A 132514-nucleotide genomic window follows, 5' to 3' on the forward strand; every position below is an offset into this window, starting at 1 on the left:
GGGTCCTGGTTCACTTCTCCCTGGCTGCAGGGCCAGGCTGTGGTGTGGACACGGAGCCCACCTCCTCCAGGAACAGCCCGGGGGTCCCACAGGGTGCCCCAGTGCTTGGGGTGCTGGAGACACCCCTGTGGTGCTGGAGAGATCCTCACTACATGAGGAAGCCAGGGGGAGGATGAGGCTGGTGGTGAGGCTGCAGCACTAAAACAGTTCCTATGACAACCCCAAATCCCAGACCTGTTTATCCCCTTTAATAAAAACCCACAATAACTGTGAAACCAGGGAAGAAGATTCAATAAGATGCAAAATAAATCAGGAAAAGCATCAAGCCCATGTCACTGCTTTACTTCAGCTTCATTCCTGGCTTTCCAAGGAAAAGCCTGAGAAATGGGGAGCTGTGAAAGCGCAAGCTGGTGGGTTTGGAATTGGTGGGAGCAGGGTCTGGCCATGCAGCATCCCAGGGCTTCTCCCTGCCCTGTGTTCCTCTCCCAGCAGGAACACAGCACTGGGCAGCCAGTGGGACCAATCTTGGGGACAAGCAAAGTGTCTCTGTGTCCCTCTCGCCCTTTCCAAGCTGTCCCTCCAGCTCCCCATCGGCATCCTGGCACCACATCCCTATGGCATCACCAGGACCTCATGGCATATGGGGTCCCCAGGCATCGTGGGGTTCCCATGGCATTGTGGGGACCCAATGGCATCACCGGGTCCCTGTGACATCATGGGGTCCCTGTGGGGTCCCTGCAGCATCGGATACTCTTGGACCTGTGGCTGTTTGTCTGCTGCTGATGTGCAAAGGGACCAGCCTGGCTGTCCTTGGGGATGGGCTTGTGGCCACCACGTTCTCACAGTGGCAAATACAGGGATGGGGACAGGGGTGGGACAGAGCAGGAGCACAAAGACAGCTTGGACAGAGACAGCCACAAATCAGGGCCTTGGCCGGAGCTGCTGCCCCATCCGCTGCTGGACAGGATGAGCTGGAGCGATGCCGGGAGACACAAGAGCCTCTGGGCACCCATCCCTCTGGGAGGCACCGCCAGCGTGGAGGGGTCTCTGCTTCTCACCATGGAGCTGGAGCATCCCAGGGCAGCACACGGGGCGTTTATCCCCATCTCTCCCCTTTTCTCCTTGCTCAGCCCTGGCTCCAGCACAAGCTCAGCTTTGTCCCGCTCCCTGAGGGCGCTGCCAGCCCTCTCCTGCCCCCAGGGCTCCAGGGGGACCCTGCACCCCCCATTTCAGCCACCCATCACTCGCTGAGCCCATGCTCTTCCTCAGTGTTAATTAAACCCTTGCTCCTCCTCCTGGCCAGCCTCCTCCATCACGCTCTCTGCACTAATTGCTCCCTGTTATTCTGTTTTCCATCGAGGCTTCTGCTCCCCGTTGGCTCCTGGCACAGCCCGTGCCTCCCACGCTGGCTCCCTGGCACGGCACTGCATGGCACTGCATGGCACGGCACACACCACTGCCCGGCACCCCTGCCAGCCCTCTCACCTCGGCACCTCCACCAGCCATTTCCCACCTCCCCGGGCATCCCCCGGCCCTTCCCCAGCTCCTGCTTCCTGCTCAAACAGCCCTTTCCTTGGCTTTGCCATCCCACGAGGTCCCGGCACTGAGCTCACACACCACGTGGAGGAAAAGCCCAGCTAAAGCTTCACAACACCCATGTACCGGGAGCTTCCTACCGCGGCAGGGGCTGCTTTGCCAGGACACACCAACACAGCCTCACCCACATTCTTGCCCTGGCACGGCACCACTCCAGCATGTTCATGGATGCGTCCAGTGCGGGGATACAGCCCAAAACCCAGCTGGAGCTGGTGTGTCCCCTCCCCGGCTGGGGCGCTGAGCCCCACCATCCATCCATCCATCCATCCATCCATCCATCCATCCATCCATCCATCCACCGGCTCCGCACCACGGGCAGGAGCAGCCTGGTGGGTACCAGCCCCAGCACCACCCGCGTCCACCCCGACCCAGCACAAGCACCCACCTCTCTCGCTCGAGCACCCAACAGGCGGTTTAATGAGACGTGACACTCAGCAGCAGCAGGAACCCACCATGAGGACCCCCCCGAGCGAGGTGCGCCCCGACACGCTCCTACCTTGTGTCCGTGCTCGGGTGCCTGTTTGTGCTTTCACTGCTGCACACCCCAGGCTGGTGGCTTAAAGGATTTTCCTATAATAACCACCAAATCCCTTCCCTGGGCACTAAGCTGCAGACCTGGGCCCTTCACTAGGTGCAGAGCGCTCCACGGTGCTCTGCTCTGCTTTGCATATGCTTGTGTCAAACTGGATTTCCTCCCTCCTGACTCAGCCCCGTGCTTGAAAAGCCCTCAATCCCCATGAATTTCATTTCCCCGTGCCTGCGAGGTCTATCCCCGGTTTCGGTCTCACCCACATGCTTTACATACTCCCACTCGTGATCCTGACATGAGCTCACAGCGAGCTCTGGCATCGTCCCCGCCAGGGGCTGGGCAGCCCTGGGTCCTGCTCAGAGCTGGGAGATGAGCTGCTGCCAGCGCGGCTGTGGATCCATCTGGGAGCTGGTGCTGGGGGAGGCTTCACTCCCGTACCGCCCTCCCCACGGCCCCTCACTGCCCCTGGGGAATAAATCATAGCACCACAGAGTGGTTTGGGGTGGAAAGGACCTTAAAGCTCCTCCAGTTCCAACCCCAGCCACGGGCAGGGACACCTTCCACTAGAGCAGGTTGCTCCAAGCCCCTGTGTCCAACCTGGCCTTGAACACTGCCAGGGATGGGGCAGCCACAGCTTCTCTGGGCACCCTGTGCCAGCGCCTCAGCACCCTCACAGGGAAGAGCTTCTGCCCTTTAAGAGCTCATCTCAAATCTCCTCTGTTTCAGTTTGAACTCATCACCCCTTGTCCTGTCACTCCAGTCCCTGATGAAGGTCCCTCCCCAGCATCCTTGTAGCCCCCTTCAGACCCTGGAAGCTGCTCTGAGGTCTCCACGCAGCTTCTCTTCTCCAGGCTGAACAGCCCCAATGTTCTCAGCCTGTATCCCTATGGGAGCTGCTCCAGACCCTGATCATCCTCGTGGCCTCCTCTGGACTCGCTCCAACAGCTCCACGTCCCTCTTGTGTTGCTGCCCCAGCGCTGGATCAGGACTGAAGGGGGTCTCCCCAGAGCGCAGTAGAAGGGGAGAATCCCCTCCCAAAACTGTCCCAGGTCACATCCCCCAGAGCAGGGGACACTGATTCAGTCATGCAAATAAACCTCAATGGTGGCTCCTCTCCCCCCACGGAGACCTCTGCCCCCGAGGTCTCTGCTGGCAGCCGAGGCTCCCCGGGGTGCACACACGCTGTGAGCTCATGCCGTCTTGTTTCACTTCTCTTTTGATTTTACAAGCAAAAAAGTGAGAAGAAGATAAAATTGGAAACCAGCAGCTGCAGCAGCTTTCAAGGCTACAGGCGGCCACCGCCGCAGGTTCCTCTGCTTGAAAAGTGTGTTTCCCCCTCAGGCTGTGCATGTGAAGGGGGTTTGCTTGTGGCAGCACCCAATGCGGGGAGCGCTGGCCACCATGGCAGGGTGCGGGCACGCGTGTGACACTGGGTGCGCACCGGTGACCACGTGGTGCCTGTACCCTGTGGCTTCCTGTGGTCACCGTGCTCCAGCCTTGGCCCCCAGCCTGCTCCCCTCGGAGGTGGGCACCGAGCAGATGTGCATGGAGCAGGGGATGTGCATGGAGAAGGTATCCACAAAGCAGATGTGCATGGAACAGATGTGCATGGAGCAGATGTGCATGGAGGAGGAGATGTGCATGGTGCAGATGTGCATGGTGCAGATGTGCACAGAGCAGGTGTGGACAAAGCAGACATGCATGGAAGCAGCTGTGGATGGAGCAGGGGATGTGCATGGACTGGCTGGGGCTGGAACAGGAGATATGCACGAATTGGGGAGGAGGAGGTCTGGCTGGTGCCAGCACCATGAGCCACATTCCCAAACATCAGCACAAACTGGCATGGGGCTGCGGAGGGCACCATGTCCCTGGACCCCATGGGACAAGCACTGTTGCTCTTGCTCTGAACACAACAGGACTGGATGGCAGTGGCTGTTTGCTGGCTTTAATGAGGATGGGCTCGGTGTGGTGACAAGCTAACACAGGTAATGGACCTGCTGAGCCAGGGTAGTGCTGGTTGTGAGCTGTGCTGGTGGGAACAGGCATGTGTGAAGCCCTCCTGCTGTGATCAGCACCCAATAGCTTGAACATGGTGCTGAGCTGCATGGCCTGGTCCTGTGTTTGAGGCAGCTGCTGGGTCCTCGGAGAGCTGCTGCTGAGCCCCAGCACGGCAGATCCAGCCTGAGCCTCACCCAGCACCGTTGCCGAGGTGGGAATGAATTAGGGAAGCTTTGCCAGCTCCAAGCGTGGCGTGCAAGCCTGGACGGGGTGTGCCACGCAAACAGATCCACTTCTCCTTTACTGAGCCCTGCAGAAATATCCCGGCTTCCTCCCCCAGGATGGGCTCTTTGCAGGCTGCGGTGCCACACATCACTTGGCAGTGACCCTGATGCTGGCATACTCAGAGCTGGCTGTGCCGGGGCTCCTGCTGTGCCGCGGGGCTGCGGGCAGGGGCTGGAGATCGGCGTAGTGGATGTTGTTGTCCTCCTTGCTGCTTTGCTGCGGAAGGGCACACACATGGGGAATGCTGTCCCAAGGGAAAGCTTCCACAAGTAACCCTAAGGGCAGATTCAAGCCGGGACGGCAGCGCCCCGGCTGTATGGATGGTATCGCGCCGTGGTGGTGGCTGCTGCTTGCCCATCGCCCACCCTGGCCCCAGAGCCTCACGGAATCCCTGCAAGCCAGAGCATCACCGTGGGATGCTCTTCCCCACAGTCACAGCTCGCTCTTACCTCTTTGGGCAGATGTGAGGCCTCGGGGTCCAGGGTTTGGCTGTGGGGGGGAAGGATGGCTGTTAGTGCTAAAGGAGCCAGGTCCCTCCACACCCAGCCTTCCTCAATTCCCTTCCCCAGTTTTAGCTGGGCTCTGCGGCCTGTGGCCACACAATGCCCACACTGAAGGCAGAGAGGGACAAGGTGCTGTCTGCGTGCCTGGGCTGGGCTCAGGCGCTGTGGTGAGGGGCTGCAGGGAGCTCCCACCCCATGAAACACAGGGAGAAGCAATGCAGCGATGTGCCTGTGAGTAAAGGAGCTTTTCTGGGGAAAATCACTGCTCCAGAGGGAGAGGAAACCAGGATAAGGGAGGTGGATAAGGCAGTTCTCGGGGTGCAGAATGGTGGGTACAAACCTGGAGGTGCCGGGGGTGCCTGCACAGCACCGCAGAGGGATGGGCAAGAAGCTGCCCCCGGCCACCGGCCCGGCCGGGTCCCGGCTCTCTGCCTCCCCTCTGCACTTCCTCCTGTACATGCAAAGGGCGATGATGAAGCCGAGGAGGAGGAAGCACAGCACTGCAGATAGAGCCACCATGCTGGGAGCCAGGGCTGCCTCTGCGGAGGTACAACGGGAGAGGCTGGTGGGCGCGGGGCAGTGGGCAGGGGAGAGGCTGTGGGACGGGGTCCTGGGGAGCAGCATCCCACTGGGAGCCCCACTCACCATGCAGGGACACCTCGGTGCCATTCCCACTCTGAAACACCTTCGTGCTCCCCAGCAACTTCTCGAACTTCACGCAGTAATAGGTGCCGGCATCCTCGGGGCGAACATCCCTGATGTGGATGGTGAAGTCCGTGTTGGACTCAGTCACTGCCCTCGTCACGCGGGGGAACGTGCCCGTCTGGTCATAAATGGTCTCGTTCTCACTGCCCCAGCCCTTCAGCCACTTCACAGGACCAACGGGACCATCTCCAGATGCGGTGCAGGTCAGGGTGAGCGTCTCCCCCGCTGCCACCGACACCTTCACCTGGGGCTGATGCAGCTCAAAGCTCTGACCCGCCTGGGCACCCGCACCTGGGCACAGGACAGGAGGGTTTGGGGTTCCTCTCGGCCCAGAGCAGCCCCAGCTTGCCCCGAGTTCGCAGCAGCTCGGCTGAGAACTGTCCCTGGGTTTGGCAGAGAGAAGCCGCAGGCACCGGGAGTGGCAGAAACCACATTCAAAATGAACAAGAATGGGCAAATATGCATCCCCTGTCGTGCTCTTAACAGAGGTGCTGTGGTTGCTTGAGTCCAGAGAAGTGCAGAGGGAGCCAAGGGGAATTCCTGGCAGGAAAAGCTCCGGAGTGCTGTTAAAACATTAACGCCCCAGCTGTGTGACACGGACCAGGACCGCTTGGGCTCTGCGGGGAAATGGGTTCACAGCCCGGGGCTGTGCGCTGCCGGCCCAGAGCCGGCTCTGAGCAGGGATATGCAGCCCTGGAGGCGAGCACAGCCCCCAGACTCGTCCTGTCCCCAAAACTCCTGCCCCCAAACGCCTCCTGCCCCCAAACCCTCCTGTCAAAGCCCCCCACTACGTCCGGCACCGCCTCAGCGGGGCTCGGCGCTGCCCGTCCCGCCCGCTTTGCCCCCGCGCAGCCCAAAAGGCGGTCGGAGGAGGAACCCCGCTCCCCGCAGACCCCCGGGCAGCAGGAACGGGGCAGCTGAGGGGGAACCGCCGCCCCGCTCCGGACTCACCCGAGAGCCGCGGCGGGACGAGGCCGAGCTGCCCGGGCGGGAGCGGAGCCGCGGCGGCGGGGCCGGCCATGGGCACCGACTGCGGGAGGAGGAGGAGAAGGAGAAGCGGCACAGGAAACGGAGGCGAGCGGCCGCGGGCTGCGCCAGCCCCGGGTGGGCGGGGACCCCCGACGGGCTTCACCCCCAACCGGACATCCCCGAGGGGCTGCGCCGGGCAACGGGCATCGGGGACCCGTCGGAGACGCCCGCCCGGGCTCCGGTCCTGCGGGAGAGCTCTGGGTGTCCCCCGACGTCCTGGGGAGCCCCATGGAGCGGGGCCCCTGTCGCTGCTTGCCCCGTGCCGTGGCCGTGGCCCACGTCGGTGGGGACATCGCGGGCGAGGACCAGCCTCGTGACACGAGGTGGTGTCAACCCCGCGGTGAACCGGCGGCGACCTGTGCAAGGGCTGCCTGGGGGAACTCGGCCAGCGGCGAGCCCCTTCCTTCCCCTTTGCCGGGAGGGAGCCCAGCGCCCTGCCGAGCCGAGCTGAGCCGTGCCGAGCCGTGCCGAGCCGTGCCGAGCCGTGCGGAGCCCTGCCGAGCCGAGCTGAGCCGAGCTGAGCCGAGCCGAGCCGTCGGGAGTGGAACATGGGAAGCACCACGGCTCCACAGGCGCGGGCGCTGCCTCTCGCCTGCCTGACGCTGCTCCTGCTCTGCGGATCGCCGGGTGAGTGGGGCTCCCGCAGCCCCAGCGCCTTTCCCACGCCACACTGCGGGGCAATCCTTCCCCGGGCTCTTCTCCTGCTGCCTCCCTTCCAGCTTGCTTTTATCCCCAGCCAAAGAGTTGATTTACTTCAACACATCCGCAGGGCCTCGGGCCCTCCCTGTCCCCAGCGGTGCCAGGGGGCGAGGGATGGGGACATCTCCCTGTTCCCTGCTCTGGGCTCAGGGCCGAGGTCTGGTGATGCCTCGTGCTCTGCCTCTGCTCCAGGGCCTCTTGTCAGCCCCAAACCCTCCTGTCCTGTGCCCAGGTGTGGGTGCCCGGGCAGGTCAGGACTTCAAGCTGCAGCAGCCCCAGGACAAAGTGTCAGTGGCAGCAGGGGAGACGCTCACCCTGAACTGCACCACGTCTGGAGACGGTCCCATTGGTCCTGTGAAGTGGCTGAAGGGCTGTGGCAGTGAGAATGAGACCATTTATGACTGCACGGGCACATTCCCCCGCGTGACGAGGGCAGTGACTGAGTCCGACACAGACTTCACCATCCACATCAGGGATGTTCGCCCCAAGGATGCCGGCACCTATTACTGCGTGAAGTTCGGCAAGTCGCTGCGTGGTATTTCAGTGTTTCAGCGTGGGAACGGCACCGAGGTGTCCGTGTACGGTGAGTGGGGCTCCCAGAGCAGAAGGAGCTCGTTGCGGGTCCTTTGGGTCACCCCTGGGCATATCCATGTGCCCATGGGAGCCCCGGGGCCGGGCAGGGCTGGCAGAGCCCGGTCTGACGGCCCCGTTGCTTCTCCCGCAGCCAAACCCAGCATCCCGGAGGTGTTCAGGCCAGAGACCAGAGCGGGGCCGGGGCAGTCGGTGCCTTTCACCTGCACAGCCGGAGGGTTCTTCCCCAGAGAAATCACTGTGAAATGGCTCAAGGACGGGGCGCAGATCTCGGCTCAGCAGCCGCAGGTCACCCCTGGGCAGACGAAATCCTCCTACAACGTGTCCAGCACCGTGTCGGTGACGCTGCAGGAGGGCGACGTCCGCTCGCAGCTCGTGTGCGAGGTGCATCACCCCACGCTGCCGGCCCCGCTGCGGGGCAGCTTCCAGCTCAGCCGAGCCCTGCGAGGTGAGGGCTGGGGGGGCCGCGCTGGGGCGTGCGGCTCCCGCGGGGCCGGGGGTGCCGGGGGGCACGGGGCACGCTGCGGGCAGCAGGGCCGGGGACGCCGCGCACCAGGCGCTGCCTCTCTCCCCAGTTCCCCCCAGCGTGCAGGTGGTGGCCGACCCGCCGAGCCCCGTCGAGGTGAACAAGACGGTGAACTTCACGTGCCACGTGAAGGGCTTTTACCCGGGAGACGTGGCCGTCGCCTGGCTGGAGAACGGGATGGAGATGAGCGTGGGGAGCACGCCCCCGCCATCGGAGACCCCCCGGGGCTTGTTTGAGCTGCGGAGCCTGGTGGAGGTGCAAGCGACGGAGGAGAAGAACGGGTCTGTGTTCACCTGCCGCGTGGTGCACGACGCCCAGGACCCCATCAGCGGGACGGGCACCCTGCGGATCGCTGCCCCGGCCAGGGACGGGCTGAGCGGCCGCACCCAGAGCGATAACAGTGCGTGAGGTCCCAGTGGGGACTGTGGGGTGCCTGTCCTCACAGCCCCATTGCTCACGTCCCTTGGCCCCCCGCAGATGCGAGCCTCCTGTCCAGCCCAGGCTTGTGGCTTGGCATCCTGCTGGAGAAGGGGCTGCTCGGTGGCCTCCTCTTCTTCCTCTTCAGGCACGGGAGGCCATGAAGAAGGACCCACCAAGGATGCTGCCGCATCCCGCTCCGTGTCAGCTCCTTGATCCTCGGGTCTCGGTGCCGGGAGCGGGTGCTGGGGCTGGCTGTTGCCAGCGTGTGCCTGGAAATAAAGGGGCTGGGCTGTACAGGCTGCCCTGGATTGCTCCGCGCTGCCGCTCCCCGCTGCCCGGCCCGGCCCGCCCCGTGCTGGGCGCTGCACACCCGGTGCTCGGCGCATCGCACCTCCGCGCCGCCAGCGGGCGCTGTGACGGGCAGAGCGGGTCCGGGGGTGCAGTTTCCGCCCGGGGCGGGTTTACCGGCGCACACGGCGGGGCCGGGCGGGGCTGGCGCGGGCACCGGCGGTATTTGGGTGCTGCACCGCGGCAAGATGGCGGACAGGGAGGAGGCGCTGAGGGAGTTCGTGGCCGTCACCGGTGTCGAGGAGGGGCGGGCGCGGTTCTTCCTCGAGTCCGCCGGGTGGGACCTGCAGGTAGCGCCGAGCTCCCCGGCCGCGGGCACAGCGGGGCGGCGGCGGCGGGGGGGGCAGCGCCGGGCCCGGGAGGCCGTCACGGTGGTGGTGGTGGTGGTGGTGGTGGTGGTGGCGGTGGTGGTGGTGGCGGCGGCGGCGGCGGCGGCGGCGGCGGCGGCGGCGGTTGGGGGGGGTCGCGCTGGGCCGGAGCCCCGGGCCCCGCTCCGAGCCCCGTGTCCGCTCCCGCGGTCCCGTCCCCGGGCTGCGACGGTCGGGCTCAGGCGGTGCCGGTTGGGGCCGAAGCCCGTCCTGGTTCTCCCGTTCCTTTGGACGTAGCGCGGGGTGCGGAGCCGGGGGTGGGTTTTCCCGGTTTGTGCTGGCAGCGGCGGTCCTGGCTCCCCCAAACACAGGGAGGAAGCAGCTCTTCTGACCTGTGCCCGTCTCAAGCGATCCGGCTGTGTTAAACCCTGAGTGTGCTCATGGGTGTCCTAAAAGCAGCTGTTTCAGAGCAGCACTTTTAGCCTGGCCCCTGCAGAAACACCCCAGGAGGAGGGAGGTTGCTCTGCCCTACCTGTAGTGTTCTGCCATAACAAAGCCAAGCATGAGAAGCTGGCAAAGGCTTGTCTTTGCGAGGCCCCCAAAGCGGGGAATGACATGAAACGTCTTTGGTGTGATGTGCCCTAAGAGGTCCAGCGTGGCAGAGGCTGCAGCTGTGTTGTTTGTGTGTGGATTTGCTGCTGTTGGGGAATGTCTGCTCCCATCGTGAGGAGCTCCTGTGTGTTCCTTTCCAGATCGCACTCGCCAGTTTCTATGAGGACGGGGGGGACGAGGACATCCTGACCCTCCCCCAGCCAACACCCAGCTCCATATCCAGAGGCTCTTCAGCCAGGTGAGGAGGGAGCTCCAGCGCTGAGCTGTTTGTGGTGGCTTGTAAACCTGACAGTGAAAACTGTGGGTCATCCTGCGGTGGTGACTGAGCTGTGTTGGTGATGGTTGGATCTACAGGGGCTTGGAGCAACCTGCTCTAGTGGAAGGTGTCCCTGCCCATGGCAGGGGTTGGAGCTGGATGAGCTTTAAGGTCCCTTCGACCCAAACCAGGCTGGGACTCACATAAAAGCTCAGCTGTATCTAAAGCACTGGTGTGTGTTTTCTTCAGGAGAAACAGCTCCATGGTTAGAGCTGCGTCACCTCCTGGCTCCTGGACATTGTGAAAACCTCAGTATTTATACGCTGCAAGCGCAGAGGTTATTGCACAACTGATCCAAAGATCAGCTACAACAGCTTGCCTCATTGCTCAGGAAAAACTTGCTTTGTCTCTTGAGGTCAAAGACAGTCGGTTGGTGACACTTTCCTTCGAGCAGGTTGTACCTGCACAGGAAAAGTACCTTCTAATGTTGTGTGACACCTGATCCAGTCGAGCACTTTACAAAAAGAAGTTGATTTTGCCTTACCAGGTCCCTGAGCAGCAGGGAAATGCTGCCTGGGTTTAAAGAGGGGGAATTACTGACTGTATTGTGAGGGAGAAGTGCTCTTGTTTCAGGCTTTGGTGAATAAAGCCCCTATTGCAGAGGAGCTGTGCTTCAGTTTGGATCACAGATAACAGCCTCAGCAGAAACATCCAGAGGGGAAGGACACAGGGGCTGGAAGAGAAACCTGTGCTTGTGCAGGTTGGAAGAGGTGGTAAAAGGCAGAATGTGAGCAAAGACTGAGGACTCCCCACTCTTCCTGTGGTGCAGCCCCCTCCAGTGCACCCACTGGTGGTGGTGGTGGCAGAGAGGGGCAGGAGCTCAGGTCACCACGTGGTTACACACAGGGCAGCACTGACCTGTCGTTTCACTGAGTAATGAATCTCACCCTAAAGCAGAACAGCACCAGCCCGGAGGTTTTGCTGGGGTGGTTTTGAGGTGTCACAAGGGTGATGTATTTCTCCAACTGCCTCTTGCAGTGACCACAGAGTAACGTCGTTTCGAGACCTTGTTCATGCACAGGAGGATGATGATGAAGAGGAGGAGGGACAGAGGTAAGGTCTCAGTGGGAGACTCAAAACTGGCGTGTTTATCCCTGCCCTCCTTTGATGACTTGCTGCTTGTGTACAGGGGTTTTGAGAAGCAGATTTAAGTCAATACGAAACTCCTGTAGTGAAAAATCTGAGGTTTGACAGGACAAGTTTGGTCTGTGCACAAGCACGTGCTCAGTGTGGCTGTGCAAGCACCAGATTTCATTGCTGAGTTCTGCTGGTGAGAGGGAGCCCAAGGCAGGATGTGGAAGCCCTAAGTTCAGAGTAGAAAAATGCAATGGAGTGTGAAGGTGGAAAGAAAAATATAGGTCCCCTTTCCAGTGGGAACACGGTGAACTAGTGGGGAAGCTGTTTACACTGTCAGCTCTAAGTAGCTGGATACCCTGAGGGTTAACAGGTAAGGGAAGCTGAATGGAGCTGTGATCTCTCTTAAGGTGGCTCAGCCTCAGCAGACTGCGTGGTCTCTGCAGACAGATGTGAGCTTGCTCTGTTTGTGTTGCAAGCCATCTGGAAGCTAATAAACCCAGTCTTCCAGAAGCGCTTAATTGCACTTCACTGCCTGTGCATTCACTGCTTCCAGTTCAGATCCATCCTGTGAGTGGGGATCTGTCAGCGTGGCGTGAATGTGTGTTTGCCTTCCCTCACAGTGCCCACTTCCTTCCATCTCATAGGTCAGAGCTGCTGGAAGTCTTCTTGAGCTTGGAGATAAAGCTGGTGCTGGCATTTGAAACTGAGCCTTGTCAGTCTGAGCTGCAGCTCTTGCTGGGTCTGAGAGAGTTATCGATTTATTGCTGTTGATCAAGGATAATGTTACAGCAACTGACATAAGAAGATGCTGCGAGGGCTGGAGCAGCTCTGCTCTGGAGCCAGGCTGAGAGAGCTGGGCTGGGGCAGCCTGGAGAAGAGAAGGCTCCTGAAGGGGAGACCTTAGAGCAGCTCCAGTGCCTAAAGGGGCTCCAGGAAACCTGGAGAGGGGCTTTGGACAAGGGCCTGTAGGGACAGGCCAAGGGGAATGGCTTTAACCTGCCAGAGGGGAGATTGAGATGAGCTCTGAGGCAGAAGCTCTTCCCTGTGAGGGTGCTGAGGCGCTGGCACAGGGTGCCCAGAGAAGCTGTGGCTGCCCCATCCCTGGCAGTGCTCAAGGCCAGGTTGGATCTTGATGAGCTTTAAGGTCCCTTCCAACCCAAACCATTCATTCTATGGCTCTGTAAAGAGGAAAGTCTCTAGTACAGGAGCTTGTAAGTGGCTACAGTAGGAGACACACTGGTAGTAGCTAATATTTGTAGATCCAAGCTGTTCCATTAAGCTGCAAAATCCAAACAAGTGAATCCTGATACAAAACTGAGTCCTGTCACACATGGAGAAGCAGGGTCCAGTCTCACCCAGGAGCACAAGGTGAGCACGTTTCCCCCCGTGCTGTCTGCCAGGTTTTATGCTGGTGGCTCGGAGAGGAGCGGGCAGCAGATCGTTGGTCCCCCGAGGAAGAAGAGCCCCAATGAGCTGGTGGAGGATCTGTTCAAGGGAGCGAAGGAACACGGCGCGGTGGCGGTCGACCGGACAGCCAAGAGCGGCGGCGAGACCAGCAAGCCTAAAGTGAGGAGGAGTTCTTCCTTCTGTTCCCTGTTTCGGTTACTGTGGAGTCCTGGAATTGTCTTTAAAGACCACCACAGTCTGGGCTCCTTTAGAGCAGCTCCAATTCGTGTGTCACAGGGGCAAGAAAAGGCACTTTCTGGTGCTCTATTTATTAACTTGCTCAAGCTGGTCACTGAGCAGGAGCTCCTGGTGCCACACAGCCCCCATTCAGTGTTGGGGAAAGAGAAGCAATGTGTCCTGGCTTTGTGTCTTGGTTTGTGTCATTCTATAACCTCTTTGCTGCCTCTTCTTGCAGCCTTTTGCAGGAGGAGGATATCGCCTCGGTGCTACTCCAGAGGAGGAGTCTGCCTATGTGGCAGGAGAGAGGAGACACAACTCTGCTCAGGATGTGAGTATCTCTGTTCAGTGTTGTAGATGTCACCTGAGGGATTTCTCTACTATAGCTACAGAGCTCGAGAGCCTGAGGGTTACAAAGCTTGGCAGAAATCCAGGAGGACAGAGGAATGGTAGATCCTGCTTCTGGTTAGAAAATAGTAGATGCTCATTAGAGCACTGGGCAATTAACTCCTTGCCCTTGAAGAGATGTGGAGCTAACAGCACCAGTGCAAGATTCTCTCGTGCTTGGCTTGTGACCGAATACCCACCTAGGCCATGGTGGGAGCTTGTTTTAGGCTCGTCTCCTGGCACACTCTTGGCTCTTCAACCATATTTACCAAAAAGGCACCTGCCGTGCCACCTCCTAGGAACTGCTGCATGACTGTTGTGTAGCCAGTGCTTTGGGGTTTTCCCTCAACCCCGAGGAACCTGGCTGGAATGTTTCCTGCGCCTTGAAATTCCTCTGCCAGTCTGGAACACTTCACTTTGCATCTGGTTATCGTTCTTACCAAGCTGCTTCAGGGAGGCTGATTGTTGTCTGGGGCTGCTGCAGGTCCATGTGGTGCTGAAGCTCTGGAAGAGTGGATTCAGTCTGGATAGTGGAGAACTGAGGAGCTACCAGGATCCATCCAATGCCCAGTTTCTTGATGATATCCGCAGAGGGTATGTAGGGAGAGGGGAGGGAAAGAAGAACTGTTTTCTGCAGCACAAGTGTTTGCAGAATCCAGGATGCTCAATCAATGGCACGTTTCACCTGAGCTGGATTCTTAATATGGGAACTGTGGGAGGGGAGACTTGAACACTTACTGTGGATAAATGGGAAGTTGCTTCAGTTTGGGTGGGGCCTGGCAAGTTTGAAGTGAACAAACAGACTTTAGTATTCGGGCTGGGAATTTCTGATGCATTGTGGCACTCCAGGTGAGGGCCAGGGAAAGGTGACCTGGGGTTTGTGGCTGGTAGTGGGAGCTGTGCTCTGCCCTGTTAATTAGACAAGGGCTCACTGCAGTTCCCAGACTCCCAGAGGTCTCTGGCTGGCACTCTTCCTCTGTGCTTTCCCAACTGGCTGCTTGAGGCAGGAGCCTCAGGACACTCTCTTTGCAGGGAGGTCCCGGCCGAGCTGCGCAGGTTGGCGCGGGGGGGACAAGTGAACCTGGACATGGAGGATCACCGCGACGAGGAGTATGTGAAACCGAAAAGTGTCTTCAAAGCTTTTACTGGAGAAGGGCAGAAGCTGGGCAGGTGAGAAGGGTTTGTGTGTGATGTCAGAGTCTCACTCCAGAGTTTCGCTGGGTTGATTCATTTCAGTGCCTGTGGTGTGGGAGGTGTTCCTCCAAGAGAGGAAATGAGGTTTGCTGGCGTGTCCTGTGAGGTGGCTCAGCCTTTCCGTGCCAGGAGGTGAATCCCTAGTTTGGAACCACTGTGGGATGTCACATAGAAGCAGTGCCTCCAAGTTACACTGCCCATGTTCCTGTGGGGGTGTGAAGACCTGTGATGTGGTGCTCCAGAGAGGTAGAGGGGAAGTTCTAGACAAGTTCCTGCTGAGTAGCTGACTCCTGCATCCTCACCTGCAGCTGTGTTGGTGTCGCCTGGTTAGGAACCCTGGCAGTGGGCCCGGTGGCTCGTTTGGGTTTTCCCGGCTCACCCTGTGTCTCCCTGTCCTCAGCACTGCACCGCAGGTGATGGGTGCCAGCTCGCCAGCCCAGCAGGCAGCCAATGAAGCCAAAGCCAGCTCTGCCATCGTGATCGATGAGGCGGAGCCTGTCACCAACATCCAGATCCGGCTCGCTGACGGCGGGCGCCTGGTCCAGAAGTTCAACCACAACCACAGGTACAGACACAACGGGAATCCCAGGGCACTGACTGGGGAGGCCGGGATGGCACTGCAGGCTGTGCACAGAGGGAGCAGGGGGTAAGCTCCTGGCCAGCCTGCTGAAGGGAGCTCTGGGGATCCTTCTGTATAGGTGAAGAGGAGTAAAATCATTGTGGGGCTTTAAGGCAGTTGTTAACTGTTGGAAGGACTGGATTTGCTTTCTAAATGATGATGGATTATAGCCAGGGATACTGCTCCTGGGAGCATCAGATGTCACCTGTAAGAAACCTGAATCTCTTCTAAGGGCTTTTGAAACTGTCAGATACTTGTGAACTTGGTTCAGTTATTCCCACTCCCAGTTCAACTTCTTCTCTGGCTGTGGTCATTACTGTTAGCAGAAAGCCAAGTGCAGGGTTCCGTGCTCTGCAAAGGTGAATTTAGGCTGCTGACATGGTTTTGGGACGCTCAGTAACAGGTTCATCCTCATGTGTTTGATCCCTTTGGACAGGATCCGTGACATCCGGCTCTTCATAGTAGATGCCCGGCCAGCGATGGCTGCCACCAGCTTCATCCTCATGACCACCTTCCCCAACAAAGAGCTGACTGACGAGAACCAGACCCTGAAGGAAGCCAACCTGCTCAACGCTGTCATCGTTCAGCGGTTGACATAAGGACCCCGCCGCGCCGCGCAGGCTCGCACCTACTCGTAGCTCTGGGTTCTTAGGTCTCGGTTGGACTTTTGTTTTTCTCTTTAGTTGCGTTTCCCATGGGGGGTGTTTTTGGTTGGTTTTTTTTTTTTTTGTGATGATGGTCAGTGGACTTGAAAATAAATAAATGCAATGAATCCATTTTGAAAGGAGCTGCAGCCTCTCGTGCCACAGGTTCTCCCGGGAGAGCTGAGCTGAGTTACCTTTGTGGATTGTGTTACTGCCTCTAGAGGGGAGGAAGGTGAGGGGAAAGGGAGCTCCCAAGGAGCAGTTTCTGTCCAGAGTTGCCAGCTGACTGCTCATCACAATCCTTGTGCTCTTCCCTCTCTTCCAGGGACTGCTGCCAAGTGCTCCCTTTATTTTCTCACATTAACTAGGATGGGTGATCTTATGATAATGGTTGTGGAGGGAAGTCCTTGGGAAACAGCCGTTGCTCAGTGTGGGGTGCCAGGTTTAACACTTCTTGGGCTTTTCCAGAGAGGAAGTCCTGACCTTCCTTCCCCCAGCAGGACTCAGGGGTGCTCCGTGCAGTGCCTGCTCCTCCTGCCCTTCCTCCTGCAGTCCAGGCGGCCGCTCGAATCTGCTGTACTGCATTGTCTGAGAACTGCTGCTGAGCTTTCCTTTCCAGGAAGGCACAAAGCTGAATCAGCACCAAGTGACTGAAAGTAAAAGGCAAACGGAGTCTGTCTGACTGGAAAGCAAGTTTTCTTGTGGGAGGTGAATTATTGAGATGATGGAAACAGCTCAGGTGGGAAAACTCAAGCCTGTAGGACCCTTTGATTTACTTCCTCTGCTGAGGGCTAATGTAGCTGCACACCTGGAATTCTCCACCTTTGCTCTGTTGTGCTGGTTGTGTTTTGGACTCGGGTCTCTGCATCTTTCTCTCCTTTGAACAGAATCCTCCAGGCGCTTTTGTTAACACCCTGAAGTAAGGGCCTGGTAGTAGAGTCACACATGCAAGTTGCCATCTATAGCCTTGTGCCAGGACGCTTTGCACCGACCCACAGCGTGCTCATTGTCCTGGTGCTGCCCTTGGGGCAGAACTGGAGAGCTGTGTGGAACCGTGGGCCTCCAGCCATCAGCGGAGTGGGAACTGATCCAGCACCATCCCACCTGGAGAGGCTGCCCCGCTGCCGTGCCCAGGGCTGGAGCACCCCATTGCCTCCCGCTGGAGCCCTGCACTGTGAGTCCACCCCCTCCGTGCTCCCAAGCTCCCAGGTCCTCTCCTGGCGCACAGGAGAAGCGGTAGGGCCGGGAGGGGCAGGCTGGGGCAGGGCAGCAGGTCGGGCAGGTTCAGCGTGAGGAACTCGCTTGGCCGCCTGTATTCATGCACAGGAGATTCCATGCACAGGAGATTCCAGAGCTCAGCAAAGGGCAGTTTTTCACCAGTTCCTGCACCGAGAGCTGACTTAACTTACACTGTTCATTGCTAACTGGATCCATAATGTGAGTAACAAGGAATTTGTAAATTATTGTGAAAATTGCCATTAAAAGCCCGCAAAAGAGGAAAGCAGCGTTTGACCCTTTCTAATGACGGCTGGTTCTGGTGGTTGGGATGGGGTGCATGCAGCGCCTGCTCTGCCTTCCCTTCAGCCCTCTGCAGCTCAAACTCTCAGCAGTGTTTTGAAGATGTTCTTCTGCAGCAGTTGGTACTTTATGACCACCTAGTAATGGGTGTGAACCCGGATTTCCCTCGGAGCTCACTACACCTGCCCTGTGGGAAGTCATTCATTGGAGTTGTTCATTGGAGGAGTTCATAGAATCCCAGCCTGGTTTGGGTTGAAGGGAGCTTAAAAAGCTCCTCCAGCTCCAACCCCTGCCACGGGCAGGGACACCTTCCACTAGAGCAGGTTGCTCCAAGCCCCTGTGTCCAACCTGGCCTTGCTCTTGTATCTTGTGCCATTCTGGGAACTGGGATAACATCTTCCAGGGTGCTGGACAGGATGTGTCCCTAGACCCAGAAAGAGACTTTATCTATCAGAGCACAAATTCTTTGTGTCCTCTTCTGCCTTGGTTAGCCAGCACCATCAGAGGACCGAGGTGACAACCAGCCACCATCCATGGCCTGTGTGGTGCCTGCATTGTGAACTGAGGTTTGGCAGCCAGACAGCAACTCATCCAGCTGCCGCCCCCAAGGGTTTTGTGCAGATTCTGCTCACCGATGGCAACTTCCACATCCAGGTTTCCTCCCAGCTCTCTCCTTCCCAGCAGGTGATGAATTCCGGGTTGTTCGGGGCCTGGAGACGTTTCCGTGCCAGGAAAGCCGGGTTTCCCCCCGAGCCGGAGGGTGGCAGTGCTGCAGAGCCGCCGCTCCGCGCCTCGCAGGCTCCTGCTGGGGAGCCGTGAGCTCCGTGTGCCTGCGGGAGCTGTGAGCCCCCCGTGCCTGCGGGAGCTGCCCCGTGTGCTCTGCGTGGCTGTGAGCCCCCTGTGCCACTGCTGCCGCCTCCTCCTTCCTCTGAGCCCCTTCTGGGGTTTTGTGTTTGTCGCTAATGAGCAGCCCTTATCTCCTGGTGCCCAGGGTCGCTCTGCCTCAGCGCTGGGCTATCTGGAGCATTCCCGAGTGGAGCGCTGAAGCGGTATCCATAACAAGATAGGCACATCTTGTTCCAAAGCTGACAGGAAAGCCCATGGAACGAACTGGAAGCAACATACCTGCGACCTCCTGTATTAAACCATCTCCTTCCGTGAGCTGGTGGAATGTTTCACTGTAAAATAAGCTTTAAAGCAAAACTGAGAGTCAGGCAAATTACCAGGGATGGGATAATACAGCAGAGCAGGGAGAAGGGCTGGGGTGGAAAGAGACACCTTGGTTCTGTGTGAGTATCACCTTCCTCATCACTTGTGCAGCTCTTCAGTGTTTGCTGTGACCCTGCAGGAAGGTGAATGCTCGTTTCTGACACTCCTGGAGTCTGTGATGATTGTTGGGGATTTCCTGGCTGGCTAGAAAAGCTCTTCCCTTTGTCATTCCCTTTCTTTGTTCTAACAGAGTCACAGGCTCAATTGGGCTCTTCTAAAACTGGCCTTTATGCTCACAAAAAGGTCTTTTCCCCTTCTTTGCCTGGTGAAGTGTTTCACTTTGAAATGTTCCTTTTCCCCCTGATCCCTCCCTCCAGGAGGAAGCCTTCCCCAGCTTCCTGCTCTCACACCCTGCGTTCAGCAGCGCTCCAGCTCTCATGTGGAAACTCGCTTCTGTTCAATGTCTGCACGATAAGATAGAGCCAGTTTTACAAGGTGCTGTCCTGTCTGGGGCTGATGCTTCCCCTGCATCCCAGTGGCCTCCTCCAGTTTTAACCCTTTTCTCTTCCTCAGATGGTGACTGCAGCACTTCCTTGGATTTGTTTTTCCTTTGTGGGCAGTTTGTTTCCTCTTCTTCCTTTCACACGTCGTCGCTGCTAAGGTTGAGTTCCTGTGTTTGCTGATAGCATTTTGCAACATTCCCCGGGCACCTCACCTCCCCTCTGTGGTGCTGCCTTTGCCATGGGATGTTTCCTGGTCCCTGCCCCATGCACGGTCACTGGTCTGCCTTTGGGCAAGTAGTTTCTCAGCGATCCTGGTGCAGGAACATCCATTTCTAGGTGTGGCTGTGCCTTCAGCTGCCCGTTGAGGTCAACCAACATCGACAGCACAAAGCACAGAGTTGGTTGCCTTGTTCTGGCACAAAGCTCGGGAAGCTCAGCTATGGATAACTGGAGGAAGCGACAGGAGATGGGGAGCAGGGAATCTCAGGGCACCTGCAGCTGCAAGGGGAGATGACTGTGAATGTGGCCAGTGGAGGAAGGACACAAGCACATGATGTCTAAACCAAAGGAGCTGCTTATTGCTGCTGCTGGCCAGGTGAACTGCAGGGCCGGAGCTCCATGGGGATCCACACAACGGGAAGAGAGATCCCATCTAGTTGTTACCTGTTAGCAGCTCTTCCAAACGAGTCCCATGTTTCCCAATCACACGCTTCTATAGAGAGCAAGGTAACACTAATGCTGCAACAGCAGCCAAACAGCTCCTGTGTCAAACACCTCTTGATTTACCAATTCATCATTTTCTGACTCATTTACTACGTTCCTAAATGCTTATCTCACTGCTGTGTCTTGCCTGCACTGCTCCTGTGTGCCCCAGCAGTGGCAGTTCCTGAAGGGATTCCAGATGTTCTTATTTACTCAGGTACATCTCATGATCCTCATCGCATTAACTCTTCCTTGGCTTATGGGGCCTCCAGTAGCAGCAGCTCTTCTGCCTCATCCACCTCGGAGGCTCTTGAGGCTGTGGCTCCTGTTCCCTCCAGAGAAGGCAGCTTGGGGGAACATGAGAGCTGCTGGATGAGCTTGGAGCAGTCAAGGAGGGGTTGTAAACTTCTGAGGACTTGCTTAGTGGAGCGTATCCAACTGCTACCACTTGCTTCTGTGCCAAAAAAATCTCATTTGGTGGCTTCAGACTTGTTTCTTTGGTTGGTTTTGGTTTTGCAATGAGGGTCCCTTGCCTGAGCAGCCCATCTCCAGGTCACAGCACCCTGAGGAAAGGGTAGCACCCTGTGCAGTGAGCGTGGCTTGGGTCAGAGTTGGTGTTTTGTGCACCTCTGGGTTCTGGGCTGCCTTCAGAGACAGGATGGTTGCTCCAAGCCTCGTCCAACCTGGCCTTGAACACTTCCTACCAAGCAACTGGTACACTAAGCAATCCATAGCTCAAGATCAGTGATGGAAGCAGCAGCATCCTGCTCCAGGCTCTTGGTGTGCACAATGTGCTGCTTTGGTTCCATTTCAGGCTTGGCACACGGCGTTATTAGGAAGCTCATTGCTTGCAGCAAGCAGCCTGGTGTGTAGCAGTGATTATCAGTGAGAATGGTGCTTTTCACCCAAATCTGCCTTTCCAGCACGGAGCAGAACCCACCCCTGTGCAGAGCTGAGGGCTCCTGGGCTGCACTCACCATGGGGACACCCTGCCTGGACCCCACGGGTGATGCTGCCTTCTGTAAGGTACCAAGCAGCAGGACAAGAGGCTTTGGGAGGATGTGAGCAGGAACAGAGCTTCCCTGGGAGGAAGAGAACTGTGCCCTCCAGGAGGCAGGGAGCGAGGGCTGCAGAGCTGCCCCGGGAGGCAACAGTGGGGCCTCTGTTGGTTTCCTGCACCTGGAGAGTAAACAATGCCAAGGAGCCAGAGGATTAAGCACTGAGCATCATCTCCAAAGGTACGCAAGCACCCACCACCCACATTACAGAATGGCCTAGGGGGAAAAATCCCACAAAAATCAGGTTTTTCTGTTTCCTTTTGAGTTTCCCCTTTCCTCTTGGGTGGGGAGAGAGGTATTCTGCTTTCTTATAGAGATGTACGCTTAGATACACTGGTGGGAGACAGGGATTTGGCTCCCGCTGCGCTGGCTGCGGTCCAGCGTGAGTGATATTTGTTATCTGGGATGTCAGGAGAACAGCAGTGAGGAGAGATGCCGCTGACTCAGTCCTGCTGGGGCTTAGGAACCAAGTTCTGACTCAGCCTGGGAGATTCAGGGGTTTGAGATTAACCCCCACTGGGTCAGGCTGAGCTGAAGACAACCTGTTTTCATTGGGATGAACCCTGGAGATGGGTGCTTGTGTTCCCTTGGCTATGGGTGCTGGTACAGAGACACTAACCCGGATTTAACCCTCCCGGTGGCTCTTGGTAATGTGGAGGAGAGCAGGGAGGGGGTTTGCCTGTGCTCCTCTGCTTTGCCAAGGGCTGATCATGGTGATATGCTGTGTGTGGTGAGCACCGGAGCCTTGGGAACTCGGCTGCTCCCAGGGGCTGGGCTCCCACTGCTCCCAATGCAGGGGGATTTCGGGTCTGTGGTACGGAGATGCTGGGCTCTAGGGGCTGTGAGGGGGCTGTGGAAGGGGACTGAGAAAAGCATGTTTCTTGTCACCTTGTCACAAGCTGTGTGGGGTCTGCATTGCCTTGGGGGAGCTCTCAGGAGATCCCAGGCTGAAAGAGGTTGATAGTTGCAGGTCTTGCTTAATAGAGAAAGGAAAGAGGGCTGGAGCAGCTCTGCTCTGGAGCCAGGCTGAGAGAGCTGGGCTGGGGCAGCCTGGAGAAGAGAAGGCTCCTGAAGGGGAGACCTTAGAGCAGCTCCAGTGCCTAAAGGGGCTCCAGGAAACCTGGAGAGGGGCTTTGGACAAGGGATGGAGGGACCGGACAAGGGGAATGGCTTTAACCTGCCAGAGGGGAGATTGAGATGAGCTCTTGGGCAGAAGCTCTTCCCTGTGAGGGTGCTGAGGCGCTGGCACAGCTCCTGGGAGCCGAGTGCCTGGTGCCCTGTGAGCTGAGCCCTGCTGGGCTCCCTGTCCCCATGGGCAGGCTCTGGCCCCACTTCTCTCTCAAGGCCTGTCACTTCCCCTCCACCAGCTTCCTCTGGGGCCCTGCAGATGATGTATTTCACTTGTCAAATCTCCATCCAGCTCTGCTCTGTGCCTGTCACGCGCTCTTTGACGTACGAGGCAAATACTTCCTCACGCTGGGCCAGGAAGTTTCCGCATCCCTGGCACGTGCCACTGCAGGACACTCATCCCTGCAGTCATGCTTCCAGCTGGCCACGAAGATGCTGAGATGCACAGGTCCAGCCAAGGAGGAGCTCTCCAACAGAGGAGAGTGGTTTGCAGGGAGGTAAGATACCTACAGAAGCCCTTAGTATGAAAGTTATGGCAGGCTGAGAGAGCTAGGGCTGTTCGGCCTGGAGAAGAGAAGCTGCGTGGAGACCTCAGAGCAGCTTCCAGTGTCTGAAGGGGGCTACAAGGATGGTGGAGAGGGACCTTCATCAGGGATTGTAGTGATAGGACAAGGGGTGATGGGTTCAAACTGAAACAGGGGAAGTTCGGGTTGGATCTAAGGCAGAAGCTCTTCCCTGTGAGGGTGCTGAGGCGCTGGCACAGGGTGCCCAGAGAAGCTGTGGCTGCCCCATCCCTGGCAGTGTTCAAGGCCAGGTTGGACACAGGGGCTTGGAGCAACCTGCTCTAGTGGAAGGTGTCCCTGCCCGGGGCAGGGGTTGGAGCTGGAGGAGCTTTAATGTCTCTCCAACCCAAACCATTCTGATTGTAAGATCAGTGTTCGGGGCGCTGGCTCCTCACATGCAGCAGCGCTGCCACACGTGCTCACTCACCCACGCCGAGCCCGCCTGGCGCAGCAGCCGCAGGCTGTGGGTGTTGTGAAGTGTTTCTGACTCAAGCTCCAGATGACATTGTTCAAGCAGAGCTCCGTGTTTTGTTGTTGCTGGCTTTCAAGTGGAATGGGCAGAGCCGTGCAGAGCTCCGTCCTACCTGCTGCGAGCAGCACGGGAACAAAAGCTGCCACAAAACCTTAGAGCCGAGAGAAAAAGCTTTTGTAATTTTAGAAACAGAATTGCTGTGGAAACGAGCTGTTGTGGGATGAGTAAGTGCTCCTCGGTGGTGGTGAGAGCCTAATGCTCCTGCCATCCCTGCGGGACAAGGCTGCTCTGCAATTTGGAATACAACGGACCTGTGCTGTAAAGGGCAGGGAGGAAACTGGGAGCAGAAGCTGGGAGGCTGGAGCAGGCGGAGGGTACCCAGCATGGGGAAGCAGGAGCTCTGCCCCCTGGGCGTGCAGGGGACATTGGGCCTGGTGAGCACAGCGGTGTCAGTGCTTTATCCAGGGGCTGCGGAGGAGTTCTTGCTAATGGTTACGTGAGGAAGACGCACTCAGTGCCTTCTGGAATGCTGCTTTTTGGGGGCTGTGCCTGCGTTTTTAGAAGCTGTGCCCTAAGTACTGCTACAATGAAGGTCTGTCACCCCTCGAGGGTGGCTGTCAGCTCCAGGGCTGTTGGTGGCACAGCCTAACAGGCAGGGTGCCCAGAGAAGCTGTGGCTGCCCCATCCCTGGCAGTGTTCAAGGCCAGGTTGGACACAGGGGCTTGGAGCAACCTGCTCTAGTGGAAGGTGTCCCTGCCCGTGGCAGGGGTTGGAGCTGGATGAGCTTTAAGGCCCCTTCCAACCCAAACCAGTCTGGGATTCCATGATCACAGGCTGCTAACAAACAAGATCCATATCTAATACCAGACAGTGCTCTCTGCTGAGCTGGTCCAACACTGTCTGTTCCTATTCTATCGAGTCTCAACCCAGTGCTTCAAGTTTGGTCCCATTAAAAAGTACAAACTGCAGCAGGCTTCAAGCGACTGTAACGGGGGCAGCTGGAAGGGAGACACTGCAAAAGCCAGAGCCCAGGGCATTTCTATAGATCAACAGGGAAGGCACAAGGAACGTTTCAGCGCGCAGGAAAAGGGCTGATGGCAAAGCCTCTGTTTTGTTTGGATGTGGTTACTTTAGTAAATACCCAACCAAGCCTCAAGTATCTGGCAAGTTCCCAGAGGCAACCTACAGCACTGCCCTCCTCCCAGCCCCAAAGTGGTCTTGCTGTCCGCATGTGTGACATACCTGTGTCGCACAAGACCAGGAGGCTACTGCAGAATGCAGGGTGAGACCGCAGAGAAAGCAGATGATCCATCCAGGCTCGGCTTGTGCTGGAGCAGGGACACCTTCCACTAGACCAGGTTGCTCCGCAGAGGCTGGCAGTGTGCTCAGCCCCTCGAGGTGGCTCCGCAAGGGACCCTGAGGCTTATGAAGAATAGCAAACGCATTGAGCAGGAGCCAGGCTGGTGCCCGAGGGCAGGTCACGGGTAGGAAACACCATGGCCTGACCCACCAAGATCCCCAGCAGACAGGGAAGCACCCCACAGCACCCCAACTGCCGTGAGCACCCTGCTTGGGGGTGTCAATCAGGGTTTAAACGGGCCTTGGATTGCCCCACGGGTGGGATAAGCGGGATGTTAGCTGTCAGCCCGAGGTCCGCATCACTTCTCAGGTGCGCTTCTTCCTTCTGGCTGCAGGAGGAGCCGGGGCTGCCGCTCTGCAGGAAGGTTTGCTACGCTGTTGGGGGCATTCCCTACCAGATGACAGGCAATGCCCTTGGTTTTTTCCTCCAAATCTTCCTGCTGGATGTTGTGCAGGTGAGTGGCCACTTGAGATGGGGTTATCTGCAAAGGGGCTTAGCATAAGCTCAGCAGAATGGGGCAAGGGCAAAGTTTGGTGGGTGGCCAGAGCCCCTTGGAGATGCTCATCAGAATTAGATGTTCAAACTGCATCAAAATCACACCATGTAAATACTGGTGTGGGTGCAGGAGACGTTTCTGGGCCATTTCAATGCCTGCAGTGATCTCCAGGGGATGCAGATGAAACCTTGGTTCGACAGAGCTGCCTCGTGCTCACTGCTCACAGCTTTTCACCAGGACTTGCTTCCCTTTCGAGCTGTGGTTTCCGTTCCCCCCTCAGCTGGAGCCACTCCATGCCTCTTTGATCATCTTCCTTGGAAGAGCCTGGGATGCAGTAACTGACCCAGCTATTGGCTTCCTGGTCAGCAAGAGCCCGAGGACAAAGTACGGCAAGCTGGTCCCATGGTGAGTATTGGGGCTGGAGCTTCAGGAGGGTCTTTGCTGGGCTCGGATTCACTGAGTGGTAGCACCAGGAGGCAGTTGGGATGCTTCACTGGGAGGTCGATGTGATTGTGGCTTGTGGAGAATTCCAAACCTCAGCATTGCAATGACACAAAGAATGACAGAACTTGCAGTGCGGTCCATATGTCACTGCAATGAAACAGGAGGGATGTACTGCAAACTTGTACACTTGAGTCTCTCAGGGACCTCGTGTTCCCCAGGGTTTGCTGCTCTGAGGGCCCGGTGTGGTGGCACAGAGTTTGGCAGATCTTCCACATAGAGGGTTCCTGCTGCCCCATGGTTCTGCTGCAGGGCAGGGGCTTGAAGCGGTTAAGCAAGAGAATAAGAAATGTTGGACAATTGGCCACTATTTTCACTGTGATGGACACTCACTTGAGCAAAGCTGCCTCCTCTCACGTATCTCGATCTCGCAGTAGCCTGGCTCTGCTTTGGAAGCAGTTGTGCCACACAGCTCAGCTTGTGCAAGGAGAAGTGTGACCACCGTACCCGAGGGTCCCATGTGAGCAGCTCCGCTCCCTCCGCAGGATCGCATGCTCCATGCCCTTCGGGGTGCTCTGCTACTGCATGATGTGGTCCACCCCCCCGGATGCCACCCCCGCCGCCCTGAAATTCCTGTGGTACCTGTTCATGTACAGCTCCTTCCAGACCTGCATGACTGTAAGGAACATGGTGCCTGGGGCTGGCTGTCTCACACAGCAGCCTGTGCTGCAGGGGATGGGGCACGCTGAGATGGGGAATCCCAGGAAGGGACCTGGAGGAGAGCTGTAGGTGGGGGAAGCGGGATGGTGCAGACCATGCCTGCAGGGATGGGGAGATGGAGCAGTGGGTGCATTTGAGTGCTGGGGATTTGGCTGGGCTGCCTGTGCATAGTGATGTGATCTTCTCCATCACTCCTTTGTGGGACACAGAGTGGGTGACAGAAGAAGAGGGTGCCACTGAAGGCAGCATCCTCTGCTGCATGTAGGGATGAGGGGGGTGATGAGCAGCAAGCCAGGGAAGCAGCAGCCGGAGCTGTGTTTGATCTCTGCTCTCCCCAGTGCCACCACGTGCCGTACTCTTCCCTCACAATGTTCCTGGGAGGAACCCAGGGAGACCGTGACTCAGCCACTGCCCACAGTAAGTGTCTGTGCCCTGAGTCCCCTGACTGCACCCCCGGGAGAGCATCCCTGGAGGAGAGAGAAATGAGGTGCTCTGGCTTGGAACAGGCTGCAGAGTGGATGGGTAAACCAGGGAGGTGAAACCAGTCATCTTCTGCAAAGAATTTACCTGCAGAAGCATTTCTGTATCATCCCTGAGGCACTCAGGAGCCAGATTTATCAGTTCCAAACATCAGAGCATTGACTGCTGGAGCAAAGGGAAAAAAAACCAGAGCAGGTAGAAATAGCAGGTTTCTTCTTCTGGAACAGCTCTGGATGTTGGTGCCTCCAATTCCATTCCCAAAGCCAGCCTTTTACCCTGGAGGATGTGTCCCATCAGCCAGGGAGTGGGCTGAGGTTTGGCTCTGGTTGTCCTGGCAGGAATGGGGATGGAGGTGATCAGCACACTGCTCGGGTCAGGAATCCAGGGGCACATTGTGGGCAGTTACCATGCCCGCATGAACGGCTGTTCCGTGTCAAATGAGACTGTGTCCAACACCAGCGCCTCCGGCCTCACCGGCTCTCTGGACAACACGGTACGGGCTGGCCCGGCACAACTACCCCCCTGCTCCTCTGGGACAAGCACCATGGGCTGTGCTGCCCGCCCTGTGCGTGGTACCCACATTGTACCCATCCCTGGCAGCGTTCAAGGCCAGGTTGGACACAGGGGCTTGGAGCAACCTGCTCTAGTGGAAGGTGTCCCTGCCCGTGGCAGGGGTTGGAACTGGAGGAGCTTTAAGGTCCCTTCCAACCCAAACCACTCTGGGATTCTCTGACTGTCACTATGCACTGTCTCATTTTCCAGCGTCGGGCCTATTTATTTGCATCCCTGGTCCTGGGCTCAATCTATTGCCTGTCCTGCCTGGTCCTCATCTTTGGAGTCAAGGAGCAGCCGGGTAAGGTCCATTCGGATGCAGTCTGGAGGGTGCCCAGTGGCAGACCCTTGGATGGGGAGGATGGGGCTGCAGACTGTGCCTCCCTGTGCCGTGGTTCTTCGGGCAGCTCCAGTGCTGTGTCTCCTCTCAGGGCCCCTCAGCCCCCTGGGGAAGGTTGAGCTGCCCTTTGCCAGCTGCCTGCGGGTGATGGTGGGACACAAGCCCTACACCCAGCTGCTGTGCGCCTTCCTCTTTGCATCCCTGGCTTTCCAGGTGAGAGACCTGCCACGGCAGGAGGAGAACGTGGGGAATGAGGTGTCCAGGCAAGTTTATCCAGACAGGGAACTTGGGACCCCAGCCATGAACACCCCCGTGTTGCTTTCCCAGATCACACAGGGCATCTTTGCCTTCTTCTGTACCCATGCTGCGGGGCTGGCTGGGAAGTTCCAGCACTTAGTGCTTATCATGTTGGTAAGTGAGCCCAGGCAGAGCTTCCTGGTGGAGGGGCTGATCCCTGGGGCACCCCAGCCCTTGAGTGTGGGCACCTCAGCCTCGTGGAGTTGTGTGCTGCTGTTTCTGCCCACCCGCAAGGACATCTCCCATTGCTGAGACCCTCCCCTGCTTCTCTCCAGGTCACTGCTTCCCTCTCTATTCCCTTCTGGCAGTGGTTTTTGGGGAGATTTGGAAAGAAAACAGCAGCATCACTGGGGCTGGCGGTGAGTTTGCCCTGAGAAGCCCTGTGAGGGGACAGCCTTGTCCCAGCTGCTCATGGTGCCTAGAGCAGAGCTGGCTGGTAGCTGACGGTGGCCCTAAGCACAGTGTCCTCTGCACTGCAGGTGACCAGGAGTTAAGCCAGTCCTGACGGCAGCTCTGCCCCTCCTTGTGCCTTTGGCTGGGCAGATGGGTGCAGGCTGCTGTGAGCAGCAGGAAGGGCCCATGTGCTTTGGTTTTCTCTCTCCCCCTCTGCACAGCTCATCATCCCAGCCCTGGTAGCTGTCACCCAAGTGATGCACAACTTCCTGGCCTTCATCTTCCCGGTGATGGTGGCAGGCTGCAGCATGGCTGTGCTCTACCTTTTGCCGTGGTGAGTGGAGGCACCTCTGAGCCTCTTGTCAGGCAGAAAGGACGGGAAGGATTTAGGGAAATCGCCATCCTTGATGTGCCAAGGCTGCCCGTTTGCTCAGTACAGCAGCTTTGGAGGGATGTGTGGAGGTGGGACTGGGAAGGGACGTGGATGGGATCCATGGTCCTCAAGCAGCATCCTTCAGTCTGTGCTCAGGTTTGGCAGCAGGATGCACAGGGCACTGTTTTAATTCTCTCTTTCTGAAGCATTCTGTCTCTCTCTGCTGCTTGGAGCAGCCTGGGAGCAGCTATGTCTGTGTTCAGCTGCCTGGGTGTCACTGACATGTCTGTGGGGCTGTGTCCCCAGGTCCATGCTGCCGGATGCGGTGGATGATTTCATGCTGAGGAACCCCGGCTGCCTGAACCTGGAGGCTCTCTTCTACTCCTTTTATGTCTTCTTCAACAAGTTTGCAGGGGGCCTTGCCGTGGGGATAGCCACACTGAGCTTACAGTGAGCCCCAAACGACCACCACCTCCCCTGTTGTGTCAGCCCAGCACAGGCAGCTTCCACTGCTGTTTTCTACAGTGTTGATAGGAGGTGCTGGAATCAGTCCCAGGGGAATCCAGATTTGTCTTTCCAACATCTGTTGGGAGCAAGAAGAGCAGAAATCCCCCAAAACTGAGCCTCCAATACCAGGCTCTAGAGGACAGCAATGGAAGTGCCTGCTCGCCTTTCTGTGGCAGGGTTAGGGGAAGGAAAACCATTCTCCTCTTTAGTTTTGCAGGTTACCACGCTGGAGACTGCACCTCCAACCCCTCTGTGGTCCTCACCCTGCAGCTCCTCATGGCCCCAGTCCCAATAAGCCTGCTGCTCATTGCCATCATCATCTTCTGCCTTCATCCCATCGATGAGGAGAGGAGGAAGGAGATGAGAATGGAGATGGAGGCAATGGGGTAAATTTGAGCATACTGAAGCCTTGGTCCTAGCCCAACATGGAAACGTTGTATGGGGGAGACTGTGTGTGTCCAGTGCAGCTCCTTGTGCCTGGGCTACGATCCCCTCAAGGGGTGCACTTCCCAGTGGGGTTTGGGGTATTCTGGAGGTTCAGACCTGGTTTCATGTGTGCTCCTGTTCACAGACACCAGGTACCAGAAGAACAGCCCCTGGCTGGACGCGGGTGAGCTCACCCGGACGGACGCGCATCGGCTGCGCTCTCAGGATGTGCTGCTCTGGGGGAAAGTCATCGCTTCCTGTTGTTTCCTGTTCCCTGTCCCAAAGGCCCGGTTCGCATCCTGACCCCCTTCCTGTCCCCGCTGGACAGGGACAGGCAGCTCCGACACCTCTTTCTCCAGGGCTTGGCCTCGCTGGTCTTTTGGCAGGTCCCGACAGACCTGGGCAAGGCAGATCCACGCTCTCCTCCTGGGACAGGCTGCAGTGGCAGGGAGGAAGGGCACTGGGGTGCAGAGGTGTCACTTCACCTTGTGGGAAAGCACACACAAAGGACACGGGGATTGTTTTCAAGAGGAAACTCTTTCTGACGGGGTTTTAGGGAAAATACAGCCAAGATACTGCATGTCCGTGCGCTTGGGCTGCCCTTTCACAGGGAAAGGGTGAGAACTTCTTTGAACAAGGCTGAAGTTCAAGCCAGCGGTGGTTTAAAGCATGTGCTGAAGCACTGGTGCCTGGCAGGAGGGTGGTGGAAGCCAGCTCTGTCCATCTGCCTGTGCCGTGTTCTCGGGTCACCTCTGGAAAGCTGGAAGCTTCCCAGCACAAGAGGCTGCGGGAAGGGGCTGCGCTGCCCCGGTCATGCAGCCAGGCGGGTTTGTGGCAGCTCGTCCTGGTTTCTGCAGGTTGGGAGGTTACGGCAGAAGTGCCAAATGAATGTCACTCATTTGGGACCGGCCAAGGGGAATGGCTTTAACCTGCCAGAGGGGAGACTGAGATGAGCTCTGAGGCAGAAGCTCTTCCCTGTGAGGGTGCTGAGGCGCTGGCACAGGGTGCCCAGAGAAGCTGTGGCTGCCCCATCCCTGGCAGTGTTCAAGGCCAGGTTGGACACAGGGGCTTGGAGCAACCTGCTCTAGTGGAAGGTGTCCCTGCCCGTGGCAGGGGTTGGAGCTGGATGAGCTTTAAGGTCCCTTCAACCCAAACCAGGCTGGGATTTGAGCTGGTTTTACATCGTAGCCCAGAGCTGATCTCCCACAGCAGCATCTCAAAAGAGCTGCTCAGCACCCCCACATCTCTCCTGGCAACAGTGAGGAGGTAGCGGGGGGGAAGAGCAGAAACAGCCACCCCGTAGCTGGTAGCGCGGAGCCGTGTCAGCCTCGTGCCAAGGCAGAGCGTGAGGCCGGTTATTTTTAGGGCTGGGGCTGTGTGTGACCGTGGGTTGACCCTGCAGCTCTCCAGCCCGTGCACACTGGCAGGATCCGAGCAAATCACTCCCCAGTGGTGCACGGAATTAATGGGGAGCCTCAGGTCCTGCAGCACAACTTTGCCATCAGTGGGGGAGATGCTTTAGAGCTGCGTCAGGGCACCCGCAGCATCGCCGCCGCAGCTCAGATCCAGAACGATTTCTCAGACACACAAAGAGCCCCCTCATTATTTTTTCTCCTTTTTTTCCTCTTTCTGTTGTCTTGTTTTCTGTTGGGTGAAGGGTGTTCTTTGGGATCGCCTGGTTAAGCCCGTGCTGAGGCGTTGGGAGGCTCTGCCCGCTGCCACCGTGGTGCTCTCAGCCTTGCTGCTGCTGGATTTATGAGCAAGCAAATGCCTTTGAGCATGAAGGAAATGTTCTGATTGTTGAGAGTATAAAGTCCTGAACAGGGCATGAATTATAGAATCATGGAATGGTTTGGGTTGGAAAAGACCTTTAAGGTCATCTAGTCAAACCATTCCCCCAGCACTGCCAAGGCTATCACTAAACCGTGTCCCCAAGTGCCACATCTACGTGTCTTTTTAATACCTCCGGGGTTGGTGACTCCAGCACTGCCCTGGTCAGCCTGTCCCAATGCCTGAGCACCCTCTGGGGAAGGAATTGTTCCTCATCTCCATCTAACCCTGCCCTGGTGCAGCTTGAGGCCGTTTCCTCTTGTCCCATCCCTTGTTCCTTGGGAGCAGAGACCAGCCCCCTCCTGGCTCCATCCTCCTGTCAGGCAGTTGCAGAGAGTGAGAAGGTCCCCCCTGAGCCTTCTCTTCTCCAGACTAAACCCCCCTCAGCCGTTCCTCATCACGCTTGTGCTCCAGGCCCTGCTCCAGCTCCGGTGCCCTTCTCTGCTCTGTTCATGCAAGGTCAGGGACCACGGGCCCCACCTGCGTGTTGCAGCTTCAACATAAAGAATAATGCTACAGCATCAAGCAAGGGAAAGCACCCTTGGTATTTCAGCATTTAAAAGATGCGAGCAAGTAACAGAAGCAATTAAAACTCGCTTCATCCCATTACGTGTTATTTTAAGTCTCCTCCTCTTGTGTCCCACTTTACTGCACTTGCTGAGAATATCAGCTTTTTATTAGTCTCTTGGCTGTCCTTGGAACTTCTCTGTTCCCTTGTGGACACTGAAGTTCAGCTCTTGAAGTAAGGAAATAGGACACTTTTGAGGCAAAATTCCTGTGCCTGGAGCCAGTCTTTTTTTTTGAGCAAAGAAGAAAAGAGTTGCTGTTGTTGCCAGCAGAAAGTCCTTTTGTGTGTGGGGTTGGTCAGACCTGCTGAGCCTGCCCCAGTAACACGGGGCTGGGGCTGACCTTTGCCAGCATGGTGAGGAACAGCACTGATATAGAACATAGAATCATGTAGGTTGGAAAAGACCTTTAAGATCATGGAGTCCAACCGCTACCCCAGCACTGCCAAGGCCATCGCTAAGGATGTCCCCAAGTGCCACATCTACATGTCCTTTAAATCCCTCCAGGGTTGGTGACTCCACCACTGCTCTGGGCAGCCTGTTCCAATGCTTGGCCACCAATTTGGTGCAGGAATTTTCCCTAATATCCAATCTAAATCTTCCCTGGTGCAACTTGAGGCTAACACTTAAACTAACTCAATGTGCTGAGATTCATGTGTGTGTAGTTCAGGCACTGAATGTATCAATGTCTCAGAGATGATGATTTCATTCAATACAACTGAGGAAGGACATAGAATCCTAGAATGGTTGGAAGGGGCTTTAAAGCTCATCGAGTTCCAACCCCTGCCAGGGGCAGGGACACCTTCCACTAGAGCAGGTTGCTCCAAGCCCCTGTGTCCAACCTGGCCTTGAACACTGCCAGGGATGGGGCAGCCACAACCCCTTTTCAGCCTCGTATTTATGAAAACAGAAGTAAGAGCGAAGTCACCATCAACTTCTTCTATTTTATTTAATTACGAAGTAATGAGCCTTAATATACACCTATAAACCAGCATCTTCTCTCTCTCTGCCTGCTGCCACTGACTGTGCCTGGCACGCAGCTGAGGCGCAGCCAAGCCTCGGGTGCTGTGGCAATCATTCAAAGCCTCGTCGGGGGCGTGTGGCCGGTTGCCGGGAGCCCCGCTCGGGCGGGTTGTGCGGGGCTGGAGCGGGGATCCCCGGGGCTGCGAACCGCGGCTTAACGGGGGTCCCCGGGCGCGGGGGTCCCGCACGGCACCGGGGGCCGCGTTGCCGGGGCAACCGCGCGGTGCCAAGATGGCGGCCGGGGCCGGGCAGGAAGGAGGCTGAGGGACGGGGAGGGGGGGGAGCGGGAAGATGGCGGCGGGGGGGGGGGCGGGCTCTATGGCGGCGCGGGGCCGAGGCTGCGCACACGTGGCCCCTCCTCCCTCGGGCTGCGGGCGCTGCGGGTGCGGGAGCGGCACCGGCACCGGCATGGGCGTGCATGTGGAGACCATCGCCCCCGGCGACGGTGAGCCGCGACCCGCACCCACCCTCCCCATCCACTCCCTTTCCCCCTCTCTCTCCCTTCCCCGCCGGGCCGGTCCCGGTGCGGGTCGGGTCCGCTGACGGTGCGTGTCTCCCCGCAGGGCGGACGTTCCCCAAGCGCGGCCAGACCTGCGTGGTGCACTACACGGGTGAGTGCCGCCCGCCGCGGGGCCCGCAGGGCGGGGCGGCCCCGGGGAACGGGAGGGAGGGTCCGGTCGCCTCGGCCGGCTTCGGTGACCGCGGGACGCGGTGCGGGTGCGGGGTCTGCTCCCCGCTCCTCGGCCCCGGCAGCTGCGGGGACCCCCGGGCCCGGCCCATGCGGGAGGCGCGGTTGGGCCGCGGCGCTCCCCGGGGGAACCGGGAGGGTCCCGGCCCGCCCCGCGGGGCTGTACCGGGGGAGCTGGGGGGGGATCGGGGGTCTGGGTGTGCCCGGGCGGAGAGGGGGGTCCTGGCTGTGCCCCGTGGCCGTGCGGAGGCCCCGGGGGTCCCCGTGGGCGCCGTCGCTTCCCACCCGTGTCCAGCCCTCTTTTTGGGGGTGCACCGAGAAGCGGCCTGGGGGTGCTGGGGGGGGGAAGCGGGGGCACCCCGGGCGGGCAGGGCCGGTGCCCAGCGGGTCCCGGGGCACTACGGGCCATGGGGCGGTGGAGCCGAGGGCCCCGACGCTGGGGCTCCCCCCGGGAACCTCAGAGCGGGGTCCCCGCTTCCAGCGGTCCCTATAAGGGGTGCAGCCCCTTCCCCAGCACCATCCTTAACTCCCCTTTTCCCTTGTGGGGTGACACTGGGGTGCCCGTGGGGCAAGCGCAGACCCACAGCCCACCCTGGGCTGGTTTTGGGGCGTGTGGGATGCCCATCCCATGGGGGACCTCAGCGTGGGTTACACAGGGCAGTGTTTGGTTTCTGGGCATAGCCCCGAGAGCCAGGGAGGGTCATACTCTGCACAGTGTCCTCCATCAGCCTTCAGCGAGCTCTGGGGGAAAGAAACCAACCTTGGGACCCCAAAAAACGCTTTGGGGGTCACCCCGGAGGTTTCCTCTCCCCCTGGGCCACCCTTTGAACAGCTCTGGTTAATGGGGGGTGGCCGCTATGCTTTGGGTAAAAACGAATCGATGCATTTGTGGCTGTTTCTGGCAATAACCAATTCCCTTTCCCACCCTCTGCTCACCCACAGCGCGGTCTGAGGGTGCCCATCTCTGCGGAGCGGCATCCAGGGTTGCTCGGTGGGCACCCAGCCCATTGCCTGCTCCCCTGCCTGCCCCGTCCTTCCCGTCCCTGTGTCAGGAAGCAGAGGAAGCGGCTCGGTCTGCCCCGGCCGCCCCGTTTCCTCCGCCGGTGGAAGAACAAAGAGAGGCTGGCAGGCAGTCAAGTGGCTCCCGGTGGGCCAGCCCTGCCGCCTGCCAGCCCTCCTGCTCCCACCGCCATCGCTCCCCTCCCGCCGTGCTGCCGCTCAGCCCGGCCCCGGCAGGGCCGCTCTGGTGGGTCCCCGTGTCCCCACGTCCCGGTGCTTCGGGCAGAGCTCGGCGCGGTGCCTCGCTCCGGACGGACCCTCCCCAGTGGCAGTGCCGAGCTCCCGCGCGTGGGAGCGGTTCCTGGTTTCCTTTCCTCTGGTTGTTTGCTATTATTGTCTCCTTTTGTCCTTTCCCCCCCCACCAGTTCCCTCTGCAGGCAGCTTGTGCCCCCCCTGCTCGGCAGGCAGCAGAAATCAAACACCTTCAGGCCCTGATGCCGTTTGCATTGCTGAATCCTGCGGCTCCTCCAGCCCTGTGAGAGGCCAGAGCAGGGCTTGGATCTCTGGGAGTGTTAGATCCCTTCGGTTCCCCAGCCCCGTTATGGTGCTTTCTGATCCTGGGGATGGCAGGAGGTGCTGTGCTCCAAGGCTCCTTCCAGAGCCCGGTGTCAGCTCCATCCCCGGCTGCCCTTTGCTCCTGTGCAGAAACCTGCAGGCGCTAGGGAGATCCAGCCTGTGGTGTGCTGAGATGGGTGTGCAGCCAGTCACCTCTGCCTGTGATGGGTTATGGATGTGCAGTGATTCCCTTAAAAATCATGTTTTGGGGGGGAAAAATGGTGACCAGGGGTGCGGAGCGTGGGGAGGTGATTTGGTCAGCCTTCCAGCCCCACTGAGAGCAGCCATTTCATCCCAGAGGTGGGGGACAGACAGACAGACAGCCCTGATGCTGGAAGGCAGCGCTGGGGAGTGGAGCATCCTCTGAGCAGCTTGCTCATGCTGGGATTGTGGAAGTGGGGGTTTGGATCCATTCCTTTGGTCCTGAGTCCCTGCTCGAGGTTGTGCTTAAGCAGAGGGAGTCTGAAATGGCCTTTGATGTGAAATCAGCTATAGGGGCTCTTCAGGAAACTAAATCAAGGGTAGAGTTTCCCCGTTGAGTTTGGGGCTGCTTGGGAGCAAGTTGATGGGGATGGGGATGCGAGTTGGGGAGCAACAGACCTGACCGCCCCGGTCCGGCTGCCACGGCAGTGGGATGCTGTGCTGGTGCAGTTGCTGGGGGAGGCTGCAACCACCCCAGTGTGTGTCTGGAAGGGAAATTGGGGGCCCACAGTCACAGTGGGGAGCAGTGGGATGGGGGTGAGTCTGACTTGGCTTCACCAGACGGGCTGGGTGCTGTCCCCGCCGCGGCTGGGTGCTGCCACGCTCGTGCAGCAGCAGCAGCAGCGAACACTCTGCGGTTACGAGCCGTTTCCTCCCGAGGCGTGTGGCTGCCGGTCAGTGGGTTGTGTTTGCTCAGCACCACCTCCTGGAGCCCCTGTCCCTGCCAGGCCCCGGGGAGCGGTGGCAGAGCCCCCTCGGCCACCCCTGCCCGCTCGGGGGGGACCGGAGCCAAGTGGCATGTTGCAGCCAGCATCTCCCGGCTGCTGCCTGCCAAGTGTGGCAGAGACCTGGCAGGGCCCCGCTGCCGGCGTGTCGGAGCTGGGGCTGCTCTGCAGAGCCCCCCTGTGCAGGGCTCTGTGCTCCTCCTCGCTGTGGTGCTCCTGTATAGCTCATGTGCGGTCTCCGGGGGGGTCAGATGGTGGGAGCTGGAGCTGGTGGGTCTCTGTAACCCATTTCCATGGGCTTTGCCTTTCTCGTGGGGCTGGTGGTGGCAAGCAAAGAGCCCTGCCAGGGTCTGTGCTGTGCCAGGGGCTTTCTGCTGCTCCTGCGGCTCCAGTGGGGCAACTGCTTTGCCAGAGGATGCTTTGCCTCTGTAATAGCGTTAAGATCTCGTTATCTCCTTGCTCGGGAATGGCAGGGATGAGGAAATGGTTGCTCCTACTTGTCCAGGGCTGGAGAAATCTCCCAGGAGCCTCACGGGCAGAGGAAGCACCTGAGATGAGGATGCTGTCTCATCGGAGCCTCTTTGTTTTCCTCACTGGTGTGATGGGGGAGTGTGGCAGCCCCATGCTGGGGAGCGGGGACAAGCTCCTGTGTGTGACCTTTGCCATCCCGAGCTGGGGACAGCGAATGATCAATATCCCTGTGCTGCTGCAGCCAGCTCAGCCTATTAATCCCCTTTTCCCGCAGCCAGGGTGCTGCCAGCTCCAGAACACTTCCCGAGGGTGGCTTTGCCCCCCAAGCACCCCGCAGGTCCCTGTTTGCCGGGGCAAGCCGTGGGGCTGTGCTGCGTGGCGCTGGGGTTTTCCTCTGTGGGTGCTCAGGAGAAGGGTGGCAGGCACGAGCTGCCCCCGGCTCATTGCAGCGCCCCAGGGCTCGGAGCTGAGCGCGGGGTCAGCTCGGGCCGTGGCCGAGCGGCGCTGGCGGTGCCAGCAGCGGGGCCTGTCCCGTGTCCCGCTGCCAGCGTCCCCGCCGGGCGGGAGCAGAGCCAGCGGACGGGAGCGGGGAGCGGTGCCAGACAGAGCTGGAAGCAGGTTCAGCGACAAGAGGTTTATCCTGGAAGGAGGAAATGAGGGAACTCCAGATTGACTATTCCAAAGTCCAGCTCGAAGCCCTGGATGGGGGATTTTTGCTTTCTGTGATATTAAAAGCTTAATTCTGAGAGAAAGGAGGGCTGCCCCCCCGCTCCAGCCCCGCATCTTCCTGCAGCCCACTTCTGGTACTTGTCCCTGCAAAGGTGATGTATTTGTCCCGTTCCCTTCTCCCCATCAGTGTCTCCCATCACCGTGGCTGTGTGCTGTCGTGGTGTGAGCCAGGGCTGAGATGCCCCATCCCATCTTCTGCACAGATGCATTTTCTCTTGCCCATGGTGAAGGGAAATCACTGTGCCCCACGTGTTGCTGGGTGAGGTTGGTTCTTCAAGACTATAGAGCAGTTTCCAGCTGGGAAAACAGGTTTTGGGGCTGTTTTGGGAAGTGAAGAAGTGGAGAAGCATTTGGAGGAGAGTTTAATACTGCTCTTAATGTACAGGGTGCTGTCTGTGTTAATGCAGAGCTGGAGCTTCCTTATAGGAGCAGCAATTCCGCTGGCCAGTGGAGTTTCTGCTCCTATAAGGCAGCTCCGGCTCCAAGATTCCCCAAGAAGGTCAGGCAGGGAGCAAGGGAGGGGAGGAAATTCCTCCTTTGCTCGTGCTGGGGAGTTATATTTAGCCCTGGGGGTATCAGCCTTGCTCAGCCCTCACCACGCAGCGTGTGCTGGGGGAACCGGGGCTGTCCCGGGCAGCGCTTGGTGCTGCCTCTCCCTGTTGTCATTCCTGGCTTTGGGAGTGATTTGGCTGAGGATCAGCGGGACACGGGAAGGGCTGGAGGCTGGTGCCAGCTGAGATGGAGCACCGGAGCCCTGACTTGTGTTTTGGGTGCCTGAAGATGGAAGGCAGCCCGTGGTGAGGAGCAGGAGGCGTGTTTGCTGGTGGGATGGGAAGTGTCGGGCCTGATCCTGCTGCCTACTAAATGGCTCACAGAGGTGCTACAAGGGGAGGAAGGTATCTTTCTCCCCACTTCCATCTTCTCCCCTCATCTGTGCTTGATCCCAGCCCAGAGGAGCAGCCAGGAGCAATCCTGCCGTGCTCCAGATGGGTGCTGGTGGGGTTTTCCCCTCCAGGCTGCCCCATGGAGGTGTTTCCCAAAGGAAGAGGAGTCTGAGCTGCGAAACATCTTTGACTCAGGCTCATGTGAGCTCAGCTGGTGCCTGTCACCTGCTGAGGCTGCCAGGTCACAGCCTGTGCGGCTCCATCCCTGTGTCACCATCATCTCCTTCCTCCTCTCTCCCAGGTATGCTGGAGGATGGGAAGAAGTTCGATTCCTCCCGCGACAGGAACAAGCCGTTCAAGTTCGTGATGGGCAAGCAGGAGGTGATCCGTGGCTGGGAGGAAGGCGTCGCTCAGGTGCCCGCTGTGTCTCTGTCTGTGTGTGAGCTGTTTGCCCGTGGCGTGGGCAGGAATCGCTGCGTGCGCCTCCTCTCTTCTCCCGTTTATTCCTCCCTTTATTCCCCCGTGTTTGCCGCCCCCTCGGCGCTGGGAGCTGGGGGTGTGAATATCACCTTCTGCATTGCCACCTGCCGCATGGCAGCAGCCGAGCAGGGCCAGGCCCGGCAACACCTACGGCGCGGCGGTGACTCAGCGCTGACATTTCTGCACTGAGTCAGTTGCGAGCGGCGCGGCGGGAGCCGGAGCGCGGGATGCGGAGCCCACGCAGGGGGAGGGCTCTGGGCATGGATTCAGCTCCTGCGTGGCTGCAGCCGGCTCCGTGTGCCGCTGGGACACTGTACAGGGGTGCCGGTGGCCGTAGGGGGTGTCCTGGCGTGCCCTGCCTTCGCTGTGTGAAGGACATAGAGTCATGGGTGGTTTGGGTGGAAGGGAGCTTAAAGCTCATTCAATTCCAACCCCCTGCCATGGGCAGGGACACCTTCCACTAGAGCAGGTTGCTCCAAGCCCCTGTGTCCAACCTGGCCTTGAACACTGCCAGGGATGGGGCAGCCACAGCTTCTCTGGGCACCCTGTGCCAGCGCCTCAGCACCCTCACAGGGAACAGCTTCTGCCTCAGAGCTCATCTCAATCTCCCCTCTGGCAGGTTAAAGCCATTCCCCTTGGCCTGTCCCTACAGGCCCTTGTCCAAAGCCCCTCACCAGGTTTCTTGTAGCCCCTTTAGGCACTGGAGCTGCTCTAAGGTCTCCCCAGATCCTTCTTTCAAGCCCTGCTCCTTTTCCAGCCCGTGCTCCCTGCCTTTCCCTTCTGCTGTCCTTACAATTCCTCTTCTGTCCCCTCTGGTTTGTCCAGCCTGGGTCCTTGCTCTTGCCCAGCGTATGGAAAGGAGTGGGGACAGGTCTGTGTCCCTCTTGCTGTCCCTCACCCCGTGACCGTGCCCATCTCCTGACATCCCTGTTTCTTCCCCTGCCCCAGATGAGCGTGGGTCAGCGGGCAAAGATGACCATCTCCCCAGATTACGCCTATGGCTCTACCGGGCACCCAGGGATCATCCCACCCAACGCCACTCTAATTTTTGACGTGGAGCTCATGAAATTGGAATGACCTACCCCAGCACCCTGTCCTCGGGTAAGGAGGAGCACGACACAGGGGTGTTGTGGTTTGGGGGTCACTCAGGGCCCCATCTTCTGTCTCGGGCTGCTGTGGGGAGGTGGATGGAGCTGGTGGCAGTGGGGGGGTATGAGAAGGAGAGGGGCAGGTTTCTGGCTGTGGGTACACGTTGCTCTCAGGAGGTTGCTGAGCTGGGGATCCCTATGGTGGCATGAGCAGCTCCAGCCTGGCAGAGCAGGTTAATGCCATGGAGGTGTTGCAGTGCTGGTTGACCATGCCTTGGGTTCCTTGTGTTGTGTTGCTGCGCTGCTGGGCTCCACTTCCCTTGTGCCTCTCTTGCTGCTGCTGTGTGGGTCCTGTGGTGCAGGCAGGATGGGCTCTGTGGGTCCTGCAGTGTGGGCAGGATGGGGCTGTGCTCTGGGCTCTGTGGGTTCTGCAGTGTGGGCAGGATGGGGCTGTGCTCTGGGCTCTGTGGGTCCTGCAGTGTGTGCAGGATGGGGCTGTGCTCTGGGCTCTGTGGGTCCTGCAGTGTGTGCAGGATGGGGCTGTGCTCTGGGGTGTGTGGGTCCTGCAGTGTGTGCAGGATGGGGCTGTGCTCTGGGCTCTATGGGTCCTGCAGTGTGTGCAGGATGGGGCTCTGTTCCTTGACTTCTGCTTCGATGTGTCGGTGCAGTTTGGGTGGCAGCTCCGTCCCCGGAGCCTGCTCCTCGCCTGAGCTCCCCTCCTCTCTCCCAGCAGGTTTGGCACATGGAGGAATCCAGAATCTCAGCTTCAAGAAGAGTGCACATGACTTTGTACGGAGCTTTTCCTGATAGCCCACTACACTCATTGTATAACCTTACACCTTGATTGAATGCCTTTGGTCACTAAGCTTTGCGTCTGACTCTTCCTCCTTGTATCGTGTTTTTATGTCTTTTTAAACTATACGCCGTAAACCTCAACTCTTTTTTGGGTCAAGTTCTTCATCTTATTTTTGTTCCAGGTGTAGCCTACGTTTTACCAGTAGCACACAGACGGGCTGACCTTAGCTAGGAGTCATTTGAACAACAGGAAACCTGGTAGTTACTCATTTTGGTGCAGATCTCATGGTGGTTTCAAACCAGAAATTGCTGCTGCTGCTGCAAAAGCCATAGCAGAGGGAGGCTGTCGAGGCTGAACGGATGCGGAGAGCAAAGTAGTGCTGGGATTGTGTGTAGGTCCCTGCCTGGAACCGGGGCAGTGAGGGGCAGGGGAGGCCACCGTGGGGATGCTCTGCTCACTCGGCCGTCCCACGGTGAACCTTCCTCCTGCACCTCAGCCCACTTTCAGATTGGGTTTCCATCATTGCTCCTCCACACCCTGAACGTTCAGAGCTTACATTGAGCTTAAAGATAAAGGAGAACAGCAAAAGGAAGGTGCTGCCTGCAGGGGAGGTGGTGGGGAGTCAGCTCTGCCCGCCCTGGGGAGGAAGCACCAGCCCCGGCAGTGCCCGCTCTGAGCACACTGGCCCGTTCTCCACCTGATGCTGGTCATCGCCGCTTGCCTGCTCCCATCCGATGCAAAGCTTCCCGCTGCTCCCCGCCTGCCCCTGCCTCGTGATGTGCTCAGAGACGTTCCCGCTCCCTCCTCCACCGCAGAAAGGTATCCACTTTTATTCTTGCAATAAAAACGCTTTATGCTGGCTTTTCTCAGCACCGTCTCCTGGAGGTTTTTCCCTCGCCTTTGTCTGTCGCTCAGCGCAGCGGGGGCCGGGCCGGGGTCACAGGGTGCTGTGGGTGCTGGGATCACAGGGTGCTGCGGGTGGTGTGCCAGGGCTCCATGCCAGGCTAATGAGGTGCTCTGGGTGCTGTGCTGGGTTCATGGGTGCTGTGGATGCTATACCAGGGCTTTATGCCAGGTTCATGGCGTGCTGTGGGTGCTGTACCAGGGTTCCATGCCGGACTCATGGGGTGCTATGAGTGCAGTGGGTGCTGTGCTGGGCTTGCAGGGTGCTGTACCAGGGCCCCATGCCAGGCTCATGGGATGCAGTAGGTGCCATACCAGGGCTTCATGGTGGGCTTATGGGGTGCTGTGGGTGCCATGCTGGGCTCACCCAGTGCCATGGCAGCAGGAAGGGCTCTGGCTGCGCTGGTTTGCTTTGGTGTGAGGCTCCGGTGCTTGGCCATGGGAGCACCGAGGGCTGCCCCGGGCTCGCGGGGCTCTGTGGGAAGGTGATGGTGACCTCTTGGAATCTGCACCATGAATTGCCTCACTGTAACCTATCCACGCAGCCTCTTGCCCTCATGGCTGTGACTCAGCCCACACCGGAGCAGGGAGGGCGGGTGATGGTGCTCAAGGGTCCCTCCAGCTCTGGAGCATGGATCCATCTCCATGGATTTATTTCAATCCCTTTTGGAGGCTGGATATGGCAGTGTGTGACCTGGCACATCCAGCAGCCGGGATCTGCAGGCCAGAGAAGCCTCTTAGGGGGGGTTTTTGGTGCCTTTCTTCATGGTCTCCCCATTGGTGGGGCTCCCTGTGCCCGGTGTTTGCTGCTCAATGCTTGCTGCTAGTGGTTCTGTGTCCCACAACGTGGGTGCTGCTCGGTGCCAGCACCCAACCTCTCGCCAAACGGCCTTTACTCCCTGTGCCGTGATCAATAACAGCAACTCCTGAGCGGGTTTGTTGGGAGCAAAGTTTGTGTTTAATGGCGGAAAACCCGGATTGGGCTCAGGAACACTGTGCTCAAAGAGCGTCACAAGGGATCGGGGCCGTGCTGTGCAGATGCGGGCACTGCCCTTAATTGCTGTGCCATTAAACAGCACAGGGAGCTGCCGGGGCACCAGCACCGTGCTCTGCCCTTCGCTGCAACCACTTCAAGGTGGAAATTCACAACCAGGTTGGGTTTCTCTTCCGGCAACACTTTTCCCTTTAATTATTGACCGGTGCCAGGCAGTGCCACGGCTTTGGCTGGAGATCAGCCAGGGCTGGGGGGAGCCCAGTGCCCTTGGGGCTCCCCCTGTGATGGCTCCCACAGTGTGGATGGGACACGGGTCCTTCCAGCTCCGTTTTGGTGGGGTTGAGGGGTTTGGGGCAGGAACGCCCCTGCTCTGGCTGCTGCAGGACCTCTCCCTGCTCTGGCTGTTTCCCAGCACTGGGGCTGCTCTTGTCCTGGGCTAAATATAACAGCAGTAAATAAAACACTTCCTCCAGGGCTGGCACGCAGCAGGGGAGGCGCAGGGAGCAGGGACGTGCCCGGCTCCTGCTCCACGGTGGGGCTGGCCCCACGCTGGTGCTGCTGGCTCCGGGCCCGGCTGGGTGCCCGCAGGACCCTGCTCCTGGTGGCCGGTGGCATCCCCGGTGCTGGCAGTCGAGGGCTGGATCCCAGGGTGATGCAGGGATGTCCCATGGCAGCGGGATGCCCGTGTGCATTCCATGAGCTCCGCGCTAGCTCAGTTGTTCCATCAGGCCTCCCACGGGGCTGTCGCGCCCATCACGTGCCCCGGGTCCACCTGTGACGGATGGAAGGGTGCGGGACACGGTATCACGTCAAGGCTGCATCAGCATCATGTGCCCAGCAGTGAGTGTCAGTGGGAGCCAGCCCCCAGCTCAGGGATACTCATGGTGGGGACGCCATTCACCCCCCGCTATCACCCTCAGGACCCCACTTCACCCCCCAGCACCACCCTTGGGCTGGGGCAGCGAGCTTTGATGGGGCCGTGTGTTGGTGCAGGCACGATGGGTGATGCAGTGGGAATGGGGGGCCACAGCCCCATCCCTGCACCCCCAGGATGCCCAAACCCACTGAAAACCATCCCAACCCTGTCCCCATCCCTGTTCCCATCCCTATTGCCATCCCTATCCCTGTGCAGCTTTGCCTTCATCTTCCTCTTCCTCACCTGTGCCGTGCCCTACCTGGTGTGACAGTCAGCTGAGCTGCCAGCCCCTCCCTGGGCTGGGCACAGCTATAAGTGCCGGGGGCCGGGCAAAGGGTGGCAGAGGGAGCTGGGAGCTGCTGCAGGTGAGTCCGGGGGTGCCGGGTTGGGGTTTGGGGCGATGCTGCTGCGGGCCCTGTGTGTGGGATCCTGCCCCATTCCCACTGGGCTCGGAGCTGGGTCTGGATTTAGCCCCAGCACCCTGGGTTTGGGATGATGTGTTTTGGGGCACACAATGCCGTGGCACTGTGCCATGGGTGCAGTGTGAGGTGCATTGCGGGGCAGGAGGGGCTGACTGGGGCCATGGAGGGCTGCGATCAGCCATCAGAGATGGGATATCCCCGTTCCTGTGTCTGGGGGATGCTGGAATGGCCCCGCTGGGCAGGGGGATGTGGGGAACAGGACCCATTGCCAGCCAAGCAAATCCCACGATGCCGGTGCCTGTGTCCCAGCCACCAGGAAGTGGTGGAGCCGGTGACCCCGGTGAACCGGCTCTGAGTCACTCCGGAGGCTCCGGGTGACAGCCCATGTCTGGCCCACGGGACCGGGCACACGGAGCCGGGAGGGACACCCGGGCACAGGCTCCCATCCCTGAACCACCTCATCCCCGTCCCCAGGCACCACAGCAGCGATGGCAACGCTCTACCCCTCCCTCGAGGACATGAAGGGCCACCAGATCCTGCAGGTCAGTGTTGGCGCAGCAGCGTTACGGGGGGTGAGCTGACCCCGATGGGTGTCCCCTCCCTCGGAGGGGCCCCAGGGTGGGGGGCAGCACCTCGAGCAAACCCCATCTCCTACAGGCACAGGCAGCAGCTGGGGTGAGGACCCCCCCAACGACGGTGGTCACGGAGAAGCCGAAGCTCAGCTCAGGCACCGGTAACGTGGGTTGTGACTGGTTCTCCCTGTCCAGGGGCTGTCTGAGGAGGGAGGGACAATACTTCCTAAGGGGGGCTCAGCTGAGACCCCTCCATGTCTCACTGTATGGGATGGGGATGGAGTGTGGGGGTTCTTTCCGCATGTCTGGGGGGCTCCTTGCTCATTATGGCTGTGGGTTGGGGACCCCCCTCACTGAGGCCACTCCATGTCTGCACAGCACCACCCTTGCTGTACCCCAACCTGGCCGAGCTGGAGAACTACATGGGACTCGCCCTCTCCAGTGAAGAGATCCAGAAGAACCTGCAGGCCCTGAGCCCCACCGGGCCCCCCCCGGGGCAGCTGGTGGCCCCCCTGAGCGGGAACAATGCGGGGCTGCGGCGCGCGGAGATCAAACCGGGTGTGAGGGAGATCCACCTCTGCAAGGACGAGCGGGGCAAGACGGGGCTGCAGCTCAAGAACGTCGACCAGGTGAGGGCTGGGGCGCTGCGGGGCTGTGCACGGTGTGACATGGCATGGGAGGGGGTATCATGGCATGATGTATGTGACGTGACTTGGTGCATCATGGCATGGCAATGTGTGGCGTTAAGCGGCACGGCATAGAATCATAGAATCACAGAGTGGTTTGGGTTGGAGGGAGCTTAAAGCTCCTCCAGCTCCAACCCCTGCCACGGGCAGGGACACCTTCCACTAGAGCAGGTTGCTCCAAGCCCCTGTGTCCAACCTGGCCTTGAACACTGCCAGGGATGGGGCAGCCACAGCTTCTCTGGGCACCCTGTGCCAGTGCCGCACATCACGGCACGGTACCTGCCCGCGCGGTGCCATCGCTCCCCCGTGTCCCCAGGGCATCTTCGTGCAGCTGGTGAAGGCCAACTCGCCGGCGGCGCTGGTGGGGCTGCGCTTCGGTGACCAGATCCTGCAGATCGATGGCAGGAACTGCGCGGGCTGGAGCAGCGACAAGGCGCAGCGGGCGCTGAAGAAGGCGAACCCCGAGAAGATCGTGATGGTGGTGCGGGACCGGTGAGTGCCGGGCGGGTGGCTGCTGCCGCTGATCCCGGCGCTGATCCCGGTTCTGATCCCGGTTCTGATCCCGGTTCTCCCCACAGGCCGTTCCAGCGCACAGTCACCGTGCACAAGGACAGCAATGGCCACGTCGGCATCGTGGTGAAGAAGGGGAAAATCGTGTCTCTGGCCAAGAACAGCTCCGCTGCCCGCAATGGCCTCCTGACCCACCACTACATCTGCGAGGTGAACGGCCAGAACGTCATCGGCATGAAGGTAGGGGCTGCGCTCAGCCGTGGGGCAGGAGGTGCCATGGAGCCGTGAGGAGCTCCCATGGGATGGGGGCACCCCATGGACCCACTGCACTCTCCCGCAGGATAAACAGCTCATGGAGGTGCTGGCAGGGGCTGGGAACACGGTCACACTGACCATCATCCCCACCGTCATCTACGAGCACATGGTGAAACGGTGAGACCATGGGGCCATGGTGCCCACCCCAACCCCACCGGGGTGCCCCAGGGGGTCTCCCCCGGGCTCTCCCCACTAAGAACCCATTCCCTGTGCCCAGGCTCTCGGCAGGGGTGGTGAAGTCGAGCATGGACCACTCCATCCCTGACCTGTGAGGCCATCGCTGCTGGAAGCTTCATGGGCTGCTGAAGGTACCCCACAGCATCCCCAAAAGGGAGCCCCTCATGCCTACAGCAGCCAGTGGCACCAGGGGAACCTCCAGCCTGTGCTGTCCTCTCCTCCCTCTCATCAGCAGGGATGGGGCATGTGCATCCCTGTGTCCCTGCTTGGGGCAGATGGCAAAGGCTGGCTCCAGCCAAAGCAGACACAGACCCAGCGACGTTTATTACATCCACCAACAGACAGCGAGTACAGGACCGGGGGGCGGGGGGGAGCAACAAGAAAAGGGGGGTTACAGCTTTGTCAGTTCTGTATTTAAAAAATATATTATATAGATTTGTCTTTCAAATATAATCGTTACATTTATTTCTTGGCAAAGCTTTGGATAGTCGGACAGACGCGAACACACATCCACAAACACATTGCACAAGAGGCGGATGGCCCAGCGCCCGCCCTGGCTCCCACATCCATCACCCGGCACCGGGAGCTCTGCCCCCTGCCATGGGGGACATGGGGAGCACAGGGAACGCAGGACACGGCGTGTGTCCCATGGGAATGCCGGTGTCGGGGCATCGCCGGCTCCCAGGGCACCCATGGGAGGTGGAGTGGGGTTGGGGGGGGAAACACTGTTAGTTCAAGTCACGAAGAACCCACTGACATTCATGGGTGGGAGCCCCAATCTCGCGTCCCGCCGGCCCCCGCTGAGCAATCGTCACCATCGCTGCTGCTCAAAAGGGAAAGAAAAGGCATTTTGTTGTTCCAGAGGCCACCAGCAAAGCAGGGATGGGGCTGGAGCAGGCGCAGGCGCTCGGCCCCTGCCCGCATCCCTCACTGCAGCCCCAGCTCCAGCACAGGGATCACCGGCATCACCGGTGCCAAAACCACAGGAGCCCCTGGTCCAGCTCCATGGAGGCCAGAGCCCAACCACTGGGCTTCAGTCTGTACCCAAAACAAAGTGAATCTAGTGCAAAGCAAAGGGATGGAGGGAGCCGGGCTCCCCCTGGTTCAGGGATGCAACGGGCAGCCCGAAGAGGAGCCGAGCCAGGTCCTCGTCCCACCTGGGGGAGGAGGATGGAGACCAAAGCGGGGCCACAGGCCAGGGCGAAGGTGCCCCATGGGCTCCACCACCTCCAGCGCTGGTCCCTGTGCCTGGGCAGGTCCCCCCCATCCTCCCGCCCACAGCCAGACTTTGCTGTCACGGTGCAACCTGCATCTGGAGCAGGAAACGCATGTGGGGAGTCCCATCACCCCCCCCAGATCCCCCCCCCACTGTCATCGCCCACCCTGGGGCAGGGCAAGGACAACCAAAAAGCACGTGCAATGATGGGAGAGCCCACCCATGGGTGCAGCCTCCCCCCAGCCAGCAGCACAGGGTCCATAGGGCAGGGGGATGCTAGTACCACACCCCACATCGCCACTTGGCACCTCTCTTCCAGCACCATCCTTCCCCCATCCAGAACAAAGGATGGAGAGGGGGGGACAGCGCACCCCAATGCACCCACAGACCCCCCCCATCCCCTTCCTACCCCCAGGGCTGCATCCCACGGGACAGCAGGGACACGCTGGGGCTTTACAATCAGCAGTCGGGTCCCTGGGGGCAGTCGGGGGGCTCTGGGGAAGGGGGGGGTCAGGGCTGGGCGCTGCCCCCGGGGCTGGCGACGGGGCGACAGCCCATCCTGCGGATGGAGTGGAGGGCGACGGTGCAGCAGCCGCGCAGCAGCGAGCTGATGTTGTAGATGGGCTGGCCCTGCCGGCGCTGCGAGCGGCACAGCCAGGCCACCGTGGGCACGGCCGGCACCACCACCGCCAGCAGATCCACGATGAAGTGGCGGCTCCAGTAGCTCTTGGACGGGGCGGCCTCGCAGCCGGGCACCTCCAGCGGCTCCTCCTCTGCCGCGCAGGCGATGGCCACCGAGGCGCTGGGGGGCTGCCGCACTGCTGGGTTGTTGCAGGGGACACCCCCCCCTTCGCCGCCGGCACCCACCGCCGCGGCGTCGGGCTCGGCCACCAGCAGGTCCGTGGTGGGGTTGGAGAGCTCGGGGACGGGCATCGTGTCTTCCATCTCGGACACCCAGGCCGAGGTAGGGCTGCCCAAGCTGCAGGCTTGGGACTTCATCACCTTCTCCAGGATGGTGTCCAGGTCGGGCTGGCAGGGCACGAAGTCTGTCTGGATGGCCCGTTCCTGCATGCAGCTCGCCTGCACCCCGGCCTCCGCGCTGCCCCGCAGCAGCTTCTCGTAGGTGGAGCTGGGGGGCAGGCGGGAACCGGGCTCAGCCCCCATCTCCAGCGGGTCCGTGTGTCCGGGAGCATCCTCCATGCCCATGAAGCCGCTGTCGGCCCCCTCGTCCAGCGAGATGGTCTGTGAGCCCCCCACGTTGCGGTCCCCGGCCCCCTGGTCGCTCAGCTTGGTGTATGTGGAGCTGCGGGTGAGGGATCGTGCTGGGGACCCCCCGGCCGACTCACCGGCCCCCTCCTCCTTCAGCGCCCCATTCTGCGCCACCTCCATGCTGTGCAGCAGCGTCTCCAGCTTCTTGTTCTGGATGTTGATGTCCACGAAATACTTCTGGAGCCCTTTGTCCTTCTCCAGCAGGTTGTTCTTCACCGTGTCGATGACCTGCTTCAGCTGCTTGATCTCCTTGCGGGCCTCCTTCAGCGCCAGCTGGGCCTCCACGCGGTGGCATTCCTCCTCGATCCAGTCCTCCTGCATCCGCGAGAGCTGCGTCTTCAGGTCCTCGATCTCAGCATCCCTGCGAGAGATGGGGAGGGCACGGCCATGGTGCTGAGCGGGCTGAGAGACCAGCCTTGTCCTCACATGCCCAGCACTCAGTTGGAACCATATCAACCCCGTAACACTCATAACCAGGACCCAGGGATGGATCCAGTGGCTTGGGGACCCTTGGGAGCGATGCTGCAGAGCACAGGGCTCTGGTAGGTGCCGCGGTGGGAGGTGGCAGCTGGCACACCAGCAAGGACGTGCCTAAGCCCGAGAGGAGCAGATGGGGATTAGCCACCCTCTGATGATGAAATTCAGACAAAGCAGAGACTTAACCAGGGGCACGGGGCAGAGCAACCACTGCAGGTGGGATCTAAGGGCTCTGCATCCCAGCTGGATGGGGATGCCCATGTGCTTGTAGTGCCACAGTGAAGCTGTGAACCCGGTGCCTGGGCATGAGCCCATGGACAAGCTGCAGTGCTGGGAATGCCTGGAAGCACCAGTCCCATACAGGAGCTGCTGGTGCGGGTGACAATGGCAGGACCCGTGCCAGGGGACCCGTGCCCGCTGCTCCCATCCTCACCTGTCCTGCAGCCGCTCCTGCGTGTCCTTGAGGCGCGCTTTCAGGTGCCTGATGCACACCTCCTTCTGCTGCAGCGGGGTCAGGTACTGCTCCGGCGTCGGCGGCTTTATCCCATGGTTGTCGCTGCAGAGGTTGTACTTGGCCGAGCGCCTGCGGGGACACACATGTCACCCACCCGCCGGTGCCAGCGTGGGCTTGGCAGGGGGGTCTCAAGGGAGATGCCTGCTCTTGGGGTGCTGGGAGCATCCCAAAGGAGCCCTGTGGGCAGGAGGGGCAGGGTGGGTGTCTCCCACCACACTGGTGCTGCCCATGGCTGCAGAGCTGCAGGCTTCATGCGAGAGCATGAGCAGAGCCAGGAGCAGGCGAGCACCAAGGTCTCTGTGCCCAAAATGAGCTTTCTGGGAACGGCAAATGCTGATGGAAACCCCAGGATGGGATCAGCCCTGTCAGGGATGGAAGTGGAAGGTGGGTAATGGGTTTGGGATGGAGCAGCTCTGGAGCTGGCGGCTGTCCTGCCCATGGACAGCGAGACAAAGCATCCGGCATCCGCTCCGGGCTGGGCCAGCGGCACGTCCGGACCCTCCTTGTGCCACCACCGGGGTGGATGAGGTGACATCTCTGGCCTAAAGGCCAGGGGAGCACTGAGAGCAGGGGCTGCCTGGGACAGGGCTGCACGTCTGGGCTGGGGGAGATGCAGAGAGCTGAGCACGGGATGCTCCTGCACTGCTGCAGGGTGGCCCAAAGCCCCTGTGCATGGCAGCAGGGTGGTGGGGACACTGTGCACGGCAGCGGGACAGCCCAAGCCCCGTGCATGGTGGCAGCCTTCATCCACAGACACAAGCATCACGTCAGGAGCAGCCAGGCAGGACCATGGCCTTACAGCACCCATGACAGCAGGATGGCCACTGCTTTGTGCTGCAGCGCACACAGGCTCTGATCACCAGGTCACCCTCCAGCACTTCAGATCCTCCCAGGTCCTGGCTGGGGACAGGCAGGAGCAGCAGAGCCCAAGAACATGCCAGTGCCTGTCCCACAGCTCAGTCCCGGCTGTTCATGCCCTGAGCACACCGGGAGCTCTGGCCAAACCTCCACAGGGCAGCACAACGGGATGGAAGCGAAGCTCTTGCCCACCATGCCTTTGGTCCTGAAGGACCCGGGTGCTCCTCGGAGCGCAGGAGGGACACGTGCAGCGTGCAAGCCACAGCCACGGCAGGAGCAAGGGATGGGGTGCTGAGCTGCCAGGCGGGGGGACAGGGAGGGAGAAGACACCACAATGACAGCAGAGAGGTTTGGAGGAGGATGAGGGGGTCATTGGGACACAGCAGCGGCTCTGCCAGCTCCGGCTCCCGCAGCTGCCGCGGCACAGCCTCGCTCCACCGGCCCCTGCGCTCCTGTCCCACCGGCACCGGCACCATGGGCGCTGCTCCCCCGGCCCGGGGGCACCCGCAGCCGCCCTGGGGCCACGGGTGATGGGTTACCTTGGGGTGGGGCTGCTGTCGCTGCCCTTGCAGGAGCCAGAATTGCTGCTGCTGCTCAGCGAGGAGGTGCCGTAGGTGTCCCTCCCGGGGGGCGAGGGGCGCCTGGAGGCAGGGAGAAGAGGCTGTGTCTCAGGCCGAGTGGCTGAGGGCGCTGAAGACTTAAAGAAGGAGGCAAAGCCACTCCGTCCACAAACCCCGCGACTGCCAACCACCACACCGAGAACACACAAGACAAAAGGACAAAACAAACAGCAGGGATCAAAATGGCACGGACATGGCGACGGGCACAAGGCAGGGCTGGGGGGAGAGGGGGGGATGCCCACCCGCTTCCCTGCTCCCTGCGTGGAAGCCCCTGGATGCCGGCACAGCATCCCCAGCACAGCAGGAGCCCCTCGGGAGCGCCCTGGGAGCCTGGCAGAGCTGGAGGCACCCCACTGCTGCTGCAGGGCAGCACCCACATGGGCAGAGCTGCCTCCGCTCCCTGCCAGCGCTGCTGGTGGCAGCCAGTGCCTGAACAGCAGCAGCTCAGGTCATGGAGACATTTGGAGAGGAATAAAAGCTTTTTCCCCCTCTTCTTGTTCTCGATCAGTGCAGCTCAAAGAGAGACTTTCCAAGGGCTGACCCAGCTCCCAGCCTCACCCAGTGCCTGCACTGCTGCCGGGGCCCTTGGCCACTGCCTGCCATTGCCCGGCTGCGGCAGGGGCGGACAGGGAGGGATGCAGCGCTCGGGGGGCTGCATGCACGGACGGGAAAGTGCCAAAGCCAGGCTGGGGCTCGTGCTGCAGCGCGGCAGCTCGTGGTGAGGAGGGGATCGGCTCGTCCCCTCCCTGCTGCCAGCCCGGGGCTGAGCTGGTGCCCGGAGCCTGAGCCATATTCACCTTCGTGATCCGGTGGACGAGCGTCGGCTCCCCGGCAGGGACATGGCCACGGCGCCGCGGGTCCTGGGCGCGGGGAGCTGCGGGGTAAATGCAACAGAGAGACGAGGTGAAGGCAAAGAATGGCCCTCGGGAGATGGGGACCAAGCAAAGGTGAGCCCCTGCACCACAGCACCAGGTTAGTCCCCAAAGCCAGCTGTGAATGCATCCCCTGCACATCTGGGCTCTACCTGGCTCCCATGGCCCAGTAATGCTGAGATGGTGCATGTCCACGGTCCTACCCTCCAGGAGACGCTGTGGGCACAGGTTGAGCACTTTCTTAATTTATAAGGCAAAACAGAAGCATTTCAGGTCCTTGCCCATGGTCTGAGCCCCTTTCCCACCAGTCTCCAGGCACGGGACAAGCTTTCTCCTGGCCTATGTCCCTGTCCCTGCCAGAGAAGGGGAATCTGGGATACAGGGTGCCTCAGGGGTGGCACCTCTTGGAGCAGAGATGGGACATGGGCTGTGACTCCCAGCCCTGGCCCAGGCAGGGTGCCTGCAGTGGGCTGGGACCTGCTGCTCTGAAGTGAGTCGGAATCACGCGTGCTCCAGTGAAACCGGGTGAGGAGGCACAGATCCGGCGTGGTGCGGCAGCAGCAGCAGCTAATCCCTCGGGAAACACAGAGCCCGTTTGCCTGTAAATAAATAGGCCACATCCAGAGGCTTGCAGCCGCCAACAGGAGCTGCTTGAAGAGGCAGCACCTTGGGATGTGATGGGATGTGAATGCTGCAGCGGAAGGGAGCTACAGAAAGCATCTGCTCAGCACATCCATCCCGCTGAGCATCCCATGGCACCGCTGTGCTCACAGGCTGCCAGGGCTGGCCGGGATGCCAGTGAGCCCTCCCCATCCCCATCCCATTCACAATGCTGGTATTTATCCCAGATTCTGGCAGCTCCAGCCCAGAGCAACGCGAGCGATGGGACCAGCCAGCTCATAACTGATGGGCAACTGGAAACACCAAGTGCTGCCCGGCCCTGGTCCAGGGGAGCACAAGGAGCAGGACAAGAGGGTGGACAGGAGCGAGGAGGGAGCACGGCCAGCTCATCCCAACGCAGCCTTTTGCATTTGCCACCCCAGGGTTGTTTTCTCCAGCTGCCTCCTGCCCAATGCCCAGAGCCCACAGCAGCCAGCTCAGGCCTCTCCTCTGCCCAGGATTCACTATTCCCTGATCCCAAAACCAGGGCATGAAGAGCCCAGAGATGCAGAGAACCTCAGCCCTGGCAGGCACCATGCCCCACACCAGGGGGGTGCCAGCACTCCCGGGACCCAGCAACCAGGATTTGGGGATCCTGCTGCTGCCCTCTGGGATGGATTTGCCAGGGGATGGCCCAGGCATGAAGCTCTGCCCTGTCAGATAACTGCTCCCGGGCCCATGGCGTGCACGGCCGGGTGGCTGCGGGCTCTGCTAATGCAGCAGCGTGAATCAGCATCCAGCGAGCTGAGCTGGCGCCGGAGCATCCTCCAGCAGCTCCATGCAGGGCTGCAGCACAGCACAGCGGGGCCAGCCTCTGCCTCGCTTATCCTGCTGCAGGGCACTCCCCAAGCAGCTCCCAGGAGGGCTTTAAGGACATTCGTGGCCATGCAGGTTAACTCCTTGCCCTCTCACAGCCGCAAGCCCCGTGGTACCCAGCATTGCTGCTGCCTCCTGCTCTTCCCCGGTCGCAGCAGTTACCCGCACGCCAGCCCGCTCTGCGCAGGGGTCCCTCTGCGCTCCATTAACCCCAGGTCAATGCCAGCACCACAAAGAGCACACATGCATCCAGCACACAAGCTGGTATCATGCTGGGGGCTCCCACGCTGCACCCCAGGCGCCTGCACCAGCATCCGCAGCCGGGAAGGGCTCTGTGGGGAAGCGGGAATCGGCCTCACGCCTGCTGAGCTCAGTTCCTCCTCCTCCCACTGCTGCAGACGCGCCTGAGCCCACGCTCGATGCCTCGCACGGCATCAGATTTAGGGTGAGAAGCTCCAAGCAGCCCCGTGCTGCCGCCAGCAGGCACTGCGATCCCATGGAGGGGTGAGCACCATCCTGCACCCTGCCTGGGTCCCCTTCTCACAGTGATGCTGAGCTGCGCATCACCTCCCAGGGTACCGGCTCTCACCAGGCTGCCTCACGGCAGCTTGAATTTAACCACTGGTAATAAATAAATCATCAGTGACTTGATTCCCCGAGAATGAAAGGGCCATTTCAGTCTCTCCAAAAGCCTCGGGCTGCTGAGGGCAGGCAGGTTGGGCAGACTGAGCACCAAAGCTGAAAACACAGCTTCACACATGGTACGTGGTTAATTCACATCTAAAGGCTGAGGGAATCACTTCTCTGCCCTTAGAATGACCACTATGGCACATACCGGGATGAGCAGCTGCAGTGCGAAGGGAGCAAGAGGAAATCCAAGGTTATCTCATCACATTTGGAATGCAGGAAAGGAAGGAAAACCTCTGCTTTCCTGGTGATGTGCAGAGGGGTCTGTTCCGGCGCTGCTCATTGATTAGGGATTAAGAACAACACATAGAGAGGAAATAAAAAGTGTTCAAAGAGGAATAACTGCGTCCCTGAGCACGCTGCCTGCTCTCCAGCAAGGAAGAGAACAGCAGCCACGAGGGCCAGGAAACAGGGAGGCAACCAAGAGCAGGTCACTAACATCTAAACCCCATCTAATAGAACCACAGAGTGGTTTGGGTTGAAGGGACCTTAAAGCTCATCCAGCTCCAACCCCTGCCACGGGCAGGGACACCTTCCACTAGAGCAGGTTGCTCCAAGCCCCTGTGTCCAACCTGGCCTTGAACACTGCCAGGGATGGGGCAGCCACAGCTTCTCTGGGCACCCTGTGCCAGCGCCTCAGCACCCTCACAGGGCAGAGCAGCAGAACTCCCTGCGGATCTCCCAGCCCACAGAAAGGCTCTTTTGAAAACAGCAGCACAAAATGGGGCTTATTCTGTGCAACAGAATGAGCCTGGGGGATTCATGCTAAATAAAAGCAATGGACCTTGATAAGGAAACAGATGGAGCTATAGAATGAAAAGCTGATAGCACACATGGGTGGGATGGAGCACAACCGTGCACAAGGGCTTCTCGCCCCAAGGAGAGGAGATCCCCACGCCCTGCACTGGGACAATGTGTTGTAACCACTCCAAGCACTCTCTGTGTCTGCTGCGGTGAGCAGGGCTCAGGCAGGGATAGGCAGGGATTGCCCCTCCTAGAAGCTTCTTGCATGTGAAACTGGGCCACACGACCCCTGGAGAGACCCTCGCCATCACCTCCGATGATTCCTCAGCTTGTTGCTCTGGGGTTTCATGACTCCGGGCTCTGGAGCATCCAAAGCATCTTGTTTTGCTCAATCTCTGCAGCGTTCAGACGGCGCCTGCTGCTGCGCTGGCCTGGGCAGCCCCACCAGCTCGTCCCATGCCCATGGGGAGCACACAGGACATTGAGGAGCAGGCACCAGCTTGTCCCATCCCCACAGGGAGCACACAGGACATTGAGGAGCACATGAAATCCTCTCGCAGCCCTGGCCCATGGCAGCACTCCTGCCCTTCCCTGGATTTCTTACTCTCTTTTGCCAGGGTTCCCTCCCCTGCCAGATTCCCTGACACATCCTGCGTTAGGAACACTTTGCGGCGGTGGCACCAAGCCCAAGTGTCTGAAAGCAGCTTCACCGACGGTGCAGAAACATCGGGAGAAGAAGGGTGCATTCCCTGCGGATCCCTCCCTGCAGGGCAGGAGATATTCAGCCTTCCAGGACTAACAAGGTTAAAAGCAGAGAGCAACAGGGGGAGGGAAACCACAGCTTCACTTTCCCAGGGAACTAAAAGCCCTTCCTGCCTTTCCGATTGCTTTTCCTCCACACCAAAAATAAGCAAAGCACCCAACATGGCAACCAAGCAGCAACCTGATTTGGGACAGACCAAACAGCGACAGTGCCGGGGTCAGTGTGTGTTTGGAATGGGGCTGGGATGCAGTTTAGGGGTGGGAATGAGCAGGATCCAGCAGCTGGGGTGCGGTGAAGAAGGGGATCAGCACCATGGGCACCATCCGAGGCAGGAGGCGAACGCTGCCGGGTGCACAGTGATGATGTCTGTGCTCCTCCTCCTGCCACAGGGGATATTTTGGGAGACAGGATCTGCGTTGCTCCAGCTTGGGAGTTTCCAATGGAGCAGCGCTATCTCCAGGAGCTGGGAACTCTGCTCCCTACTCCAGCAGAGACGGGCTCATCCCAAAGCTTCACCTGGGCCCTGGGCAGAGGGAGATGCTCCAGTTCACACCAGGGCAGAGCGCTCAGGGCAGGGACAAACCACACAGGACGTTTATGCAACAGCCCCAGAAAGATCAATTTTGCTCAGAGTTGTTGTATCACGTAACGAAACGCAGGAGCACCTCCTTTATCCCCTCGTTTGTTACAGAACGCTGAGTTGACACCCAGAGCTTACAGGAAAGCAGAGCCCATTCCAACAGATCGGGTTCTGCAGCTCATTGCTTTTCCAGCTGACCTGGCCACGGCGCCGGGCGGGAGGTGGCAATTCCTGACCCTCAGTAGCTAAAAATAAGGAGCTGGAGCAGAGGGAACAGGCTGGTCCTTGCGGAGGCCTCTGCAGGCAAAGGGGAAAGGGCTCCATGACAAACACTGCAGCAGCAGTTGCCAGGAGAGTAGGAGCAGGATGCCCGGGATGCGGATACCACGGTCCCACCCCAGGCTGGGCAGGTTTGGGGGTACACATGAGATCACAACACACAGCACATCCTGTGCCAGCGCTCTGCTGCAGAGCTCAGCCAAGGGCCGGTGAGGAGAAGGAAGAGCCCACTCCTTCAGGATATGACGGCAAAAACATGGAAGATAAATCCAGCTTCCAGCACAACAGTTACTCCTCCCCTCCGCACCCTTGCATGGTCTCGGTGCAGCAGAAGCAGTCTCCCCCCTCCAGCGCCCACCTTGAGCTGGGAATGACGGTGGTCACGGTGGCTCAGCCCTGGCTCCCTGCACCACTGGGCCTACTTTGCCACCCCACCAAACCTCCCATCCCAGGCACAGGCATTGCCCCCTCCTGACCCCCCCCACAGGCTCCTTCGCAGCCCTGGCACCCCGATTCACACATGGGGTCACACAATGGGGGACCCTGGTGTGTGATAAGCACCAGGAGCGCACAGCGGCGGGTTTCGGTGCGACAACCAGAAGCAGCAGCACTGACCTTGCAGGGAGGAGAGAAACGAGCTCCCGGCTCATCAGGCAGCTCATGTGTTCCCGTGTCCCTTCCGAGATGGAGCATTAAGCCATTAAATCATGAAACCTCAATGGCACAGCAGCTCCGGCTCCTGCAACGCCCCACAGTGCCGGGAGGGATGCCTGGATGCTGCACGAGCAGATGTGGGTCTGGTGCACGCAGGGAGAGTCTGGCATACGAAGGGAGGCTCTGGTGCATGTGGTGTGGGTCTGGTGCATGCAGGAAGAGCCTGATGCATGTGATGGAGGTCTGGCGCATGCAGGGAGGGTCTGGTGCATGCAGGGAGGGTCTGGTCCTCCAAGGATAGACTGGGGCATGTGATGCGAGTCTGGCACATGCAGGGAGGGTCTGGCGCATGTGATGGGGGTCTGGTGCATGGAGGGAGGGTCTGGTGAGTGTGCTGCAGGTCTGGAGAGCATCCTGTGTGTCCGATGCATGCTGTGAGGGTCTAGTTCCTGCAGCATGGGTCCGGTGCTCGTGATGCAGGACCGGTGCGCATGGTGCGGGTGCAGGTGCATGCGGTGCAGGTCCAGGTACATGAGATGTGGGTCTGGCGAGTGCGATACGGGCCTGGTGCGTGCCATGGGGTGCCGGTGCATGCACTGCGGGTCTGGTGGGCGTGCCGCGTGCCCGGTGCATGCAATGCGGGTGTGCTGCGGGCCCGATGCGCGACCCGCCCCGAGCACCCCCAGCCCGTGCCCCCCCTCCCGCACCCGCGCTGCGGGTCCCCCCCCCCCCGCCCCGGTCCCCAGCCAGCAGGGGCCGAGTGCCGGCGGCCGCGGGGGCCCCCCCGCCCCGCTCCCCGCTCACCTGCGCGGGGCCCCGCTGCCGATGTCTGGGGCGGCAGCGCCGGCGGGGGGGAGTCAGCGACCTGCCGGGAAGGGAGAGAAGAGCGGGCGGTGAGCGGCGGCGGAGCGGGGCGCGGGCCGGTGACACCCCCCCCGTCCCCGGCATCCCGGTGCCCCCCCCCGCCTCCATCACCTGCGCCGGCCTCCATGGGTGCGGCGGGAAGGATGGAGGGATGGATGGAGGGAAGGATGGAGGGAAGGAGGGATGGAAGCAGGGAGGGAGGGAGGGATGAGCCTTGCAGCTGCGTAATTTGCCTCCCTCCTCTGCGCTCTTAAAGCGACGGCGGCGCCGGTGCCGCCCCCCCCCGCCGGGTTTCCCCCCGTCTCTATGGCAACGCCCCTCTGCCGGGATGCACAACCCCAGATTTTAAGGAAAAGCCGGTTTTTGGGGTCCCTCCCCCGCGGCGCAGCCCCGCGGGTCCCTGGGCAGGGGAACGGGTCGCGCTCCGCTCCTCTCCCCGCGTAACCCCGGAGGAGGAGGAAGAGGAGGAGGAGGAAGGGGAGGAGGAGGAAGGGGGAGCCCCGCGCTGCGGCCACCCGGCCCTTGGAGTGCCCCCAGCGCCGCAGTTTTCATCTAACCAGCCCAACTGGGAGGACGGGACATCCGTGTGCTCGCAGTGACGCACTTCACACAGCCACATAAATCCCGGAGCGATGATCCGCTCCCTGCTCGCTACCGGCCGCCAGGGCCCCGCTCCGGGCGCCACCGACAGCCAGCGGGACCCGGCACACGTGGGAGCCTTCCCCGGCTGGCAGCGGCTGCCACGGCACGTCCGATCTCCCGAGCACGGCCTCGTTATGGTGTGTTTCCTCCGGCAGCTGTCAGGTTAACCTTTCGAACTAAGGAGCAGACGAAGGGCGAGGCTGCTTTGTGCTTGCTGGGAGCCACCAAGCAACATAGAATAAACCAGGTTGGAAAAGACCTATGAGATCATCAAGTACAACTGTTAACCCAGCATTGCCAAGGCCATCACTAACCCATGTCCCCAAGTGCCACATCTACGTGTCTTTTAAATACCTCCATGGACAGTGACTCCAGCACTGCCCTGGGCAGCCTGTTCCAATGCCTGAGCATCCTCTGGGGAAGGAATTGTTCCTCATCTCCATCTAACCCTGCCCTGGGGCAGCTTGAGGCCGTTTCCTCTTGTCCCATCCCTTGTTCCTTGGGAGCAGAGACCAGTCCCCTCCTGGCTCCATCCTCCTGTCAGGCAGTTGCAGAGAGCAATAAGGTCCCCCCTGAGCCTTCTCTTCTCCAGACTAAACCCCCCCAGGTCCCTCAGCCGTTCCTCATCACACTTGTGCTCCAGGCCCTGCACCAGCCCCAGTGCCCTTCTCTGGCCCCTCTCCAGCACCTCAATGTCTCTTGTAGTGAGGGGCCCAGAACTGACACAGGATTTGAGGTGCAGCCTCACCAGTGCCCAGTGCAGGGGGACAGTCACTGCCCTGGTCCAGACCTGCTTTGGCTCCATCCCTGCCCTGGAGACCGTGGCTCAGACGACCCAAGGGCGGCTGCCGCCTGGGAGAGCAGTGATGTGCACATATATGTGTGCCCGTGTTACACACATGTCCCTAGTGCCCTATGTACACGCTTGCAGAGGGAAGCAATTCACACCCTGGTGGGGTTGGAGCAGAACCTGCTTCATGTCTGGGGCTGGGGCAGAGGCCATGGCTCTGAGCTAAATCCATGGCCAGGGCCCTGCGCTCCCCCAGCCCTCGCAGGCTCCATCGCTCCCCCGCCGTTATTCCCGAGTTCTGACAAACCTGTTCTGGGAACACCCGCAGTCTGCTCCCGGCCTATTTCCTGCAAGGTTTGTACCTCATTTATTCTGACACACCGACCCCTTTCGATGTACACGTCTCCTGCCTCTCATCTATTCCCGCCCGCCCCCAGCCTCCTTTTGTTTCCCCTTTTCCCGGTGAATCCAGCGCAGAGCTGCTCTCTGAAAGGAAAATGAATGTGTTGTCGCCTCTGCTGCCACCGGAGCTGCTCTTACCACGTGGCAGCGGCGCTGGTGGGAGACGCAGAGTCATTTCGGATGGCTTTGGGGGGAGAAGAACATGGTTTCTCCTTCCCTCCCCAGGCTGCAGTGCTCTGTGTCACAGGGGCTCACCACGCTGGCAGGGATCGGGTCTGCTGCAGGGGGATGGAGGAGAGGTTTTCACTCCTCCTTCTGCCAAGGGCTCGCCAAGCACTGGATTTGGGGAACCAAACCCTTTCCTGAGCCCAGGTTGGTGCCTGATTCCCAAATAAAACTGGCCCCAAAGAGGAGAGGGGCACACGCCACCCTTCAGCGCAGTCTTGGCCTGGTACTCTGGGAGAGCAGCGCTCCCATTCCCATCAGAAAAGGAAAATGCCATTTGTTTTGCAGAAAATGGGAAGGTTTTTACCAAACAGGGTCACTTTTCCGTCCTTAAAACCAGAGAGGTAACCCCATGGCAAGCAAAGGCTTCTCACTGCTTATTGTATCAAATAGAAGTAAGAATCCAGGTGGAAGAGCCCCACCAACAGGGTCTTCACAAATACACCAGGACACCAATGTCCTCCATCCTTCCAAATTGTAAGAAAATCCCTCAAAACACTGACTCTGAGAAGGAGAACCTGGAGTTTGAACCTTCAGAACAAACACCGAGGAGCACAGGAAACGTTGTGTTCTGGGTTTTATTGGTTTCATGGTAAGAGGGGGGAATGCACCCACAGCCACCCGCGCGGGTTCAGCGTGCCTGAAAACCACCACCACATGACAGTGCAAGTGTTAAAACTCATCCTAAATTAGATAAAAATGCAAAGAACTCGAAGATTTCCTTTAACAGCCATTTTTAAATAGGGCTACACAGAAATAAAAGGGTTCCTCCTTAAGTGAACGTGCTCCAGGGAATGTGAAATGGGAGGATTTGCAGAGAAGAGGGGTTTGTCCTGATGCTCATGCGGCTCTTCCAGGGGCTGTGTAACCTGTCCCAGCCTGAACCCATGGAAACAACGCTGGAGGCACTACCTCCCTTAAAATATCAAACACTGGCCATTCCCTGGAAGGAATCATTTCAAATAGGTGAATTTTGGATACAGAGAGCTCAGCAGGTGTCTCTTCCCAATGGTGTGAGGATTAACACGTGTGTTAGATAAAATCTGGTCTCCCAGAAAGCTTTTTAAGGACTTTCCTAATATCCTCCACAATGTAAATCCCTCCCCCATGTATTTTAGCGATATTTTATTAACAGAATAAGTAACTGCTCATCATCAAACCACATATATTAAAAATAAACAAGCAAGGGACCACACTGGTGAGCATGTGTGGCACATGGTGGCACATGGCACGAGCCTGTTACTCGGTAGTTCAGAGAGGTGGCTCCCTGGTTTAACAAGGTGTTAAATCATTTTTCCCCCAAAATCTATTTGCTGGAGAATCAACATCAGGTTGATTTTTGGTGGCGTATCTGGCTCTGACCTGAGCTCAGTGAGCATTGAACATGGGCCCGGCGGCGGCCGTGATGTCGGCGAAGGGAGCGCTCTGCCTGAGCTCCACAAGTGACTGCTTCTTCAGCACCAGCAGCATGTAGAACTTGGCTGCAGCCTCTTTCCGGGTGTTTTTCCAGCTGAGCTCCTGGAAACTGAAAGAGCTCACCCCGGATCTCTTCAGGTGCTGCAGGAGGGAAGCAGGACAGTCAGGTTGGCTTTTCAGGTGAAGCACATCCGAAATGGTTTTCATCATCCAAACCAATAGCACTCATCATTGCCTGTTCTTTGGGTGCTGGGTACCAGCTCTGTCATGGGCAATTAGTGTCACAACTATTTTAAGTATTATTATTTCTTGGGTTTTAATGACTACACTTATATGAAAGGTCCCTTCCAACCCAAACCACTCTGTGATTCCATTATTCTATAAAGAGGAGATAGTCTGACATTTCTGTTGGACCATGCCAGGCACTCAGAATCCTGGTTTCCCAAGAAAACAGCGGCAGTGACGTGATCAAGTGTTCAAGGCCAGGTTGGACACAGGGGCTTGGAGCAAGCTGCTTTAGTGGAAGGTGTCCCTGACCGTGGCAGGGGGTTGGAGCTGGATGAGCTTTCAGGTCCCTTCCAACACAAACCAGTCTGGGATTCCATAAGGAGGAGATTTTCTGACATGGCCCAACTGAAATCAGCACCTGGGTTTGGCATCTAATTACAAAACCCATCACTGGTACCTGTAAGGTTTTTAAGAACTGGAGAGTTCTTTTGTTCCACCTTATTTCTTCACTGTCTTTCCTGTTCCTCGTGAGCTCCTTGACAGGAAATAGAACAGAAGGTTAGGTGGCACGTGTGTGATAATAAGGACAAGAGTTCTAACTGAAAATCCTGGCTGGAACTGGGCATTTTGGTGGCCATACTCAGGATATCTGGGACTTTTGACACCTCTGTGGTCACACAAGGCTTTGTGGAACAGACAGGAATGCTAACTGTGTTCTTCCCACTACACAGTCCAGGTGCAATACAGTAGCACTGTGGAAGTGGTCCTGGTGAGCCCTAAGGAGGCAGCTTCACAACAAGACACGGCTCTGCGTGCCTGGGGTAGGACAGCATTTGTGCTGGTCAGGGCCGAAAAAGGCTGTTCAAACATCTGGGGTTAGATTTGGAGCTTAACCTCTGAAGGCAGCAGGAAACCGCCCTTGTTTCAGAGTGTCCAAGTATCCTCACAGCCCGTGAGTTCAGCACCAATCTCCTCACAGGAAGCACAATCCCTAAATGAGGAGCTGTTTCCCTCGCAGGCTGTAAGCTTCAATGTTGGAACACACAGATCCCTGGTGATCAAACTATAAAGTTTTTGACTGGCAAAATCCATACTAAAGGTGATGTTAGTGCAGCCAAACAAGTTCATGGTGCCGTCACTGCTTTGTTAAGCTATCTGAGGAAGAACAGAGCCTGCACAGGCCAGAGCAGTGAGCCTGGAGCACACCTACGTTTGTCAGCTCAGCTTGCTGCCTTTCAGCTTCTTGGCCCAGGATATTGGTCGTCAGTGAGGAGTTCTCAGACAAAACCATTGCACCCTGCTGCCAGAACAGAGAGTGAGCAACAGGAGTTCCAGTTCATGGGTACACTGTAAATCCCAACTACACAATTCTGCTCCAAGAATGTTTTCCAAGATCATGGAATAGTCCATATTTCTACCACATCTTGCCTAGGAAAGGACTTGGCTGTAGTATTTATCCTACAGCTGATCTGCACCTACAGGCTCGCTTCAGGTACAGACCCTACAGGTTCTGCTACTGTTAGATCCAATTTTGTCATGCTTTTCCAACTTTACAAGCCTCATATTCCCTACGGAATGCCCTTGTACCTCAGCCCGAGTAAAGACAGCAGAAATAGATGCTTGTTATTGCTTATTTCCTCAGTATGAGACACAAGAGGTAAGTTTTATCTTTTATGAAGATGATTAGATTGATCTCTGCGGGACAGAAGCTGTATTTCACATGTAGCTTTCATGTATAATTAGTGATCTGACTGTAATCTATACTGATTAATAGACATTTTAATTAATCATTCATTCATTGTGTCTACCTGAGTGCTTATAAATAAACTTTAATGCCTCTGAATAAACTATCAGCTGCCTCTAGCAGCTCTTCAAACAGGTAGTAGGAACTTCTTAACGTGCTTTAAATGGAACCCTGGCATAAAACGAAACCAAAAAATACATTTAGGTCTCTAAAACTTATGGAAACTGCTCACTATAGTTTCACCACAGTGATCATCAGTTTCATTTCTGTTATTCTCTGATGGCAACATAAACGAATCATGTCTAATTTTTCTCTCAGTGTCTGAATGAGCTGATTCCTGCAGGAAACTTGGCTCTTCTACTATCAGCATCTCTGTATTAATGAAAAAACAAGGTTTAAGAGGCAATTCCTGGCAGTCTCTGTCCTTACAAATACATTGAAACCCAACAGTCACACCCTCATTAGCAGCAGTGGAGAGCAAGAGCCGAAAGGAGTAAATACTGAATAAATATCATTCCCAATCAGACCATAGAAGAAGAAGAACCTGCCAAGAGAGTTTTCCCCTTTCCTAAAAGTTGATCTTTAGGCACTGCAGGAGGTGGTTCTGCCGATGAACTGAGGCAGACACCCAGATTGTATTTCTAGCAGAGCAAAGGTGTGAAAGCAGATACATCCCCTCAGCACATCTAAAATGGGACATTTCCTCTTGCTTAGTATTAACCCAAACCCAATCTTCAAGATACAAAAACAAGTTATTGACATGAATTTGGAAATCTGGAGGGTGGTTTAGTTAAACTCAGAAGAAGTGGGAAGCTTTTGTTTTGTTTTAAAACAAATCTGCTCTTTGGTAGACAACTACAGAAGCAAAGATGAACCCAAAAATACCTCCTTATGCCATAAGGAAGAAAAAGACTTGAATTTCATTTCTGAACTAAGGAACAGAACAACAACAAAGTACTTGTAAAAACAAAACGCCCTTTAAAAAAATATATATAATTAACAGCCAATTTCCTTAACATTTGACTGGTTTGGCCTTTCCTTTGCACAATACTGCCCATTCTCTTAAACCAGAAAGTATTTTCTAGCAGCTAATTCTGCAACAACAGAATTAAAGCATTACCTGTGGTCTCTTGCTCTTTCCTTGTTTCCTCCACTTCAGACTCCTCCTGTATTTCATTTCTTCTCATCTTAAATCCATGACTCTTGAAGCATGTTGCAAAGAACTGCAAACAGTTATTGGCACTGGTTTGCTTTCAGAACACCACGTCACATTATTTGCAAGCACCAACGCAAAGCTCAATCTATCTGAGCTGTGTATCGGTTACTGCAACCCAGAATTCAGGTATTTGAATTAGGTCATCCTGAAAAATCGGGATTTTTTTATTTATTTTTTAATAATAGCTTCCTGCAGCTTCAACATTGCAGTGAAACCCATGGAGAAGCATCTTAGGAACAGCTTGGATTGGTTTTCCTTGAAGCCAGCCAGTAAGGAAGGGTGAAAGAAAGAAACATCTGCAGCTCTGTGTGTGTGGATAACACTCATCCTTGGGGGAATGAGCTGCAGTTCTGTCCCTGGGCTCTGAGTGGTGTGAAGCAGCAGTGCTGGCCTGGAGCCCCTGCTGCCCTGCCCTCACCAAGCTACGCAGCACAAGAAACACTGCAGTCGAGGTAAGGCTGCTGCACATGGCTTACACCAGAGCTCTCCTTATCACCTTTAGCTCTTCTTTATCTTATCACCAGCTCTAAAGTTACTACCAGCTTCTTTGAACAATCTGTCAGATACTACATGGGGACAGGGAAGGCTTTGATAGATGATTATATCTGTCTTAAGCAAAAAGAGCAGTCAGGTCCACAGGAAGGGTGGCCTGGCCCATGCTCCCAGGGACCAGAGACCTCCTGGGCCTCTGAAAGGCATATCCTTGAGTGCTCTCCAGCTGGAAGCTTATCCTCCAACTGGGAAAGCACAAAGCAACCTGGTTTAAAGTCTCTCCAAAGCCATTAACAATATTATAATAATAATGTTTATGCCTCATGTACCTTTAAAGTAAATGTAGGAGAAAATTGTGGTCTCATGTTGGTCACAGAGCAGAAACAGAACAGAAAATAGTAAACCAAAGGAGAAAGTAGAGAAGAAATTGACAGGAAGCTCAAAGGGATGTGTTAGTGTACGATCCAACATGTGAAACTGCCACGTTTGCTGTACCAGAGATCCTTGTGTTGATGCTCTGGGGCCTCTTGGGGGAAAATCTGGGGGTTTCCAGCAGAAATGGGCAGATCTGGAAGACTTCAGGCACTTTATGAGCAGGGACTAAGTGTATTGGTAGGATATTGTGTCCCTGCCTGTGGTAGGGGAGTGAAACCAAATTATCTTTAAGGTCCTTTCCAACCCAAACCATTCTGTGATTCTATGACTCTATGAAATGAAATGTCAGCTCTCGTGTTTCTTTGTCATGTTTCACTTGGTGGTGGAGAGCTGGAGATGAAAGCCATGACCTCTACAGATGAGCTTCCTGATGGAGCAGTTAGTTGAGAGAGTGCAAATAACCATCAGGTATCCCACCCAGCAGTACTGCAAACCAGGACTTTAGTGGTGCCACGCACCTGGGGAGGAGTTCACAGAAACCCAAGCCTGAAAAACCTCTCACAGTGAGCTCCTAACCCAGCCAGTGACACAAAACCCTGCAAGGACTTGCTCTGTACCATTTGCAGCGTAGCAGGAAGCAGCAGCTCTGTCGTGTGGGACAGGAGTTTATCCACACCTCCGGATTTCTTCCACAGCATTGTCTTTTTGGTTGGGGGTGCGAGGTCTAAGGTGGCCATGATGTCTGTGCAGTTGTTCAGCTGGTTGTACATGGCATTGCAAGTGAGTTCTTTGTCTACATCCACAAACAACTTCCTCTTTCTTTTATTCTTATTCCTCTGGGTGACAGCTAAAAAAAATAAAGTCTAAGTAATGTCTATTCACAGAACACTTAAGTACGAAACAGGCACTGCACTCAAACAGGCAGGCTGCTGATCTCCCAAAATGCCACAGAGACCTGAAAACCAAAGTACAAGCACATAGGCCACTTCTCCAAAGGTTTCCATACAGTATATATTCTCCTTGTATTCCTATACAGGAACTTCACACATGTTTAATGACAGAAGACATATGACTATTGCACTAAAGAACCAGGAACATGAGAACCTAATGAGGACACATGATATGCCACCAGCACTGAATAAGCTATCTCTAATCCATCAGGAAGTTAATTATTCCAAGAACTGCTGATGTCCTCAGCAGGTTTCATTACCTCCTAATGAATATCTGTATTTGTCAGTTTAATCCTTTAGCAGCTGGATTAAGATGTATGTAGTAAACAGGAAAGGCAGGCAGGCATTGGTTATATGGCCATAACTTCCTGAATATTGTTTTGACAGGCTGGAAAATCCCAGAATTCCAAATGATAGTGTCAACATGAACTTGTGGATGCAAACATTCAGCAAGAAACTGGGCATGTTCTGACCTGCAGCGTCAACCGGCTCAAGCACAAATCCATCATCTTCTTTCAACACAAGTGTGGTTTCACTCACTAGGTGGCTGACTTCCTTACTGCTGGTGTCTGCACAGCAGGACTCGACTATAAGAAAACCCAGAAAATGACCCAAAGTTTGAGAAATGATTCCATCTTGTGGAATCTCACACCGCAGAATGATATCAGACAAAAAAGATCAGAATTAGAAAACTAGGATTGTGTCTGTAATCTCACAGTTTTAAAGTAACAGTGTGGGGGGAGGTATAAGGATTAGAGATATCAAAAGACTTCCAGAAACACTTTTCAGAAATTAATTTCACTGATACCAAACCAGAAGAAGACAAACTACCACCTTATGATCTTACTGAAGTGTCACTTGTTGAAATATGAAGCCAGAAATACTCATTTCAAAGTATTTCAATTTCAATTTCATTTCAATGAAATTTCAAATTCATTTCAATACTCAGTTCAAAGTTACAGCAAACCCTTACTCAGTTTCCTTTCCCCTCCAGAAGTGATCTCCTGCTGTGCAGGCAGCAGGGGGATCAACAGCGTGTCCAGCAGGATGTCAAACAAAAGTGTTTCTAAGCAATGTCAAGTTACAGACTTGGGATCCCCAGGTCTAATTGAATTATACCTAAAATGGAGGATGAAGCATATTCAAAAAGCAAAATAAATGAACCGAGGCTAAAGGGATGGGACGTGGTACAAAGCTGAGTGTGAGTAACTTGAGGCACTAGAGCAGGAGCAGGGGGTTGGTGTGAGGGCAGCAGGGCAGGCGCTGCAGACTCACTGGCTGCGCTGTTCTCCAGTGGATCTCGGGACAAAGGGTGTTCTTCCTCCATAGCAAGAATGTCTTGATCCAGGCCTGTGTGCTCGTCCCTCAACAGGATTTCTTAAACACAACACACATAGTTTTAATCATTCGAAGCCTTAATAGCTATGAAATAGCCTGATACAACCTAATGTGACTTATTCAAGGCTAATCCTCAGCAAACAAAACCCGCTCAGCTCCCATGGATGGCTGCAATGGAATGGCTGCCTTCAGCAGTGCAAAGAAGAGAAGACTCTTCATTTCGAGTTTCTACCTTTGCTTTGAAAAGTGTTATATTGGTATTGTTTAAAAGGTATAAATCTAGAAAGGTTTATGTAGCTAATCTGAGCCATAAAGATGTAGAAGCTCCTTTGCTGCCCTTGCTCTTACAATAAGGATAAAAATGCTGCAGTGTTTCACCTTCGAAAATATGAACTAAATGGTTAAACATTAAGTATAACTGGAATGCCTTTAATTCTAAAAACCTGAAATATAACCTTTAAAACATTTTTATTTGGCAATGTCTGGCATAGATTGTCGTGTCAGTCATATGCCATAGATTTAGTGCTAAGTAGAAAACAAATGAAGCATGAAACCCACAAGAAAAAGACAGAATTGATGTTTGAAAGCAATCACTTTCGTTCTGTCCCGTTCGTTTTCCTGCCAGAATAAAAATAGTTGGAAAGAAACTGATCCTGTTTACCCGTGGCAAACCTACCTATCATATCTGCAGCATCCTCCTCGTCTCCAAAGCAGTCACGCTCAAAGCAGAAGGTCTCCTCACACAGGGCAGACTTGTCCCCCTTCACACTCACAGAGTGATCCACCACAAGACTGTTGCTGCTGGTTAAGATGCTGCCATCGAAGAAGCTCTGTTTCCTCAGGGCTTCTGGTTCATCATCTGAAGAAGCACAGAATATCCCATGCTTCATCTGCAGGAATCTTTGAAACACATATTTATCCATTTTCTAATGGTTCAAATCATTTTTAAAAGGTTGTAAGATGTCCCAATGCCTCAAATGGAATAAACAACAAATTGTAGCTAATTCAGTAGAAAGCAGAGTGTTGGGTTTGATTCTCCTCGTTACATTACTTAGGTGGAGTCCTAACACAAAAATCCAAGCATAAAACAGCATGACAGAGGAATCAGCACAAATGCCCTTTTGAACAGCTTCTCACATGTGGAAAGGACTCAGACTGTACCAAATGTTGCATAAACCACACTTTTCCTTAAGGAATATTTCTAATTTTTCAACTTCTCTCACCAAAGTTTCTATCACAGAGAAGTAAATTGCTCTCATAATCCTCTGTAAGTGTGATGTCCTCAGCTCTGCTCTGGTTCAAGGTAAAGTGCTCAGCAACGTCAATGGCACTGGTGGAAAAAACATCACACGGAATAAAAGGTGAACTGAGACCCACTGAGCATTTAGCTGCAATGTGAAAACTTGCTTCTAAACAGTCATCAATCTGATGTTTTATCATAAACCCCCAAAGACAGCTTGTTTTCCATGGCATTGGCAGTACCCTGGCTGATCCTCAAGGAGAGAACATTTTTTCCCCAAGGCTATTTGCAGTCGAGCCAGTTACAGTTTTATGGAGGAAATTCACTGCTTTGAATTTCCTCTAAAAGCTAAAAATAAGCATTTGGAAACCAGGTGCTGGGTGTTTATTAGCAGTGGTACCTCCAAGCAAGCAGGAGGCCACCACCTGGGCTGGCCAGAGCTCTGTGCAGTCTCCAGTGTGCATCATACAGTGGGGACTGAGCCTGCACTGGCCATGACAGGAGGTAGCTGGGGAATCCTAAACAGACCCCACCAAACTGTATTCATGATAAGGTACAGAGGAAGCTGCAGTGGGAATCTGTTATCCCAGACCTTTGGGGGCATCAGAGCTATCACAACATGTCTTGGCCTCCTGCTTTCTATCAGTGTTTCTACATTAATGCAGATTCGTGCCAGAAAAGCCAATGAAATATGCTGGCTTTTCATCAGGAGCCAAGCTGGCTGCTGCTGATAAAATACACCAGCACCAAAGAGCCAGAAATTAAATGCAGTTACACAAGGGAGCAGTGCAACCCAGTGAGGTTACTCACTAGAGCTCCCTTGCTCTTACAACAGGATTTACACTATCTTCTCTTGAGGTCAGAAAGTGGTTTGCGGGCTTCGCTCTGGCAATCTGAAACCCTGAACTCTAAGTTCCTGTGTTATTTCATTGTAAAGGTCTGTTGATTAAACAGACTTTGAGGAGCTCAACAAAAGCACAACTGCGGCTGCAGCCTCACAAAGCTGACTCAGCATTCAGGAGAATCCAGGTGTCAAATCCAAACAATTCCAACCGAGTCTCGATCAGATAACACGAGGATATCTTTGACTTCCGAAAATACTGAATAAAACTGAGGGAAGCATTTACTTTACATCAGGTAGTGGTGTTTCAAAATCATGAAACTCTTCAGGTAGCGTAATGGACTGATAAGTAGCCTCATAGCTCTGCTTGGGAAGGTCAACAAGGCCTGGAACAGACAACAGCACAAAGTGAGTATCAGTAAGATAAAAGTAATGCTCTCCCACGTACGTGTAATGGGACTATAAACCTGTCAGGAAGGATTGCTGCTGTTCTAATAACAGAAGGGCAAAGCTTAAGCCCTGTGTCAACAGGACTCCAAAGTGGAATTTCAATCCTTCCTTTACACATACTTTAGACACCATATTTTTCACAGATAGAGCAGAGTCTGCTGCTACAGGACGTGAGATACTGTAAATACATGGGGTTTTGGAACAGCTACTTGAAGTCCCTGAAAGATTCTCACAGCTGACATTTAGCCTGGAGCCTTCCACGCCGCTCCAGATGAATTATTGTGTTTTCTTTCCCTCTCCAGTGCCTGCGTAACTGCCCTTCAGCATCAAATAATTATGAAGTGAGAGTGCAAACACTCAGTAATCAGAGGATCTAGGAACAATTCAGGCGAGAAGGGATTTCCAAAGGTCATCTAATGCAATCTTTCGCTCAGAACAGGGTTAGTTCCTAAGTCAGATCACTTCTGACTGTTTCTGATGGAGAATGACAGCATCCCTGGGCAGTAACAAGCAATAGGACAAGAGGAAACAGCCTCAAGCTGCACCAGGGGAGATTCAGACTGGATATTCGGGAAAAAAAGCTCCACCAAAAGGGTTGTCAAGCACTGGCACAGGCTGCCCAGGGCAGCGGTGGAGTCACCAGCCCTGAAGGCATTTAAAGGACATGTAGATGTGGTGCTTAGCGACATGATTTAGTGATGGCCTTGGCAGTGCCGGGTTAACAGTTGGACTTCATGATCTTAAAGGTCTTTTCCAACCTAAACAATTCCTTAATCCTGTGATCATGTCCTTGAGAATAATGTAGAGCAGGCATTTGCTACTCTGCAAACAGACCAGGTCACAAAGCACGTTAGGGCTGACAAGGGACGCTGGTGTCCTTTTCTTAGCCTTTTATTAGACAACAGTGCCTCCCTGTTTGCTGCCTAAGAATGACAAACATCCAGCCCGTTGGAAACTGATCCAACCATCTCTGCTCCCTTCTCGCTGGCTTCATGGCTGGAGCTCAAAACACACTCTCAGGTCTGGCACTAACACACTGTTCGAGCGCTGGTGGTGTCATCAGAAATTGAAATCAATTATCTAGCGATGGAGGCTGAACTCAAGCTTCTCCTCGTAACACCACTTAAGATACTGCTACTTTTAAAGGAGTCAGAGACCTGAAATAGCATTAAATTAAACATCAGCAGTGTGCCACTGGTATGTTTGGGATCAATAACGTGTATTTAACAGGACTATCCCAAATTGCCTTTTAAGATGAGAGCTGTGAAGGACACAGACGGAAAGATGCAGAGCTCTGTACGTACCCGGCCGAAAGGCTGTCTTCATTTTTGCCAGAGCTTCACTGCAGTCTGCCACGAGGTACTTGGCTTTCCTGTGGTAAATCCGCACTACTCCGAGGAGTAAGTGGCCAGAGGTTCGCAGAGCTATTGTAAACTGTGATGATGTAAAAAGGTTGTCCAGGAGTTAGGATTTTGGGCAAAAACATTAAAATGGAAATACTACACAGCAGTGACAGAGTTCCAGTATCATACACCAGTATGGAGCTCTACGAAATTCACCAGGGCTTTGTGCTGATGTAGAGGATCATGAACAGAGCCTAGAAACTTCTGGTTGCTTCTGTTGCTAAACATTGCCATGCTGGAGTGCAAGGCCTGAACTGAAGCTCTCTCTTTATCTACATCTCAACTAAGTGCCAAACAGTGTAACACACCCTGAAACAGCAAGTAGATCTGCATAAACCAGTATTTGACACTTGGGTTATTTAACTGAGCAGAAACTATACCTATGCCCTTATTTATGCAACGTCTTCCTGCACCAAGCACGCTCAGGGTGGTCATGCTGATGCCAGAGAGGACAGTGTGCGAGGGAAATTTGGAAAACACTTCCAAATAATATCATTTTAAGAGCACTCAGTTAATGGTAACCCATGCAAGAGAGTGGAATTCAGGCTACCAAATATCAAGCATGTATTTTCATGGAAAAAATATAACAACAAAAATGTGCTTGCACCAGCTGAAAGCTTTGGATCTCCTGAGCCATCGATTGGTGACAGTGCAAAACATTCCTCACTGTTCCCTTGGATGCTTCCCTTGGATGCAGTTGCAACGGAGAGGCCAAGGACTGAGTCACGGGTACCTGACTACCTGCATCTGCTTGCTTGAGTCATACCTTATCCAGGGTGCACGGAGGACTTCAGCCTCCAGGACTGTTCACAGAGCCTCTCGTAAGCACTACATATGCTTAATTATGTATTTATCTGCTTATAATGGGGGACCTGGAAGAAATCCACTGAAAGTGGTTACGAGATGTCCAAAGTTATTTATTGTAAGACCAGCAAATGCATTCTCCTCAAACAGCCCGTGTACCACTTCATGGCTGCTTTATTAGTCCCTTGATATTAACCAGCAACTGACTTCTCAATCTTTTTGAGGCACAAATACCAACATTTCTGAGCTCTGTTGTACAACGGGGTCTCTGAAGGAAGACCAGTGTTCCCACACTGCACTGATGGGCTTGTGTTGCCTGATGAGTGGCTCAGCCCCACTTACCATGATCCCTCAGCCACGGTGCCCTCAGAGCAGCCCCTGGAGCTCCATCCGTGTGTGGAGAGACACATTTGAATGTACTGCAGCGACATTTGCTTACATTGCACATAAATGTATGCCACAGATCTCCAGGAGTATAATAGCAACTTAAATATTTATATAACTGTCATTTAACGGTGTTTTATCCAAGAGAGAACTGAGTAAAATCAGAAGAGTTCACCTCACACTGGTTTCGAAGTAGAAATTCATCCTAAAGCAAGTCTCCATCACACCAGCTCCTGTTCCCTATGAAAGACGGACCCCTCTGCCCCACAGCTTCCCGGTTTAACAGCCTACCTTTGGTGAGATGAGCTTTTCAATGGTAGCCTCCAGGTTGCACTCGAAGATATGAGCTTTGGTGAGCTTCTTCTCCCAGTGCGCAGCGAGCCAGATCTTGGCCAGCGGCCCACGCTTGTTCACCAGCAGCTGCATGTAGAACATGGCGCCCGGGCTGAGGGGCAGCCCCTGCCGCCCCCTGCGCTCCCCCTTCCAGCCAGAGAAGGGATTTAGCGGGACACTGAGGGGATGGAAGGACCTGGTCAGGAGCTGAGGGGACAGAGGGGGTTTAGTGGGAGCTGAGGGGACCCAACTGGGTGCTGAGGGGATGAGAGGATTTGGTAGGACCCTGAGGGGATGGCGGGGATTTGGCAGGACCTGAGGGATGGGGGGGATTTAGTGGGATCCCTGAGGCAACAGGGTGGTTTGATGAGATCCTGAGGGACAGGGCAAGGAGATTTGAGGGGATCCTGAGGGGATGAGGAGGATCCAGCCAGGCCCTGAGGAATCAAAGGGATTTAGCAGGATCTGAGGGATGGGATCACCTCAGCTGAGGGGATGGGGGGGGGGGGGACAGGCGGGTTCCGAGGGAATGGGGCAGAGGATCCTGAGGAGACAGAGGGACCTCACCAGGCGCTGAGGAAATGGAGGCGCCCTGAGGGGAGCCAGCGGGCACCGAGGGGCTGGGGCGGGTTAAGGGGCGCTGAGGGGAGCCAGCGGGCACCGAGGGGCTGGGGCGGGTTAAGGGGCGCTGAGGGGAGCCAGCGGGCACCGAGGGGCTGGGGCGGGTTAAGGGGCGCTGAGGGGAGCCAGCGGGACGCGGCGCTGGGGTCGGTCCGTGTCGGACCCTCCTCAGGCCTGAGGGGCTCCTGCGCGCTCCCGCCAAAAGCCGAGGGGGGGGGGGGGGGGGACACGGCACGCGGCGGCGGGAGCGCGTGCTGGGCGCGGGTCCGGTCCCCGCCGCACGGGGGGGCCCCCCCCGGGACCGGGTCCCTGTGCCCGGAGCCCCCCGGAGCCGCTCCATGGCCCCGCGGGGTCGGTGCCCGCGTTGCTCTGATGGGCACAGCCCCAGGACCCGCGGTTCCCCGGGGCGTTCCCAGTGGGAATGCTGGTGTAAAGAAACCCCCTTCCTCCCTGGGGTTAGCAGGGAGCGCGCACCCATCGGCAGGAGCAGGGTGCTGCTCACCTCCGGTTAGGTTCTTGTGAATGGAGAGCACCTGCACTAGCACCAGCACCTGCATCTCCTCCTCCACTTCCACCTCTTTTTCCTCCTCCTCCATCTTCAGTTCCACCTTTTCCCTCCTCCACCACCCCCCCACTCTCTTTTTCATCCTCTTTCTCCTCCTTCTCCTCTTTTTCCTCCTCCCAGCCTCTTTCCCCTTGCCCTTTCAAAAGCTCTCTTGGGAAGCACCACCCCATTTCCTTCCCTGCAGGTGAGCAGCTTCTACGTGGCTCCAGGCACGTTTGCAGAAGGAAAAAGGGAAATAAAAAGAAAAAGAAGAGATTCAGACCCGATCCTGTGCAGAGGGAGAAGGGTGAAGGTGTGCGACCACCCGCCTGCACCAGCCACAGCCACCACTGAGTGTGATTGCACACTTACATGGCACCACACAGAGCATCGCTGGTTCCTCATCCCTCTGCCTGATGCTCCCTGTGCTTTGTTTTCCATTCAGGCAGAGCAGCGAGGCTCCCGAGCCGCAGCACATCAACTGCTGTCCTACCAGGAGACACTTGGGTTTTCCCCATGTCCCCGGTGTTAGGTGATGATAACTAGATCTCAATTAGCACCAGGGAAGATTTGAGCCTCCTCCCAGGGCGGCTCTGCAGCTGGGCTCAGCAGAAGGCGTGCAGGGAGCAGCAGTGCCAGGAGAGGAGGCCACGATGTGCCGGGCTCCTCTGGCCCTCCCTAACTGCCGGGCTCCCCTCCGGTGCTGGCTCCCGAATTGCCCGGCTGCCTGCTCCTGACCTCCGAGTCACCTTGAGCCGCGCTGCCTGCAGGCGTTTGCTCTGCCATGGGATGCTGTGAATGCTAAGGAGGTGGGAGTGAGACTTCACCCCACAGCGGGGCTGGAATGGGGTCAGCACCACCAGCGGGCACCGGGCAGCAGCCGTGTGCACCCCAAAACTGGGCTGTGCTGCACAGGGCTGCGCTGGAGGGGCCTGAAGGGACAGAGCCACATCCAGAGCCTTTCTACTCCCTCCTGTTCCCACTCCCATTCGCTGGCCCTTACATCCCTGTTTAATCATTTTGGCCAAGCAGTGGCATATTCCCATCCCCAGGAGCCCTGCACTGCTCCATCTCCCAGGTTCCCCCCCTCTTCCCATGTCCTTCCAAGCCCTCAGTCTCTCCCCTCCAGCGCTCCTGCAGATTCATTGTGAATTTTGGCAGCGCTGTCTCTGACCTTGGCTGTCTCCCTCCTCTCTTTGCTCCTGCGCTGGCAGCATAAATCTTGGCTGTCTCCATCTCTCCTCTCCTTCTTCCCTCCGTGCCAGTGCCCCAGGGATGGAGCAGCCTTTGCCAGCCCCCAGCCCCACGCTCAGCCAGATCGGGAATGGGCTGGGGAAAGCTTTGGGATGGAGGTCATCACCCCGCTCCCATGTGGGACCCAGGGGCAGCGATGTGTGCAGGATGCATCCCTCCACCTCATCCATTGCAGGCATCCTCTCAAGTATCTTTGCAGGCTTAGGATGCAGGAGCAGCCCCCCAAGCAGCATTCCTCTTTTCCAAGGGCATTTGGTGATGCCATAAGCAGCGGTCCCTGGCTCTGGCACATTGTTGGTTCACAGGCATGTGTCTGCCTGCTCCAGATCCATCTTTTCCTGCTGATTCGGGACAATCTGTGTCCCGTGACCTACTTGTCTCCAAGCATCTCCTGCCTTCCCGCGGAGTGGGCTGGCACTAAAGCCTCTCTGAATGTGGTTAACATGGCAGGATGCACTCACAGTTATTTTTAATTCCGCTTTTTTTCTCGGCCCACTTCTGGATGCATCCCTGGGGATGCTGTGCTGGGAAGCCTCTGCCTTCCAACACAGGGCAGCGAGAGGGGACGGGAGCAGCACACACAACCAGCACTGCCAACTTCAGAACTAACCAAATCCTGTGTATCCCTGCTCCTGCCATGGCACAAGGGCATGGAAGGCTCCAGCCCACCCCATAGCCCCCGACCCTGCTGCAGTGCAGGGACCAGGGGCACCAAAGGTTGGTCCCTTTTGGGTGCTGCCATGAGGGTACCACGATGGGAGCGCATCACAATGGGGAACCCGCAAATCCAGGAGAAAATGGCTAAAAATTATCCAGAGGTTGATTTTTAACACAAACTTCAGTGTTTGATGAGGGAGATGTTCATGGAAGGATAATGTCACCCATTGCTGAGCAGCAGTGGCACAGGCCAAGCTGGTGCCAGCACCTCGATGGGTGCTGAGCCTGCCCACCCTCAGCCTGGCTCCCTCAGAGGACTCAACTGCACCTCTTTATTTGTGAGCACCCCCCCAAACTCCCTTTACCTTTTCGATCAGTTTTAGCTGTATTTGACAGAGAAAGTCCCCTCCTGTGTCATGAAATGGGCGGTAGGAGGCTCCCATCTGCTGTCCCCATGCAGGAAGATGCCCCGGCACCATGGAGCTGCAGAAGGACTCACTGTGCACGGGGGGCTCAGGGCACCCCCTACACCCCAAGCTCAGCACCCAGCACCAGCATCACCCTGGGTGATGGCGGGTGAGCTTGTGAAGATGCTGGAGGCACCTGAATGTGCTGAAGGGACCATCAATGAGATGGATGTATCTTCCCAGCAGCTTTCAGCAGCGATCTGTCAGGATTTACATCCACCACCTCCAGGCACCGCTCCAGAGGTGGGCATAGCACATGTTAACAAACCAGCTAAGGCCATGCTGCTGCCAGTGGGGTGCTGTGGGGCTCGGGCTGGGTCCGGTGCAGGTCGGGGGCAGCAGATACCAACTCTGGTGCTCTGCGAGAAATGGAATAAATAGTATTGGTGAGAGGTGGGGTGATGGGGGGCTCTGTGCTGTGGGACTATCGTGGGACCATGGCTATGGGGATGGCTCTGGGCAGCCAGCACCTCCATGGGCTCCTCTGGAGCATCTCCCGCATGGTCCAGCCCAGGTCAAGCCCTGGATCCGCAGGGATTTGGCACAAGCTGGGTCATTGCAGGGGCTCGTGGCTGGGCTGGAGCTCTCCCTGCTGCATTTGGGGCTGGGGGGCCTCGGGACACAGTCCCAGTGTCCCCAGCTCTGCCCCAGGTCCCCAGTGGGGACGGCTGGTTGTGGGGTGCCCACCCAGCACCATTGGGAGCATCCCATGGTCTCCCCTATGCAAAGCGCACCATGCTGCTCTGTCCCCTCCACCCGTGCCGCTCCCCGCGCATTCCCCACCCCCCGGGGGATCCACGGAGGGTCCCGGTGCTGTCGGGGGGTGCCCCTGTCGCGGGCAGGGTGTGCACAGCCGGTGCCGGTACAACCGGGCGGGCGTGTGTGCGTGTGCCCCCCGGGGCAGCCCGTTGTACGTGTGTGTGTGTGTGTGTGCGTGTGCGGGCGGCGGCGGTGCGCGCCCGGGGGACCGGCAGCTCGGGGCACCGGCGGCGCCGGCACCGGGGGTAGGCAGCCCGGAGCGGGGGACCGGGAGCGGGGGGGCACCGGCGGGGCGGGCAGAGCCAGGCGGGACCGGAGGAGCGGGAGCGGAGCCCGGCGTGGGGAGCGGGCGGGGAGCGGCGGGTACCGGGGAGGTTGGGAGCGCTCCGGGGGACCGGAGCGGAGCGAGAGCCCGGCGGGGAAAGCGGGTCCGGTCACAGGGTGCGCGGGGGGGGATTAGCCCGGTTCGGGGAGCAGGGTTGCTCGGTGGGAGCCCGGTTCGGGAAGGGGGAGATCCGCGGGGGGACGATTGCGTTCGGGGAGGCAGGTGGCGGGTCCAGGGAAGGGGAGCGGCGCGCTGCGGAGACCCGGGTGCGGGAAAGCGGGGACAGCCCGGTTCTAGGACCCGTATCCGGTGGGCAGCGCGCTTTGGGGACCCGGGGGGTTGGTTGGCAGCCCGGTCTGGTGACCCGGCTCCGGTTCGGGGGGACAGCGCGGTTCGGGTAAGCGGGGTCCCGGGCGGAGGAACAACCCGGTTCGGGGACCCGGGGGTCGGTTTGCAGCCCAGTCCGGGGAGGGGGAGCATCCCGGTGCGGGGGTCGGTTCCGGAGCGGGGGGAGCATCCCGGAGCGGTTCCGCCGCTCACCTCAGCCCGCGCAGGCCGGCGGCGGCTCCATGGCGTCCCCGCGGGCGGCGGAGCTGCGGAGCCCGGGCGAGGCGGCGGCGGCGGCGGCGGCGGGGGGCGGCCCGGCGGGCCCGGGGCTGGCGCTGGCGCTGTGCTGCGCGCTGGGCGGCGCGGCGCTGGTGGTGCTGGCGGGGGCCGTGCCGCGGGCGGCGCGTCCCGACCCGGCGGTACCGGCGCGGCAGATGGAGCGGCTGGAGCAGCGGGCGGCGCGGCTGCGGGCCCGCCTCGACCGCTGCACCGTGGCCGGGCTGGCGCTGCTGGCCCTGGGCGGGCTCCTGCTCGCCGCCCTGCTGCTGGCCGCCGCCGCCGCCCGCCGCCGCGCACGGGCCGCTCGTCGCACCGGGGGGACCTACGGCTCGGTGCGGCTGCGGCTGCGGCGGGTGTCGGCTGAGGGGACGCGGGCGCTGCTGGAGACACAGCTCAGCCCCCCGCAGCAGCCCCCCGAGGGGCCGGGCTCCTAGCACCCCCCGCACCCCCCGGGGACCCCCCCGCCGTGCTCCTCAACACCGGTGCCATCCGGTGAGGCTTCACCCGCACCCGGCCACCTTCCTCACCTCCCCGGACCCTCCTTGGATGGGGATCCCATCGGCAGCACCGGAGCGATGTGGTTTTGGGTGCACGGCCCCACCACCAGCACTGGCAATGTGGCCTTCTGACACCCCACTCGCCTCCCCAGCACCTTCCTGGACGGGGTCCTGCTCACCAGCACCGGCACCGCGGCACCTTCGAGATGCCCATGGGATTTCAGTGCCATGGTTGGTCATGACATGTGGACATGAAGCCACAACCGGCTCCTTCCCAGCATCCAGGGCAGCGCCGGCTGCTCCTCTCTGGGATGGAGCTTCTCATTTGCTGCCACCAGTGACCTTTTTGAACAATAGTTTCTTGTAGAACTCTGTGCTGTGGAGTTGGTGCTCGCACTTCTCTGGGCAGGAGAGGAGGAGGCAGCAAGTGCGACCACCAGCACCCCAGCACCCCCCAGCCCCATTCCGGGGAGCAGGATGAAGGCCAGGACATGCGATTGCACCGTGCGGAGCATCCCGCTCCCACCCGCAACCCCAGAACGGCCTCCTCAAAATCACAGTGCTCTGCCCGGGGAGAGAGGACAATTCCCAACGCCTGGAAGCAATGTGGGGGTTCTGTTGCCGAGCAGGAGCCTTTGTGCTGATCACAAGGGCCATTGTCTGCGGCGTGAAGGGAAAAATGCATCTCGGGAATTAAACATGAAGCATCATTAAAGCACAATGTCCTGTGGAAGGAAAAATCAGCCCGAGCGGGATGCTGTGAAAGGGAAATGATTATCCCATAGGAAATGCAGACCCACAAAAGGGGGTGTTTGTCCTGAACCGCTGCTGGTTTTCAATCCATCTCATAAATTACTCACTTCAAACGTTTCCAGGTGGAGACAAATCTCTCCAGACAGCCCAACACGAGAGGAAAGTCACTTCTGCATGTGGTGTGATTGTCTGGGCCAGGTTTTATTTCAGGGGGATCACCCTCTGCCCTGTGTTTTCACATGTAATGCTCTGCAGCCGATTCCTCCTGTTGCTGCGAAGGGCCCCTCGTCCCTCTCCCCATCACCACATCATCCATCCATGCTCCGTATTTATTGCAGGGTCCTGGGAAACCACCCCAAATAGCCTCATGCCCACAGCTCTGACACCCAGGCGCCTTTCCCTGGGATTAAAGCATGTGTGGGGTGAGCTGTGCTCTGCTGCGCCCCAAACAGGCATCCCCCCTCTCCCCATGGACCCTTGAGCAGAGCCTGGAGGGTCAAATGAAGGGCCCAAGCAGGGCAGAGGGAGCAAAGGCCATTGTGGCTGTTACTGAGGGGTGATCCTGGGGCAGGGGGACACAGGAGTGAGGAAGGGGATGAAGGAGAGGAAGGGGAGGAAGGCTCTTATGCAGGCCCTGCCCAGGGAGCCCTGTGTGTCCGCAGGGAGGCTGCCCTGGGAAGGCAGAAGTCCCTCCTGCAGCTCAGTGCTGCTCCTGTGAGCCTGGATTAGAAAATAAACCCGTTAGATGGAGAAATCCTCAATGTTGTCACTTCACGTGAGGTGGAAGTGTCTCTGCAGGGTGAAAGGCTGAGCCTGGGTGGAGGTTACAGCTGCTGAGCCCAAGAGATGCTCCCGTGGATCAGAGCATGAGGCTGCTCAGGACACTGCGGGAAGGAGCTGCCATTGCTGCGCTGTACCTCGGGGACCTGCAGGACTGGGGAAGCCTCTGGACTGACAGAGATGTATTGAAGGGGATGAGCTGTGTGGAGGAAGGAGTGCCATTAAAGAAGTTCCCCATCAGAAGCTCCAGGATTTGGGAAGTGATTTTGTACAGAGATCCCCAGGGATGAAATGGAGGGTGGCTGCAGTGGTGGGACACGGATGCTGCAATCCACGTCCTCCCTGCATTGGCCTGGCCACCCCTGTGTGGCTGGGGAAGAGCGGTGCAGCCAGCTTGAGGCACTGGCCTGTGATGGTTAATGTGCAGGCGGGTATTTAGGAAGCAATCAAATATACTCCAGGATGGTGGGAAAAATCCAGCTGGGAAAGGCAGGTTGATGCTGCACAGCCTGGGCGGGATGAGGATCACCAGCCCCTCAGCGTGGGGGGATCCAGGGCTTCACCCATCCATGGAATTAGCTGCTGGTGGGTGGGCTAGAGGCAGCTCCGAGATACCCCATAAGTGTCCCCATCCCCTGGATCCAACCCGATGGGAGAGCACTTCACCCCTACGTGCATTTCTGGATCCTCTGGGAGAAGCTGTTTGCCGGAGGAGGTGGGAAGGACACTGGGGAAGAGCGGGCACAGGTCACCGGGACACCACGGGAATGGGCAGCGTGGCCACAGCCAGAAGCACCAGGCTGGGCACCAGCCATGGGGTACAGCACAAGGGCAGGCGGGTGGCCGGCAGCGTGTCCTTGTCCCCCCACTCAGCTCCAGGGTTTTGGGGGTGTCTCCGCTTGTGCCTTGGTAAGCAAAGAGGGAACAGCCCAGTGCCTCTCCCAGTCCCATACAACGGGAGCTGCTTTGTTTTCCATCTGTGCAATCCACACGGTTCCGGTACACGGGATCCCGGAGATGGAGCATCATCTGTGGGCAATGAGCAGCTCCAGGGCTCTGCAGTTGGGAGCGCAGGGCTGGGCTGGCAGATGGCCTGAAGGGCTCTCCGGGGATCCCAAGCCATTCCCAATAATCCAACGTCTTTCTTCAAACGTGACATTGGAAGTGCCTCTCCGGGGCTGCGGGAGGAGGGAGGGTTGTCCCTGTGCCAGGAGCACACACGCAGCCCCAGCCGCTCCTCATGCTCCCCGTACCATTAACGGGAGGTGTGTGTGCTGCTGGATGTGCTCCCCTGCATGCTAATGCCGCTGTCACTTGGGTTGGCAGCAGCCGTGCCGAGGTCTCTCCTGCTGCCAGGACACCCGGCCCTTGCGGCCACCGTGGTACGAGCCTGCAGCAGGGGAAGGAGGTCTGTGTCCAGCCACCAGCCCTGCGATGGAGCAAGGAATGTGCTTGGGATCAAGGGTCCCTTGGGAGCCACCTCTGCCACGCTCTGGGCAGCTCCACAGTGGCCTTTTGGTGTGAGCTGAGCCAGCCCTGTCCCCGCTGGTCCGGAGAGGAGGATCCTCACCTCCAGAGAGCGGATGGCGCAGCCCTGGGAGCCCTGAGGCTCCGGCACCGGCAGTGGGCACAGCTCGGTGCCAGGCGCTCACCCCCTCGAAGCCCCTCTCCCTTCCCACCTGGTCCCGCAGCTGCACATCACGGCCCCGCTGGGGCCGGGGCTGCAGACAAAGGGTTGTTTATCAGCCCCGCGCAGCCTCTCCCGGCTCCGGCTGCTCTAATTGGCCCCATCAGAGCCGCAGCCGCCTCAGAGGTGGTAGAACATGATGAATGCAGGCACAGAGAGCTGCCGCCTCCCGCTGAGAGGGGCCCCCTGATAAGGCCAAAGCTGTTTCCTCTCCCCAAGCGTCTCTCAACCCCATGCAGCGAGGTTGGGGGTTTCTTTCTCCACAGGCAAAGCATTGGATGGGCTCAGGCTGCCCCAGGAGCCGGAGGGGACGTGCAGGAGCGATGGCCTCAGTGAGCCCTGGGTCTCTCTCCCATTCCCACCCAAGCTCCGGTCATGGACATCTGTGGGTCTGCAGGTGAGTCTGCACCAGAAACCCCAGGGACACGCAGCAGGGCCAGGTCTGGCCTCAAAACCAGCTCCTGTGAATGCAGGGGTCCATGCACGAGCCCTGAGGAGATGCAGGGGATGCTCCAGCTTCCCCCAGTGCTCAGTTTCTACAGCCCGTCCTCCCTACTCCTACCCATGCCCAGCGCAGGGCTGCACACGCTGTAACTCAGCTTTAGAAGCTGCATTTGTAGGCAAAGGGGTTTTAAAAGGAAAAATGCCTTTGGGGAAAAAAAGAGTCAGACAAGGAGATCACTTCCCCCTTTTATCCCTGCCAGCATGGCTGTGTGCAGTGTGTAACAGCACCCAGCACCCCAGAGAGGCGGTTACCACATGGAGCTCAGCTCCACTTCGTGTTCTTCATACAGCCACATCACCTTGGAAAAGCTCTGCTGCTCAGGGAAAGGAACAAAGCGGGTTCCCAGTGTGAATCCCCCCCCCGGGAGGACGGGCACAGCCTGGGCAGAGCTCTGGGGCACGGCAGGGAAGCAATGGGGCAGCCCCAGCAAGCACCAACACACGTGTCAGGTTTTTATTTCTGCCTCATGAACATCCTTACAAGAGATCAAACCATGAGAAGAAACACACTGCATGAACCCGAGGGGACAGAAGAGCTGCAGCCCCAAACTGAGCTGACCTGGGGGGAGTGGGGGGGAAGGAAGGAGGATTCCACACCAAGGAGCCTGAGCCACCCACATCTCACCCCTTCTCCCCGAGCTGCCTGGCAGAGCTCAGCCAGGCAGAGCTGCACCAGCCCCACACGATGGGATTGATGGTGAGGAAACGTGGTCTATAAACCTCTTCTGCAAAGCGATCCTGCAGCTGAGCAAGCCCCTGTGTGTGCCCCATAAAGAACCCAGCCCGATGCTGGGCTCAGCTCTACTGTGCCAGGAGAGCCAACAGTGGGTCTGGCCACTTGTGTGGGTACCGAGCACCCCATCTCCTATCCCAGCCCTGTGTGGTGCCCGGCTGGGGCTTAACCCGCACCCCAGGAATGGAAAACACGGCTGCAGGGGAGAGAGGGAGCAATTTTGAGCCAGGAATTCAATATACGTCTCTTCTCACACACATTAAAGGCTCTGCTCCTTGAAGCCAGTGGGCACGGCCACATGGAAGCTGATCTCAGCCCCATGAGTTGGGCTTTCTCACCCTTCACTTGGATAAAGAGCAAGAGAGAAACCATCTCTGCATGGAGAACCCACCTTCGGCGAGGCCACTGCAGCTCCCCGCAGCAAGAAGCCAGCTCCCCCCTCAGCACTGACTCACAAAACCCCGGCAGCAAAAGCGGTGCCACCCCAGAGAAGCAGCAGAAGAAAACCCACAGCAGCCAGGCCCTTCTCAAACACTGCACCCAGCGCTGCTTCGGCTGGGTGCAAACAGCCGGGCACCCTCCGAGGAGCACGGAAAGAAATGGGCCTACTGCCTCCTCCTCTGTTCTGCACACGGGGAAACCTTTATGGCTGGTCTGACACGCAGGAATGTAGCTCCAAAGGGGGAGAAGGAAAACGCTGCTGAGGAGATCCACCAAATGGAGAGCGAGTTGGAGGAAGTGCCCCGGCCTCCCAGGAGCCTGCTCTGGCCACAGCCATGAGGAGCCAAGTGGTGACCCCTCACATGAACATGTCATCATAGCCTGGAGGGGGAAGGTGGTCGGGATCCGGCCTGGAAAGCAATGCAGAGTAGTGAGAGCTCGGTCCCGCAGCAACAGGGATGAGCCAGGAGCTCCGGGGGCAGCCCAGGGAGCAGGATGGGGATTCCAGGCATAGCCAAGCACCTACCCGGATCTGCCAGCCCCTAACGGGCCAAAGGGATCGAATCTGGCTCCCGGTGGAACTGCTCCTGGGGGGAGCCGGCCTGGGATGCCCGAGGATGGGTCAATGCCGGGCTGTGGGAAGCCAGACCGGAGAGGATCCACGATCATTCCCCCACTCCGACGTCTGGGGAGACGAAAGGCAGAGAAGGAGATGAGATGGGCACCGGTGAAAGAGGAGCAAAGCGTGTCCCTGTGCCAAACCTCTGCTGCAGGAACACCGAGCACGGGAAGGCTGGGTTAAGCAGACACAGGAAGGAAGCAGCCCTAACCCACCTCGACATGGGCCATGGAGGCTGCTGCCTGTGACAGGCATGAACCCAAATACATCCCCCCCTGCTCCTGCCCGGGGTTGTCACAGCCCTGCAGATCTGCCTGCACACCACCACAATGCAAGGACAGCACCAGGATGTGAATCATGGCTCACTGTCACACTAAGGTGGGAGTCTCACGGCTGCAGAGTGTGTGCCCAAGCCAGGGCACCCCCAAACACCCAGCTCCATGGTGCCAGAGTACCCCAAAGCCCAGCTGGAGACACACAGAGCCCTCACCCTGCCTTCCTCACAGGCAAACCTAAAACACTCAGAGGAGCAGAGAGGCAGCTTCCCTCTTCCCCCAGTCCCTGCAAGGAGCCGTGTGGGGCACCAGCAATGGCTGGTGAGTCCCCGGGGGCTGCTGACCATCCGTGTGGGAGTGCTGGACCCGCTGGCCCTCGCTGCTGGCCCATGTGCCCGGCCCTGCTCTGCTCTGGGGGCGAGCAGCACATCCTGCCCCACGCAGTGTCGCAAGAGCCGGGGCTCCTCCGGCCGCTCCAAAGCGCTGCCTGGAAGTCATCTGCTGCCCACGGTGTGTGCTCGGAGCTGCCCCAGGCCGGGAGCGCCATTCCTCATGGCTGGCTTTGTGCAAGCTCAGCTGGAGCCTCTGGCCGCCGCTGCCATCGCACAGGTCATTAACAATGGTGCTAATGAGTTCCATTGCACCAGGCTGGCTGCCCAGAGCGCCCCCGGCCAGCCCGGCCCCACCAGCCTCTGCCTGGAGTGTGGGTCTCCAGCCCAGCGCTGGCAGGTGCCAGTGCCCAAATCTGCTTCCATTTACACGGGAACTTCTGAGGAAGGGCTGGAGGCAGCGAGAAACAGGGACCCCCCCCTCCACTGAACCCCCTCTCCCCGTGCTCTCAGGTTTCCCTGCAGCCACCCAGGCTCCAGGCCTCTCCTTCCAGGCAGGATGTTTTTAGCTGGCTCTTCCAGCCAAACCCATGGAGAACCAAGTCTTGCAAGAGGGGGAAAAATGCCATCCCCGCAGGAGAGCGCTTCCAAAGACTCCCCTGGGCCACAGGATGCTCTGCAAGAACTCCAAGGGCTGGCTTATGGCTGGCTTATGTGCTTTTAACTGGAACAGAAGATGACAGGTTCTCCTTGCCCGACCAAACCAAAGACTGAGGGATGTGTCTGTGAAGATCGGTGCCTCGGGCAGCCCAGGCTTTCTCTCCAGTGCCTCAGACAGCCGGGAGGCTCACAACCAGGACCTGTGGGCTCGGCTTTAAGCCTCCCCTTCTCCAGACTGCTGGGCTGTAGACACAGCAGCTGGTACCATTTTAAATGAGGGGCTTACGTTCACTTAATGATGTATTCAGCTTTGATTTACTGGAGGAATTACTGCGTGTTAAATGAATACAAGCTGATTATTAAACAGACACAGACTGCAACCTATCATGTATGCAAGGGACGGGATCTTATTACGATATTAGAACCATATTGAGCTTTAGCAACTGTCAATTGCTCCCTTGCAATTTGTACTCAGCAACTGCCCCATCACCGTCTGCACTGAAGAGACACTTCACCAGATGCCGGAGCCAGGCAGACTTCAGCTGTGCCAGAGGGCTCCAGCCACCCCAAAGCCCAAGGGCAGAGCCTGGCACACAAAGCACGACCTCACCCAACCATACTCACCCTAAAGGGTCCAGATCTTCCCCACCAACAGCAAAGGGGCTCAAGGGGGAAGGCCTGAAACACAGAACACAGCGAGACCTTCAGTGGAGGGACTGGAAGAGGCGTGACCCTGCGTGAGCGGGCGCTGGGAGCCCTGGACACAGTGTTCCCTGCTCCAGGGTGCAGCTGGGTGTGCGTGGCAGCCTTGTGGGAAGCTTGAGCTGAAGGGGGCCCTGCTGTTCCCACTTCTCCAGCCTGCAGCTGTCTGTGGACACTCGGAATTTCCATGCCAGGGGCTCCCCGAGCAGTGCCGGGCTGCACTGAGGTCAGGCTCTCGGGCACATCCCATCTGGAGACACAATGCCAGTCCTGCCTCCAGGAGTGCGAGGACAGCGAGGCGGTGAGCCTGCAGCCAGCTGTCTGTGTGCCAACACCGTGGTTTCAGAGCCATGCCCAGCTCCAGCCTGTCTGCCCAGGCCTCCCCAAGGAGCATCCCGCACCCCGAGCACCAGCAGACAGCAGCGGGGTTAAAGAAGCAAGAGGTGACATGCAAGGCAGAAGCCACAGACGGTCCCCAGGAGATGGCAGAGCCACCACAGTGTCTCTGACTTCCAGCCAAAGGGGATTACAGCTTGTGGGGGGAGCAGTCAGCCCACAAGGCTGAAACTGGCTGGATGCTTCCCATCCCACCATGTGCAGAACAGGGACCAGAGGTGTGGTTTGCAGAGCTGTGCCAGGACCACGTCCCATCTAATGGAGGAGCAGCCACCCACTTTTCACTCACCGGGTCGGTGCTCTCATTCCTGCTGGGTGGTGGGGAGGGATCCTGAGGGGGTCATAATCCCGGTGTGATTCAGGATCCTTCTTCTCAGGCTCCTTTTTGGCCTTTTCTGTGGGGGCCCCAAGGGGAGCGATGATGCCCGAAGCAATCCTTGTCCTCAGCTCCTCGGTGTTCTTGTACACCCTGCAGGGAGGAGGCAAGACAGCCTGGAAATGAAAGAGCTGGGCTGGGCTGGCCCATTGTCCCACTATCCCTGAAACCTCTCTGGCCTGCCCACTTGTTTGTAGTGGGGAGAAAAGTCCTCCAGGCTCCTCCTAACCTGGTCTCTGCCCCCCTCCCCATGCTGGTGGGACATTTCTGCTGCAGAGAATACCAGGGAACTGAGATTACTTGTGGAAATCATCCAGGTGCTCTGGGTCGATGTAGTCAGCCACTGCCAAGGTCACATCTGCCACCTTCTGAGAACTGCGATCCTGGCAAAAGACAGGTAAAGCACAGAGTCAGCAGCATGGCAGAGCTGGGAACGAGTCCTGAGCTGGGAAAGAGACAGAAACAAGGCAACTCCTGGGCCAGAGTGTGCAAGGCAAACTGCATCACTGTCCCATGCAGCCAGTGTTTGACCAGCTTCACGCTGGGCCACATCTGCTGCTGCACCATCAACCCCTAACACCCGCTGGGTCTGCCCCATCCTGAGGGACAAATACCACTGCAAGGTAGAGCACATAACCATTTAAGCAACAGGCCCTACTGTTCTTTGCAGCTGCTGCTCTCCAAACCTACAAGGACCAGTGTGGGATGCTCACCATGACATTGAGGATCATACTGTCTTCCACCATGATGGCCTTCAGCAGCAGCTCACGGGCATCATCCGTGGACTTGTAGCGCAGGGTATATACCTCCTTGTTGGCTTCCCAGCCAGCGGGCAGCAGCTCCGACTTCCTTTCATCAGGACCTGGCTGCAACAGAACAGAGGAGCTGCTGAGACCCTGCTTATGAGCCCAGCACGCTGCAGGGCTGGGGGAATCTGTTTTGGCTGCACAGAGAGATCCAGAAGGAAATCTCTCAGTGCCTTCCAGGTTTTAACTGCAGGAGCAGGACTTTACTATCTATGGGCTGGCCCTGCCTGCTTGCCAGCCTCCCAGCAGGGTCTCTGTGCTGGAACAGGAGGGACAGAACCAGCCTTTGCTGAGCAGAAAGAGGCAACAAGGACCCTGCACCAGACTGGCCCCTTTCCTGGTACAACACCAGCCCCCCCACTACTGGGACCCCATCGGGTACCACATTTCCCCCCTCAACACTCCACTGGACCCTCTTTTGGTTATGGGGCTGCCCCTCAGCACCAAGCTCCCCCAGCACCATACTGACCCCATTATCTCCAGGGCCTCCCAACGCCACAGACTCCCCCCGCAGCGCAGCCCCCAGCAGCACCGAGGCCCCTCAGACCCCGGCCCGGCCCGGGTACCCCCGGCGCCGCACGCCCCGCACCCTCCGGCAGCGGGCGCCGGGCTCGGCCGAGCGGCGCCGGCGAGCGGCGCTAGGAAAGGCCGAGGATCATCCGCGGCCTACCCGGCGGAGGCGGCCGGGGCGGCCCATACCTGGTCGCCGGCGCCGAGGCAGCGGTAGCCGTGCCGGACCAGCTCCCAGTGGACGCCGCAGAGCAGCGCGTCCTGCGGGCGGGAGATGGCGGCCCTGGCCGAGGCGTACAGCAGCTCCAGCCCCGCCATGGCCGCGCCGGGCCGGCTTGGGCTGGGTTGGGAGCAATGGGCAGGCCGCGGCGGGGCGGAGCCGGGCCGGGCCGCCCCTCACTAGAGGGCCCCCGTCCCCTGCGCAAGGCCCGGACCCGCCTCCCTCGGGGCCTGGCCGGGGGCTGCGGCTGCAGCGGGGTCGGGCAGGGGGTTCTCCCCGTGGAGTTCGTTATTTCTTCCTCCTGCCCCTGTACCGGCTCTTCCTCCGCAGCTATAAACGCGTTAGAGTCCGTGTGCTGCCATGGCGCGACTGCCCACCGCGGCCATAGGGACTAAACAGCCGTCAATGGGTTTATTTCTTCCCTCCCTTCCACAGCTCTTCCTCTCTGCTGCAGTATCCTTACACCTAAATCCTGTTAAATTGCCACTAAAAGATAATTCAGGGGCCTTTTCCTGCCCTTATCGCAGAGATTGAGTCGTGGCAGGAGGCTGGGGCTGGGGCTGAAGCAGCCCCACGCTGGATAACACCATCATCTGCTGCTTTCCCAATCCGGCTCCTTGGGGATGCTCATCTTGACTTCATTATGCGTCAATTAATTAACTCGCACTGTCGCTCTTTCCGTTTCCCCCTCGAGCAGTCACTGATGCTGAACCATCGACCGCAGCCCCGGCAGATCCGCCCGGCAGCCCTGGCTCCGTGGAAGGTGGCCGTGGCTGGGAAGCTGAGCGAGCCGTGCTGGGATCGGCAGGAAGGGTGCCGCTGGCTTTCGCAGGGCCGGGATTTCAGTACGGGAGGCGTTGGATGGGGATGTGTGATGAGAACATCCCCAGGATGAGCAGGAAATGCCTCAGCGCAAGCTCCTCCAGCGCTGAGCTTGTGATTCACAGCAGCACGCAGCGCTTCCGCCCCACGGCTCGCTGCTTGTGGGTCGCAGCCGCGGTTGCAGGCTTTGACGGCATCCATGTTTCACTTTCCCGGCACAGCCTGGCCATGGGTGTGCGACGCGGGTACCGGGAGCTTCCTTCGAATGCCCCCTCCTGAGAATGTGAAATCATGGGGCTCCCTCCAGAAAACTGGCCCTAAATCCTGTATCTCTGCACTGCAAACAGGCTTCTCCCCCTTGCCTGCGAAGCTGCTGCAGGTGCAGGAGTGGGTGATGTTTGGGATCTGTGACCGCAGGAGGTGCTTCAGTGGGGCGAGAGGCATCAGGAGTCACACAAGAAGCTATGCCGAGTGCTTACCAAGCTTTTGTTTTCCATCCAGCTTGCTGCCATCCCTGTTCACCCGCTATGGAAGCTGTCCGCCCTCTTGCCCATCACCACGCGCTGCCATCCAGCCATCAGTTGTTCTTCTGAGCCCTCACCACCCCTTCGTTTATTTTCCCTTCTCCATATCACGCTGGCTGCCCTGGACCACACATGAGTGAATTCTGGCCTGAGCAGCCCCTCCAAAGGCACAGCACAGGTTAAAGCAGGATGTCTCCACACATCCCCTCACCACGGTCCCTCCTGGGCACCGGGCTGTGCCATACCTGAGCCCACAGCCCCGGGGCTCGCTGCTGCTACATCAAAGCCTCCTCCCCACTGCCCGCGCCGCCTGCTCCCTGTTGGCTCCTTCCTCTGCTCCAGCGCCTCACTCGCCCTGTGGCTCGTTGATGATGAAAACCACTGGCCACATGAAAGCAGCTCCCCTAATGTGAGTTAGGGGCCTGCGAGCTACGTGGGAGGCAGCGGGCAGCACAGCCCCGGCTGGGATGCAGTGGCCAAGTCATTAGCGAGGTGACAAGGATTGCAGAGCTGGCTCGTTAGTGCTGTGAGGCAAGTGCGTCACGTCGGCTGCCGGGCACGTTGTGCTGTCGTCGGAGCAGCCACGTCCTCTTTGTGGGCTACTGGAGCAAAGCTGGAGCAGGAGTGATGCTGTGAGAACCCAGTAAAGCCCCCAGCACCACCAGTGCCCCAAAGCCTTGCATGTGTTCATGGGGATTCGTGCCCAGCTCTTGCACCAACCCTCCTGTCCATCGAAGTGCAGGAGGAGCAGCACATGGCTGTTTTCCTCCTCCTTTTACCCAGGAATAGGATCCATGCAGCCACGTATCTCATGGAGATGTCCCAGGGGAGGGCGGTGGTGCTCGGAGCAGGTAGAGGGATGCATCAGCCGGGGTCACCTCCGTCACGCAAACCACAGCCTCCCCTGACCTTCATACTTTCCCGCTGCCTCACTGCTCCCGGTGGATGCGCCCACTGCGGTGTTGTAATGAGCACAAGAGGAAACAGATTTCCCAATCGCCCGCCCCGCTGGCAGCCCGCGAGCCCTCCATACTGGGAATGGCAGCCAGCATGGACGGGGCAACTGGCTCAGCCCCGTGCCGTGCTGCGCTGTATGAGCCGGGGCACGGCAGGAAAGCCAGAGAGGGGCCATGGATAATCCCTGGCTGACGTTCAGGTGCTGCAGGCTGCTGCTGTTGGAGAGCATCGTCCCTTCCTCAGGCTCAGCTCACTGCTGCTCCTCTCCCAAGGATGGGAAAGCCCATGAGCATCACCTTGCCTGGGGCGAGCACACTGGGTGCCGGAGGTGTTTCCTCCTGGTGTTTCCTACCAGGCTGCCCATGCTGCGCTGTGCAGGCAGCGCGTTCCCAGCATGCAGCTGCATGGAAGGAAGGGATCCCCTGCTGCAGAGAGGGAGAGCTGGAGCTGGGACAGCTTTCTCCATGCTCTGCTGAACTGCCTGGGGCTCATGGCACATGAGGAGCCACCTGAAGGTGACCGAAATCACCACGTGTTGGATGGGACAGAGCATCGATGGCTCCTGGAATGGGCTTCACCCCTTCACCCTTCATGGGGCTCCTGTCACTGCTTTGAGAGGGGAGGTAGTCACTCCATGAAAATTTGGCCTCCTCTTCGTTTCTCCCAAATTTAATTCCAGGGAAAGATGACACCGAGGCAGGAGAAAGAGGGTTTTTCTCCGGGAAAGAAATTCAAACCACATGCGGGCGGGTTCACTGCAGTAGCAGGAGGAGGGACTGGGGCTGCGAAAGAGCAAGCTCCCAGCAGCGAGGCCAAACATAAAGTCAATTAGCGCTTTCAGGATCCGAACACGCTCGAGTGCTACTTCGAGCAGGAATAATCCCCGTCGGAGGGAGGCTGCCAATAGGGTTTGAAAATAATTAGGAAGCCCAGAACCCCAGTGCTTCCCAGAAAAGCCTGTTAGCTCTGCGGTGGAAACCTTGCTCGCAGGGAGCACGGCGCACAAACACAGTCGTGACTCATCAGCTGCATGGAGCTGAACGCAATTTTTGGGAGGTCAAAGCACTCGAGTCCCAACAAGCTTCACCCTTGGCAGGGCTCCTGCGCTCCCGTTGCTGCCGTAGTTCAGGGGATGCCCAACACAACGTCCCTGCCCGTGGCAGGGCATTGGAACTGGATGATCTTCAGGTCCTTTCCAACCCAAACCATTCTATGACTGGGAGCAACAGGGGGTGGTTTCATGGTGTGTGTTTTGTCCAGAGGCACCAACACCTTCCTAAGGGGCAGTGGTGGTGGGGAAGCTGAGGCACAGAGGGCTCAAACCTGGTCCCCTGACCCACTGCCCCCCAACCAGCCCCATCCCTGCAGCCTGTGTGGATGCTGCCATCCCCCTCCTTGCTCTTGGGGGACCTCAGATGTGAATCGGAACGATCCGGGACAGGCGTAGAGGAACAAAACAAGCCCATCAATCACGCTTGCTTCACTCCCGCCGCAGTCTGCAGCCCGAGCCGGTTGCGTTGTGCGGAGCCGGAGGGACTCCACATCAAAGCAGGGACCAGCTGGCTGCCGGGGCCGCCCCAGCGCCCAGACGGCAGCGCCCTGCCCATGAGCTGCTGCCTGCACGGCGCTGCCTGCGCTCCCTGCCCGCCGGGATGCAGCGCTGCTCCCTGCTCCAGGCACACAGCGAGATGCCCGAGGCCACGTCGGCTGCAGAGAGCATCTGGGATCCCAGCACAGCATCCTTGGTCTGGGAGCACCATCCCCTCACTGGGACAAGGAAGAGGAGGTGGCATCACACAGGGATGAAGAGCCAGCCCCATCCTGAGCTTGTCCTGGAGCACTTGAGAGGCTGCACAAAGCCTGCAGAGCCGCAGGGATGGCACAGCCTGCTCCTGCAGTGCAGCTCCCGCATTCCTCACACAACTCTTTCCTTTGCAGTTCCTTCCATGACACATGGCAGTCGCTTCCCCCAGGCTGCTGCCCCAGCGCTGCTGCAGACAGTACATTCATTTTTGGATGTCTTTTGCAGCTCCCCGGTGTTTCTCCCCATGCCAGGCACGCACGGATGGTATGAGACAATGTTCTCGGGGAGTATCGGCTTCCCGGCGCAGCGCTGTTGGGGAAGCACTCGCTTTCCTTCAGAGGAGCCGGTGGCAAATAGCCCCCTATGAAACCAACCTGATGTGCTGCACAGTGGGGCTGGGGATGGCGAGGGGGGAGCTGAGGGTCTGGACACGGTGGGCTGGGCTGTGGTGAGCCACCAAGGTTATCCATTTAGGATAGGGGGTCTGGGCAAAGAAGAGCACCCAGATCCCACTGGAGCAGTGCAGTGGTGCAACAGCAACTTGGGTGCAACCCTCCAAACATCCCCTATTTCCCCACTAGCAAAGGGTTATGGGGCTCTGCCCTGTGATCCACTATGCACAGCCCCATCCTACACCCCAAAACAGGTCTGTGTCCTGCTCCAAACCCGCTCCAGTGATCATTGAGAGGCCACTGACGCTGTAGCATCAGAGATACAGCCAGGGAAGATCCAGATAGCAGTGACCTGCAGCCCAGAGACCCCGAGCACTGGTGGGGAGGGGATGGAGGCAGCAAATTCCCATCACAGAGTGGGTTTTCTCCTGTTGCAGCCGGTGCTTCCAGGCATTCACCCTCCCCGAGGGCACAAGGACCATGCGTGTGGCGCCGGGCGAGCACCTCCTGCCGCTGCCGCCTGCGGTAGCGCACGCCCATGGAAGGTAATAATTGACATTTTTTCCAGTTGGTTAATTAAGACCCAGAATGAAAGTCGCTGACGTGGGGCTGGGTGTTTAATGGGAAAATTCTCCTCCAGGTGCCAGGTTTATTAAATGAAAGGGAAAAAACCCAAGGGGGAGAGGCAGGGCCACAAGCTGGACAAAGAACATGTGGGGAAGGAGATGCCTTTGAGGGGTTGGATGGTGCTGGGGAGCAGCGAGGTTCGGGGCTGCAGTAAACCCCCATGTCCCTGTGCCACTGAGACCCCAGCACGCTGGTGGCCATCAGGAAGCTATGTCCTGAGCATTGCTGTGGTGCAGGAGGTTTCCGTCTCACTCTGTGTGCACAGAGCATCCCCCCTGGCAGGGCTGATCACATCCTTCGAAGGTTTCCATGTTAACTGGTAGGAAACTGCCCCAAATTGGGCAGGATCCAGGCTGGTAAAGCAAGACACCTAAAGAATAATACCCAGAAGGGGCTACAAGAAACCTGGAGAGGGGCTTTGGACAAGGGCCTGTAGGGACAGGACAAGGGGAATGGCTTTAACCTGCCAGAGGGGAGATTGAGATGAGCTCTGAGGCAGAAGCTCTTCCCTGTGAGGGTGCTGAGGCGCTGGCACAGGGTGCCCAGAGAAGCTGTGGCTGCCCCATCCCTGGCAGTGTTCAAGGCCAGGTTGGACACAGGGGCTTGGAGCAACCTGCTCTAGTGGAAGGTGTCCCTGCCCGTGGCAGGGTTTGGAGCTGGAGGAGCTTTAAGCTCCCTTCTGACAAAACCCATTCTATGATCCTATGACATGCTCTCAGCATCACTGCTGGAGCTGAAGCTGCCAGGACAGGAGGAAGAGGTGCTCACCCGGGGTCCATGATGTGATGCTGAGGGCAGCAAAAGCCATCCCAATGGAGCAGGGATTCCTGCAGTGCCGGGTGGTGGTGGCAGAACCCGGTCCCAGCCCCACACCACCCACCTCTGCCGGGAGCCTGCACACAGGCGCCGCAGTTGCACTTACACATGTAAAGCATTAGGAGCTGTTTAGAAGCCCTTTATTGTCATATTTTGTTCTTTATTTCCTACAAATTAAATTTGCTGAGGGATATGTACGGATTGTGAAATGATTTTGAGAATAGTTCCTTTGGGTTTTTTAATTTCCTTTGTATTAAATTTTTACAGTGTTTAAAAGACTATGAAAAATTTTAAATTAAGGGGGAAAAAAAAAAGTAGGACAAAATCCCAGGGAATGAAGGAGAAAGGGCCTGGGAAGGGGACCGGGCGCTGCTGCCTCTGTTATCGCAGGCACCAGCAATGGTCTGGCCCAGATCATCCCCTCCAGCTCCATCCTGGCCCTGCTGCGCACCAGGAACTGGTGCCAAAGCCGGTGCCAAAGTGGGACCTGTCACCAGCTGAGGACTGACCCAGCAGACACACGGCTCAGCCTTTCCCTTTCCATTGCTCCCAATGGTGGATCGGGGCAGAGATCCCGCGCACGAGGCCGGGGAGTTCCACCAACCCCCTGCCTGTGTTTCCAACCCGGAGCAATTGCTTGGTGCAGACATGAAAGCCCATGGACGTGATTTCCGAAACCTCCCTCCCCTGCGAGCCATTTCCAATGTGATAATCTTCCCAGTTACCCCTGAGGTGAGGCTGCCGCAGAAAGCCAGGCTGCCCCCCGAACGGCTCCACATCTTGGAAGCATTAGGGACCCCTTTCGCTGCCGGGGTGCAGGGTGTCGCTGCCATGCTGGGCCGGGAGCCTCCCTCCGTGCCCTGCGCTGGGTGTTTCCAGCCCGCTAAAATCGCAGACACATTTTTCATCTCTCTATTTCTACCACTGTCATCGTCATTGTTTCAGGCTGGTGCAAATTGGGAACTGGCCGTGCACTGACACTGCTGCTCCGCTCCACCCGGCAGCTGCCCCTGCCGGAGGGCCCCGCTCCAGGGATGGGGATGAGGATCGGGATGGCACCAGCTTCCTGCCACCGCTCCTTGGGGGTTGTTGCGGCCGTGTCCATGGCACTGCTGGCACGGGACCCCTCGCACGCTGCTTCCCGGCTCTCTCCAGTGTGGCTTCCCCTCTGCAGCGTGCCAGGGCTGTGCCGGCATCTGGTGAAGGTCTGGGTGAGATCTGTACGAAGGTCTTGGTGCAATTGCAGGACCGCCCCAGTGTTCCCAAGGGGCTCTGGGTGCTTGGCAGCAGCAGGGATGGAGCTGGAGGCTGTGGGAAACGCAAAACCAGAGCAGCAGCATCCCCGGGCTCAAGGGACCGGGCCAAGGACTCCCCTTCCGTACACACAGGTGCCGTGAGGCAGCCGCTCTGTCCTGGCACAGGGATCGGCAGCTGAGGCTGGTTGGTGCCTCTTTGGCACAGCACGGCAGAGAGTGGGAGCTGCTGGGCTCCTCTGGCTCGATGGGAGCCGGCAGGCGGCTGATGTGGAAAGGAATCGTGCAACAGGATTTCTCCATTAATAACAAGGAAAAGGAAGGATTCAGTGAATGTGTAACTGTGGGAGCAAGGGGATGCCAGGGCTGCGTGCGGGGAAGGTGTCCAGTGCGGTGGGATGCTACCGGGGAACCAGCAGCACTGTACAGCTGGGAAGAACAGCAGAGGGTGTTTGGATAAGCTGGGGACAGCACAGCCTTCCAGGGCTGCAGGGAGGCATGGATGCAGAGATTTAGGGAGGCAGGGCAACAGGGGTATGAGGATGCTAGGGTGTTGGGATGCAGGGATGTGGGAATACAGAGATGCAGGGAGGTGGGAATGCAGAGATGCAGGGAGGTGGATATGTGTGGATGCAGGGATGCAAGTCCTGACCTGGTGATCCCTCTGCCCACCACATCCCTCTGCCCATGCAGACGCTCTCCCCAGCCCAAGTGGAGCTCAGTTCAGCTCAGCTCAGCTCACATCAGCTCAGCTCAGCTCAACTCTGACCCCATTGGAGAACGTGCCAAAACGAAGGGAGCGGACTGCGGAGCAGAGCCCAGCTCTTGATCAGCTCAGGAAAAGAGAGGCCAGACCAAGAGCTTTCTGAAACTCCTTCCCAAAGACTTGACTAAAAGCTGCGACCTCTTTGCTGAGGGATTCAGACGCTGGATTGAGCCCTGGTCCTGCCATGCCATCCTGCCCTTCCCAGCATCCTGGCTTAGGGAGCTGCATCCTTTGCCAGGGCTTGGTCTCCTTGGCCAGGTCACCTCTGCCAGGCACCTTCTGGTCCCTCTTTGTCACTGGAGATGTCGGATGGTGGCTTCTCCAGGCCGAGGGACCCACAGCATCACTGTCCCTGCAAACACCATTCGCATGGACGGGAAATGTGAGTTCTCTTTGTTTGTTTTTCAGGAAAGAAATATGTAAAAGAAAAAGTCAAATCAAATCCTGTTTGTTTGTGGTTTCAGCTGTGTCCAGTTGGTTGGTTGAGTTGGAACTCAATGTTGTTGGCGTGGCCAAGGCTGGGGCACTGCAGGAGGGACCCTCTGCCTGCAGGAAGGTGCTGGAGCTTCACTGCTAGGATGGGTGGCCAGGGGAGAGCAGGGATGGACGGAGCAGTTGAGCTACAGCACTGTGTCACAGCATCCCTCCCGCTGGGGCCGAGCCGTCCCCTTGGGTGAGGAGCTGTGAATACCCCAAATGCTGTGGGGAGGAGGGAGCACTGGGGTGCGTGCAGGCTGGGAGGAGGCCGGGGAGATTAGGAAATGTACTTCTGCTTCCACAGCACAGCATATATTTTTCCATCATTTTTTTTTGATCAATTTCCTTCATTTAATCTATTTTTTTGCTCAAATTTGCTCAAATTCATGGAAGAATTCTTTCCGCGAGCCAGAGGTTGCCGCAGCGGCTCCATGCCCAAATGTGGGCACGGGCAACCGGCCGGGGGCTGTGCCCTGCATCCCTCCTCCGGCTGCAGCAGCAGGGATGCTCCGGGGCTGGTGTGAGGCTCAGGGTAGGCTTGGTCCCACTGGCACCATCCCTGGCAGTGCTTTGGTTCCACTTGCCCATCCTGACCTCCTCTTCCTCACGCTGCTGCGGTTCAGCGGTGATGGCAAAGCTGAATCTCTCTATGTACTTCAAAAGGGGAGCTGCCCGCAGCCCAGCAGCGTTTTAGGCAGCTCAGACCGTCTTTATTCCAGCTCCTGAAGATTCAATTTGTTAGCGGCATAAACAGGATATAAAACACTGAAAAAAAACCCAGCAAAAGGAGAGGGAAACATTTTTCTCCATGGCTTTGCCTGCAATGAAGGAAGCAACCTGTGGGCACCGCATCCCCTGTGCGTTGGTTAAACTCCTCTTCTAATGGCAAACACACCCTGAGACCAGCCCTGTGCAGCATCAGAAGACGGCTCCTGACACTTGGGGTTCAGTTAATACAAAGGTCTTGCCAATTCCTGCTCTTCCCTTCTTGTTCTTTTTCACGGTGTTCTCCCAAATTGAGGGTGGTTTCTGGTGTTCTCGGACGTCAGCAGCCAGCAGTGGTAATGATTTCCCTGAATGTCAGCTCAATACAATTATCACTTTATTTTCACTTCAGCGATATTAATGTTTGTGTCCCTCCTGTTATTAATTCTGGGAAAGGCCTTTAAAGTCACCGTGACACACACAGGCGCCAGCCCTGGGGCGATGGCAGCCACTGCCGGGCTGGTGACCAGGGTCCAGACTGGCCCTGGCAGCACCATGTCCCTGGGCTGTGCGGAGGAGAGGGATGGGAGGCAGTGCCTGCTGGATATGGGGATCAGAGCAGGAGCTGGGATGTCAGTGGCGTGAGGATGGAGCATGAGGCCGGGAGGGTGAGGAGGGACCCAAAGCCTTGGTTCCTGTGGATGGGGCAGGATGCGCTTCTGTGCCTGGGGACGTTCACCGGGGTGTTTCCCATCCCTGTGCCCATGCAGGAGGGTCCGTCACAGGACTGGTTCATAGGCAGCCCCTAGGACACAGTTTCCTTCTGGCTTGCTGTCCAAAGCCTGAGCACAGCCCTGCAGCTTTGGCCAGGGTGGGCAGGGGTGGAGGAGCCATCAGCTTTGGTCATGGTACAAATCACATCCTGCTGCAGCAGGTCCATGAGGGTTAAATTTGCTGCTAAGGGTCTGATTTCAGCAGGAAACATGGTGGTGACTAGAAAGATCTTAGGCAGAAGCTCTTCCCTGTGAGGGTGCTGAGGCGCTGGCACAGGGTGCCCAGAGAAGCTGTGGCTGCCCCATCCCTGGCAGTGTTCAAGGCACCCTCACCAGCGGCAGATGCACTGGGAGCCACAACAGACACATGCAGGGCCATGGGTACCGGAGCCATGAAGGCTCTGCGGCTGCCAGGGGGGAATGTCCCCATCCAGGAGCAGGATCCTGCCCAAAGCCTTTGTTCTGCTGAATTCCAGCTGGAGAGAGTCATGCGCTGGAGTCAGAGGCTTTTACCCTCCTGGGGAATGATGTGTGAGAGGGAACCATGTAGTCACATTAAAATTATTTGAAAAGGACGGGACTTGTGAGTGCTGTCTCACGTGGAGCCAGGAACGTCCATCTGACCGACGCTTCCATCTGTCTTTCCCAATACTTTCCTCAAATAGCGCAAATATTAAAAGAAATTCAATTGGAATTTGGCATAAATGATTCTTAGGAAAATAGGAGAGGGCCAGCTACTAAAATACCACTGCCTTGCTCCCTTCCAGCAGCAAACTCATGATTCTCCGTGCTAGGAAGGCCAGAGGCAGCAGATAGCTGGGCCCGGCAGAGAGGAGGGGGCTCCGTGGTCGCTGATGCTCCAGCTTTGCCAGGAGAGTGGCACGGCCGTGCCTGGGCCAAGGGGCTCCACTGGGGAATTCTGGCTCCCTGGCAGTGAAACCATCTGCAATTCCATGTTTCCAGCTCTCTGGAAGCCTGGTCCTGCTGCCCCAAGCCCCAGGCTCCTGGCCCTGCACGGTGCAGCCCATTTCCCTGCCTTTTCCTGGAGAAACCCTCCCCGAACCCGTACATAGCCGGAGGGAATTGCTGCGATGGTGGGAAGAGATTTCCACACAGATTTCACACCATGTCCCAGTTCCCCGGAGACCTTTCCAGCCTTTTGCTTTTAGTTTCACCTCCCACCAGCTCCCTCTGGAAAACCACAGTGCTGCAGAGCAGGAAACTGGTTTATGGCCCAGCTCAACGTCAGGGATGTCTCACCATCGTGTTTGCTCTTATTTGTCCATGCAGAGGTGGCAGTTCAGTGGCACATGTGGGATGGAGACAGATGTCGGCTGCAAGGACAAGTGTTTGGTGTGAGCTTTGCCTGTGAGGACGCTGAGGTTGGGGGTCTTTCTGCAGTGACCTTTCCCATTGCTGGGGAGGAACTGAATAAAACATCCCCCAGCCTTCATGTCCATCTCCTTCTTCCACCTTTTCCAGTGAATACCGAGGTCTATGCACGATGGATCACACAACCAACAAGTGCATCCTGCAACCAACTGAATAAAACATCCCCCAGCCTTCATGTCCATCTCCTTCTTCCACCTTTTCCAGTGAATACCGAGGTCTATGCACGATGGATCACACAACCAACAAGTGCATCCTCTCTCCTCCCAGGCCTCACCCCATCCCACCACCCTCATCTCCCATGTACCTTCCAGCACTGCCCAAGAGCCCCCGGCTCAGCCATAACTCCTGGCCCCACCAGAGCGGAGGCGCCGCGGTGCCGGGACGATGCTGGTGGGCACGGATCCCGCCCCGCGCAGCCGCTGCGATGCTCTTCCCACTCCAGCAGCTGTAGGGAAACGGGGAAGCGACTCTGACATGTGTCAACAATAACCAGCAAACAAGCGCCGCCGGCGGCCCCAGCACCTCGAGGAGGCCCGGACGCCCTTGGCTGGAACCAAATCGTGGCTGGGAAGCAGGAATATTGTTTCAATTATTCCCATTATATAAAGTCCAACCATTTAATATATTCTGCCTCAAAAAGGGCTCAACGAAAGAGATAAAATAAACACTGGAACTCTGCGCCACTGGCACGCGCCGGGAGTTCGATTTCGACACCGAACCTCTCTGCTCGCTGTCCCCTTCCTCCTCCCGGCTCCGGCTCCTCCTCCCGCTGCGCCTCGGCCTCCGGCGCTGCTCGATACCAAATCTGTCTTTGGGCTTTGCTTCTGTTCTGGCAGCCAGAGCGCCCGGAGGCTGCGCGGCTGCACCGGCGGCCAAGCTGGAGCCGAGCCAGAGGAGCCGCGGGAGGGGAGCGGCAGCAATGGTGCTCCCGGCGGGATGGAGGATTGATTTAAGGCAAAACTTAAACCTCTCAGGGTGCCACATCCGCCCGAGAGCAGTGGGACCTGCAGGCAGCGCAAGCCCAGGGCTGGCTGAAGGCGGCAGGAGAGCAAGTGTGCCGGGAGTGTGCTATGTCTGGTGTCATAGAATCATAGAATCCCAGAGTGGTTTGGGTTGGAAAAGACATTAAAGCTCATCCAGCTCCAACCCCTGCCACGGGCAGGGACACCTTCCACCGGAGCAGGTTGCTCCAAGCCCCTGTGTCCAAACTGGCCTTGAGCACTGCCAGGGATGGGGCAGCCACAGCTTCTCTGGGCACCCTGTGCCAGCACCTCAGCACCCTCACGGGGAAGAGCTTCTGCCTAAGAGCTCATCTCAATCTCTGCTCTTTCATTCCCTTCACACCATCCTTCCTGCCTGGGAGAGCCATCGGCATCCTGGCACTGAGGATGGAGCTGCCTCTGGCCACACAGAGCCCATCTGCTCCCACCAGCTCTGGCCTGGCAGCAGCTGCTTCCCGCTACACCTCCCTGCGGCACCGGCATCGCCAGAGCTCTCCTCCCTTGCCGCGCTGTGCCAGGCCAGTTGTTCCTGGAGCGCTCGACCACACCTGGCTCCCACATGGGCAGTAAATCTGCAGTTTGGCTTCTCCCAGCAGGTTTCCATGTACATCCGCTGGGCTCTGGGCTCTGCCTGCCCCAAGTGGGGGGCCCGGGCAGGGCCACCATGACCTGGGATGCCGGCGAGTGCCGCGGTGCCGCATTAGGTGGAGCCAGCATTTCAGAAGCACAGGGGAAAGGGCCTCTGCGGAGCGGGGAGTGGCTGTGACTCTCCATTCCTGTGGGAAGTGGGCTGCCACCGTCCAAGCATCTGGCCCTATTATGATGGGAGAGGAATGCCAAATATTTTTCTTCCTTATCCACTACCATCCGCTCAAACCCTCCCCTGATCAAACCCACATTCATCCCCTTGGATGCACGAGGGCCCCTGCTCCAGAGGAGATATCCCTCGTCCAGCCTATGGAAAGCTTATTGCACATGGGGAGAAAACCCTTCCTTCATCCAGGGCTTTGTCCATCCCGCTGCCCCTTGCTACCTCCTTCCCCCCACTGCCAGCTACCTCCAGCCAGTTCATTTTCACTTTGTTGCCTTGGGCAGGAGCATCCTTGTGCCTGCATCCCTGTGCCAGCATCCAAGTGCCTGCATCTCCGTGCCAGCATCCCTGGTGCCTGCATCCCTGTGCCAGCATTCCTGACTAACCTGTGGCCCTGCCAGGACCACGCTGTCCCATCCAGAGCCCCTGTTATCCCAAAAGCAGCCCGTGGGGTGGTGCTCAGGGCGCTGGCCATGCCGGGAAGCAGGCAGCGCTGCCTTGGAGGGTCACCAAGATTTTTCCAGAGATGAAAGCGTGCTCAAGTGTCAAACAAACTTTCCAAATTATCTTCCTGGACACTTGCTTCCTGGTGCTTTGGAAGACAGAGGAGGAACATTGCATTCCCTGTGCGCTGGCTGTGGGGCTGCGTGAGAGAGCCCAGCTGCTCCCCGACATCACTCTGAGTCACTGCGGTTGCCACCCCAGCACCATCAATCCGGGCTCCCCAGAACACTTCCTGGTACAAGAGGGGGTCCATGCTGGATTACTCAGCGGACAGCACATCATCCCTTCCCACTGCAGTCTTCAGAGCAGTAGTCATAGAGAGCCGAAGGGGAGGATTTCCCTTCTCCCTCCAGGACACCCGGCACCCACCAGCAGGGATCCAGGATCTTGGCAAACCCAGTGATGAGCGTGAGCAAACTGCCATATGCTGTCCCCAGGGAGCCATCGCTAATGAGAGACACCTAATCAGTGTTTGCTCCAGCATCTACAAGCCCACACCAGGAGCCGGGGCCGAGGTGCTTCCCTTGCACAGCATTTCCCTTCCATGTCTGACAGTGACAATTCCCAACCAGCTCCTGGGGAATCTGTCACCCACAAGCACCACTGCAGCCGATACTCAAGTATCTCCAATGCCATTTCCAGATCCATGTTCTTCCCAGCTCCTGTGCTGGGTGGCACCACCATGCCCATGCCCACAGATCCCCCAGCACATGCAGATCCGTGATGGGAATGCCGTGTTGCGGGCTTGGTTGTTTATGGAAAGTAAGGCTGAGCCAGCTGCTGGAAACCTGCATTTTATGGGTAATTTTTCAATTTCTTTGGCATTTATTTGGCGTATTTCGATTTATTGGCATTAGGAAAAAACAAACCTAAAGTGATCCCAACCGTTACTGCTGCTGGTTTCCTACAGCGAGGCCAAAGGGGGTGAAATGGCTCCTTTGTTGTCTGGATCATTAACTCCTTGAGAATGAAACGTGCTGGTGCCGGATGGAAGCAGTGCAGGGAGATGTTCAGGGAGGCTGGGGGAGAAAGGGGAGATGGAGGGAGAAATTCATGGGGGTAGAGAGCAAATCCCAGTTAAATCAGTGCATCCTGCAAGAACAAAGCAGAAACTCTCCATTGGTTGACTGGAAACCATCAAGACTGAGGTCCAAACCCAAACCATCTCCATGGGATGCAGCGTGCTGGCAGAGGCACCTGAGCCCAGCTCAAGGAACACAGGGATTACCCCAAAAGATGGGAGTGAATCCTTGCTCCTTTTATTTCTCCGTGTCCCATGGCTGGTGGGGCTGCGGGGCCAGCACATGCCGGCGAGGTGGGATGAGCACATGGAGCTGCCAGGACTGGCACCAAGGCTCACCTACAGGTACCTGGTGACCAAAGTGTTGGAGACAAGCCCCTTCCCCCCCTGTCCTGCACCCCCTGTGCACACTGAGTGTTCTTGGGGTGGGTTTTTGGGAGCACTGAGTGCTCCTGGGGTGGGTTTTGGGGAGCACTGAGTGCTCCTGGGGTGGGTTTTGGGGAGCACTGTATGGGGCAAGGATGAGAGGGGCCAAGAAGAGCTCAGCTTGGCTCAGCTCGGTTCAGTGCAGCTCAGTTTAGCGTGGCCCAGCTTGGCTTGGCATAGCTCAGCTTGTCCCAATGCAGCTCAATTCAGCTGGGCCCAGCTCAACTCAGCTCAGCTGGGCTCAGCTCATCCCCGGCAGCTCGGAGGGAAGTGAGTGAGTTCGGAGGCACTCAGATAAATCAGAGTCAGCTGCAGCCCTGGGACAGCAAAGGGCGGATCCAGAGCCAGAGAAGCTGGAGCCACCGGAGCCCCACCACAGCTCCCGGCCGGGCTCGGGAGCCGGGGGCTGAGCCGGGGGGGCTGTCTGAGGCAGCGTCACCGCCTGGCTCCGCCCCCCCAAAATCACAGGGGTCCGGCGTGGCCCCGGCGCGGGGATGGCAGCGGCACAGTCGGAGCGCGGCGGGGCAACGGGACGGGTCCGGGCCGCGGCTGCGGGCTCTGCAGCCGGTTTGCTTGCGAGCGGCTCTGTGGTTGCTGGAGGGGGGGTTCTTAGTGTTATATTGAAGGGGGGGATACAAGGCGGGGGGGGCTGGCACCGGGTATAAAGGCAGAGCTCCCCGGAGCAGCCGGCGCTGTCCCACCACCATGAGCCCCTGCCCACCCGGCTCATTCTCCCTTAAAGCGCGGCAGCACCGCGGTGGGATGGAGTGAGCCCGGAGCCGTTCTCCTCCCTCCCTCCTTCCCAGCGCCCCTCGGCTGGCGCCGGCGGGAGGCGACGAGCCCGCAGCCGCTTGGATGATTTGATTCCTTCCCTGCCCGAAACGCCTCCTGCCCAGATGCAGTGGATAATATTCATGTTGCTGTTATTCATCAGCTCCATGGAAATGCTCACGCAGAACCGATGGAAGAAGCAAGGTATGGTGCGTGCGCGGCCGGATCGTCCCGCTCAGGTACCGCGGGTGGCTCAGGGACATGGGGACAGTGACCTCCTCTGCCAGCGCCGGAGCTGCCGGAGGGGTGAAGCTGGAAGGAGCTGGGAACCAGCATCCCCCAACCCAGCCCCTCAGGGCCCGTTGGACACCGGCTGCGTTCTCTCCTGGGGCATGGGATGGGGCTGACACAGAGGCATGTGGAGAAGGCAAAGTGCTGCCCCGTGGCATTGCCAGCCCAATGCCAGCCCTGTCCTTGGGGCAAGGGACAGGAGACAGTGGCTGGTGCAGGGACTGGCAGTGCAAGCTGCAGAAGAGCCAGGCATGGTGGGGATGGTACAGAACAGGGTGAACATCCTGGAGGGATGCTGAGAGCCATTGCAGGCACTGCCTGTCCCTTGCACCAGCCAAGCTGCTGCTCAGCGCCAGGGCGAGGGCAGGGTGTGTGCCAGGGCTGTGCCAAGGCACATGCACTCTCCTTTGGGCACTGGCTTGTGTCCCTTTGCCAGGCAGAGTCAGCGGCTGTGGGGAGCAGGGCCAGAGATGATGCTCAGCTCTGTGCCAGGAGCAGCTTGGGTTTGGAACCGGTGTGTGCCAGGGTAGGGACCAGGAGCAGGGGGCTGGAGCCCGGACAGTATTCCTTGTAGTTGTTGCATGTTAAAGATGCACAGAGGCAGCAGGTGAGTGTGATTTTGTGGGTGGCTGATGCCTGATTGGCATTGAGCCGGGCTCAGGGTGCTGCAGGGCAATGGTTGATGCTGAGCAGCCTCATGCTATGGGATGCACGGGAGCCTCAGGCCCTGGCAGTGCCTAGGGGTCTGGCCATGGCTCCACACCTCAAACACATCTTACATCTCCTGGTATAACCAGTGTAGAAGGGCAGGCACAGTCTCCCAGAGCCCCAAGGGATGCTGCAGCTCCCCACAACCACCCCACTGCTGCCAGGAGCTGCCCCCATGAGCTCTGCTGCCCTGGAGGGTTGGTCTGGGCAGTGCAGTGCCCGGGAGCTTCCCGATGCCAACAAAGCCCATGGCAGCAGAACTGGGCAGTGATGGGCGATGTCCTTCTGATGTCCAGCACACCGGGTCTGCAGTCGCTGGTGGGCAGGGGTATCCCTAATTTCCCTAGTCCTCTGTTTTCAGTGTGAGCCACATTCCATACATGGCACATCCCATTATATGGCAGAGCCATCCAGCAGCTCCCTGGTGTTGCTGCCGGCACAGTGGCACGTGCCATGCCGGCATTTCTGAGGCTTGTGGTGCCAAGGAGCAGGATCTGTCTGGCCAAGCCTTCCCAAGCTCCACACCCCGGGGCTATTTCTAAAGCCTCGCAGGGCTCCCACCTCCCCTGCCCTGGATGGGGGTTGGAAAGAGAGCGGCAAAGAAAAAAATCATCAAAAGGAGCGAGGGAAGGGAAAGAAGCTCGTAAATCCCTGGGAAATCTCCAGGGAAGCCGCTCCGGCTGCAGCCAGGAACACAAATGTTGTCAGCGTTTGGTAAATATGTAACGGAGACCATAACAACTTAATGGATCCAAGGTGCTTCGTTAGTGCGCTCCCAGCAGACGCGGCACTAACGAAGCCTCATGGCCACTGCCACTGTTCAGGCCCCTGTGCCACAGGGAGGGGACAGGGATGAGCCATATGGGGACAGATACATGGCACCACTGCACCAGCGGCTTATACCAGGGGAAGTTGTGCCAGGGACATTGAGGCAGCTCCCAGCATTTCTTGTGGCTTCCCCAGCACCTCTTGCCTTTGCCATCAGCCCCCCTGCCCCGGCCACCGCAGCCATGGGGCTGCTGCTGCTGTCAGCTCTTGGGGTCAGAGAGGATCAGTGCTGGGCATCGCTCCCGGGGATGAAACCCATATCTGGCTCCTTTGGCTCAGCTCTGCGGGGACTGGAGTTATCCAGGGCAGGTCCCTCCCAGAGCTCAGACCCAGGGGTCCACATCAGCCTCCCCTGTCCCAACCACAGGCGCTGGGATCTGCTTCTGCCTTTAGACCTTTGCTACGTGCAAAAAAACCATCTTAAAGCCAAAGATGTGCTGGCAGATGGAGCCTGGTGCTGGCTCTGTCTCTGCTGCACAACAGGAGCCTTTGCTCAGGAGTATCCAGAGGTGCTAGAGCCGAGCAAATGCTTCCCAACACAGCAGAGATGTCAGCCACCCGTGCTGGCCCCTTATGGAGATGCCCAGCCAGCCTGGGGAGTTAAAAGGGCCAGTAGCCCTCAGTAGCTACTCAGATCCGTGCTGGGAGCATCTCTCCGGGCTGCATTTCTCTGGCACTGGGATCCAGGAGGAGCCGTTGGCAGGATCTCCATGGGCCCTGCTGGAGCTGCAGGCTGGGGGGGCTGGCACCCGCCCTCACTGGGAGCAGAGCCCACCGTGGGGCCTGCTGCCCTCATGCAGGTCAGGAGCACTGCAGAGGCAGCCAAGGAGGCGGCAGAGGCTCTTGAGCAACCAGACAGATCCTTATCTCGGCTCCTCTTGAGTGTTTCCAAAATCCCTTTGTCCCCTGACACTTAACAGGCATCAACTAATTAATCCAGGTCAGAGCATATTTCTACTGACAGAGCTGTTGTGGAGCTGTTGTTTAGCTCCCGTTAGGATGCTTCCCACGGGATGCGGATGGCTGGTGCAGGGGCAGGGCTCAGGCTGGGTGTAGGGTGAACCCTCAGCCCTGGATCCTGGGGTGATGGAGGGGGTGATGCCCAAGCAGTGGGGAGCGATGGATTTGCGCATTCCCATGCTTCCAGCCGGGTAGACAATGGGGATTTGGGGAGCAGAGGGAGATGGGGAGGTGTTTGCAGGGGAAGAGGACAGCGCTGTCACACCTATGGGTCGGAGAGGGGCTGCCATGGGGCTGGGACCCTCCCTGGCACCTCGGCCATGCCATCCATGCACATGTGTCCCCGCAGTGAGCGCCGGCCTGCTGGAGAACTGCACGGGCTGCGTCCTGTGCTCCGAGGACAACGGCTGCATCACGTGCCACCACCGGCTCTTCCTGCTCATCTGGAGGGACGGCATCCGCCAGTTCGGGGTGTGCGTCCACACCTGCCCCCCCGGCTACTTCGGCGTGCGGGGACTGGAGGTCAACAGATGCACGAGTACGTCCCGGGGTCCCCCCAGTCTTCCCGGTGTCCCCCTGCGGGTCCCAGTGCCATGGGAAGGGTGATGGATGGTGGCACAGAGCTGGTGGCAGCCGGGCCATGGGGCTTCTTCCCTTTCTGCCATCCTGGATCCCACAGGTTTCCAAAGGGCTCTGGGTCCCTGGTGGGTACCGGGGCTGCCGGCTCCGGGCTCTCCCGGCTGAGCATCCCTCCTTCTCGCAGAGTGCAGGTCTCCGAGCTGCGAGAGCTGCTTCAGCAGAGACTTCTGCATGAAGTGCAAAGACAAGTTTTACTTGCACAAGGGCCAGTGCTTTCGGCAGTGCCCCCCCAGCACCACAGCGCAGCCCGGCACCCGCGAGTGCCAAGGTAAGGAGCATCCGCACCCCATCCCCATGGTCCCTGGGGTGATGCCCGGTGCTGTGTGGTCACTGTCCCCATTCTACGCCCCTCTCCCCGCACAGAGACGTGCGAGCCGGGCCCGTGGAGCGAGTGGAGCGCCTGCACCCACGAGAGCCGGACCTGCGGCTGCAAGTGGGGAGTGGAGACGCGGGTCCGGGAGGTGTCGGGGGCCGCTCCGGAGGAGGGAGCCGCCTGCCCCGCGCTGCTGGAGACGCGCAAGTGCCGCATGAGGAAGCATTGCCCAGGAGGTGAGCACCGCATCGCGGGCAGCCCGCCCCACATCCCACCCCACAGCCCCGCTGTCACCACCGGCATCCTGCGGCCGGTGGCTGTATCTGGAGTTCTGGAGAACGCCGCTGTCGCAGGCACATGTGCTGAGCAGCCCCGGCGCTGGTGCTGGCTGTGGGGCTGGGGGGACCCCTGCGGCAGCGCTGCGCTGGCTGCTCCCACCGGCAGCTCCTGGCACCGGCCTGTGTCTCCGTCCACTGCTGGGCTGGGATAGGCGCTGGTGGGAGTCTCTGTGATGGAATGAGGCTGCCAAGGAAAGGGGAAAGCATGGCCGGGGCTTTCTGCACCACAATTGTGGATAAGGAGGGTTGAGAACAACAAGGGGAGGTTCCTCCAAAACCCTCTGAGCCCCCAAAATGCTCATAAAGCTGAAGGGCATCACTCAGGGGATTTCTGATGGCCAAAACCTTGGGAGACACCCCAGGGCAGGGTTCTTCTCCATGGCTCACCCAGCCAGATGTTAGTCTCTGCTCCTGCGCCTTCTCCCACTGTGGCAGCACCACATCCCATGGGCTGGGGGCTCCTCGGCACTGAGCTCCCCAGCACAGGGCTCCCCAACACAGCTCCCAAGTCCCATCCCTGGTGCTGGGGCCATGCGGGCCCGTGGCTGGCGATGGGAACAAGGAGGCGGCTGATGTCATTTTTGGATGCAACCGGCTGGACCGAAGCCGTTCTAATAAATCTCCCCTTCGCAACTGGCAGAAAGGGGGATTGCATGAGATACGGATGTGCCGGGCCTGGCAGGAGATCTGAGCCGCAGCGGTTGGCGGGCCGGAGCCGCGGGCTCACGCTGTGCCGTGGGACGTGCCGGCCGGCACCGCCTTCGTGGCAGTGCCGCAGGGACCAGAACGAGGATGGAGCAATGGGGGCAATGACAAGACGTGCGTGCTAGGGCTGGGGCCGTGGAGCCAGAAGAGCAGCTTCATCCCAGCACTATCAATCGTAAATAACGTTTTACTGCTGACAGCACAGAGGAGCCGATTTCCTTCCCCGGCCCGCAGCCTTGGGGTGCCAGGTGGCATCGATTTGGGGGACATTCCCCTCCCTGCTGGTCTGCTCTGTCTCTGGACCCAACGAGCTGGTGACAGTTTGATGCAGCAGTTGTGGCGTGGCGGGACAGGCTGCTCCGGAGCACAGTGTCCAGCAGCGGGGTGCTGGGTGTTGCAGCTCCGAGCCTTGTCCTGGAAGCAGGGAATGCCATGCCAGCGTTCCAGAAGCACCTCATTTGTGAGGTGACTGAGAAGGCAACAGCACCCTGTAAAAGCACTTGGCCTCCTGTCCATGAGGTGATGGGCTCAGGGAATGGCAGGGCTCCTCAAAGGTGCTCTCTGGGATTAGCTCCCAAGGCAGATCTAGCCCCAGGAAGGCAGAGGGGAACCGTCAGTGCCCCACAAGCAGCCCCATTGCCCCAGCCAGGAGGCAGGAGAGGGCAACCCCTTGGTGCTCGGCATCACCAGGCTGGGTGCTTGGTGTCCCCTGCCCTCGCTCCCAGGCTCCCGCCTGCCCGGCCGAGCGCTGGTTATGGGATCCAGATGCTGGAAGAGGACGACGAGTTCACTGGATGCAGCCGAGACACCCCCAGCCCGGGCGAGCCGGGGAAGGCAGCGGGACCCGAGCGTGTGATGAGAGATTTGTGCCACCACTTCTAAGCCGGCCGCGGGCAGCTGGAAGGGAGAAGCATCCGCGCTTGGCCGAGGCACAAACCCCTCACGCTGCTGTAAATCTGTCCTGTGTGTCTGCCGCGCTCGCCAGACGCTTGGCAGTCGTGCTGTGCCCTCTCCTCGGTGGGTGGCAACTGTCTGGGAGATCAGAGCTGGAAAACAGAGATGGGCAGGAAAAGGAGACGGAGCCCTGGAAAGGACCGGCTGCAGCGGTGCTGGTGCACGCAGCACCGGCCAGTCACCAGCCCCGTGCCCCTCACACAGGGGATGTGTGGGGAGAGGGGCACCGGACCCTCTTATCTCCCATCTTTAAGTCAGAAGAGCTCATGGGTGGAAGAAGAACTGAAGCTTCCCAATTTTTGGGCAGCCATTTTGCTCCCAAGGATGGGTTCCCCTTCCCGTAGGAACCCATGGCACAGCAGAGCTTCTGTATCCCTGTTTGCTTTGGTGTCTCAGCACCGACACCTCACCCAGTGCTTTGGGGAGCCCCTTGGGATCTGCAAAGATTTGGGGACCAACAGCCTGACCGCCAGCACCGAGTCCCTGCAGGCTGGCAGCAGTTTGGCATTACCGGGATGCAGCCAAGCTCCACTGGTCAAGGTCAAGGAGCATCCACACAGGGATGGCATCCCCCGGCAGAGCCAGGCATGGCTGTGGCACAGCTTTGGGGTGCTGGTGCAGCCACAATCGTGCTCCAACATCCCCAGTCCTTGCTCAGAGAGAAGTTGGGGTACCTCTGGGCAGCCCCCGGGGTTGGCTGAGCATCTCCCCATTCCTGGAGATTTCGGGGGTATCAGGATTTAGTCTGGCCATGGGAGATGGGGGACAATGCATTTGTGCTCCTCTGCCCATGCTGCCAACACTCAGACTCCCATACGCTGCTGTTTGGGGAGCTGGAGAGGTCTCTGGTTTCCCCCAAATTGGGAAAAGGGTTCTGTGCTAACACTAGAGGGAAGATGCAGGATGTGCATCCCATGGATGGGGCTCAGGCCGGGTCCTGATGAGCAAACCCTCCTTTTCTTCTCCTTTTTTCTGTTCCAGAGAAAACCGAACCCAAAACTAAAGGCAAGAAGAGACAGAAGAAGCCGAAGACAGAACCAGAGGCGGGTACTTAGCGGCTCCAGCACCGGAGCTGGGGCAGCGCTGTGGGAGCTCTCGGAGCCCCTGGCCAGGGCTCCCACCGCGCTGCCCCAGCCACATCACCCCAGTTTTCCATCCACAACAAAATTGCACAATATTTTCTCCCCCCCTCCTCCCTCTCCCCTTTTCTTTTGACACAATTTATGGCCTGTAAAACATTTCCTTTTCAGAAAATCTAATTTGCAGCGTCCAAAGCAATGCCCGGCGGCTTGGGGAGGGGGGTGGCTCCTTCAGTTTGCTGGTTTTCCCTCTCCCCCAGCCTGTCCCATCCTGTCCCTTGCTCCAGATGGGTGGGATGGGGTTGGACCCTGCTGATGAAGATGATGTCTGCCTGGGTATCAGCCCTCAGGGCTGGGAGATGCTCTGATTGCACAAGGGTGCTCTGGGTGCCATATAAGGTCCCCCATCCTCAGCCAGCATCACAGAGGGAGGAGGAACTCTAAGGATGGGGACCCCACTGAGGACCAGCCCAGGGCTCAGCACCGGCATGACCATGGACCATATCCTGAAGGGCTGGAGGAGCTTTTCCCTCCAGCTGGATGTGAGCACAGGAACTTGGGATAGCTGTAGCCACGTTTGGTCCAGGACAGGGGCACGTATGATGCAACTGCAGCCACTGGAGCAGGGAATGCTGCTGCCTCCAGCGTTGCCCAGTGGGATGCCCTGGGAGCAGCCCCATCCCAGCCATCACCAGGGGTGCTGAGCCCGGCCATGCCCATGCACCCCAAGCTGGCTGCCACACTCGTATCGCCTCCAGAACTCACTGCTGCGTGTCCATAAGGGCTCTATCAGCGTGTTCAACATGTGTTTGCTCATGTTGCTGCCCCAGCCTCAGGCACCTCTGCATTTGGGGGTGTGTCGGGTCCAAGCCCCCATCCCAAGGTCTGGCAGTGGGGTGCGGGGCCGCACAGACCCTTCAGGGTGAGGGCACGGGTGTCAGCATCGAGCCAGCCCCGGAGCTGTTCGCTTCATCTCAAATAAATGCACTAAACCTCCGGCGCGCCGCTGCCCCCCGGATTCCCCATTCCCAGGAGGAGCCATTGCCATGAGGATGGGAACGTGTCGCCAGGACCCTGCCCTGGCCCCAGGCGCTGGGGGGAGACTGGGGAAAGACTTTAACGTTGTTACTTAAAGCATCCCCAGCATCACTCGGTGCTGGAGCCAGCAGGAAGCGCCTCACTGGGAATGCTGCCCGCAGGTATCCCAGGCTCAGCTCCACCACCGAGAAGCACCGAGGGCCTCATCCAGCTGGTTGTTAATGAAGTGAGAGCAACAGGTTCACAGCCATGTAATCCAGTCACTGTGAAGGCACAACCGCAGCCACTGGTCCCACGGCAGCTCCCGCATTTCCCTTGGAGGGGTCTGGAGCATCCCACTCACCGGGGCAGCACTGAGCAGGCAGTGCTCCCACATGCTGCTCCAGCACTGGGCTCGCAGCATTCCCGGCCATCCCACAGGGATCGGGATGGCAGCAGGGTCCATTCTCCAGCTCCATGGCTGTGGGGACACCTGTGTGCCCCCCATGCTGGGAGAAAACACTCTCTGCTGAGGTGCCCAGGCATCCCCACTGGGGTCATTCTCCCCTTCTGGGTGACCCACCATAGATCTATCCCAGCACATAAGCTGGCAGCCACGGTGACCCCAGTGCTAGGGGGGTCCCCCAGTGGACCCCCAGTCTGGGGTTTGGGCACCCCAAGCCCTGCACAGGGTCTGGCCAGGTCCTGCCAAGTTCCGCCTGGGACACAGCCCCCATCCTGGTCCCCACGGGCTCATCCCGCGGCCAAATCCAGGCCTGGCTCCATCCGATGTTATAAATAGCCGGGATGCAGGGAGGGAGCTCTGCTGCCGGGATGGGGGTGCCCTGGGGGTGCTGGGACCCACCGGGTACCGCTTGGAGGGGGGGCTCACATGGTGCCGGGGCTAGATGGTGGGTGGTGGTGCTGGGAGGTGCAATGAGCTGACAGAGAACGGCCGGGGGGGGGGGGTGTGACGGGTGCGTGTGGCCGGGGGAGGGACGGGGGCTGCATGCGTGTGCGTGTGCGTGTGTGTGTGTGCGAGGCATGCAGCGATCACGTGTGAAACTTGATCTGCCCGCAGTGGGCTCGGAGGGGAGCAAAAAGACACAGAATTGTTTTCAAACAGGGTTTTTTCTCTTGTTTTCATTCCGCGTTTGGTTTTTTTCCCCTCTCCCCCCGCCGATAAAAGGCCGGAGCCGGCTCCGAGGGAGGAAATGCTAAAACTGCAGCGCTTCTGCTCGGCGGCGAGCGCCCACTGACCCATCCCGGCAGCAACCAGCATCCCCGGCCACCGCGTCCCGCTCCCAGCCGGTGCCAAGCGGCACGATGCGGGCGCTGAGCCTCGGCCTCATGGCGCTGACCTGTGCCACGACGGCGCTGTGCGGGGCCGGGGCGCAGCGCCGGGCGCTCGACGGGGGCAGCCGCCGGCGCTCCCACCGGGTGCAGCACGGGCACTGCAGCTACACCTTCGTGCTGCCCGAGGCCGACCCCGCGCCCTGCGCTGCCGCCGCCGCTGCTGCCCCCGGCCCGGCCAACGCGCTGCTGCAGCGGGACTCGCCGGCCCGCACCGCGCACGGCGGCCACCGCGCGGCCCAGCGCCTGCGGCACCTCGAGAGCGTCCTGGAGAACAGCACCCAGTGGCTGCTGAAGGTACGATGAGGGGATGGGGGGGGTCTGCCCGCAGCGCCCATGGGTGCAGCATCCTCACACCGGCTGCCTGCTGCAGGCTGCTGGAAGCAGAGATGGGTGCATGGGGGTCTCTTGCCAGGTCTGCAATCTGTTTGCATCAGGCACTGATTCTTTGGAGGGGGTGGGTGCTAAGGGGTGCTAAGGGTGCTGTGGATGCTGCAGTGTGAATGCTGCAGCTCACGGGTGCTGCAGCTCATGGGTGCTTGCCGCTGCGGCTGTATCCCACTGCCACCCATGGCTCATCGTGGTCCCACCAGGGCTGGGCATGCCGTGGGGCTCAGCGCTCCCTGTTCTGGGTCAGGATGCTGGAAAGCTCTTGGAAAGGGTGTTGGCAGGCAACACAGAGAGGGACCTAAGTGCAGGGGGGGCACGAAAACCCCTCCAGCTTCATAATTTTCCCACTTACGGGCTTTGCAAAAGCTCCTGGCACTTGGTGAGACTTTGAGTGGGACCCGTGGCTCCCTGTGTCCCTGTGACAGGTTAGTGGGTGCAGATTGGGGTGCAGTGGGGTGCCCATGGGGGTGCTCCACCCCATCTCTCCCCATCCCCATGGACTGGAAGCAGGAAGCAGCGTTTCCTTCCGGAGAGCTCAAGCACTGATGGAGCCCCGTCTGTGGCCGAGCGGGCGCCTGCATCAGACCCAGGAATAGCTCCCGGCGGCTCATCCCACAGGACACGGCAGCAGCACCAGCACCCTGGGTGCTTGTCCTGACAAGAGGGCACGTGGCTTGTCCTGGCTGTCACTGACCCTCCAGCCCAATGGCATCGCCAGCATGGCCGCATCCATGTCCTGGTGGTGGATGCAATGGGACCTGGGTGCCTTTGCACCCTGATTTCCTGGATGATGCCAGGCAGCAGCGCTCAGGCTGGGGCTGAATGCACCAAGTGAGGGTCCCAGGGGTGGCCCAGGAGCCTCTCCTGGCCATGGGGCACAGGGCGGGCAGCAGGGACGTGCAGGGCTGTTCCCTCATCCATCCCAGATGACAAATTCCTCAAAAGCTGGGAAATGCTGAGCCATGAAAGCCAGCCCGAGCTGTCACAGGGGGACCAGCAGAGCCTGTCACCACCCAGCCAGTGACTCTCCACCACTGCGGGACCTGCTGGGTCTCCTGTGCCTGGGGTCCCTGCCTTGGGATCCCTGTGCTCTGGGGTCCCTGCTCCCTGGCATTCCTGTGCCCTGAATGTCCAGGCCAGCTCCGAGCATCTCTTGGGGTGAGGACAAACTTTAGGCATAGCTGAGCAAGGCAGGGGGCTGGGGATCCCACCACAAGTGCACATAACCCTGCCCTGGAGCAGCCCCTACAGATGTGGGGCTGCACATCTGGGCAGCTGTGGGCGGCGATGCTCCACACCGCAGCCCAAAGGAGCACAAAGCAGTGGGGCACTGGGCAGCCGATATGCATCCCATCATCCCACCCCATCCCACCCCACGCCATCCCACCATCCCACTGCACCCCGCAGCACGCCCCTCTCCGTTCAGAAGCAGCCCACAGCGCTGTTTTTGCTGTTGTTCCTCGGCATTCCCAATCCACCCGAGCTGCCCAGGGAGGCTTGTTTTGGTTGGGCTCCAGGCCTGAACAAACAACCCAGGGCTCAAAGGAGGTATCGGGTTTGGGGATGGATTGTGAACGTCGCATCCCCGTCTGCTGTGTCCTGACCCAGGGAGCCTGGCTGGGTGCTGGGGGTCATGCTGGGCAACCAGGCCCCCTCAGGCACTCCCAGGAGCCCCATACACGGCACTGGGGTGCTGGTCCATCCTCCCACATGCAGTCCCCATGGTGGGGAGGGACAGGGACGTGGTCAGGACCCACCGCATGAGGACGTGTGGCTTCTCCTCCCTGTCCCGTTGGCTGTTCCCGACTCAGGAGGATTTCATTTTAGTTCTAACACAAACATTTGATGGTGCCACTGGGTCTGGTGGGGGCTTGGGGCAGGATGAGGTCCCCAGTGGCACCAGAGCTGGTGCTGGTCACCCTGGCAGGGGTGCAGACAGCAGATGGGGAGTTCCCCCCACCTCTGGACCCCCCAAGCTTGTTGAATGGTTGGAAATACCAGTGCAGATGGGGACGGGGACAGTGGAGGGATATGGCTGTAAGAAGGGCAGCACAGGATCATCCAGCCCTGGGCAACAGGTCCCCAGCACCGGGACTGTGGGGTGGCTGGGGCCCCTCCTGCTCCAGGGCAGCGTTTTGGGGTGATCCACAGCACCTCTGCTCTCCTCGGGGAGGAATGAGGCCGGTGGGACCTGTCTGAGCCCAGAGGAGCCCAGATCACCTCCGTACCCATGGGGTGAAGGGGGGACAATCCCGGGTTCCCTGTGCTCTGCACAGAGCCCATTTGGATCCCCAGTGCCACCCATGGTCAGGGTCACTGTGCCCCCCCCCAGCCCCTGCTGCTCCCAGGCTGACGCTGGGGCCGGGAGCGGGGGCTCTGTGTCCGGCTCAGCCCTCCCCGTGCCAGCCTGACCTTTTCCACGGGTATGTTCTGCCCCGGAGCTCCGAGATATGTTTATTTAATAGGGAAAAAAACCAGTAAAGCGAAAGGGGAGGGAGGAAAGGCCTCCCCGAGCCTGTGAAGCAACAAGATTAACGACGTGGTTAAAGGGAAACTCTCCAGCAATCACTCAGCTCGGGGAAATGTTTTCCAGACGTGACTCTCCGACCTTTCCCCGCTTCCTCCTCATGAGCATGTTCTCCAAGGGAAGATCCCCCGGGATCGGGGTGCAGGAGGTGCTGGATGGGATGCCCAGCGCTGGGACCCTCCTGCCTGCCATGGGTGCTCGCAGTGGGGTGATGGTTCCGCTGCTCCCTGGTTCTGGGAAGGAGGGAATGGGGCCTCACTGCGATTTCATCATGCGCAAACAAGTGCAGAGCAGAGTCCTGCGCCCTGGCCCGCTGCCGGCCCCGCTCCTGTGCCAAGCATCCCGGCAGCAGCATCCCACCCTGCCAGTGCTGCCGGGCCCATGATCCAGTGAGCCGCACCGGGATGCAGCGATGGGAGCAGGATCTTGGGGGGATCCCAGCGTGGGGTTGTGTTCCCAGCGTGGGCAGTGCAACCCCTTCCGCTCCCCGCAGCCCCCGCCAGGGCCCCGTGTCCCCCCGCAGCCGAATGGGAACCTCATGGTGGGGCTGCCAGGAATAGAAAAGGCCTTTGGGAAAAGCGGCTCCCCGCGGGCTGGGAAAGAGGAAGCGACAGCTCAGCTGTGTCCACAGCGGCTTCTTCCCAGCCCCAAGCACTTCCCTGTGGCGGGGCAACACCGGGTGATGGACACCCACCTCCTCCGGCCAGTGGTGGCCCCATCCTCCACATTCCCAGCCATGGGAATCCAGTGCCTGGGGTTGGCAGCTGATGCTGGACACACTTTTCCAAGCCATCCTAGCTTGCCAGCAGACCCGGGCACACACAACCCTGTGCCAAGTCCAAGGAATCTTGGCAGCCGGTGCCCAGAGGGGCTCCCCCCCAGCAGCACAGCCCATGGGCAGCTCAATCTGTCCTCTGATAAGCTTCCAAGGGCCTGGAGATGGGTTGTGCCACGCTGGAACCCTCCCTGGGATGTGCATGGGGCTGTGCCAGGGAGCACCCAGCGGTATTCCCAGATAACGCACCATGTCCCTGCTCCCCTCCGCAGCTGGAGAGCTACATCCAGACGGGCATGAAGCCGGAGGTGGCGCAGACAGCGGTGCAGAACCAGACCGCCACCATGCTGGAGATCGGCAGCAGCCTCCTCAACCAGAGCGCCGCGCAGAGCCGCAAGCTCACCGACGTGGAGGCCCAGGTACGGCGCGTGCCCCCCGGCCCCCACAGCCCCCGGGGCCATGACGAGGAGCACGGTGTCTGTAAAGCAGGGTGATCCCCCGAGGAGGTGCATGGTTAATGCACCGGGGCTCGGTGACACCGAGGACAACGTGCTGTGGCCGCGGGTGCTCACACTGGTGCTCCCGGAGCAGGTGCTGAACCAGACGTTGCGCATCGAGATGCAGCTACAGGAGAACTCGCTGTCCACAACCAAGCTGGAGAAGCAGCTCCTGCTGCAGACCAACGAGATCCACAAGCTGCAGAACAAGAACAAGTAGGGCTTGGGGGGCTCGGGGACCCCCACAGCACCCAGACCCCAGCTGGTGTCTCCCGTCCCAGGAGTGTGGCTGCACTTTGGGGGTGTTAAACTCACTCAGGGGCTGGCTGGGGTCACACAGCCCCTTTGGCTTTGTTTTCCCCTTGCTAAGCATATCCCAGAGGTGCCAAGTGGGGTGTGATTTGGTGGGTGCTGCAGGGGATGGGACAGCTCTGGGTCCCCGCTGATGTGCCAGGGTACCACAGATGGGGCTGGGTCTGCTTGGCATCACCACTGCCTCCCTCTTCCAGCATCCTGGAAGTGCGGGTGCTGGAGATGGAGACGAAGCACCAGGAGGAGCTGGCAGGGGCCCGCTCCGAGAAGGAGAAGCTGCAGCGGCTGGTGAGCCGGCAGAGCGGCACCATCGAGGAGCTGGAGAAGTCGCTGCTGGCCGCCAGTGCCAACGCCAGCCTGCTCCAGCGCCAGCAGCTCCAGCTCCTCGAGTCCGTGCAGAGCCTGGTGCGCCTCGTCTCCCAGGGCAGAGGTGAGATGGGAGCGTGCGGGCAGGGTGCGGGCAGGGCACAGGCAGCGGGAGAGCTCCTCATCCTCCCAGGAGGGCGCCAGGGCACTGTGCCAGCCCCTGCGCTGTGATTTCACCCCAAAAGCGAGCTCTGCATTGCATCCAAAGAGCAGCTTCAAGCTCCCCGGGGAGAGTCTGTGGCCCCAACCATGGCAAAAGCCCCGGCACAGCCCTGGGGAGGTGGAGCAGAAGGAGGAGAAACAACCCATGGGCACAAAAGCACCAAAGGGCGGGGGGAGAGCAGCAGAGCCAGGCGGGGCTGTGGGACCAGCCGGGTTCCCGCTGTCTCACCGTGCCTCTGCCGCAGCCGCGCTGCCGGGGCAGGAGCAGCAGTTCCAGGACTGTGCCGAGGTGCGCCGGGCCGGCATCCGCGCCAGCGGCGTCTACACGCTCCACATCGCCAACCTCAGCGAGCCCAAAAAGGTGAGTGTGGCCCGGTGAGGGGTCCCAGCACAGCACCCTGGGGTGCTGCCAACCCAGTGCACCCAGCGCACACTGACACGAGACCAGCGCTGCTATCCCAGTTGCACCCCATCCCTGGCAGTGTTCAAGGCCAGGTTGGACACAGGGGCTTGGAGCAACCTGCTCTAGTGGAAGGTGTCCCTGCCCGTGGCAGGGGTTGGAGCTGGAGGAGCTTTAAGGTACCTTCAACCCAATCCATTGTATGGTTCTATGATCCCAATCCCATCTGGCTGGAGGGGCTGAGGTTGCAGAGGGGGTGAAGGGAGGAGCTTCTGGGTGAAGGCAAGGCTTGCACAGACCCCTCAGCAAGCTGCAGCACCCATGCAGCACCCATGCAGCACCCATACAGGCCCATGCAGCACTCATGCCGAGCTGCCCACCCTGCAGCCCATCCCGGCTCTCCCCGCTGCAGGCATACTGTGACATGGAGACGGACCGAGGCGGCTGGACCGTCATCCAGCTTCGTGCCAACGGCAGCCTGAGCTTCCAGAGGAGCTGGAGGGAGTACAAACAGGTCTGTGTGTGCCCGGGGAGCGGGGGGACACCCCGGGCACACCCCGGGCACACCCCGGGCATCCTGCACTCACCTGCCCCACTGCTCCTGCAGGGGTTTGGGGATGCTGCGGGTGAGTACTGGCTGGGTAACGAGGCCGTGCACCTCCTGACGAGCCAGGCCCCCTACGCCCTGCGTGTGGAGCTGCGGGACTGGGAGGGCGGCCAGGTCTATGCCCACTACGGGAAATTCCAGCTGGGGAGCGAGCGGCAGCTCTACAGGTAGGAGAGAGACACCTCCAGCACTGCCTGTCCCCTGCTGCCCTGCAGTGGCCAGGGGCGAGGGTGGCTGCAGTGCCCCGGGGGGTACAGAATCATACCGGGCATCAGTGGGATGTCCTGGTGGGGTTATGGCTCAGCAGAACCCCAGGTTCCAAGGGCATCGCTGTGCCACCCACTCCTTCTTCTCTCCCCGGGCTCCTGTCAGATTGAGATGAGCTCTGAGGCAGAAGCTCTTCCCTGTGAGGGTGCTGAGGCGCTGGCACAGGGTGCCCAGAGAAGCTGTGGCTGCCCCATCCCTGGCAGTGTTCAAGGCCAGGTTGGACACAGGGGCTTGGAGCAACCTGCTCCAGTGGAAGGTGTCCCTGCCCGTGGCAGGGGGCTGGAACTGGATGAGCTTGAAGGTTCCTTCCAACCCAAAACAGTTTGAGTCTATGATCCCAATCCCAAGCATAGCATGACCCCCACCCTTGTGGACCCCAACCCATCAGACCCAGGCCAAGCTGGAGCTGCAGGATCTCTGCCTGCATCTCTCTGTGCCATTCCTTGCTCCGTTGGTGGCATCCCATGTCCCTCAACCCCCTAGAGCAGGGCTGGGGGGCTCTGTGACCCCCCAGTGTCCATCACTGATGGTCCATGCCCACACATGCTGCAGGCTGTCGCTGCAGGACTACAGTGGCACAGCGGGGCAGCAGAGCGGCTTGGCACTGCAGGGCACCCGCTTCAGCACCCGCGACGCCGACAACGACAACTGCCTCTGCAAGTGCGCGCAGATGCTGTCAGGAGGTGAGCGGAGGTGGAGGGAGACCCCCATGCAGCACCCATGGGTGCTCCCCATGGGATGCCACCCTCCCACCCCGCTCCCTCCTCACAGGCTGGTGGTTCGATGCTTGTGGGCTCTCCAACCTGAACGGCATCTACTACCCGGCACGGCACAACATCCGCAAGCTCAACGGCATCCGCTGGCACCACTTCCAGGGGCCCAGCTACTCCCTGAAGGGCACCCGCATGCTCATCCGGCCCGCCGGCTTCTAGCGCCTCAGCCCGGAGGGGGGGCACCGGGACAAGGGATGGTTTGGGGACACTGAGCCCTCCCGGGAGCTGTCCCTCAGCTCTCTTTTCCACTCTTGTTTATCCCATCTTCCTGGAGCCTGAGCATCAGCAGCGGCACCGTGGCTGTGCTGGAGGCAGCAATGGGGGGCTCTGGTGCTGCAGGAGCTGGCGTGGGGGGCTCTGATGTGAACCACCAGACCCCTCCTCACTTCTCTCTCCATCCTTATGCTGGGACTCTGGTTTTTGCCCCAGGATGGGGGTCCGAGACCCACCAGGACCCCCCGCACACGCAGCCAGGCTCCGAGGCATGCCAGGGCTTTGCCTTTTCTTTCTTCGGGCATTGCAAAGCTCCCACTGTCCCACTTTCCCCGCGGGATCAGGGGAGCTGGAGGGGATGGGGATCCTTCTGATGGAGGGGGCTGGCAGAGCCCTGGGATGGGGTTGAGGGGTTGTGGGTGGGTGGTTTGAGATGGGGCTGAGGGGTAGAAGGGGATGGGAAGGATCCTGGGGGCAGGTTTGGGGGTGTCTGAGCTGGGGCAGGGATGGGAGGAGATGGGGATGCAGGAAATGAGACCCCTCACTGTGGGTGCCCTGAGACAGCAAAGCCACGCTGAGGGCGCTTTGGGGAGCAGCCGGGGGTGCAGGGTACGGAGCAGCAGCATCAGGGTCCCCAGAGCTGCCCCGGGAGCTGCCGCAGTTGGGGCTGGAGCCATTTATTTTTGTACTAAGAGATATTTATTTTCCAAGTGTCTGGAAGGGGGAGTAAGTGGGGAGGTCCCTGCAGGGACCCATCCCCCTGATTCAACAACAGGGCAGGACAGATGGACCCTGGGCAACCCCAGGGGACCCTGAGCTCTGCTCAGCTCGGTGCATGGGTGAGCGCGCAGGACAGGGCTCAGTGACACCTGGTCACAGCTTTTCCCTGTCACCCTTATGCAAGTGTCCTTGTCCCCCCGTTGTCCTCAGCCCCTTCAGCCCCATTGCCACTAGATGCCCCTCACAACCCAGTGGCAGCTCCCCACAGCATCCTCACCTCTGGGTGCTCCACTGCATCCCCAGGTCACCTTTCCCACTGGTACCCAAGCCCTGGGGACTGGTGGCAGCGGTGACACCTGCCTCCACAACACCCAGGCTCTCCAAAACAGGTCCTGTTCACCCCTTGCTGGGTGGGTGACAGCAGAGACCTCACAGAGCCGAGTTTGCTGCCACCAAACCCCATTCCGCCCATCGTGGGGGACAGAGCCAGTACCCCACAGCAGGGTAAGGGACCCAGGCGCTGTCCTGCCCGTCGGGACAGTGGGACCCGCTGGCAGGGTGCTGGCACCGGTGACACCCGGCAGCAGGGGGGGAGGCTCCGTTCACGCTGCCCTCAGCACGCGCTAATTAACTGTGATTAAAGCACGTGATGTCGTTGGCGCTTCCCGAAGATGCTCATCAGGGCGGGATAATGACAAGATGGAAAACAGAGGGAGGGGGGATGCCGGGAGCGAGCGGCGCTGCAGGAGGCAACCGGCACGGTACAGCCGCAGGCCATGGCCCTCCGCATGGCTGGGGCTGGGAGCCAGGAGGATGGGGTGGTCCCTACCCCGGGGTGCTGCTGGCGTTGTCCATCTCGCTGCACATGGGCGCACATGGGAGACTGCAGCACGCAGGGGTGAGGGTGATGGACACCCCGTCCCGGCCATCCCTGCTCCATAGGAATAACAGACAGGATCAGCTGCAGCTCCCACCGAAACCGGAGCCATCAAGAGGCAGCTGCTATGGAAAGTGATAGGGAGCGCTGGGGCCGTCCTGCTGTCCCCAGCAAGGCAGGGGCATTCCCGGGGGGATACACATCGCCTTAATGCGCCTGTGCCAGGGATTCATGCCGCAGTCCCATGGGTGCAGGGTCAGATGAAGGCTTCCACCTCGAGAACACGGCTCCTCCTATGCATGCACGCAGACACGCATGCACACAATCAGGTGCACATAAACCCATGTTCACACAAGCATGCATGCCCATAAGCATGCATGTACACATGCACGTGTATGCACACAGGAGCACACAGGGCTCTGGATGGACACGCAGGTGGTGGGATGCTGGAGTCAAGCCGAGGGGCCAGTGGGTCCCCCCCGTCCTTGGCAGTAGCATCAAATTTAGACCAAGCCCTGGGCCACGCCGGGCTGAGGAATCCGGCAGCGCAGCCGGTGCAGCCGCGGCCGCTTCCCAATGAGCTTTCCCAACGGTGAATCCCGGCTCCAAGCGGGTGCCCGGGGTCCCCATCACCCCCAGGCTTCCAGCTCCTCGTGCCCCACATGCCATCATTAAGGATCCCTTAAGTGTGTGCTTCCTCCCCAGCCTGATTTGTCAGCCTGACTCATGGGCCAGATGCCATCACCACATCCTGCCCACCATGTGCTACCCACCACAACTTGCCACCACAATCTGCACCCCACAATCTGCACACCACCACCATGTTCCAAGCAGCCGGACCTGCCTGTATCCCAACAGGAGCTGGATGGATCCTGCACCCTGGGCAGTGTCTCTGGGCAGACACTCACAGGGTAGGAGCCAGGATGGAGGGGGAAACACTTCATCCCCATGAGGGCTCTTTTGGGGACCCTAAGTGCTGGATGGAAGCCCTGGTCAAGAGGAGCCCTGATGCTGCCCTGACAGCACTTGCTGGAGCAGCAGCAGCTCTGACCCCTTCAGAAATGAAGCCTACAGCCATGGGGCTGGACCTGGCCTGTCGCCGCTGCCACACACATGGCATTCACCGAGCAGCACCCATGCCCGGCAGGCTGGCTCCCGGCACATGGAGCCGCTTGTAGCCATGGCCCCAAACAGCAGCTGGAGCTGCGGGGAGGCAGCAGCAGGGCCGCTGTCCAGGCAGGGTCTCCGGGGTGCAGGCGCTGGTGGCCTTGGTGCCACCTTCCCCTGCAGCCACCCACCTGCCTGGCACGGAGCGGGGGGACCTCCCAGGCGCAGGGAGCACCCGTGGTGCTGGGAGGCTGCGGGGGGCACCCCGGGGGTAACACCCAGGCACTTTTCATCTTCAAAGCTCTCCCTGCGCCGACTTTCATCCTGAGCCTGCCTCGGAGGTCCCTGCTATCGCCGCCCCATCTCGCCATCCCCGAGCAGCCGGGGCTCGGCCAAGCCCCACGGGAGGCTGCACGGTCGGCGCGGTGCTGGCTGCGGCACAGAGGGGAATCCCGCCGGCCAGGGCTCTGCCAGGACCTGCCAGAACCAACCGCTGCTGCGCCGTGCCCGCCAGGCCCCGCGCTGGCACGCCACGGCACAGCACAGCACCAGTGCTCCCACCAGCACCCGGCACCAGGGTGAGCACCCTGAGGGTCCCAGCCCCATCCCAACCTCCACCATGGGTACCCTGAGGGTCCCTGCCCCATCCTGACTCAGCTCCTCGAGAGACAGCAGCGCACACAGCATCCAAAGCACAGAGATTTAATAAAACCATCTGCATTGTTGTTGTTATCATTATTTACAGATCAAACATCAGGAAAAACAGTAGAAATGAGGAAAAGACCAACAACTGTCATCGTCATAAATAGCAGACGTGTCCCGGGAGGGGACGTGGGCACTCACAAACACTCACACACACACAGAGCCCTGGGCTGCTCAAAGAGGGGGGGTCACATTTGCACTCACCCCACGAAGCACTCAGCTCCTCCCAGACCATTAAAATGGGGGTCCCCAGGATACAGCCCCCACCTCGGGCAGCGTGGCCCCCTCAGGGGGCTCTGTGCAGGGGGGACCAGCTCCTTATCCCCCACCCATGGGTGCAGGCGAGGAGCAGGGCAGGCAGGGTGACCACACACAGGCTCCCATGGAAGTGGGCAATGGGAAGGTGTTGGGGACCCGCCATGCACCCACGGACATGAGTGTCCTTTGCCCTGCCATGGAGTCGTAGTGACCTGGCTCTCCAGTGGTGGCACAAGGGTCTGATGGAGCCAGAGCCAGTGGGATGGATGCCCGGCCACCACACCAACCACTGTGGCACAGGGACAGGGAAGCAAAGAGCGGCTGAGTTCAAGGGTCCTGTCCCCACCGAGAGGTTCCTGCTTCTCCATGTCCATCCCTGCCTTCCATGAGCAACCCATCCCGGTGCCCATCACCACCGCGGCACTGCTACACGTTGGAGACCTGCTGGTGCTCCCTGGCCTGGCGCAGCCCGTACAGCCACTTGATGACACGGGCGTTGCGCTCGATGACGGAGATGCCGTAGGGGACGCGCTCGGGCGGGCGCCCCTCCGGCGTGGCGGCGCTGGGCGGCGAGCGGCCGCCCTCCGAGCTGGCCGTGCTCACGCTGTGGAACTTGAGGGACACGATGTCGGAGCTGGCGCGGGCGAAGTGCTCGGCGCCCATGTCCTGCACCTCCTCGGGGTCCAGGCCGCAGTAGTTGAAGAAGCGCTCCAGGTCGGCGGTGGCCCGCGAGAGACGGTCGCTCAGGTCCGACTTGGAGCGGTGCAGCACCGGCTGCCGGCGCGCGCTCTCGGGGCGGGCGGGCGAGCTCCGTGCCGGGGTCGCCGGCAGCGCACCGGGGATGGGGGATGCAGGTACCGGTGTCACTGGTGTCACTGGTGTCACTGGTGTCATCGGTGTCACCGGCCCCCGCGGAGGCCCGCAGGGACGCACGTCCACCCTCCGCACGGCCACGCTGCCGGGGGGCTTGGTGGCAATGGGGCTCTCCGGTGGTTTGCCAGCACCATCCGCCCCACTGCACCGCGGCGCCGGCACCTCCGCCCTCCACTTGCAGTCCCTGCCCAGCGGGTTCTCCGCCTTGGGGAAGGGGCTGTCGCAGAGGTTGATGAGGTTGTTGAGAATCTCCAGGTCAAGGCAGGTCTTGGTGCCCCCAGACTCGGCGCAGCGCGGCCCCGGCGGTGCCCTGCGGCTGGGGGTGAGCACAGCCCGGCGCACCCCCGGTGTGAAGAGGGGCTGCTTGAGCAGCGGCGGCTTCACCGGCTCCTGCTTGGTGCTGGCGACCCGCTGGCTCTTCACGTACTTGGCCTTGTCGGCCTCCAGCCTCTCCACCGCGCTGGGCTTCCCGGCACCCGGCTCAGCACCACGGCGGAAATAAGCCGGGCCCTTGCGGAGGATGCGGATGGGCATGGCCGAGGTGAAGGGCGCCGGCACCGGCACCCCCTTCATGGCGTCGCCAGCCTGCAGCGCCTCGACGGGCATCCTTGGCGCTGGCACCGCGGCACCGGGTGGGCGCCCGGCACCCACAGCGATGGGCTCACGTGCCGGCGGCTGCGAAGAGGGGCTGGAGTGAGCGTGGTGGCGCTGCCGGCCCAGCCCCTGCCCGGCCCCCGGCCCCACCGCAGACAAAGGCTGCCCGGGCTGTGTGCGGTGCCGCACTGTCTGCGCCGGCAGCGCCGGGCTGCTATTTGAAGGCAGGAACCACGCCTCCGCCGCCACCGCGGCCTCCCCGACACCGCGCGCGGCCAATCGGCGCAGCCAGCCTGCTTCAAACCGCACCCGGGCCAATGGGGCCGGCGGGGAGGGAGCCCCAACTGTAGCAAGGGGCACCCCAGGGAGCGAGGCCAGGATGGAGAGAGGTGGTTTGGACCAGCACCCCTCAGCAATGCTCTGCCTGCATCGCCTGCGCCCAGGGGTGCATCACCTGCATCAAGGGGTGCATCTCCCATGCCCAAGGGTGCATCACCCACATCAAAGGATGCATTGCCTGCACCCAAGGGTGCATCTCCTACTCGCAGGGGTGCATTGCCCATGCCCAGGGGTGCATCACCTGCATCAAGGGGTGCAACACCCACATCAAGGGGTGCACTGCCCATGCCAAGGGGAGCATCACCTACTCCCAGGGGAGCATCCCCCATGTCCAGGGGTGCATCACCCACCCCTCTCACCCACCACCCTGCCAGGCTGGGGGCTCTGGGGCTCTGCTCCCCCTGCTCTCCATTCCCAGGCTCCCTGCTCCCACCCTGGATCCCTCTGGAACACACCACCGGGGGTTTCCACCTGATCCTCCCCATCCGAGGTGTGCCGGGAGCGGCGCTGGGGCCCCGCACACCCCACGTCCCTGGGCCCCTGCCAACCCCAACAAGCACAACCGCCCGCCCCAATGGTTGCAGCAGGCACCGGCGCGCCCATAGCGGCATGGAGGGGTCCAAACCAGCCCTGAACCCCGCTGCAGCCCCCTGCCCTGCTGCCACCAACGTCCTTGCCTAAGGGGGGGCACAGCCAGAGGGGGCCCAACACAGAGAGGGGCTCAGGCAGCGGCGGGGGGCACATGGGGTCGGATCTGCCCCCCCATTCCTGAGCTGCTCTAAGAACCCCAGCACGGGGGTTCCCAGCTCGGGGCACAGGTAACCCCACGCTGGTGACAGCCCCGGCACTCACCGGGAGCAGCGGTGCCGTGGCCGCGGTCCCTCCCGCGGTGGCCCCAGCGGCTGCCGTCCCCGTCACCGCTTCCCGGTACAACAACTTCCTGGGTGCCACCCAGGGCCCGTCCCAGCGTCACCGCGGGCGGCCGGAGCCAGCGCAGGCACCCACAGCACCGCGGCACGGCCGCGCTGAGCCACATGCACCAGCGAGTCGGCATCAGCACCCCAATGGGGACCATGCACAAGTCCTCGGCTTGGCAGAAGGTGCAGACGTGCCCCCCCCGGGCAGGTGAAGCAGGGACACGTCTCCACATTGGGTGCTGCGGAGCTCAGCTCAGTGCCAGTGGCTCAGCACCCGGGCAGAGCCATGGGACGGCTCTTGTGGCACAGGGAGGAGGACACAGGGTCCCCAGCACAGCCATGTGGGCAGCGTGGGGTCCCCTCCCTGTCTGGCCAGCAAGGACGGCCCAGCCGGGCACAACCTGCTGCTCCGCATTCCTGCGGTGCTGAGCCGCCTGCCCTGGCATGGCCGAGCTGAGCCAGGCTGCACCGAGCTGAGCTGAGCTGAGCCACCCTCCGAACACCCCAAAACACAGCGACGTTATCGCATGCCCCCAGCCCGGCCAGAGCATGGGGATCCAAATGCCAGGGCTGAGAACCCCGCTCCTGCCGGGTGATGCCCAGCCATGGCCCCAGCTCCAGTCCCTCCCGGTGTGGGCAGCACAACCGGGCTCACTTGGCAAATGGGATGACCCAGACAGTGGTTCCAGGGAGCCATGCTGGGAGATGTGAGGCTGTTCCTCCCCTCACCGGGCGATCCCGCTGGCACAGGACCAGCACCACCTCCAGCACCCACCTGGATGGGCCCTGTGACGTGGGAGCCTCCTCGGCACGGCTCAGCCGCCACAGTGCTGCTCCCTGCACTCGTCCGGGGTGTCCCGATGTCCCTGCGTGTCGTGATCTCCAGCCACGTCCTCCCCTTCTCCCACGGGAGCTGCTCTGCACCGCGGCTGCTCCTGCTGAGTCAGTGCTGGGCGAGGACGAGCTCACATGGGATTAAAACCACGGGGCATCCTCCATGCCAGGCTGCGTCACGCAGTGTGATGGGACACGGCAATGTCCCGGCGTGGTGCCGGTTCAGCCGCGGTGCTGGATGGGGGTGCACGGCCTGAGGTGCTCCCACTGCCAAAGCCAAATCACCTCTGGATGTTCCCTGCCCACTGCAGGCAAAGGGTCCTGATGCCCTGGCAGGGATTCAGGGAGGTGGGAAGATTCCCTGCCTGGCTCCCCGCCGGCACAGCCAGCCGGCAGGGCCTGCTCCGACTTGGAAAACTCGCCTTGTTTCCCTATGAACCCAGCAGCAGCCCTCTGTAATGAACTCCAAATGCAGGAAAACAACCCGGACAGCGTGAAGGGAGGTGATGGACCGGAGCGGGGTCACCAAGCCTGTGGGCCCTGCTGGCCTGAACCCAGCCCTGGGGTGGCTCTGGGTGCCATGGTTCGGGCATCTCCCGCGGTGAGGAGCCGAGTGTTTGGCACTGAGCTCGGGTAGAGCTGAGTGCTTTTCAAACTGCTCTTGGAAGCAAGACAAGGAGCGGGCGGAGAGCAACGAGCTGAGTGAAGCACATGGAGAACAGCGTCTGAGTGCCACAGGGCTGCCCTGAGCCTGGGCAACGGCAAAGGCGGATCCACACAACGATCCTGGCTGGAAAAACACTGCCCAAGCACCCACCTGGATGGGCTGAGCCCCCCCATGGGCACCAAGCCCGCACAGGGTGCAGCAGCGGGTGCAGGGGGCTGCCCGGGCACGTTGGGTGCTCCTGGAGCAGGGCGTTGGAGCCTCACCCTTCCTGGGAGCATCCCAGGACGGGTTTTGGGAAGGCAGCCGGCAGCAGGAGCACTCCCCAGCACCTCTGACAACACCCGGCCCGGCTGGACAGGGCTTGGAACAACCCGCTCTGGTGTGAGGTGTCCCTGCCCGTGGCAGGGGGTAGGAGCTGGAGGAGCTTTAAGGTCCTTTCCAACCCAAACCAGTCTGTGGTTCTGTGATCCTGTGCTTGGGGACAGAGGGACAGGCGGGTGCTGGCGCTGGCTTCGCTCTCACCTCCCACAGGCGCTCGGAGCTGAGCCTCCCACGTGTCACTTCCAGGATTTCCAGGAACTAAACACAGCCTTCAAGGAGCAGAAAACAAGCTCAGAGGCCAAATCCTTGCTGGAAGTGCTGGGTGGAGGCGGCTGCGGGTGCCAGGGCTCGGGGCAGCCCCAGGCACAGGCACCTCAGAGCCAGGAGCCCCCCAACCCCTCTTCTTGGTAGGTGCTAATTCCTGGTGGTTAATTACATCCCCTTGGCACACCAAGGCTGTGCCCGGCTTTGTAGTGGGAAAATAACCCCTCTGCCATGTGCCCTGACTCAGGGCAGCCTGCTCCTGCCTCAGTTTCCCCTGAGCTGAGGGCTCTGCAGAGCAGCTCTGCCAGGCAGGAGCATCTTCATCAGGGACTGTGGCGATAGGACAAGGGGAAATGGGTTTAAACTGAAACAGGGGAGATTTAGGTTGGATCTAAGGCAGAAGCTCTTCCCTGTGAGGGTGCTGAGGCACTGGCACAGGGTGCCCAGAGAAGCTGTGGCTGCCCCATCCCTGGCAGTGTTCAAGGCCAGGTTGGACACAGGGGCTTGGAGCAACCTGCTCCAGTGGAAGGTGTCCCTGCCCGGGGCAGGGGTTGGAGCTGGAGGAGCTTTAAGGTCCCTTCAACCCAAACCAGTCTGGGGTTCTGTGACTTGGGGGCTCAATGGGGATGCTCTTGCTGGGCCCAGCACTGCCTTGCTCTGCTCCCCATGGGCAGAGGGAAGGATGCTGCCTGCACCTCGCTCTCCCCACACGTCTCTGCAGGCAGCAGCTCGGGGCCAGGAGCCGGAAGGTGACAGATGGGGACACGCCGGGCACGAGGCCTTTGTCTGCGCGGTGGCGGTGGCAAGGACATGCAGATGGCGGCTGCCGGCGGGGCCGGGGCCGCAGCCCGTGGCCGGGCGAGCGCCGGGCCCTGGGGAGCCGGCCCTTTTGTCGGGGTCTCACCTCCAGCAGTGGCCCCTTCCCTGCAGCCCCCCACCAGCCTTTCAACTTTCAACTTGACCTGCTCCTTTCACATGGAAATGGGATGCAAATGGCACCGGGAGGGGGGCTGCCAGGGGCCAGCGGCTGCGACCTGCCAGCGGGTCCCTGCACCCAGCTCTGGGGGTCATATACATATTCCTGGGGTGGTCCCTGGGGTAAGGGGGTCCCCCTTGTCCCCCTGCAATGGGGCAGCCACCTTCTCCTGCCCTAAAAGATCATCCCCAATGCTCTCAGTAAAGCAGCTATTCAGGGACGGCTCTTGTTGGGCTGAGCTTGAGGATGGACCCCGCTGATCCCACTGTTCCCTATCACCACCCTCACCTATGAGGAGGGGGCTTCCCGGGGTTCCAGCCTGGCAATGTCCAATGGCCGGGGACCATTCGGCTCCCAAATGCTGCCATCTGCCTCCGGGGCCTTGGCTCGCATCTGCCGGGGTGCAGAGGGCCGGGGGCTCAGCTGCAGCATGGGAGGGGGCAGCATGTGTTGGGTGGATCGGGGTGAGGAGCGTGAAGCAGCAGCGTGGGGGTCCTGCACCCAGCACCCCTCGGGCTGCCCTCGCGAGGGTCTCCTTTGTGCTGCCACATTAAACACTAATCAAACACCGTCCCCTCCCCATCCCCATCCCAGGCCAGCCCGAGCCCCCGTGCCTGGTTCCTTCTAGCATCTTGGACCTGCTTCCCCACTTCCACGTCCCCCCGGGCACTGGCACTGGATTGGGCTGCGATAGAGTTGATTTTCTCCATGGGAGCTGGTATGTGGCTGTTTTGGATCTGTGCTGAAAACAGAGCAGATAACCTTGGGGTGTTTTGGTTATCACTGAGCAGCTCTTGCACAGCATCAAGATCTTGCCTGCTTCTCACGGTGCCCCACCAGTGAGGAGACTGGGATACACAGGAAATTGGGACAGGACACGGATGAGACAGCAGACCCCACTGAGCAAGGGGTACCCCAGACCATGGGTGTCCTGCTCAGCAATAAAAGCCAGAGAAGAAGGAAGGGGGGGGACATTCAGCATCACTGTTACATGTGGATCTGCTGTCCTGGGGCTGCAGGACTTGTGCCTCTATGGGCAGCAGTGAAGGAATGGTTTGGGTTGGAAAAGACCTTGGAGCTCCTCCAGCTCCAACCCCTGCCCCGGGCAGGGACACCTTCCACTAGAGCAGGTTGCTCCAAGCCCCTGTGTCCAACCTGGCCTTGAACACTGCCAGGGATGGGGCAGCCACAGCTTCTCTGGGCACCCTGTGCCAGCGCCTCAGCACCCTCACAGGGAAGAGCTTCTGCCTCAGAGCTCATCTCAATCTCCCCTCTGGCAGGTTAAAGCCATTCCCCTTGTCCTGTCACTACATGTCCCTGCTGCACCCCATGGGTAGGGATGGAGCCAGGAGCAGGGCAGGGGCTGGCTGCAGCCCCCGGAGGCACAGGGACAGGGACAGGCAGGGCACCGGGGAAGGCAGCCCCGGGCTCTGCAGCCGCTGTCCCAGCGACACCCGGTGGGTGCTGTGGGAAGAGCCGCCGTGAGGCACCCCGGGGGGTGGGTGCTGCGCTGGGGAGGGAGGGATTGTGCTGCTGCGGGTGACCTGGCCTCCATCTCCTCACCTGAGTCGCCTCCCAGCTGGTGCAAGTGGCTTATCTGCAGCTCACGGCTTTACTGCTCGCCTGGTGCCACCCCGCTGATGTGCCACGGTGCACCCCAAGTGGGACAAGCGCCACGCCCGGGGGTCCCCGAGGGCCCCATGGCAGCCCTGGGCCCTGCAGAGGTCCCCGGAGGGGACAGGCACCGTGACCAAGTGACATTCCCAACTGCGGGAGACAGCCTGAAATAGGTGCGATGCGGTTCAGCCGGGGACAAGTGCAAAGATCAGGACACTGCCAAGAATAGCCACCGGCACCCGGCCAAGCTGGGGGGCACTGGGCCAGCGGCCACGCTGCGGCGAGAGCCCCGCGCCATGGCCACGGGCACGGTGCTGCCCCGGGCACC

At 59.0% G+C, this 132514-nt stretch overlaps 13 protein-coding genes across 18 annotated transcripts; 8 read left to right on the plus strand and 5 right to left on the minus strand.

Annotated features, from left to right (window-relative positions):
• Positions 1-4054: 4054 nt before the first annotated feature.
• On the minus strand, positions 4055-7195 carry LOC115615390. The gene is made up of 5 exons (XM_030503478.1): positions 6568-7195; positions 5557-5907; positions 5252-5450; positions 4858-4897; positions 4055-4624 (listed from the first exon to the last, which is right to left on the minus strand). Exons 1-5 carry the CDS (start codon positions 7193-7195, stop codon positions 4496-4498), a joined length of 1347 nt encoding a protein of 448 aa, XP_030359338.1. The 3' UTR covers positions 4055-4495.
• Positions 7114-9175, plus strand: LOC115615199 (tyrosine-protein phosphatase non-receptor type substrate 1-like). Of its 2 annotated transcripts, XM_030503100.1 has the most exons (5): positions 7114-7272; positions 7577-7927; positions 8069-8383; positions 8511-8861; positions 8939-9175. In XM_030503100.1, the coding sequence occupies exons 1-5, from the start codon at positions 7194-7196 to the stop codon at positions 9040-9042; spliced, it is 1200 nt and encodes a 399-aa protein (XP_030358960.1). In that variant the 5' UTR covers positions 7114-7193; the 3' UTR covers positions 9043-9175. The 2 variants fall into 2 exon arrangements, with proteins under 2 accessions (XP_030358960.1, XP_030358958.1); XM_030503098.1 differs by having other exon boundaries at positions 7205-7927.
• Positions 9176-9375: 200 nt separating this feature from the next.
• On the plus strand, positions 9376-17510 carry NSFL1C (NSFL1 cofactor). Of its 2 annotated transcripts, XR_003993981.1 has the most exons (10): positions 9376-9519; positions 10290-10387; positions 11444-11518; positions 12943-13108; positions 13404-13496; positions 14037-14146; positions 14585-14722; positions 15147-15311; positions 15802-17183; positions 17336-17510. XR_003993981.1 is itself a non-coding variant. In XM_030503112.1 (9 exons), exons 1-9 carry the CDS (start codon positions 9418-9420, stop codon positions 15962-15964), a joined length of 1110 nt encoding a protein of 369 aa, XP_030358972.1. In that variant the 5' UTR covers positions 9376-9417; the 3' UTR covers positions 15965-17510. The 2 variants fall into 2 exon arrangements, 1 of the variants encoding a protein (XP_030358972.1); XM_030503112.1 differs by having other exon boundaries at positions 15802-17510.
• Positions 17511-22339: 4829 nt separating this feature from the next.
• LOC115615188 (sodium-dependent lysophosphatidylcholine symporter 1-like) lies at positions 22340-30131 on the plus strand. Its single transcript, XM_030503076.1, has 14 exons — positions 22340-22624; positions 24857-24976; positions 25299-25423; positions 26005-26137; positions 26518-26596; positions 26998-27152; positions 27422-27512; positions 27643-27764; positions 27879-27962; positions 28124-28207; positions 28463-28575; positions 28921-29064; positions 29331-29507; positions 29693-30131. The coding sequence occupies exons 1-14, from the start codon at positions 22538-22540 to the stop codon at positions 29733-29735; spliced, it is 1557 nt and encodes a 518-aa protein (XP_030358936.1). The 5' UTR covers positions 22340-22537; the 3' UTR covers positions 29736-30131.
• Positions 30132-33175: 3044 nt separating this feature from the next.
• Positions 33176-41511, plus strand: FKBP1A (FKBP prolyl isomerase 1A). Its single transcript, XM_030503141.2, has 5 exons — positions 33176-33411; positions 33530-33577; positions 38580-38692; positions 39707-39859; positions 40580-41511. Exons 1-4 carry the CDS (start codon positions 33258-33260, stop codon positions 39833-39835), a joined length of 444 nt encoding a protein of 147 aa, XP_030359001.1. The 5' UTR covers positions 33176-33257; the 3' UTR covers positions 39836-39859; positions 40580-41511.
• A 2292-nt stretch (positions 41512-43803) lies between these two features.
• SDCBP2 (syndecan binding protein 2) lies at positions 43804-46602 on the plus strand. Its single transcript, XM_030503118.1, has 8 exons — positions 43804-43820; positions 44352-44419; positions 44535-44610; positions 44828-45078; positions 45452-45627; positions 45714-45885; positions 45986-46077; positions 46178-46602. The coding sequence occupies exons 2-8, from the start codon at positions 44366-44368 to the stop codon at positions 46230-46232; spliced, it is 876 nt and encodes a 291-aa protein (XP_030358978.1). The 5' UTR covers positions 43804-43820; positions 44352-44365; the 3' UTR covers positions 46233-46602.
• On the minus strand, positions 46579-58230 carry SNPH (syntaphilin). 4 transcript variants are annotated; one of them, XM_032920279.1, is made up of 6 exons: positions 58122-58230; positions 57951-58011; positions 51889-51965; positions 51011-51112; positions 49533-49682; positions 46579-48983 (listed from the first exon to the last, which is right to left on the minus strand). In XM_032920279.1, exons 3-6 carry the CDS (start codon positions 51930-51932, stop codon positions 47864-47866), a joined length of 1416 nt encoding a protein of 471 aa, XP_032776170.1. In that variant the 5' UTR covers positions 51933-51965; positions 57951-58011; positions 58122-58230; the 3' UTR covers positions 46579-47863. The 4 variants fall into 4 exon arrangements, with proteins under 4 accessions (XP_032776170.1, XP_030358926.1, XP_030358927.1 ...); XM_030503066.1 differs by lacking the exon at positions 58122-58230 and adding an exon at positions 57108-57329 and having other exon boundaries at positions 51011-51211; positions 57951-57990; XM_030503067.1 differs by lacking the exons at positions 57951-58011; positions 58122-58230 and adding an exon at positions 57108-57797.
• A 2403-nt stretch (positions 58231-60633) lies between these two features.
• Positions 60634-78524, minus strand: RAD21L1 (RAD21 cohesin complex component like 1). The gene is made up of 15 exons (XM_030503146.1): positions 78451-78524; positions 76725-77185; positions 73242-73490; positions 71664-71793; positions 70196-70295; positions 69052-69158; positions 68505-68687; positions 67766-67867; positions 66964-67077; positions 66158-66387; positions 64578-64680; positions 63690-63829; positions 62924-63013; positions 62171-62248; positions 60634-61626 (listed from the first exon to the last, which is right to left on the minus strand). Exons 2-15 carry the CDS (start codon positions 76836-76838, stop codon positions 61438-61440), a joined length of 1929 nt encoding a protein of 642 aa, XP_030359006.1. The 5' UTR covers positions 76839-77185; positions 78451-78524; the 3' UTR covers positions 60634-61437.
• On the plus strand, positions 78085-80789 carry TMEM74B (transmembrane protein 74B). The gene is made up of 2 exons (XM_030503140.1): positions 78085-78219; positions 78465-80789. Exon 2 carries the CDS (start codon positions 78480-78482, stop codon positions 78948-78950), a length of 471 nt encoding a protein of 156 aa, XP_030359000.1. The 5' UTR covers positions 78085-78219; positions 78465-78479; the 3' UTR covers positions 78951-80789.
• Positions 80790-83177: 2388 nt separating this feature from the next.
• Positions 83178-89686, minus strand: PSMF1 (proteasome inhibitor subunit 1). Its single transcript, XM_030503125.1, has 7 exons — positions 88774-89686; positions 87982-88134; positions 87569-87651; positions 87182-87361; positions 86419-86472; positions 84438-84596; positions 83178-84321 (listed from the first exon to the last, which is right to left on the minus strand). The coding sequence occupies exons 1-7, from the start codon at positions 88900-88902 to the stop codon at positions 84270-84272; spliced, it is 810 nt and encodes a 269-aa protein (XP_030358985.1). The 5' UTR covers positions 88903-89686; the 3' UTR covers positions 83178-84269.
• Positions 89687-104270: 14584 nt separating this feature from the next.
• Positions 104271-111620, plus strand: RSPO4 (R-spondin 4). The gene is made up of 5 exons (XM_030503133.1): positions 104271-104850; positions 107783-107971; positions 108197-108340; positions 108436-108621; positions 111364-111620. The coding sequence occupies exons 1-5, from the start codon at positions 104772-104774 to the stop codon at positions 111435-111437; spliced, it is 672 nt and encodes a 223-aa protein (XP_030358993.1). The 5' UTR covers positions 104271-104771; the 3' UTR covers positions 111438-111620.
• A 1953-nt stretch (positions 111621-113573) lies between these two features.
• Positions 113574-122510, plus strand: ANGPT4 (angiopoietin 4). Its single transcript, XM_030503088.1, has 9 exons — positions 113574-114128; positions 117796-117942; positions 118115-118236; positions 118530-118762; positions 119106-119221; positions 119673-119774; positions 119868-120034; positions 120687-120817; positions 120906-122510. Exons 1-9 carry the CDS (start codon positions 113805-113807, stop codon positions 121064-121066), a joined length of 1503 nt encoding a protein of 500 aa, XP_030358948.1. The 5' UTR covers positions 113574-113804; the 3' UTR covers positions 121067-122510.
• A 2000-nt stretch (positions 122511-124510) lies between these two features.
• On the minus strand, positions 124511-126351 carry FAM110A (family with sequence similarity 110 member A). Its single transcript, XM_030503113.1, has one exon. It carries the CDS (start codon positions 126261-126263, stop codon positions 125211-125213), a length of 1053 nt encoding a protein of 350 aa, XP_030358973.1. The 5' UTR covers positions 126264-126351; the 3' UTR covers positions 124511-125210.
• Between the last annotated feature and the right edge of the window lie 6163 nt (positions 126352-132514).

The sequence above is a fragment of the Strigops habroptila genome, chromosome 13 (genome assembly GCF_004027225.2).
Source record: "Strigops habroptila isolate Jane chromosome 13, bStrHab1.2.pri, whole genome shotgun sequence".
Lineage (NCBI taxonomy): Eukaryota > Metazoa > Chordata > Aves > Psittaciformes > Psittacidae > Strigops > Strigops habroptila.

Coding starts and splice junctions, on each gene's coding strand:
- LOC115615390 (XM_030503478.1), bottom strand. CDS start 7,195: ATGTTCCACTCCCGACGGCTCGGCTCGGCTCAGCTCGGCTCAGCTCGG. Junction 5,908..6,567: donor CGTCCCGCCGCGGCTCTCGG/GTGAGTCCGGAG, acceptor TCCTGTGCCCAG/GTGCGGGTGCCCAGGCGGGT. Junction 5,451..5,556: donor CACCGAGGTGTCCCTGCATG/GTGAGTGGGGCT, acceptor GTACCTCCGCAG/AGGCAGCCCTGGCTCCCAGC.
- LOC115615199 (XM_030503098.1), top strand. CDS start 7,459: ATGGGGACATCTCCCTGTTCCCTGCTCTGGGCTCAGGGCCGAGGTCTG. Junction 7,928..8,068: donor CACCGAGGTGTCCGTGTACG/GTGAGTGGGGCT, acceptor CTTCTCCCGCAG/CCAAACCCAGCATCCCGGAG. Junction 8,384..8,510: donor GCTCAGCCGAGCCCTGCGAG/GTGAGGGCTGGG, acceptor CTCTCTCCCCAG/TTCCCCCCAGCGTGCAGGTG.
- NSFL1C (XM_030503112.1), top strand. CDS start 9,418: ATGGCGGACAGGGAGGAGGCGCTGAGGGAGTTCGTGGCCGTCACCGGT. Junction 11,519..12,942: donor GAAGAGGAGGAGGGACAGAG/GTAAGGTCTCAG, acceptor GCTGTCTGCCAG/GTTTTATGCTGGTGGCTCGG. Junction 15,312..15,801: donor AAGTTCAACCACAACCACAG/GTACAGACACAA, acceptor CCCTTTGGACAG/GATCCGTGACATCCGGCTCT.
- LOC115615188 (XM_030503076.1), top strand. CDS start 22,538: ATGCTTCCAGCTGGCCACGAAGATGCTGAGATGCACAGGTCCAGCCAA. Junction 26,597..26,997: donor TGACTCAGCCACTGCCCACA/GTAAGTGTCTGT, acceptor TTGTCCTGGCAG/GAATGGGGATGGAGGTGATC. Junction 28,576..28,920: donor GTGCTCTACCTTTTGCCGTG/GTGAGTGGAGGC, acceptor CTGTGTCCCCAG/GTCCATGCTGCCGGATGCGG.
- FKBP1A (XM_030503141.2), top strand. CDS start 33,258: ATGGCGGCGGGGGGGGGGGCGGGCTCTATGGCGGCGCGGGGCCGAGGC. Junction 33,412..33,529: donor GACCATCGCCCCCGGCGACG/GTGAGCCGCGAC, acceptor GTCTCCCCGCAG/GGCGGACGTTCCCCAAGCGC. Junction 38,693..39,706: donor GGGAGGAAGGCGTCGCTCAG/GTGCCCGCTGTG, acceptor CCCCTGCCCCAG/ATGAGCGTGGGTCAGCGGGC.
- SDCBP2 (XM_030503118.1), top strand. CDS start 44,366: ATGGCAACGCTCTACCCCTCCCTCGAGGACATGAAGGGCCACCAGATC. Junction 45,628..45,713: donor GTGATGGTGGTGCGGGACCG/GTGAGTGCCGGG, acceptor TTCTCCCCACAG/GCCGTTCCAGCGCACAGTCA. Junction 45,886..45,985: donor AGAACGTCATCGGCATGAAG/GTAGGGGCTGCG, acceptor ACTCTCCCGCAG/GATAAACAGCTCATGGAGGT.
- SNPH (XM_030503066.1), bottom strand. CDS start 57,185: ATGCTCCATCTCGGAAGGGACACGGGAACACATGAGCTGCCTGATGAG. Junction 51,966..57,107: donor GTTTCTCTCCTCCCTGCAAG/GTCAGTGCTGCT, acceptor TTTACCCCGCAG/CTCCCCGCGCCCAGGACCCG. Junction 49,683..51,010: donor GACAGCAGCCCCACCCCAAG/GTAACCCATCAC, acceptor GTGTCCCCGCAG/GCGCTCGGCCAAGTACAACC.
- RAD21L1 (XM_030503146.1), bottom strand. CDS start 76,838: ATGGTGCCGGGGCATCTTCCTGCATGGGGACAGCAGATGGGAGCCTCC. Junction 70,296..71,663: donor GAAGACAGCCTTTCGGCCGG/GTACGTACAGAG, acceptor TGTCTGTTCCAG/GCCTTGTTGACCTTCCCAAG. Junction 63,830..64,577: donor GAAAGAGCAAGAGACCACAG/GTAATGCTTTAA, acceptor TCATTAATACAG/AGATGCTGATAGTAGAAGAG.
- TMEM74B (XM_030503140.1), top strand. CDS start 78,480: ATGGCGTCCCCGCGGGCGGCGGAGCTGCGGAGCCCGGGCGAGGCGGCG.
- PSMF1 (XM_030503125.1), bottom strand. CDS start 88,902: ATGGCGGGGCTGGAGCTGCTGTACGCCTCGGCCAGGGCCGCCATCTCC. Junction 88,135..88,773: donor GCCTCGGCGCCGGCGACCAG/GTATGGGCCGCC, acceptor GTTCTGTTGCAG/CCAGGTCCTGATGAAAGGAA. Junction 86,473..87,181: donor GGAATGAGAGCACCGACCCG/GTGAGTGAAAAG, acceptor TCTGTGTTTCAG/GCCTTCCCCCTTGAGCCCCT.
- RSPO4 (XM_030503133.1), top strand. CDS start 104,772: ATGCAGTGGATAATATTCATGTTGCTGTTATTCATCAGCTCCATGGAA. Junction 107,972..108,196: donor GGAGGTCAACAGATGCACGA/GTACGTCCCGGG, acceptor TCCTTCTCGCAG/AGTGCAGGTCTCCGAGCTGC. Junction 108,341..108,435: donor CGGCACCCGCGAGTGCCAAG/GTAAGGAGCATC, acceptor CTCCCCGCACAG/AGACGTGCGAGCCGGGCCCG.
- ANGPT4 (XM_030503088.1), top strand. CDS start 113,805: ATGCGGGCGCTGAGCCTCGGCCTCATGGCGCTGACCTGTGCCACGACG. Junction 117,943..118,114: donor TCACCGACGTGGAGGCCCAG/GTACGGCGCGTG, acceptor CTCCCGGAGCAG/GTGCTGAACCAGACGTTGCG. Junction 120,818..120,905: donor CGCGCAGATGCTGTCAGGAG/GTGAGCGGAGGT, acceptor CCCTCCTCACAG/GCTGGTGGTTCGATGCTTGT.
- FAM110A (XM_030503113.1), bottom strand. CDS start 126,263: ATGCCCGTCGAGGCGCTGCAGGCTGGCGACGCCATGAAGGGGGTGCCG.